Raw genomic sequence first — 144,179 nt, 5'->3', positions numbered from 1 at the left:
AGTTCTGAGCCCCCCTTGGGTTTGTTTAGCCAATAAGCAAACTTCCTGAAGTCCTGAAGTCATACATAGCACGGTGGACGGGGAAAGGCAGAGGCTCTGGGGTCACACCCTACCCCACACCTCACAGCAAGCCCCCACTCACTTCCAGCCTCTGCTGTCTTTTCTGGAGAGTGGGACACAGTCAGCCCCACCCTCGAGCTGGGGGCATCCCGTGTACATGACAACACCAGGCACTGAGTCATTTCAGGCCCCCTGGGGCCTCCGGCTGGAAGCCAGGCTGAGGGCGGGTGGGACCGGTGAGGGCCACAGGATCGCGGATGTGACACAGTAGCTGTCTAAAAGACCAGGCTGAGGGTGTGCGTTCTAATATCCAGAAACAGGTAGCTGCCACTACCAAATGCACGAGTTAAGGTCATGTTTGCTCTCTCTTGTCAATTATAATCATCCGTTTGAATAGAGGCCACCAGAGTTTTATTAGCGACATTATTGGCTGTCACAGAATGGCTCTACTCCGTTCCTAAAGTGCCCGTACAAAACTGCAATTTCCCCTCTGCTCCCGCACTCGCTCTCATGCTCAGCGTCTCCTAGGAGCTCCCCATAGCCTAAGGCCTGCCCCACTCCAGGCCTAAACTGGAAAATGAGGGCCTGCCCACCTTTCCCACCTGTGCTGTGTTCCCACGGTAATGAACCAGCAGTAATCCCGAGCACCCAAGCTGTCCCCACACCTCTGCACCTCTGTGCCATTCCTTCTGCTCTCCATCCCCTGTGCTTTGAGCCCTCGGCTCCCTTATCCACTTGTCCCTTAGAGCTGGATGGTGTCAGATGCTCACATAGTAGCCTTTGTCCAGCCCGCCCTGCCTTCTTCCTGTGGCTGCTCCACTTGGAGGAATCAGGGTTGGTCCAAGCCAGTCACGGCAACCACTTTTCCTGCAGCTGGCGACTGGCTGGGGAAGGGGCTCGGGACCCAGTTCTGGCCAATGAGGTATTAGAGGAAGTCTTTGGGGGCTTCTGTGAGAGATTCTCCTTCCTGAGAAGAGGTGGGCAGGGTTCAAGAAGGTGCCCCCTTGCTTCCGACTTGAGTGCTAACTGTGCAGATGTGGAGGCAGCCACACGGCAACCGTGAACCAGTGACACCAATATTCTGTTAACAGTAGAACGGAGAGGCAGGCGGCACCTGGGTCACTGATGACATTGTGAGCCACCAGACCACCTCTGGACCTCCCATCTCTCACATCGTCATTAAACATTCAATGTTAGATGCCTTCATAGTTTAAGCCACTCTTGGTAGGGTTTTCTGTCACTTCAGCCAAACACATCCAACTGATACAGCCTTCTAGTGTCGGTTAAAATTTCTCTGTTCTTAACTAGTTCCCCAGCAGACTTGGATCTCTGCCCCTGTCCCTGTACTCTACACCCATGAGCTACGGTGCTCTGTCTGTCTGGTTGGCCCATTCATGCTTGGTCTGTGAACACCTCTGGGACAAGCCTCTGCCTTTTCCTCTCTGGCCAACCTGAGCCTGCATGCAGTGGGCCTTCGGGTCACCCCAGGGACCTCACCACACCCTCTCCTCCCCCATCATGGCCAGAGCCTCCAGCCATCATGGAGCCTTCCAGTTCACTTTGGCCCAAGCACTGCTTCCGGACCCTGAGGGCTTCGACAGCCTCTTCAGTGTAAAGCGTGAGGTCTTTTCTAAATAGAGCTTTCCAGCTGTCAGCTCTTGCCTCGTGTGTCCCTTCAAGTGCTAAGCTGTTGATTTCTTGTCAGCTTGGCCTCTCCTGTGGCAGGCATGGGAGGCCACAGTGCACAGAAAGGAGTGCACGAATGAGACATGGAAAGTGCAGTGATGGATACATCCCATTCCAAACCGAGTGAGACTCTTGGCATGTTCTGGAAAAGACCTCGGGTGTGCAAGTCGGGCGTCAGGTTCCCCAAGGCTCCAAGGAAAGAGATGTCCCAGGCATGGTGGAGGGGTGAAGGCTCTTGGCCTCCCTTGTAGCAGCTCCCAATGCCGGCTGTGAATGAGGGACTGCCCTGTTGTCACATGAGCAGGACTCTGCCAAGGAAAGCAAGGGAAAGAGAGGGATTCTAGTCCTCGGGGAACTGGGAAGGTGTGTTAGTGCTGGGGAAAGAAGGTCCCTGCCTGCCTTCAGTGCACATTGCTTTTTTGAGTCTTGTAACAGGCACATGACGGTTACCAAGTCTCAGGCACCCACAGAATGCCAGGCGTGGGGCCGGGTGCCCTGACACACGGACAGGCCGTACCATGAGGCTTCTCAGGCTGCACACAGCAGAATCCGGGTGTGCAATCTGGGCTCCACACTTCCAAGCTATAGCTCTGTCACCTCCTTTCTCTGAGCCTCCGCCACGTCCTCTAAAATGGGGTCATCAGTTGCTACCTTAACAGGGTCGGTCCTATGTGGATTAATTTGGGTAATGTGACTGGCCCAGCCTATGTCAGGCTGCCAACAGTTACGGTTTGAATCCATTTGGATCTCCAGGTTAGACTGTGGAGTTTTGCACTGTTATCTCAAAGTCCCCCTTGAACCTAGCCTAAATCCATACTGTCACAATTCCAGGATACTCCATTTAGACAACTTCAAGGAGCAATTGGAGTTGTTGTTGTTGTTGTTGTTGTTTGATAGCCACTGAGTGACAGAAAAACCAAAGCGGCCTAAACAAGCAATCAAACAAGGCAGGAGAGAATGATTTATGTACCTAAGAAGGCTAAGGGCAGACAGTTCTAGGCAAGGCCATACCTGGGTGCTTGATGACATCAGTAGCAATCATCTTTCCCGACCTCTTGGCCTTGCTTACTTTCCTCTGTGCTGGTGTCATTCTCAGCTGGGCTTTTCTGTTAGGAAAGCAAGATGGCCCCCAACAGTCACCTTCAGCCTCCCAACAGAAAAAGAACCCCTCATTCCCTATGATTCCAGCCCTAAGGTCAGGACCCACTGGGACCTAACTGGCACATACCCAGTGCTGAGCCAATCACTGTGGCCAGGGAGGATGGCCAGATTGAGGTCCTGTGACCACCCTCCCTAAGGAAACTCCTGAGCTGTTCAACCTGTTTTCCTGTGTGGGAGTGAACCTGAGAGAACAGAGGTTAGTGTCCAGTTGCTGCCCTCCTCTGTGCTTAATGTCCTGGGTTGCACCTGCTCTTATCCTCTTCCCGCCACCCCACTGTCTTCATGGCAGCACTTCTTCCCTTCCCCCACTGCTTACTTCCGTGCCATTTCACCCATACCAAAAAGGAACACGACTTCCTGTTTGAATTCAGGATCCGGGGCCCACGCCCAGTTTCAAGATTTGTTTTTTTGCGTCCCGGTATAATCGTTTATTCAGTCAACCAGTGTCCACTGAGTACCTACTATGTGCCCCGGTGAGTTTTCAGGGTCTAATTATTCTGGGTTTCTGGGGGCAAATCCCAGGAGCCTTCCAAGGAAATGAGTTTTGTCTCAGCAAGCATCTAGAGGCTAGCTTCCAGTCCCTCGGTGCCACCCACTGTGTGGCCCTGAGGGAAGTCTTTCCCCTCTCTGGACATGTGCTTTCTTATCTGCAAAATGAAGCACTGGGAAAGTTGAAATCCTGGAGCCCTCTTAGCTCTGACATCCTGTGTGGCTGGGTCTTAGAACAAGCCCCTCCAGCTGAGTCAGCCTGTAAGCACCATGGACAGTGACCACAACACTCCCTCTGCTGCCACTGGGAGCATCGTGGTTGCTGTCCCCGTGGGTGCGCTGAACTGAGTCCAAAACCATACAGTTCTGTGTCTGAACCTTCCACTTCTTGGCTAATGAGAACACCCAGGGCAGAGGAGACCCCGCGGCTTTCTGTGCCTGTGTGGACCCCAAGGCTCTAAGTTCATGTAAGGTGGCCTAATGCTGCTGCTACAGAAATTCTCTTTTGAGGTGTTTGTGAATCCCAAGCCCTCCCACCACTGAAAGTCAAGTCTGGAACTCTGAAAAGGAAGCATAGGGATGGAGGCCACATGGAGGAGAGGAGAGGATTCTATAGAGGTTGCTATATGTCCATGGAGCCCATCCTTCCTCTGCCTCCCTGTCCCTCCCTTCTTCTTCTCTCACCCACTCCCCTTTCTCTGTTATAGCCGAAATTGGTCATAGCCCCGTCGAAGAAGAAAGATGCCTGATGTGTCACTAGGGAGGCGAGGGATCCTTTTGAGGCATGCCCAGTGGGAGGACTTTCTTTTTCTTCCGGTTGAGTCTAGTTTCTCTTCACTCTTTGAACACTTGGAGACATGAATTAATTCCCCTGGTCACTGTGTCACTCATTTGTCGGCTCACTCGGCTGCTCACCACATCCATGTCTTCCCATCTTTATTTAGCTCAGCCTTTTTTTTTCAAGCAAGAAGGGAGATTTCTTAGGAGAACATAGACAGCCCAAGGACAAGCAGAGAATAGAGTAGCTGGTCCTCCCCAAAGATGGGAGCCAGCAACTGTTTAAGACATGAGAAGCCAAGCCTGCTGTATCTTTTCGCCATTCTGGGGTCACACATTCACTCGCCTCTGCTCCGCTTTGTACATCACTAGACCCTTCCATCTTTTAAATCTCTTGGCTTCTCTCCATTTCCACTGCCATGACCCTAGTGTAAAGTACTTTTCTTTTTTTTTTTTTTTTGCCTGGGAAACTGAGGCAGCCTCCTGAATTTTCTCCCGAATCCCACCCTTGCCCATTTCCAATCTGTGTCTCTCACGACAGCCAGAGGGATTTTTAGAAATGAACAGTTTATTCAACAGATTTCACTGATCCTAGGAAAGACATCAAACTCATAAGCACGGTGTGGAACTGGATTACCACTCCCCCACATTCGGTGCCCTGTATCGAAGTGCCCTGCTCGGTTGGAGGATTATACAGCACGGCCCATGTTGTCCTCAGGCATGGCAGAGGGGCTGCTGAACAGTGAAAACAGATGTGAGCACACGCGTTAAGAACCAGTGAGTAATTTACCACTTTTCTTTTCCTTTTTCCACGACAATGGCAATATTCCAGATAGAGACAGACTGCTCTGTCAACCTGAGTGCAGAGGGGAGAGGAGACGAAGGAGAGCCACATGTGCATGTAGTCTGAGACATAAAGAAACTTTATTGTAGGCCACTGAGATTTAGAGAATTGTGTGTTATGCAGCGTAACCCATCCTAACCTAACCGATACACATAACCCATGAACTCTTGCCCATCGCCCCATTGCTTTGCTGAGGCACCACTGACCTTTCGGTCCTTACACAAGTTGCTCCCTCCCACCTTACAACATTTGTCTGTGACTCTCTCTCTCCTGGGAAAGTTCTTCACTCCCACTGTTGGGCAGTTGACAGTTACTCACCAGTGAGGTCTTGGCTTCACTGTGAAGTACTCAGGAAAGGATGGCCTGGTCTCTGTTCAGAATACCTAGAATTTACCTTCTTTGTCATTAGAGCTCTTTCACTACACTCTAAGTTGGAGGAAAACAGAGCCCAGGGATTTAGATCATGCTTCTTTGAGGCCCTGCTCCAGCCCCCACCAATGTGCCCGGGCCCATGCTGAGGGGCTGGAGGTAAGGGGGTACATCAGCCCTGCGCCCTGCTCCCACAACCTGCCCCGTGACGGGGGAGCTAGGTGTGCAAGCGGCAGCATTTGAACCCATTATGATCGTTCTAGCAGGAAATTAGTGTAAAGAGGCCAGCGAGGAGGCAAGGAAGAGGGGGAGTCAGAGATAGCTTTGAGGAGGCTTTGGAGGTGTCCAGGTGGGGGGAGCTTCCTGGGAGAGTGGGCGATGGGGGGATCTGATGCAGGGATTGTAGGGCAAGAAGTGGTGCCCAGAGTTTCCAGGACTTGAAAGAGGATGAACCCAGGAGAAGTTGGAACCAGAAGTAAATATCTGGCGTCTGTGTGTATTCCTGGGAACACAAGTGAGCGTTCCTGTTGGAGTGCCTTTGCAAGCTCATGGTGTTGGCTTCTTGGGGTCGAGAGATGGTGATAACGATGACAGTGGGTTCCAAGCCCTTTCACACAGTGGATATCAGTGGCAGGCTCTGATCCGAGGGTATGGTGGGCGTGTGTGGGCAGCTGTGTTCCCGGACACAGCAGCGGGAGAGACATCTTTGTCTCCACTCTGCTCATTGGACACGTCTGGATGCCTTAAATTCCTGACTTTGTCTTCTTCTAAGAAAACCCGCCACAGTTCTTTCTAGTGAATCAAGGCTTCCTGTGTACACAGCCCAGTAGTCATTTAAAACGTGTATCAGGTGAACAAAATGAAAGAGAGACGAATCGCCGAAGCATCACGTCCCTGGGTATGATGTCTCTCCGCGTGATCTTGTTATTAAAAGAATCCGCAGGGACCAGGATGAAACCAGATGCTCCATGATTAGGGGCTGTGGTCACTCACAGGCCCCTGCTCTGGGGATATGAGGTGTTTCCTGGGGTTTGAGGGCCCTGATGGGACATGACAGAAAAGCTTCTCAGCCTCCCAGAAGGTTGGAGGGTGGGCAGTGATGCTGGAAAAGTCACCCCCCTCTGTGGCCCTTGAGTTTCCGCTGTTGGAATAGGGAGGGAGGTACCATTCCCCGACTGCCAACCTCACTGGTTGTGCGGCTTAGGCAGTAGGTGGACAGTTCTCGGAGAAGCCCATTGATTCCAAGGAATTGTGGCTATTTGATGGTATTATTTTCATGCGGGTGTGAGGTAGACCCTGCTGGGCTCCCCATACTGGAGGGGACAGACACCCACAGAAACTGGACCAGACCCAGCACACAAGCCCTCCTCGGGAAAGCTGACCTCTGTGTGGTGGTTGTCTAGAGGAAGGGACGTCAGCGCTCACTGGGGGGCGGTGGGGGGTGGGAGGTAGATGGAATAGCACAACCAAGGAGAAGTCTTGTGAGCTGGGACCAGAAGCGGAGGAAGAGGAGACAGGCGGGGGCGGGGGGGGGGCAGGTAGGGAGGGGAGCAGAGGAGCAAAGGCCTGCAGGCCCAGGCAGGCCTAGGCGGTGGTGAAAGGAATGCCATCCTCCTGCCTCAGAGAGCTGGTTGAATCTGGCACAACGGGGCCACTTCCACGGCTCTCTGGGCTAGAGGGTGATGCTGAGCTCCTGCCTGGCCCTCCGCCCGTCTTGCCGTTTTCAGGTCCAGCAGAGCTCACCCGCAGAGCGTAGACATGAGGCTTCCCACCCGACGGATGGGATCACGGGCTGGTCAGATGATGGGGGGGGCAGGGGCCCCCTCGCGGCGGACCGGAGGCCACAGGCGTGGGCAGTGTAGACGCTGAGGCTGCACGCTGCCAGGGTCCGGCTAGAGTCAGTTCCAAAGCCAGTCGGCTCCTCCCTAGGGCCCCTGCCTCTCAGACTAGCTAGTGCCTGCTGGTGAGGCTTCAGAACCTTCCAGGCCACAGCTGGAGGGATCTGGATCTCTCCAGATCAGCACGTAGGTATCACTTAGTGTGCCCTCTCAGACTGGCATCCCTGGCAGCCTGCAGGGCCCAGCTGCGGAGCCCAACGCTGCGTGTCTGTGCTCCATGTGAAACAGTGCTGCAATCCATGAGTAGTGTCCGCAGCGGGTGAGGAAGGGGACGCCTGGGTTATGCACGCCAGCCATTTGCCACTCCTGGTACACCCCCTCATTTTGCATATGGAGAAACTGAGGCCCAGAGGGAAGAATGCCCTCGTCCAATTGCCTGTCCTTTCACTTCCCGCTCTGGCCTCTCGACGGAACTGTTGGTACCCCCCGTGACACCACGTGAAAACAGTCAACTATGTGTGTGACAAGGAAATCATACTGGATGTGTCTGGACCCACACCATGTTTCTCTTCTTGTTTTTCTCCTTTGCCTCTGTTCTAATATTTCGTGTGTTTCGTGCATTATGAAGGATGGTGGGACAATGAACATCCCTGGGCCCGCAGCTCAACTCCGGAACTAGAACATTCCCAGTCACTTCCATCTTCTCCTTGCCTGGAGGTCACCCCTCTCTGCAATTTGGTGTTTGTTTGTTTGCCATTCTCTTGCTCACAGGCCGACTGAATAAGCCTAAACATGAGATTGCTTCTTTGTTCTCAAGCTCTAAAAACTTGCTCTCTGTATGTAGATCTCTAAAATTTGCATTTTTGTACTCAACATTTCCCTCTCTCTGAGCTTGAGCTGTGCTGCTGTGTAGCTGGAGTTTGCTGTCACCAGTGTGGAAAGAAATTGTGTGACTGTGCTACAATTTCTTTTTGCATTGCTCTGTCAGTGAGTATCTGGGTCATTTCCTTTCTCCCCCTCCTCTTGCTAATAGTGCTGCGACGAACTCTTCTTGGGTGTGCCTTGTGTGACTCCTGGGAGTGGGTTTGCAGGGTTCTAAGGTATGGGACTGGTCAACCTAACAAGAAAAGGCCAAAGCGGTTTTCAGTGTGGCCAGACCAGGTTTCACACTCATCAACCGTGGGTGCCAGCTGATCTACATCCTCTCAGACCCTCGGTGCTGTCAGATGTCACATGTCTTCCTCACTTTGAGCCTGATGGATGTGAAATCTCTCACGGGGACCTTACCTTGCACTTCCCTGCATCCTCGTGACATCGGGCAGCTTTTCCCGTTTCATCTGTGCACTCCGTTTCCTCCTCTACGACATGCGTGCTGTGGTCTTTTTGCTCATTGCCTCTCTTCTTCCTGTGGATTTGTAGGACTTCTTTATGTATTCTGGATACTGATCCTTTGCTAGTTGTACATATGCCAGAGGCCTTCTGCTTTTAGTGATTTGTCTTTTCACCCGTCATTTGGTGAAAGGAAATTTACATTTTACTGCAGTCAAACCTATCGATTTTTTTTTTATGCTTACGGAGCTTTTAACACCTTGGTAAAGAAATTGTTCCCAACCCCAAGTTTGCAAAGATATTCCCCCAGAATATCCCCCTCTTCAACTTCTCTCTTTCAAATACAGATTTTTAATGTGTCTGGAATGGGTTCCGATGTCCCAGCACCGTTTACTAACTGGGCCGCCTTTCTCCAGTCACATGTCAAGAAGCCTTTTTAAAACTCCTAAGTATTGGGGCGCCTGGGTGGCGCAGTCGGTTGAGCGTCCGACTTCAGCCAGGTCACGATCTCGCGGTCCGTGGGTTCGAGCCCCGCGTCAGGCTCTGGGCTGATGGCTCGGAGCCTGGAGCCTGTTTCCGATTCTGTGTCTCCCTCTCTCTCTGCCCCTCCCCCGTTCATGCTCTGTCTCTCTCTGTCCCAAAAAATAAATAAACGTTGAAAAAAAAAAAAATTTTAAAAAACTCCTAAGTATTGAGCTCTTCAGATCTCTGATCATTTGTAGCACACCTGCAGTCATTCATGCCTGCTGTCCGCGTGTTCTCCCCTCTCTTTTTACCGTTGCGATCCCTGGTACGTGCAGGCGCCCCAGGAGGCCCTGTGTAGCCATGTATGGATTTTTTTTTCTATGTTTCTTTCTTTATCATTTTTTGAGAAGGAGAGAGAGAGAGAGTGGGGAAGGGGCAGAGACAGAGAAAATCCTAAGCAGGCTCCATGCTGTCGGTGCAGAGCCCGATGTGGGGCTGGGTCCCCTGACTGTGAGATCGTGACCTGGGCTGACAGCAAGAGTCAGACGCTTAACCGACGGAGTCACCCAGGCGCCCCATCCATGGATGTTTTTGTGAGGATGAGGAAACAGGAGCACAGAGGAGGGTTGAGTTTGTAATGGCCACACAACGACCGTGTTGGGTGACCCCAACGTGGAGTCTGTCTCCGATTCTCTGAAGGCGGGTTCTGTGTTCCTTCCTCTTGGTGTCTGGCTGTGCACAGTAGGGCTGGTGGGTTGGGACCCAGGACCCTGGGGCTGTCGGTGGAGGGATCGGACATGACAGCCTGCCCCTCCGTTTCCGTCCCATGGGCTCCCGTGAGCTGGTGTGAAAGCCATTTGGGCACATTGTTCCTGGGGGCCTGAAAACCTCCTGCCACCTCTGCTTCTCACCCCTGCCTCATCCCTCCTGCTGTCCTTTTGATGATGAAGCAGCTGAGGTTTAACTCCTGCCTCTCACTCCCAAACCGGCTCCTTGCCCGGTAAGGGGAGGGAGAGCCCTGGGAGCAGTACCCCAGCACCCTCAAACCTGGAACAGAGTCGAATCCTTGCCGGGAAGGCTCCACCCTTGCTCTGAGTGATGCAGAGTCATGGCCTCTGATGATGTGGATGACAACTCACTTCTGCAGCATTTGTGATGTGCCGGGGCCCGGTCTGAGCATTCCGTGGGGTCTTCGCCACGCTGTGAGGAGACACTGTTTTTACACTCATCTTATAGATGCGGAAGCTGAGGCTCAGAGCTGTTACGAGGCTTGCCTGGGGTCACTCAGCAGGTCAGTGATGGAGTGAGCTGCGATTTGATCCCAGGCGGTCTGGCTCCAGACTCCACGGTCTTTACCACGAGACTGCATGGTCCCTTCGGACCCCGACCAGGTCCTAGCTCTCCCTCCTGGTGACTGATCCAGGACCCGGGGATGGGTCTGCCATGGGGCCCCTCACGGAGTGCAGAAGAGCTTTGTCCCTGAACCCTGGATCCATGGTGGGTCTGGGCCTGCCCTGGGCCTCCTTGGCCCTGGAGGGTGCCCTCCCCGGCTTCTGAGGCTGAGCCAGGCCAGCCGGTGTTGCTCCTGTTTGCGGCCGGGGAGTCCCAGCTCCAGTTAGAGACTTCTCTCTTTTGTAGGCTCTAGAAACTCTGAGAAGGGCCCTAAATGCTGGGCCCTCGAGTAAGGGGTTTCCGAAGGCAGGAGCCCCAGGGACGCCTTGCTTTGCGAAGCCCCTTGTGTTCCAGGGAACTGCTCTCTGTGGCCACCTCAAGACGAGGTGTTTTTGACAAACATGTGTCACCTGCATGACACTTGTAAGCAGTTATGCCATGGCCATAAATCTGGGCTTGTGCTGCCGAGCGCGATACCGGCTCCTACATGTGGCTGAAGCACTGCCAACAGTGTCTCTGCTGGTTTGTCTGGCAGTGGGGGGTGCCAGGCTGCTTCAGGACACATCGGCTCCCAGTCAGTGGCTGTGTGCTATGAAGGTCCCAACGCCGACGTCTTTCTCAGCATCCCAGTCCCCCTTCCTAACCTTCCTGGCTCCCACTGGATGTCTCACAATGTGGACACTTCTGCACCCAGTCATGCTAATTGCTCTGAAAAGAAATAAAGCGGGAGGAGTGTGCAGGGAGTGACGCAGGCCATTTGTAAGAATGATCTGTGATCTCCGGTTTGTTTAACAAACCTACTGGGTCAGAGCCTGAAGCGAATGGTGGGGAGCCGTGTGGGTGTCCGGGAAGAGCGTGCTAGTCAGGAGAGCTGCACATGCAAAGGCCCGGAGGTCAGGTTGGGTCTTATGGGTTGGAGGCAGGTGTGTCTGGAGTGCAGTGAGAGGCACAAAGCTGGGAGCAGGGTGGGAGTAGGGAGCATCGTGTGGGATGGTGAGGCATTTGGGTTTCACCTGGAGTGTCATGGAAAGCGGCTGGAAGGCCCTGGGTAGGTCCAGGAAACCGCAGAGGAGGCCAGATGGCTCAGGCGCAGCCACTCCCGGGCCAACTATACCTTGGTCGTAACTGTGCTGACTGTAGATCCTAGCTGTGGAGCAGAACCCAGGTAACAGCAAACGTGAGGGCCAGGTGATGGTCCCGAGGCCAGCCAGTCCATCTGTCTGCAGCCAGGCCTCTGCCTATAAATCCTGCAGCCTGTGCATCCTGCCCAGAATGCTGGGATGCCGGGATGAGTTAGTTTCTGCTGCGGAATAACCACCCCGAAATGTAGCGGCTTGCACCAACTGTTGACTTAGCTGAGCAGCTAGCTGGTCGGGCAGGTCTTCTGGGCTCCCTCAAGCATGTGTGGTCAATGGCAGGGGTCGGCTCATTGCTGGCTGGCTGTTGGCCGGGGCGACTAGGGGCGGTGGTGAGTAGGCTACACGTGTCCCATTCTTCCAGGAGGCCGTCTGGGCTTCTGCACATGGTGGTGCCAGGGTCCCGAGAGGGTGGGCACGCAAGGCCACGAGGCTCTTTGAGGCCTACGCCTGAAATTGGCACGGCATCATTTCCACCACATTCTTTCGGCCAGAGCAAGTCACGGAGCCAGCGCAGATTCAAAGCGGGGGGATCTAGACCCCACCCCTGATGGGAAGAGCTGCCCCATCATAGTGCAAAGGGTACGGAGACAGGGGGGTGGAGGAACAGAGCTGTTTAGGGGTCAACCACAGTGTCCCGTGTTCTGGAGAGAGGAGCAAGGCAGGAGCCAGGGCCCCAGAACAGTCAGCCATGGCTGTGTCTCTGTCGCCCTGAAGAAACCAGACCCCCAACAGTCCAGGACTAGGCAGAGGAAGCTCGGACCATTTGTTCCCCTTTGTCACCAAATGCCACCTAGCCAGTAGCGATAGACTCAACAGTCCCTGTGGAGGTGTCTTTCTCTGGGATGCTTACACCCAAGGACTGCGGAGATCATATGGAACATCGCACACCTTTGGCACCACCTCTTCCAGGAAGCCCTCCAGGCTTCTTCTGGGCTCTCCCAGGCTCACCACCCTCCCCCCATCACAGAAGACAGTGTACTTGTGTCCCTCATTGGTGCATGTGTGTGTCAGCCTCCTGAGTCAGAAAGGCCAAGGCCTGAGGACGGGGCTGTGTGTCACTCACCCCGAATCCCTACTCCTAGCTGGGAGTGTGCACTGAGGATGAGGCTGGCAAGGTATGGGTATACTGGGGACCTGCATTCAGTGCTGACTCACAGTTGATGTCTGCAAGGGAAGGGGAGGGTCACTGTACCTGGTAGCAGGCCCCAGATGAGCTCGTCCTGGAGCCGGGACGGGGGGTGCTGGGAACGGATGCTGGATGCAGGCGGCAGCCAGAGCTCAGCGGAGCAAGGGCAGAGACCACAGTCCTCTTGCAGACAGAAATGGGTCTCAAGCTCTGGGCGCCAGCACCAAGGCAGGAAGGCAGCCCACAGGAGAGCATGCAGAGAAGCCACTCCGGGTGTTCAAGGCCAGCACTGGGCAGATGGAAAGGCAGGCAGGGCCTGCCAACCCCGAGGGAAAAAGAAGCATCAGCCACGTTTGGCTATAGTCAGCTTTCGTTTACTGGAGTTTCCCTTGCCTGAGATCCACTGTACCCAAAATCACTATTATTAGCATTAAAAAAGAGAAAGAAGCCAACTAGGATGTAGCAACCCCGAATGCACTGTGGTTTCGGTGCCATCACAGCGCAGGAGAAAAATGTTCATCACCTTCTCATGCATACCAGAGACAAGGGAGGGAAGAATGGCGGCGGGGGGGGGGGGTGCTGTCTTCACGAGGCCTTCAGGAGTGCCTCCCTGGGGCTCATAGTGAGTTAAGCCAGCCAGGCTTGCTAGTGTACCAGCTCGTCCTGCCCACCTGGCGTCAGCACCATTGCCCCGGGCTGGGCCGGGCAGTCTCCCTTGGGGAGAGAGCTTGAAGCTTTTGCAGTTTGTAGTGGTCTGTTGTATTTAGAAACCCGAGCATCCCAGAGTCATAAATTACCTTGAACTAGTTTGCTAACCCTTGTGACTCGGTACAGCGCCTTCTCAGAAGCGGCCAGTTATGTCACGGACTGAGTGAGGCGTGGCCCAGTCCCCGCAGTGAGGCAGTGTGTGCCAGGCCTGGCGTGGATGGTAGCCGCCCAGGACCACGGGGACGATGCAGGGAGGTGCCGCAGGTCTGTGCACGGCATTTCTGTGGAAATGCACTCCAGAAGGGAGAAGGGTCTGTGAGTCCTTGAAGTGGGATTCTCACTCCCGGCACGTGGTCGTGAGAGCTGTACCACATGGAAGAGGCAGAGTGCACCGTGTAGTTCAGCATCTCCTGTTACGTCCCTGCTAGAGGATCAGCTCCTGCTTGCACCTTCCCAGGGATGGGGGCTCATCACTGCCTGAGCCATTGCACACTGACAGGAAGTTAGCTTCCCGCAAATTCCAGCTCCATCATCTGGGTACATGTTCTGAATCCATGCTTGCAACAGCCTGGACAGAGTGGGAGGCCGTTGCAAGGCTGCTGGCCAGCTAGGACGGCTCTGCCAGCCTTTCCTCCATTGCCACAGCCCTCTGGTCACAACAGGTGCTAAAGGGCCCATCTGGTTAGACATTCCGAGTGTTACCCCTGCACTGCAAGTTCATTGGCCACGGCAATGTTGACATCAAGAGAAACACGTGTCATTTTCTCATCTCTAAAAAGAGCTCCAACCCCCTCCCCGTTTTTGTATTCAGAAAGCAGAGGGGTGACCCACACTTTCTGGGGTCATGGGGAGGAGATTCAGGTGTGAAGGGAGCATCTGCTTGTAATGTGGGATCCAGTTCCAGGATCCCCTGGCGTTCCTTGAAATTTGCTGGAGAAACACAGCCCATTTGATGTTCAAAACCAGGCTTCCAACAGAATGGGACAGCTGAAACACCCCAAAAATGGACAAACCGCATGAAACAGGTTTTGAAGGCCGCAGCCTTTCTGGCAGTCTGAGCCTCCCCGAGCAGCAGGGAACGGGTTTTGCCGGGAGACGCCCGTTTGCGATGGCACGCGCGCTACTTTTCCCCCGGGCGAGACAGGTGCAAACTCAGATGTATTCATTTTCTACAAACGAAACGGCTCGGTTTTGACCATGTTGCAGACCTAGGACTTGGCTCCCTTGTTCCCGGGGGGTGTGCGTCTGGTTTTCACTCCATTCCGAAGGAGCCTGTGGAGGCTCCCAACTTTGAACCTTCTAATGATAATGATTTACTGGTTTCAGGGGGTTCGGGGTGGGGGTGGCGGGGGGAGGTGGGACAAGAAGAGTGATGCAGAGTTTGGAGTCTGAAGGAATGATTAGCTGCGTGGAGGGCCCGGGGCCAGTGCTGATGCTGTAGTTAAGGCCCAAGGACTTTCCGCAGCACCAAAGCATCACCTTTTGCTTCTCATCAACCCCTTGAAACGAACTCAGTCATGTTCACTGATAGGAATCAGTACCACATAATGAGTGTCCGCCACGGGTCGGGGCCTCACCGCACCCGTACAACCAACCCCACCCGTTCAAGAGGGTTATGGTGCGCCCCAGTGTTTGAGCTCTGGGAGACTGGGGTAGAGAAACGCTGAACAGATTCCCTAGATAACACGGCTTTCAAATGCAGATCTGAGACTTCCCACCCAAAGCCTTTCCAGGTCCTGTCCTTGGTGCCTGTGGAAGGTACAGATTTCCAGGCCCTGTCCTTGACGTGTCTGACTCGGTAGGGTCGGGGGGCGGGGCCCGAGACTCTGAATTTTGCCCCCTTCCCGCGTGATTCCAGCAGGCAGCCTGGACACCCAGCCTCTGTCCAAGCCGGGCCAGCGTCCAGTATTCGGCTGTGCCCAGCTCACCAGTGTGAGCTCAGAAACACCGAACCAAGCAGTTCCCGTAGATCCCCCCACCCCCCACCCCCCACCCCTGGCACAAGAATCCTAAAAGCCTGACTGGCATTTTCCAAAGGTCCCAGCAAGCTTCTCGGGACCCTGAGCAGCCAGCCAGTGAAACCTGAGGACTGCTTGTTTGGGGAGTGTGGGGGCTGCTTCTGGAGAAGGTGGGCTTGGTTACAAGTGTTGTCTTAATTGGAACGAGGACGTGGAAGGGAAAGCAATGAGTCCAAATGAATCCGTTTTCTTGTGAACATCTCCCACCACCCCGTGCCAAGGCGAGGCAGCCTTTGTAATTAACTGACTGGGCCTTTTCTCCCCCCAAACCCAAAGTGGGAGCGTGCGATTTATTTTGTGTGCGAGGTGGTATGAAAATTGCCAAAGTTGGCAGATGAGGCTGGGATGTTGGTGGAGCTGGGTAAACAGGGCTGAGCTGTCTGTCACCTCCAGGTCGGAATGGGGAGCTGGCTCCAAAGCAGGGACAGGGGCTGGGGCCACGGAGGTGCTGTGCCGAGGGCTGAGCAGGTGGCCTTGGGAGGAGAGCAGAAACTTCTTAGCACTGTGGATGGGAGTAGAGGCACTACAGTCCTAAAATCAAACCCTTCTCCTCGTCCTACCCTGTGTCACCACGGACCAGACACTGAACTCTCCAAGCGTCAGAGTCCACGTGGGTTCAGCGGTCTTTCCTGAGTGCCTGCCGTATGTAGTGGACCCAAGTTCATCTGCCTGATGCGCATCAAGACCATCACTGAGACACGGAGTATAAAGCAAAGCAAGAGTTTATTCCAGAGGCAGGAGGGCGAGCCTCACATCCACCTCCCTAGAGGAGGAGAGTCAGGGGTACTTAGTGGCGAAGGAAAAAGGTCAGGGTACAAAGTTGCGGCTGCTAACCCTTTGGTTACCCTTTTCAGTCCCCAGGGTCTTTTGATCCGTCCTCATTCTTGTGGGTATTGGGACCACGGCCTGGCCGCGGCCGTTACTTCCTGCTGAGGTGGGGTGAAGACTGGGGTTAGACAAGTGGAAACTTTGGGGTGGAAAGGAATGTTCTGCGTTTCCGGGATTTTTGTACTTTGGTCGATAGTTCCTGTACCATGTTGTGTCTAGGGTTTTAGGGGTACTGGAGAACAACAGGCAGCATGTTGTCCTCATGGCTTCATTCCCTTGGACCGGTTCCCCCGCGTCGGAGGTTCAGGTCCGGCAGAGGCTCACTGGTCTGAGCCGGGTCCCTTTCGACCTCCTCCCTGCTGACAGGGTGTAGGGAACCTGTGGATTCTTGTCATTCAAGTGTGAATCCACAGCTCAATTCCCTGTAGTCTCGGGGCAGTGGGGGGTCAACGGCACCTCGCAGGGTCTGACGTGTCCAGTGAGGCTGGAGCTGGTCCTCTGGGCTCCCGCTCTTCAGGTCTTTAGTGACATCTTTAGTGACACCTTTGGATGTCACTAAGGGATTCCGGCAGCGTGAAGACACATCTGTGAGGTACATCAGCCTGCCGGAAGCAAACTCAGGCCCTGGATGTACCTGATAGTATCCAAATCGCTGGTGGCAGCCCCGCCAGCAACTCCTAGGTCACGAAAAGAACATAGAAAGTCTTCCATATAACATTCCACAGGGGCTTAAACCAAGCCCTCTTCTAGGGACCACTCTTTCCCAAAGCAGGGCAGATGGCACGGGTTGTTCCCAAGTGAAGTGGGTTTCTTGGCAGAGCTTTGCCAAAGTTCATTTTTTTCCCTTTTTCCACTCTCTCGGTGTCTCCAGGAAGCGTGTGATTTCCACTGAATGCCCAAGGCCTTGGACGCTGTGGTTGTCACTCCATTGTCACTCTGAATTATTAGCGGCAGTCCAAACCTAGAAATGATCTCGCTTAAAAGCATTTTGACCACTCCCGAGGCCTTCTCTGAACAGCAGGGAGGAACCGCAACCCCGTTGATAAAGGTGTCTGCAGATACAAGCAAACCCCGAGAATTTCCCATTGTTCTTTGCTTTCCGGGAAAGGCTGCGTGCCGGTCTTCCCCAGGTTTGGGGCGTCTCAGTTGTATACCCTTGAGAACTTGTGGGCACCCAGTCTTAGGATTGTTTTTAGCACAAGCGTTGCCTTTTGTAGCATTTCGCTGAAATCGGAGCCCGCAGTATACTTCTGGATCCGCTGGAGAGTGGCATCTTTCCCATAACGGGTGCTTCGAGGAATGTGGCTAATTATTTCTTTCATCAGATGCTCTAGGGTAAGGATTCATTCTATTTCCAGCCGGTGTCAATGCCAGCACGGTGTCCAAACCCCCACTCCTTACTTAACTCCTCTTTGGTCCTCCAAGGGACGTTGGGGTTGATACGTAGTGAAGTCTATCTTTGGCACGAAAGCTCTTCCAGAGGGTCTTGGAGTCTTTGACGGGCTGCCAGCATGGTTCCCTTGGGCAGTCGGTCCACTTTGTGGCTTCTTCCGCAGCGGACGATAGCTGATGGGTCACCACGGCACCCAGCTCTTCCTTGTCTTTGACCCGTGACACTGTCCCCATCCGTGAACACGTCCACGTCTGGATGCTCCGATGGCAGCTTGTCCAGTCGGGATGGCTGCGATCAGCTTGTTCAGCTATCCGTGTGTCTCTGGTGATCTTTCTGAGTGGCCCTTAGATCACCGGGCCACTTTTCTCTCACGTGTACCTCGGGTGGTCTGGCTTCGGTTTGCGGGGCTTCAGGGAAAAGCAGTTTTCGTTCTCAGTGCTTCCAGTCAACACAGTGGGAGAAAACTGGAAACCTTAGTTTGGAGAGTCAGGGTCAGATATTCAAGGAAACCAGAAGAATTCAGGACCCAGCCCAGGTGTATAGACAACCAACGAACCCTCCAAGACGGTTCATCGGAACTATGATCTTACATTTTCACAGGTGTGTTACTGGAACAATCTCTCTCTCTGAAACCACCCTCATCTCCACCAAAGATAGCCAGATTAGGACACATTTGTTTGTGAAATTGTCCAGTTGAAGCTGGGCCTGTTTACACAAGCGCCATCACAACGGTGGTTGGTCACATAGGTGTTTGGTTTTTTCAATCTGCTTCGCTGGAACTTTTCGTAAGGAATGTCAGATTGAACTTTTTTTTTTTAATTTTTTTTTTCAACGTTTATTTATTTTTGGGACAGAGAGAGACAGAGCATGAACGGGGGAAGGGCAGAGAGAGAGGGAGACTCAGAATCGGAAACAGGCTCCAGGCTCTGAGCCATCAGCCCAGAGCCCGACGCGGGGCTCGAACTCACAGACCGCGAGATCGTGACCTGGCTGAAGTCAGACGCTTAACCGACTGCGCCACCCAGGCGCCCCCAGATTGAACTTTTAACAGCCTTGTCAGGCTAAAGAAGCCAAGCCAAATACTGGCCATCAGCCTTTGCCTGCCATACCTCTAGGTGTGGGTGGCTCCCTCTCTTCTCGAGATCCCCCAAATACCCTGAGGTTCCTGCACCTGCCAGGAAGTGACAACCTTCCTTATTCACCTGGTAGGGCTGCTGGAAACTTTGTAAGCAAGGTACGAGGCAAGTTTTCCAAGGGGCTTCATTGGCTCGGCAGAGTCAACCTTAATTAGCTCCTTAAAGCTCTCTGATTGTAGCTGAGTCTAGGCATATCTCCCTCAACTATGACATTCCAGTCAAAGCCTTGGCAACATGACCAATGTTTCCAGTGGCGTCCTGTTGCAAGGAGAACGGACTCGTATCGAACTTCTGCAAATAAATACACTGCCGTGAAAATACGAGAATACTCCCTGAGAGTTTTGAATTCTGGTGGTACCACGTAGGGAGAAAGGGATAAATGTTTCCTATCTGTTTATGAAGAAATTATTTACCAAACGTCTACCAAATGTCATGGGCAGACTTAAATTTAGAAGAGCAAACATTAGAAGACCAGCAATGTTTACACAAGCGTCTGTTTGAAAGCAGTTTCCCCATTAGTTCTGGGAATTCTTACTAAGCTTAGCTTTATGATCCTGAAGGGATCAGAGAGCTGTACTTGTCAATGCAGTGCAGCTGGCAAGGAGATTCTGTGACACACGATACTTCAGTAGTTAGTATTACAAGCGATGACGCTATACCAGGACATATCAAAACCTTAGGAATCTTATAAAATCTCTAGGCCACTTAGAGCAATCACCCATACAACAAAGCCTAAGAAGGTTCCTCATCGCTTATTTGATGATGCCTCCCATGTCATTTGACACACCAGGGAATAAGCCTAATTCGTCAAAAAGACTTCCATTCACAAGCTGGGTTTTTGGAAGTTGGTGAAATACCAGAAGGTTTCAAAACACGTGCCTAAATAGGATTACAGATCATTACAAAACAAGATACTTATTTAGCCAGGATGGCAAGAAGAGATTCTCAAGGTAAATGCAGACAGCAAGGTAAATGGAGCTGTGAGCAAACCTTAGCTCTCTTAACACTGAGCAGATTCAACTTTCTTAAGTAAGCAAAGACCTAACAAAGACAAGACATAGAAACTTTGTTTTTCTAGGCAGATTAAAGATAAAGAAAAACCTCTGTTGATAATTTAGACCCATCATCTAAGAAGCCTCTGTCACATGAACAGCGAGAAAACCCAAATTCCAGTCTTATACCGCTGTACTTTGGATATTAAAACTCATTCGTTGCAACAAGATGAATTTTTAAAAAGATATGCAGTCCCTTCTTTCTTCCTCCGTGTCACCTCCCACGTTGATACATACTTATTTGGACAAGGACATCCAGGGCACTGCATGGGTCTGAGTTCTTCTGACGGGTGTTGGGATGAGCTGACCAGAATCTCCGGCAGGAACCCAGGTCTCCCAGCCATAGCAATGCTGCCTACAGCCTTCGACGCTCAGACATCATCAGGGATCGCCGTGACTGTAGGCAGTGGCCTTGCCAAGGGCATTGCCCGCTGCCCAGGTGGTCACATCCAAAGACGCTTACGAAGAGCCAGCCCCTTTCACCTAAGTTTGGATGCTTCCGAAGGGCAGTCCAACTTTCGGGACGGCTCAGAGAGTCGGCTAAGGCTTCCGTTGAAGTGTCACTGCTCAACTTCTGCCTGACATCGTTCTCTGCCTCCCCTTTCTCTTCCCCGGGGGTCGACCGCTGCCCTCATAAACTTGTTTCTTACATGCGAAACTCCAGAATCTCGGCCCCGACCATGCATAGCATTTCTTTCGAAAGATTCCCTTCTCGCAAACCTTCTGCAATTTTCCCTTTCGCATTCCTTCAGATTTTGTCCTACCTTTTTCCCTCTTTGTTTTTTTTTTTTTAATTTTGTTTGAGAGAGAGAGAGCACAAGTGGGGGAGGGGGGGAGAGAGAGACACAGAGAGACACACAGAGAGAATCTCAAGCAGGCTCCACTTGGAGCCTGACACGGGGCTCAATCCCACAACTCTGGGATTATGACTTGCGCAGAGGTCAGGAGTGGGATGCTCAACAGACTGAGCCACCCAGGTACCCCAAGTTTTCCCTCTTTGAATAACCAGTCTCACTTTCATTAAATACAGAATTTTTTCCCTTATTTTGTCAAGTAGCCTTAATTACATTTGTTAAAATTATTTACATCTGTCTGTCTGTCCTTCGCTTGCCCGTAAAGCTTCAGAAGCCATTGGACAGGGCTCTAACGTCTTTTTCTTTTCCATCACATTTTGTGACAGTCACAACGCCAACAGCTGGTTTGACTTACAGTAAACACAAGCAGAGTGAAACTATCATATTTGATGTTGGTAATTCTAAAGACTTATGTCCATTTTAACGAAACAAACAACGTTACATTAACTTTCGTACCAAATATTTTCCAAGATCACTTGAACTTGAAAGACACCTGGGGTTAGTTTCTATCTTTCTGAGTTTTAGAACGCCCAGTTCTTTTTTTCTTTTAATTTTTTAATGTTTATTTACTTTTGAGAGAGAGAGAGAGAGACAGACAGAGACAGAGCGTGAATGGGGGAGGATTAGAGAGAGAAGGAGACACAGAATCTCAAGCAGGCTCCAGGCTCTGAGCCCTCAGCACAGAGCCCTACGTGGGGCTCGAACCCACAGACCACAAGATCATGACCTGGGCTGAAGTCAGACGCTTAACCGACCGAGCCACCCAGGCGCCCCTAGAACACCCAGTTCTTACAAGCACTTGCCTTCAAACCAGCTAAGTAGAGCACTTTTACAAATTAATTTTCACAACCACCACCCGGAGGTAGAGAAACTGTCTCACATTTACAACATACATAGACACACGTACCATTCCACAAACAGGGTGCAAGCAAAACCTTAAAGGCCCAGTTTCCTAATATCTCCCTTTTACAAAACACAGCTAAGTGCGAGAGGGTCTTACCATTTATGGATCCCTTCATCGGTCGTCTTTCTCAGGAGTCTGATGAATATTGTGGTGGAGCAGAGTTGCCAAAAACAAACGATGGCCTCGTTTGGGAGACTGGATGTGCAGATAGATTGTCCTTTCCCAGTGTCCAACGAGGACATGGCTTGTTGTATTCAAAGATGCCCCAAGCAGTCAAAGCAGCTGACAGACCAACTGAAGCCCAGGTTACCTCCGTGAATTTTCCCCTCCCCACCCCACCCCTGCCCCGCTTCAGCTGTGTCCAGTCTGCGGTGTGGCCCATCCGTTGTGGACGGAGGCTCTCAGAAGAGGTCCATAGATGTTCAGCCTGATTCTGGAGACACTGCTGGTCCTCTCTTTCCACAGACAAGAGAAAGGTCTCTTTTGTCGCTGAGAAAATAACTCATCTGGCTGGATATTTTAGAAAACTCCTCTGGTGACTGTCTGGAAGGTGGCCCAGAGATATTTAGGGTGCATCAAAGCAATGGCGGCCTGATAGAATTAGGTAGGAAGTGCTCTTTCTCCTGAATTTTTTGGAAGAGTTTGAGAAGATTGGTGTCATTTCTTCCAATGTTTGGTAGAATTCACCAGTGAGGCTGTCAGATCCAGGGCTTTTTTTGGTCAAGTGGTCTTCGATTACAGCCTCAGTCTCCTCCCTAGTTATGTACGAATCTCTTCGGATTTTCTCTTTCTTTGTGATTTAGTCTTGGTAGGTTTTCTAGGTCTAGAAATTGGTCCATTGTATCTGGATTCTCCAATTAGCTGGAATACACTTGTTGATAGCACTCTAACCCTTTCTACGTCTGTAAGGAGTCAGTGGCAATGCAGTCATTGAGTCTTCTCTGCCTCCACCGGCAATCCGGCTAGCAGTTTGGTGTTTTCAAAGGACCAGCTCTTGGGTCCATTGATTTTCTCTTTCGTTTCTCTAGCCTCTGTTTCATTTATCTCCGCTCTAATCTTTATTATTTCCTTCCCTTTGCTACCTTTGGCTTTTTCTAGTTTCTTAAGTTGCACATCTATGGTGTTGATTTAAGATCTGTCTTGATGTTTACTGTGAGTGTTTGCAGCTATAAATTTCCCCCTCGCCACTGCTTTGTTGTTTTCCAGGAGTTTTGACGCGTCGTGTTTCATTTCCCTTCACCTCTACGTATTTTCGCATTCCACTGTGATTTCTTCTTCAACACATTGGTTCTTTGAGAGTGTGTTTTCAGTTTTCACAGCTTTTTAAATTTTCCACTCTTCCTTCTGTTACCCATTTCTGACTTCATCTTCTTGTGGTTGGAAAAGATACTTTGTATGATATCTATCTTGTAAAATCTACTGAGACTTCACTCGGGACCTAATGCAAAGACTGTCTCAGAGAAGGTCCCGCGTGCCGTTATTGTTGGGTGGGGTCCCGTGCCCGTCTGTTAGATCTGGCTGGGCTATGGTGTTCTTCAAATCCTCTGTGTCCTTACTTACCTTCTGTCTGGTTGTCCTGTCCATTATTGACAGGGGGATATGGAAGGCTCCAACGATTATTATAGAACTATTTTTCCCTTCAGTTCTGTCGATAATGGCCTCTCATTATGTGTGTAAATGTTTATCATTTTTTCTTCTTGCTGTACTGAACCTCTTAATTCATATAAAATGTCCTTCTTTGTCTCTTGTAACATTTTCTGATTTAACGTCTGTTTTGTCTGGTATTATTACAGTCACTCCACCCTCTCTTTTGGTTACTATTTGCATGGATTATCTTTTTCCTTCCTTTCATGTTCAACTTTTTTGTGTCTTTGGATCTGGGTCCCTTGTAGGTAACAGATAGTTGGATCCTATGTTTTTATCCATTTCACTAATCTGTTTAATCTGCTTACATTTAAAGTCATTACTGATAAGGAAGGAATTCCTTCTGTGGTTTGCTCTTTGTTTTCTATATGCCTTAATTGCTTTCTGTCTCAAATTTTCTGCATGACTATCTTCTTTTGCATTTAGTTGATTTTGTTTTGTAGTGAAACATTTTAATTCCCTTCTCATTTCCTTTTGTGTATGTTCTGTGGCGTGTGTGTGTGTGTGTGTGTGTGTGTGTGTGTGGTTGTGTGTGGTTACCATGGGATTGCTTTTAACATCCTAAAGTTACAACATTGTAGTGTCAATTTATACCAGCTTAACCTCAATAACACATGAAAACTCAGCTACTTTACAGCCCTGACCCCGCCTTCTGTCAGTTGTTAATGTCACAAAATTACATCTTTATGCATCTTGTGTCCAAAAGCATAGATGAATAATTAGGTTTTTAAATATATCAGTCTCTTAACATAGAGAACAAAAAGTAGAGCTACAGACCAAAGTCATAACAGTACTAGCGTTCATCATTGTCTGTCTGTTTACTTTTACCGGAGATTATCTCTTCAGAAGGCTTCGAGTTACTTGTTCAGTGCCCTTTCATTTCAACCTGAAGGACCCCCTTCACTGCAGGGCCGGTCTAGTCATCAGGGCAAGGCTTTCAGCTTTGGTTGATCTGGGAATGTCTTCATTTCTTCCTCATTTTTGAAGGACAGTTTTCCCAAATGTAGGATTCTTGCTTGACAGCTTTTTTCCTTCAATGCTTTAAACACATGAGCCCATGCCTTCTAGCCTCCAAGGATTCTGATGAGAAATCTCCTCACAACCTTATCAGTGAAAATATGATGAAAAGCAATCTTCCTCTGAGCTTTATAGATGTTAATAATGAGCCTTATCGTGTTTTACACAACACAACATTTCCTTATATGTTGTAGCACCATTTGTAGACCAGGAACTGGGTATTTTAAGTGTAGACATTACGAGGTCTATACAAGCCAAAATTACAGTTTTCTAAACTTGAAGTGAAAGGCCACTGAACCATCTTATAGATTTTGATTTCTAACAAAGTAAATATCAATCTTGAAAAGCCCACACAAACAAACAAAAAGCCCATCGGGGGTCTCTTTTTTTATTGAGTAAAGGGGTTTTGGGAATAAAAAGTGAGGAAACCACTGTGGTCTCAGACATCCCAGCCATGATTGCATAATTGGCCCATTTCTCGCTGTGCCCTCACAAAGCCGCATTGTGAAGTCATGGCAAGACCTGTCTATATAAGACCCTGGCTCGGCTGGGTGTTTGGTCTTACAGCCCAGGAAGCTTTGGTGACCTGTCGGCCTTTGACCCTAGCTAGTTTGATTTCGACTTCTCTCTTTTTCATTTTGTTTATTTATTTTTTTATTTTCATTTTTCTTTTTTCTCTACTCCTTTTCTCTCCCAATTTTTTTTGCCTTTTTCTGTTTTTACTTTTTTCTTTTTTTCTCCTTTTTTAGTTTTTCTTTTTCTCAATTTTTCTTCGTTTCCTCCCTTCATTTTCTTTGTGTGTGTGTGTGTGTGTGTGTGTGTGTGAGTGTGTGTGTGCGCGTGTGTGTGTTTTTCATTTGTTTTTTTTTTGTGTGTGTTAGCGTTTTAGTACAGTTAGTATAGTTCATATTGTTAGTATAGTTCATATTGTTAGTATAGTTCATAAGCATAGTATCGTTAGTATTGGCAAATTTTGTAGGTTGGTATTGTTGGTTAGCATAGTCTGTGTAATTAGCATTATTTAGCGTTAGTATAGTTAGTAGGTCACCATCCTTCAGGGGCGTAAGGCCATTACCGCTGGTGAGGGGGACATCTGTATTTACGAGCTCCCCGAGACCACCAGTGAGGGCAGCGTCCCCACGATGAAGCTGGCCCGGCACATCCTAACCGGGAAGCAGTCTGATGTGAAGTTCATCAGGAAAACCCAGGAGGACCCCGCTGGCCTCCAGGGACTTTGTCGTGAAGCCCAGAATATGAAGACCTCAAGTCACCCAAGTATTGTCAAGTCACTCGAGGTGATCAACACCAAGGAAACGTTAGTCCTCCTTTCAAAATATGTAAGCAGAGACAACCTGTGTGACGATTTTACGCACCGTGGCCAAGTGACGGAGGAGGTTCCAGACAAATTCTGCCAGCTGTTATCGGTTGTGGAGTACTGCCACCAACAAGGTATGATCGGCGAGTATCAGAAGCTGGAGACACTGCTTTTTGAGAAGAAGCTGAAGGTAAAACGCACGGGGGGTGGACTGAGCATCCAGTTTGCTGGCTACAAACTCCACACTTTCTGGGACAGCCCCTCTTATTCTGCCCCGCGACTCTTCCTGCAGCAAAGGGAGGACACCCCTTCCGCAAGCCCTTGGAACCTGGGGGTGGTTTGGTACTGCTTGGCCACCGGGTTTGAGCCGTTTGAGGGGGAAGTCTTCTGGGAAGCAGAACGAAATATCGAAAACAGGAAACACAGTGCTTTGATTTTCATGTCCCTGGAGAGTGAAAACATGTGGTACACGTTGACAACTATCCAGCCCACGATCAGGACACCAAACAGAGTCTGCTGCTGGGGCTCCATCGCAGCCTGTTCCAGCACAGGCCTGTCCTCAGAGCGGAGTAGTCTGACCTCCGAAGGGACTAGCATGGTGACCACGATTAGCGGGCCCAGATACAACTCACCAGCCACAAACTCCGACACCAGCAGTGAATACAGGCAGCCAGGGAGGATGTCCCTAGAGCCAAAAAATCGTGTTCTCAAACCTCTTGATAAATTCAAAAATTTATTCAAAAAGAACAATAAAATAGAACCCCAAAAAAATGCAAATAAATGAGAGCCATAAGAGAGCCACGTGTCCGTGCCTTTATTTTATTTTGTTTTTTAACTTTAAAGGGACTTAAATGTTTGTTTTGAAACAGAAGGGACAGTGCGAGTGGGGGAGGGACAGAGAGAGAATCCCAAGTCTACTCTGTGCTATCAGCTCGGAGCCCGACGCGGGGCTCCAGCTCACAAAACAGATGGTGACCTGAGCAAGACCAAGAGTGGGACGCTTGAGCCACTGAGGCCCACCCAGGAGCCCGGTCCCTGCTTTTTAAGTGCAGGGAACGATGCTGAGCTCCAGGAAGCCCGGGGACATGGCACAGGAGATTGGCCAGGGCGACGGGTGGGACCAGATCCAGAACAGCTTCACAGGCTGGAGGAGTGTCGGTGGGATAGTGACCTGCTGGATTTGGAGTTGTAGGAAGCACAAGGTGGAGGTGGTGAAGTTTTGGAGTGATGGGGGGTTTGTGGGTCTGGAGCCGATGGCCAAGGAAGAATTCGTGAAGAAGTCTTTGGTGCAAAAAGGTGATTTTATTAAAGCACGGGGACAGGTCCCATGGGCAGGGAGAGCTGCACTGGCGTCGTGACGGGTTGCTCATTATATACCCTCAGGTTGGGAGGGGGTTAGGGAGGAGCCAGAATTCCTTGGAGACTTACTCTAGGACTCAAGGTTCCAGGACCTTGAGGGGCTAGCTGTTGCCAGGAAAACGCCATTTCTTGCCGTTTAATGAAACCTCAGCCATGAGACCCTTTAGATGGATCTGGGCAGGCCATAAGCGTAGAGGATGATTGCCAGCATATATGTTGCGGGGGTTGAGATGAAGTAGATTTGTCATTATTTGTCATAATGGCGTGTGGGCAGCGGGGGGCCCCGGGGGTGGGTCACAATGGGGTATGGGCAGCGGGAGTCCGGGGGGTGGGTCACAATGGCGTGTGGGCAGCGGGAGCCCCGGGGTGGGTCACAATGGGGTATGGGCAGCGGGAGTCCGGGGGGTGGGTCACAATGGCGTGTGGGCAGCGGGAGCCCCGGGGTGGGTCACAATGGGGTATGGGCAGCGGGAGCCCGGGGGGGGGGTCACAATGGCGTGTGGGCAGTGGGAGCCCTGGGTCCCCTTCCAGGGACTGCCCACCTGGTGGGGAAGGAATGAGCTGGGTGGAAACACTCTGGACATCACCCTCTCTTTCCTGTGCACCCACTGGGGACCAGACCTCAGCCGGTGGATGTCCCAGCTCTCCCTACCCCACCCTCCCCCCTGCTGTCCCCCTCCTCCCTTCTGCCCTGGCTCCGGACTCACCTGCTCTCACTGGCCACAGGTGCAGGGTCCATCATGGCCCCCTTCCCTTCATGTCTCACTTTGGCCACCTCCAGAAGCTGACTTGGATGACCACACATAGCAGGCTCTTTTTGCCCAGATGTTGGGTCAACAGTAATCCACTTATCTCACTGGAAAGTCTTAAGACACCACATAAAACCAAATCATGGCTCTGTGCCCTCTGTATACATGACACAGAACCCCAATATAACAGACTGGTGAGCAAGGAGGTGGGGTGAGATCAGAGGGTCCCTAGTAATGGCCCCCGAGTTGTAACTACTGAGAGGCTTGTCACCTCTGGGTCCCCCAGGAGATTCACTCCTCTCTCCCCTTCATCCCCGACCAGAAACACTCCAGATTTGTGCCAGCAGACTGGTTGACTGTACTGTGTTTTAAAGGACAAGGAGTGCATAATTCACTCATTTATTCACTCAACAAACACGTTTACATGATGGTATATATGGTGGAGGTTCCATGGGGCACAGGACCCAGTTCCTGCCCTTCAGAGCTGAGGCCACCGGGAATAGGTAAGGGAGCATGGAGTGCAGTTCCAGAGTCAGGTTCAGATCGCAGCTCTACCGCTGACTCGCCGTGTGACCTTGGGGAAGTCACTTAACCTCTCAGGGCCTCAGTCTTCCCACCTATAAAATGCATACAGTAGTGATGCCCGCCTCGAGGACAGCTGTGAAATTGAAATAAGGTCATTTAGAGAAGCTCTGGGAACACTGCCCAGGGCAAAGTGCAGCAAGTATTTACTGCTCATTTAGCGGCCATTACTGAGCACCTACTATGTGCCAGGCACCAGGGATGCAGCAGTGATGGAGACACTGATGGGGTGCTAGGCCCCGGAGGGGTAGACAGGTGAGCAGTGCGGAATACCCAGGAGACCCCAGGTGTGGGAAAGCAGAGGCTCCTGGGGATCACACTCCCTCCACCTTTTCCTGCCCTGAACCTACAGCTGCTGGCCCCTCCTGCTCACCTGCCAGCCAGACCCCATTGTCCTGCGGCATCTGGGGAGCGCTTTGCCAGTTGCCTGCCTCAAAGGTGCACTTGTCCTAGCTCTTGCCAGCTGGGAGACCTCAGGACACTGCCTTGGCCTCTCATCACCTGCTTTCTTTCTGTGAGGGAAGACCCAGCCCCTTCCACGGGGGTTCAGCGAGGAGCAGGGGACAGAGTGGATGGCATCCAGCCAGCAGGGTCGGCTCCTGCGGTGACCGGGAAGCAGCTGGTCAGCTTTAAACACCCCTGCAGCTCCCCTGTGGCTCGCGGAGCCTCGTGGTCTGTGGTGTGCAGAGGCGGCCCAGGGTGGGTGATCTATCTGTGCCCCAGGTGTGGTGGAGGGGGGTTAATTAAAAAGGTGGCTGGGAGATGAATTTCTGGAAACACAAATTGGAAACCAGTGGAAGCTACTGATCTGCCTAATGGGAAGCCGATGGTTTCTGAGCGTGCAGACAGCTCCGGCACAGGCAGGTGGCAGGAATCGATGTGGCCCCTTCCCCGAGCTGATCGGCCCCAGGTGCACTGGGAACATGGGTCGGGGAAGGGCCGAGGAGGTGCCCACAGCCTCCCAGTGGGGCCCTGTGGTACTGATTCTGGCTCAGAGCTGGGGAGCCCGCTGCGTTTCTGCTTGGGGTCCTCATCAGAGGAGCTCCTATCCTGCCTCAGTTTCCTCATCTGGAAACTCCTGACCCCTGGTATTATTGTCAGGTTAAGTGGGTTGTGACAAATACCGTCCTCAGTGCTGGGTACATGGTAGTAAATACCCTGGCCCACGTCAGGTCCCTGGTCCAGCCCTCCTGGAGCTCACACTCTAGTGGGTGCGACACACAATGAGCAGATACAGTTTCAGGGAGAACTGCCTGTGCAGAAGCCTTGAGGGTTGAGGACCCGGTGGCCTGCAGTTGGCAACAGTAGCCTGTGATGTGAACAGACATCACCGTGGCAATCCACAAATACCCCCCAAATTTCAGATCCCCACACCCCCAGGGGACTGCGGCACCATTGCGGAGAACCAGTGATGTGGATCTGCTCGTTTCCTTTTCACAGAGTCCCTGCGGCATACACGTAATTTTATGCCCGTTACGCTGATAAAGTAAAGCTCAGAGACTTTGGCCAGGGCTGAAGGCCGCACAGCTAGGAAACCGAGCCCCCAGTGCAGGGCTTTGCCACAGCTCATGGAGCGGGCGTGGCCGTATTCCTTTGGTGTCCCCGCACTATCACAGCAGGGCTGGGCCCAGGGCCTGGCTCACCAGCCCCGGCCCATCTTGGGCTGCGCTGCTCTAGAATGTAGGCAGGTGACTGTTCACACTGCCCCTGGTGAGTGGATGCCATTGAGGCGTGGGCAGACTTTATCAAGCTCCGGCTGGTGCCTGGGCTCCTGTCTCACCGCACCCCCTCCTTCCCTCCCTAGACCAGAGTCATTTTGAAAGCACTTACTCGTGAAATGCTCTCTCAGGATTTGGGTGGGGAAGATGGCCAGTGTTAGTCTGCTTATTGATCGCTGGGCTTTATAAGGGTTTATCTCTGAAACAATAAAACTGAAAGATGGCCTCTAAGTTTATATCTCCAGCCTATATCTCCACCGCCTCCCCCCCAATTCCAGGCTTTTTAGCACCAGTGGCCCTTCAGGCATCACACTGCCCATCCACCCAAGGGCCTCCTGGGTCTCCGTTTCCTTTCTACTGTCTCAGCAGGGGGAGCTTTTATAAGCACAAACCACATCATGTTGCTGGTTTGGAACACCCGATGCTTTGCACTTTGCCCAAAATCTAGATTCCCCATCACACCTGCCCCGCCTCCCCCTCTACCTCCCCTGAAGGGGCACTCCCCTTCAGACACTCCGTTCCCCTTGCAGCTCTTCAAGTACACAGGGTGTTCTCTGGCCTCAGGGACTTTGCACTGGCCACTCCCTGTCTGAACCACTAGTATCCCAGGTCTTTGCATGACTGGTGCCTTGTCACTATCCAGGTCTCAGCTCACAGGTCACCTCCTTGGGAAACACTCCCGGACCATCCCCAGACACCTTCACGGCGCGTAGTGCCCTCTCCAAGTATTGAGTGTGCACCTGTGCACAAGCTTCCCGTCTATCCCTACCCCCATGGTAGCAGGAACTCTTTCCTACTTACCGCCCAATCCCCAGGGCCTAGGCCGGGGTTCGGTAAACATTTGTACAATTAATCAATGAACAGAGTGTGAGGCTTTGCAAAAATTCAGCCAGAGACACAACCTGACTTGGCCCGGAATTCTGGGCTTTGCTGGATTTACCCGCACTTGGTGGCATTGTGCTGGGTCTGCCCGCCACCCCCTCCACCCGTCCCAAACCACTGACCTGAGGATAGGGAACCCTCAGGGGCTGGTGTCCTCAGCTCCTGGCTCTGTCCCAGCTCGGAGGGCGGGCCTCAAGGGGATGTCCTGGAGGCCGGTCTGCACTGAAAGTCCAAGCCCTCTGTGTGTGTTGAGGGGAAATGCCTCACCCTGGGCTGCCAACCCCAGCAGAGGAAACCACCCCAACACCCAAGGGGTTAGGACTTGAGGATGAAGTTTCACCAGGCTGATGAGGAGAGAGGGAAGAGTGTCCTGGGCAGAGGGAACAGTGTGTGCAAAGGCCTAGATGTAGGAAGAGCCTGGTATAAAGACAGAAGAGGAAAGAGCCAGCCAAACCTCATCTTGGAAGGAGGACTATGGTCTTTATCTGTCTCATTTGATCTCCCCCACCACTCTATGCTAAGGAGGAGTCGGTGGAGCTTCACTCAAGATCATGGGGAAGTCTTCTCCCATGGCCCCTTGTACCAGCCTCCTCCCTGCCCTCCCTGTTCCTGCCCTTGCCACCCTGCTATCTGTTCTCAGCACAAAGCCAGAGGGGCCCTCCCAAAGCTCCCACCTTAGAGTAAAGGCCAAGGCCATCCAAAGCCTGCACCAGCCAGTCCTCTGACCACCCCTCCTCAACTGTCCCCATCACTCCCTCTGCACCAGCACAGCGGCCTCCTCGCTGATCCTGGAACACACCAGGCCCACTCCTACCTCACTCAGGGCCTTTGCACGTGCTGAGCCCTCTGCCCAGAACCACCTCCTTCATTGCTGGTTCTGCTTTTATAGGGAGACAAGGTGAATTGGGCACGAACAGGGAGCACTTTGAGGTTGAGGGGACTTTCCTGGTATCTAAAGCTGCCCCAAGGGAGACCTTTTGGGGAACACTGATGGCTATTTTCCTAAAACTTAGGGCCAAGAAGCCCTCCCAGAGCTGGAGCCCCAGGGTGATCTGGGAGAAGTCCCGTTTACCTTGGCCTGCTTCATTCCTGTAAATACTGACTTTGGCTTCCCAAAAGATCGAGCTCTGCCAGTGATGTGACTTAAGCGGGGCCTCTAAGGGCTACGGATGCCTGGGCCAGCACTCAGGCACAGAATGGCCACTACCCGTAAGCCCTACCTGGTGCCGCCTCCGCTCTTTCTGAACAGAGGACGGTAGTGACCTCCGTGACCACCCGAGGGACCTGAGCCTGAAAAGCGTTTGTCCCACTAGCTCTGAGAGGATGCAAGTCTTAGTGGTTTTAAAACGTCAGATTCTCATGAAATGCCATCCAGCACACCTGAAGCGGCATCCCCTCCCACCCCACCGAGTACTTGTCAGCACCCCCAGGCCGGAGTCTGACACGCCCACGTGCCCAACTCTGGCATCAACTTCCCCAGGTGGCAGACACAGGCAGCCTAGTCCAGCTGCACCCATTCCTGGACCTGAAACTCCACTCAGGTCTCTGCTCAAGTGTCCCCTCCTAACCCCCCTCCCCATCTTATCCCAGTTCCTTCTCCTTCAGGGCACTGTTGGCTACCTGACATGTGACATAGTCATTGTGCAACAGCTTCGTGGGTAGGTAATTTACATATGGAAAGCTCACCCGCTTAAAGCATGCAAGGCAACGGTTTTAGTATATTCAGAGTTGTGCAACCATCACCACTGTCTACTTTTGTGATGTTTGCATCACCCATAAACCTATACCCATTAATAGTCATTCCCCGTTATCACCCCCATCTTCCAAGCCCCTGGCAACCACTTACCCATTTCCTGTCTCTGTGGACTCGCCTGTCCTGAATATTCCTATAAACGGGACCATGCGCTCTGTGGTCTTTTGTGACCGACTTCGTTCTTGGAGCAAAGTGTTATTTCTAATCATCCATTTCCCCCTACCTCAGGGCCTTTGCACTGCTGCTCCCTTTGCCATGAATGTTCTTCCTCTGCGGCTCCTTCCTTCACTCCCCTCCTCAGCAAGGGCTTCCCCAACCCCTATTTAAATGGGTAATTCTCGCCCTCTTCCTGGCCCTTCCAACCTTACCAGCTTTGCTTTTCTTCAGAGATCTTAGCTTCCCCCCCTCCCCGACATTGCTGCACTTCCCTATGATTCTGTTATCAGCCTCCCCAAAAGTCAGGGACCTTGTCTCGCTCACTGCTCAGTGCCCCCGAAAATGGCTGCATGTAATAGCTGCTCTGTGTTGGTTGAATGAAGAAATTCCAGGGTCTTCTGGGATCCTTTTAACCTTATTCAGAGCCAGCCTAGGGTCTGGTGAGGCCATGAGCCACCTGGGGGCAGGCACGCATCAGGAGCGCTATCACCCTGGGATGCTCAGTTTCGGCCTCTAGATGCCGCCACAGTGCTCAGGGTTCCAGGGGCCGAGCTCAGCAAGGGCCTTGAGTGTCCGGGGCCTTCGGTGCCCACGAAGGGCAGCTGGGCATCTCCCACAGTGCCATGGAGCTGGCCATGAGGACAAGGTCTGCAAGCAGGGCTCAGGCCTCAGCCTTCCCCGGTGACAAATGGCTGATAATTAATGTTGGACCCGCACGTTATTAATCAATTTAAAGTCGAGTGCGCAGCCAGAAGCGATTCCGAGGAAAAAAATGTTCAGCCCCACATCCTCCTCATTCTTACTCATCAATCACCAATTTTGCAGGCAGCTTATTAAAATGTAGAGAAAAGCGTGGCTGGAGAAATAAAAAGCCCTTAAAGGCCCAGAGATGGTTTATCAGGGTTTTGCAGATGCGGAGGCAGAGGGTGGGGAGAGGGGTGTCAGGAATGGCAGAGCTGAGGGGCCAGGCCCCATTTCACAGAGGGAGGGGCTGAGGCCAGATCCTCAAAGGTGAAGGGCGATGGTGTGAAATCCAGAAGGGTTCATGCCAGCCCAGGAGCATGGCCAGAGGCTCGAGCCCCCAGGCCCAGGCCCAGGAGCGGTGGGGGGGGGGGGGGGGGGGGGAGGTGGCGGAGCTTGCATAACGTGCCAGCAGACAGAACGAAGATCCCATGTGGAGGACTTAGTGACCGGAGGACAGCGGATCTAGGTCCAAATGCAGGGCAGGGGAAGACCATTGCTTTGGAGTTAGGCAGATCTGGATTCAAATCCCAGCTCTTCTCCCGACCAGTGGTATTAGCGGGTAAGTCGCTTTCTGTCTTGGAGCCTCAACTTCCTCCTGAGCCAGGAGAAAACCAGACCACTCTCAAAGGTTTGCAAGCATGGAAGGAGGCCACGTATACCAAGGCCTGGGAGACTTTAGGCAGAGAATAGATGCTCAGTAAATGAGAACTATCTCTGAAGGCCCAGAACTGGTCACAGACCACAGCTGGTGTTTCTTCCGTGTCTCCGGAGGGCATGAGGATGTATTTTGAGTCTAGAGCCAAGCAGGTTTGCCCTCTGCTAGGACAGTCTTTCCAAGTACCAGAAGCCTGCTATGCTTTTGCTTGTCCTGTTTCTTTTCTGGGAGTGTGCTTTCTTGTCTCCTTCCCCTAGGGAACTCTTACGCATCCTTCAAAACCTAGCTCATACGGCACCTCCTCTGTGCTGCCTTCCCAGTACTGTCAGTTGCTTGACTTCTGGGTTCCAAACATACTGGATTCTTGCTAGATTGTGAATCCCTTGTGGGAAGGGCCTTGCTTTGTGCCGCCTCATAGGCGGTGACATAATACCTTTAACTGGATGAATAACTAAAGGGATGAGCAAATAAATGAATGGCCATTTACCCCTTCCCTGATGTCACTTAGAGGCCTGTCCCTCGCCATCCTTTGCCTCCATGACTGTGAACTTCTCAAGAGCCAGAGCCTGGTCTAGGGGTCTTGGCTTTGTCTGTCTCCCACTGGCCAGGTCCGTTCTTGATACATACTAGGTACTCAAAAGATGTCAGAATGACCGAGAGGGAAAAGAGGAGACGGGAAAGCTGAGCCCATGCTTAGTAAGCACCCACTAAGAGTCAAGGGTGGTGCTGAGCATTTTTACCTGTATGATCCTTTTTTTCGCGTCATACCAAGCTCATGGCGCAGATGTGGGTACTGGGGCAGAAGGACCCAGATATGTGCAGGAGCCAGAATTTAAACCACAGAGTCTGAATGGCCCTTGAGAGCTGTTGCCATTTCACGATGATGCCTTCCAAAGGCGTTCATGCATGCATGAGTGACTTAATGAGTACACAGATAAATGAATGAATTACAGAGTTCTCAGGAGAGCCTGCTGCCTCCTTCCTCTCTCACGCCAGTCCCTCTGCCTCCTGCCCAGGCCTTTCTCCGGTACAGCTGGGTCAGCGCTTTTATTTGGGGCTGTAGAATGAGACCTGGCCCGCCCCATGCCTTTGCAGGACTCCTACCTCCCTGCAGATTTTCCTGCGCGCCGCCCCCCTCCTACACCCTACCTTTCCTTGCTCTGCAGCTGCTGGCCCTTCCTGCTCCCCTGCCAATCAGACCCCCATTGTCCTGCCACATCTGGACTGCTCTGCAAATTGCCAGCCCCGAAAGGCTCACTCAGCATTCTCTGCAAGAAGACGTCCAGGCTTCATTCACAAACACGCGTTCCTAAAAGGCTGGTGATTGTGTCCTCAGCATCCCCATTGGGGCCTACCTGGAGCCTTGGAGTGGCAGAAAAAGCGCCAGATGGCTGGGGAGGGAGGGGTGACGGAGCAGGAAGGGAGCTTGGCCTCTGGGAAGTGCAGGGCACGCATTACAATATCCTTTGCTCCATCGGCGCCAAAGCCTGTGTTCCTGCCTCTCGAGAGGTAGTGTCTCCCTAATGGGGCTGCAGGCGGGAAGGCTGTTAACACCCCGAGGGCTGAACCTGCCCCGGGGTTCTGGTTCAAGAAGCCTGGGGTGGACATTTGATGCTTTGGTTAGGGGAACCATGAGGAGGCTTCAGGAAGGGCGAGACCCTGCCCAGCTGGGCTCGCCTCTGGGGAAGGCAGTGACCATCTGGACCGGGTCACACGCAGCCCAGGGGACCCCAGGGACAGGGATGGTGGCAGTCTCTGGCTCATTCGCCTGTGCAGTAAGCCTAGAGCAAGGTGAGGAAGAGGGAGGGTGCTCAGAGAGCAAGATCTGACTGGTGCCAACTCACCGATGACCATGGTCACTACCATGGTGAAACAGCAGCAGTGGCCCCTCTGAACCCCTACCGTGCGCCAAGTACAGAACACCTACCTCTCTTAGGGTCTGATTTGACATCAGTGAAGTCTTTGTTCGTGAACAATCTGAATGTGCCCCTCTGCTTTCCGGGGAGGTAAGGATTGAACTGAACTCCCACCCTCCCTGAGGGTCTCCCAGTAGAAGCCCAGAGAGGGCAGGCACTCTACCCCAGGTCACACAGCTTAGCAGGTGCAGGACTCACTGAGAGAAGGCCCTCGCGAACATGTGGTTGCTGGAATCAGTTGGCCTGGGTTTGGCTCCTGGGCCCCTCTGCTCAGCCGTGTGGCCAGAGACAGACCCCGAGCTTCACTGTCCTCAGTTTCTACTTCTGTACTATGGGCCTGAGGAGAAGAAAGAGGCTGCTGTGACCACTCACGCTCAACCCCCCATCAGTGGACGTGGCTGCTTCTCTGCCACCACCTCCTTATGGCAAACCTGAGAGACGAGGAGCCTGAGGGTCAGGGTGAGGCAGTCCCCAGGGTCACACAGTGCAGTCCCCTCCCTGAGACATCGCTCCTCCTCTGGAAGCTGCTTTTAGAGGCTCGTGGCCTCCTGGGAGACCGTGTGCGGGCTGTGCTCACCCTGAACCTGGTGTCAGAGCCGGGGTGAGATCTTCCTGAGCACAGGCAGGGCAGGGCCAGGCCTGTAAGCTCCTCACAGGGCTGTGGGAGGCAGGACTCAAAATGCCTTGGATTAAAATACATAAGAAAAACGGACAGTGGAAATTGATAAATGCGAAATTAGTGTCCTCAAGGTAGGATATGGCAGCTGACCAGGCACAGCCCGGCCCACCTCCCCGGGCTCTCAGAGCAGACTGCCGAGGGACACCTTGTGACTTAGGACCTGGGTGGGTCACTGAGAAGTGACAGTATCTGAGTGGGACCTTCAAGTCTGACCTAGTGCGTGGGTGAGGCCACTGAGGGGTGACTTTGGACCTGGGTGGGGCTAAAACAATCCCACGCACGGAGATGTTGCCAAAAGGATCCAATCTAGAAACAAGATGCTAGGGACTGGCGTGGGTGTGGAGGTGGCGAGTGGTCTCATGGGCAGGCCTGGGAGGGAGCCAGGTCTGTTGGGCCTCTCTGGACCTCCTTGAGTCCCAGAGGTTTGGGGTTTTGCCAGCAACTCTTTCCAGGACTGTGTGGCAGCCACATGCTGCCCTCTGCTGGGACATCGTAGTATTACACCCCATGACATCGGGCTTGGGGCAACACCAGGGCTTCCCTGAGAACTTCATGGGGACATCCCTGGGATCCAGAGTCCTCAGGGCTGGCAGAGGCTCCCAAGGCCTTCTTCTGCCCCTGACAGACCCTTGCTTTCTTAGTCACGGAGACGGGGAGCTCACTCCTTTTTGCAGTCAGCTTCAACCCTGCACAGCGCGGATCAGCTTGGCCCAGAAGGCGTTGCAGTTGGCTCCCTCCTGGTGTCATCTCTGCTCTCTGGGTTTCAGGACTGCCTGTAGAGCCTGGGGGTGCTGAGCTGCCCTCCACCAGGCTGCCCTGCTCCAGACCGGGCTGTCCGGTTCCTCCAGGCCCTGCCCACCCTAGCCCTACACAAGCTGCCTTATGCCTGCTCATCTTCCATGGGGGAGCTCCAGACCAAAGAGACCTGGCAGGAGCTCCGAACAGCTGAGCACCCCCCCCTCCCCTGGAGGGTAAGGCTTTCTCAGGAAAATCCCTGCAGATCTCTCAGACGTGCCTGTGTCTTTGTTTCTATGCCAGAGACGCTCAGTGTCCCTGGATCCAAAGGGAGGCTGACAATGGGCCAGGAGTTGAGGAATGGCTGGATATGGACAAAGGGGTGAGTGGCCGGCTCAGAGAGGCCAGCCAGGGTGAGGCCGCAGCACAGCCGGAGCTGGGACTTCTCTGGAGCATCATGGGCAGGTCCCACAGGGGGCTCTCAGGACCTTCCACGCCCAAGTTCCTGCTCCTGCAGGAGCCACAAAGGAGGGTATTCGCAGGGAGGCCAAGGAGAAAGGAGAGGGGAGGGGGAAGTTGGCAGGCTTGGTGGTGAAGGAAGAGGACCGATCACTTGAGTAAAAAGCCCAGCGACTTTATCCGTCATCATGTAAGCAGACTCGTTCATTTGCTTGTTCCTCAAATATTTTTTGAGTAAAGCACACCTTACCTTATTGCGCTTTGCAGATACTGCATTTTTTTTTTTTTTTTTTTTTTTTTTTTTACCCATCGAAGGTTCGTGGTGACCCTGCTTTAAGCAAGTCGGTCGGCGCCCTTTCTTCTGCAGCATTTGCTCGCTTCGCGTCCCTGTCACATCTTGGTAATTCTCGCAGTATTTCAAATTTTTTCGTTGTTAATCTATTTGTTCTGGTGATCCGTGATCAGAGATTGTTGAATGTTGCTGCTGTAACTGATTTGAGGTGCCGTGAACCGCGTCCATAAAAGATGGGGAATTTAATCGAAAGATGTGCCTGTTCTGACGGCTCCAGCGCCTAGCCCCTCCCCTTCCCCCCTTCCTCTCCTCGGGCCTCCCTGTTCCCCGAGACACAATAATATTGAAATCAGGCCAGGGAAGAGGCCTACAGTGGCCTCTACGCGTTCGAGTGAAATGAGGACTCCCACGTCTCTCACTTTACGTGAAGAGGTAGAAGGGATTCCGCTTAGTGAGGCAAGCGTGTCAAAAACTGAGAAAGGCCCCAAGCCAGGCCTTGTGCAACAAGTAGCCAAGGAACGTGGCTGTGATGCGAATGCGAAGGAAAAGTTCTGGAAGGAAATTCAAAGTGCTCCGCCAGTGAACACAAAAACGGTAAGAAAGTCACGCAGCCTGAACGCAGATATGGAGAAGGTTTTGGTGGTCTGGATAAGAGATCAAACCAGCCGCAACATTCTCTTAAGCCAAAGCCTAATCCAGAGCAAGGCCCTGACTCTCTTCAGTTCTGTGAAGGCTGAGAGAGGTGAGGAAGCCACAGAAGAAACGTCTGAAGCTAGCGGAGATTGGTTCATGAGGTTTAAGGAGAGAAGCTGTCTCCCCAACATACGAGGACAAGGTGAAGCAGCAAGTGCTGATGTAGAAGCTGCAGCGAGTTATCCAGAAGGTCGGGCTGAGATACGAACGAAGGTGGGTTCACTAACCAGATTTCCAGTGTAGGTGAAACAGCCTTCTGTTGGGAGAAGATGCCGTCTAGGATTTTCATAACGAGAGAAGAAAAGTCAATGCCTGGCTTCAAAGCTTCAAAGGACAGGCTGCCTCTCTTGTTAGGGGCTAATGCAGCTGGTGACTTTAAGTCGAAGCCAGTGCTCACTTACCATGCAGAAAATCCCGGGGCCCTTGACAATTACGCTTTATCTGCCCTGCCAATGCTCTCTACGTGCAACAACAAGGCCTGAATGACAGCACATCCGTGTACAACATGGATTGCTGAATATTTTAAGCCCACTGTTGAGACCTACTGCTCAGAAAAAAAAGATTACTTTCTAAATATTACTGTTCACTAATGATGTATCTGGTCACCCCAGAGCTATGAAGGAGATGTTCAAGATTCATGTTTTCATGTCTGCTAACACAACATCCATTCTGCAGCATGGGGATCAAGGAGTGATTTCAACTTTTAAGTCTTATTATTTAAGAAATACATTGTGTAGAGCTATAGTTGCCATAGATACTGATTCCTCTGATGGATCTGGGCAAATTCCATTGAAAACTTTCTGGAAAGGATTCACCATTCTAGATGCCATTAAGAGTATTCGTGATTCAGGGGAAGCGGTCAAAACATCAATATGAACAGAAATTTGGAAGAAGTTGAGTCCAACCCTCATGGAGGACTTTGAGGGGGTTCAAGGCTTCAGTGGAGGAAGTCACCACAGATGTGGTACAAACAGTAAGAGAACCAGAATTAGAAGTGGAGCCTGAAGATATGACTGAGTGACTGCAATCTCATGATCAAACTTTAACAGATGAGGAGTTGCTTCTTATAGATGACAAAGAAAGTGGTTGCTTGAAATGAATCTATTCCTAGTGGAGATGCTGTGACGACTGTTGAAATGACAACAAAGGATTCGGAATATGACAACGACTTAATTGATAAAGCAGCAGCAGGGTTTGAGAGTTTGGACTCCAATTTTGAAAGAAGTTCTGCTGTGGGTAAAACGCTATCAAACAGCATCACATGCTAGAGAGAAATGGTTCATGAAAGGAGAGTCAATCAACGCAGCAGACTCCATTGTTGTCTTATTTTAAGAATTTGCCACAGCCACCCAGCCCTGGGCAACCTGGCTACCCTGGTCAGACAGCAGCCATCCACACTGAGTCACGATTCTACACCAACAATAAGGTGATGACTCCCTGAAAGCTTAGGTGATGGTTAACACTTTTAGCAATAAAGTATTTTTTACATTAGGTATGTACATTGGTTTTTTTTCTTAATTTTTATTTATTTTAAGTAGGCTTCATGCCCAACACAGGGTTTTGAGCTCACGACCCTGAGATCAAGAGTTACATGCTCTACCAGCTGAGCCAGGCACCCCCCCATACATTGGTTTTTTTAGACATAATGCACATTTAATAGACTGAAGTGTAGTGTAAACATAACTTTTACATTTGTTGGGAAACAAAAAATTCATTTGACGGACTGGATTACGCTATTTGCTTTATTGTGGTGGTCTGAAACCAACCCTGCAATAGCTCCAAGGAACGCCTGTGTCTTGTCAGTTTTCAGCCAGGACAAACAGTAATATTTCTGGCAGCATTAAACAAATTCCTTCCTTGGATGTGAGAGGGGTCCCCAAGAGGGTGCAAAGGATATTACCTTCCCAAGATCCGCAGTCACTCCCAAAGGTAGCCAAAAGAAAGGACTGACAACCTGTATGCTCCAGGCAGGCAGAAAGCCAAGCCAAGTTCTTAGGACACAAAACTAGGCAAGAAAGAAGGCAAGAGCTATTTCTGGGAGTGAAAGGATGGAAAACCAACAGGTCTGGGTTTGCAAAGGAAGGGACAAGGCGAAATTTTATTTCCCGCCATGTAGGAGACGTGATCTCTTTGGATGGGGATCTAGAATTTATCTGCAAAGGACATTGATAGGAAAGCCTGATGCTGGCAGAGCCGGATTGTAGAGCTCAGCAAACCAAGCCCTATTCCCTGCCCAAGGTGCTTCTACTAACTTCATTTCCTGACTTTTAGCACTTAAATGAGTAACCTATATACCACGGGCCTGAAGATCAGGCCGGAAAGCTCTCTGTAAATCTTGTAGGGAAAAGGAAGTCAAAATACACAGACAGGGCTAGATTTTAAGAAGGAGAATTCGGGGCACCTGGGTGGCAGTCAGTTAAGTATCTGACTTTGGCTCAGGTCATGATCTTACAGTTTGGGGGTTCAAGACCCACACAAGGCTCTGTGCTGACAGCTCAGAGACTGGAACCTGCTTTGGGATTCTGTGTTTCCACCTCTCTGTGTTCATGCTCTCTCTCTCAAAAATAAATAAACATTTTTAAAAATGAGAGGAATTCACATTGGATTTAATTTTTAAGTCTAATTTGTGTTCCTTCATCTCGTTAAGGGAGTCCCTAAGGCTAGCCATTATAACTTGTTGTGTCCTCTTTTTAATTTGGTCTTTGTATGGGTACCAATAAGATACTTGTTTAGGATAACAGCTCTCTGAAACACTTTTTTTTCTTTTAAATATAGCCAGTTCAAAGGCTCCATCGACGAATAGCTCCAACCAATAAGTCTTTTTCTTTTTAATTTTTTTAATGTTTATTTATTTTTGAGAGACAGAGCGTGAGTGGGGGAGGGGCAGAGAGAGAGAGAGAGAGAGAGAGAGAGAGAGAAACAGAATCTGAAGCACTCTCCAGGCTCTGAGCTGTCAGCACAGAGCCTGACGCGGGGCTCAAACTCACGGACCGTGAGATCATGACCTGAGCAGACGCTTAACCGACTGAGCCACCCAAGTGCCCCCCAATAAGTCTTTTTATGACTTAACCATGAACTCAAGAGGTATTTCCAAAGGAGAGTATAAAAACTGCAGCCCTAACAAGGTCCAAAAATATTCACTCCGAAAGTTAGCCTGAAAATGATCCAGCCGCAGATGGGGGTACGCTCACAATTCTATCCGGCAAAACTAGTGACAACAGAGATTGAGAAAACAAAGGCTCCTTATGGACCAGGACCCCTTATGTCAAATTCCCCTGAAAACTGGCACAGTTGGACAAAGAGAATTCTGCTTACGAGATCCACAGGCTATGGCTAGCCACCAGATGCAAACCAGTACATGCATCCTCCAGAGTATTCTCGCTGTTGATAAAGCCAAGTTCTCAAGACATAGAACAGGAGAAAAGGGAAACCTCATCCAGTTTTTCTTATATGCACGTTAACAGCTTTAGCTAAGCCTTGGGTCTCTCAGAGCCAAATTAATATGTAAGACGGATGTGCCTCAGGGTTGGGGATTGTGTGGTGGTTTACAGTGTGCCTCATTACACAGAAATTTTCTTAAGGCTGGCAGGTGACCTACGGTCAGCCAAACCTGTTCTGTAACCAGTGTATCGTAACACATGAGTCTTTGAGTTACGTCATGATCATTCTAACAGCGTTTAAGTGCTAGACCCGTGCCCACCAGTTTTGTGGCTTTGGCTTCCAAGATGTCCCTTAGCAACAGTCTTTATCTCATGTGAACAATTACCCACAGCAACGTTTGTCTAAGCGAACACGGGTCTGTTGAGAGCCATGGGCTCACCATTCTGGGAGGCCAGGTCAGACAGCAGGCTTACAGGCCCACGCCTGCATTCTTCCCTGTGGCTTTCTTCCTCCCGACAAATGACACAACAGAGACAAAGGAAAACAGTGACCATCTCTGGGAGGAAAAGGATCAACAAAAAAATCAAGGGTATGCCTATCAAATCTTCACCGGAGTCCCTAAATCCAAGGACCTAGCTGCACACAGATTTTCTCCTGCTTATCTAAATTTAGAAAAGGAGAAAAGGGGGAAAGAAAAGAGTCACCACTGTCTCTTCCACGAGTCTCTGTAGGCAGAGATCTGGGAGACTGAAGTGGTAAGAATTCTTACTGCCTGCTAGTGCTTGTCAGAGGTCCCAGGCCCTCTATGTTGCAGCAGCCTCAAAGCAAGCAGTTTCCAGCCCGTGGTTCATCCTGCTGGGGAGGTGTTGACTGCTGGGGAGGAAAAATCTTTCTTGGTAAATTGATATAAGACAGATTAACAGGAGAAAAACAAATTTAAGAGTGCCTGAGTGGCTCAGTCACTTAAGTGTCGGACTTCGGCTCAGGTCATGATCTGCGTCAGGCTCTGTGCCGACAGCTCAGAGCCTGGAGCCTGCTTCCGATTCTGTGTGTGTGTCTCTCTCTGCCCCTGCCCCACTTGTGTGTGCGCACTCTCCCTCAAAAATAAAATAAACATTAAAAAAAAAAAAAAAAACAAATTTAATTGCATACATGTGGGGACCCCACAAAGACAATGAGATTCCAAAGATGAGTCAGTCAGTTGACGCTTATATGCCCTCCGAAGCTAGGGAATGGGATGGGGGCCTGGTGCTTCAAAGGGACAGAGGGTCGTTCACAGGACAACAGGAAGAGTGGATGTTTGGTAATTAGGTGTTTGCCCTGCTCTGCAGATAGATTTTTCAGATAAACAGCCACTTTTGGTAACAGCTCTCTTTCTGGGCCGGGACCCAATTCTAAATTCCTTTAGGTAGTTAAGGAAGAAGTAAAAAAAAAAAAGTTTTTCTTGAATCTGCTGGTCTTGATTGCCTTCAGCTCAAAATAATCCTTGTGCCAAAGTGACTGACATATTTTGGGGTCATGTATTTTGCTCCCTCTCATACGATTCCATTCGTATGAGGTTCCTGGAATAGTCAAATTCATAGAGTCAGAGTAGAATGGTAGTTACCAAGGGCTGGGGAGGGGAGAATGGGGAGTTATTTTTTAATGGCTACGGAGTTTTAATATGGAATGGTGAAAAAGCTCCGTGGATGGTGATAGTTGCCAAACAGTGTGAATGTACTTAATGCCACTGAATTAAACACTCAGAAAAGGTCAAGATGGCCAACTTCATGTGGCATGTACCCCACTATGATAAAAGTTTGAATTAAAAAATTTAAATCTACAGACTTGAATTACTATATGGTCATTGGAAAAAAACGGAAGACCTTTAAGAGGCCGTTAAGTAGAAGTAGTTGACTTTTGTTTCCTTTTTTTAAAGATTTTATTTTATTTTACTTTATTTTTTAAGTACACTCTATGCCCAAACTGGGGCTTGAACTCATGACCCCGAGATCAAGAGTGGCCTGCTCCCTGGACTCCGCCAGCCAGGCACCCCTAAAAATGGTTGAAGACAAGAAAAATCAAAGGTTGCCCAAGAAAGGAAATGTAACCATAGTATGCTGCTTGGTTGTGGAGGTAACAGTGCTTATTTATATAGTTTTAATCCTATGAGCAATATTGACTTTTCAACTTTAGTTTTTAATTTTTATTTAATGTGTCATTTATTTTTCAGAGAGAAAGAGAGCACGGGGGGGGGGGGGCGGTGCAGAGAGAGAAAGGGACAGAGGATCCGAAGCGAGCTCTGTGTGTTGACAGCAGAGAGCCTGATGTGGGGCTTGAACTCCAAACCTGTGAGATCATGGCTGGAGCCAAAGTCAGACGCTTAACTGACTGAGCCAGCCAGGCGCCCTTAAAAGTAGTTCAATAAGTTCAGTACAAGAAAAATCAAAGGCTGTCCAAGAAAGGAAATATAACCATAGTGTACTGCTTGGTGATGATGTTTATATAGTTCTAACCCTGTGAGCAATATTGACTTTTCAACTTTAAGAGTCAACCTATAGACGCAGCAAGGAAGAGAATTTTGGTTATGGAACGAAACATAAGCACTCTCTGGTTTGATAGTGTAAAATTAAAATCAGAGATCACAGGAGTAGGCAGGTGGGAGAAAGAGGCCCAGGGAAGGGTAGATTGCAGAATAGCCATATCTGACAGACTTGGAACTTAGATTCCAAGTCTACAGTTCATAGAACTAAACGATCTCACGGTTTGTGGGTTCGAGCTCTTCATCAGGCTCTGCGCTGGTAGTGCAGAACCTGCTTGGAATTCTCTCTCTCCCCACCCCTTCCCCACTTGCGCTCTCTCTCTCTCTCTCTGTCTCTCTCTTTCTCCCTCTAAACAAATACATACATACGTACATACATGCCCAAACCTGAGGCCTAGAAGATGTTAGGGCAATGGTTCTCAATCTAGGACATAAAACAGAAGTTGTTTGTATTGTAGCAAGAGCAGTGGGCTGCAGGGATGCCCAAAAAGACCTTCTCCTTCCCTACTGGTTGGCCCTGGTCTGTAGCATACGACAGCGTTGAAACCTCTAGCCCAAGAAGCACTCCGATGGTCAATGGATCCCTGGAAAGGCTGGTGTGGGTCTCACTCCCTCGTCCATATGCTGCCCTGAGTGAGTCCTGGGGCCACATGAGTCATTGGCTTTGGACAAGGAGCTCTCAGCCTGTGCTCAAGCAGCATCCCAACCCCTTATGCCATCTCCACTGCACTTTCTCTTTTATTTTCCTGGAATATAGACCGTAGCCCACAGACGAGGGCAAGGAGAAGGAACAGAGACCCAGACAGGCCCCTCCCTCCTCTCTGGTCTTGAGCCTTCCAGTCTGCACACTGGAGGGTGCAGCAGATCTCCTGGAGGGAGGGAGAGAGAGAGAGAGAGAGAGCACGCAAGTGGGGAAGGGGTGGAGAGAGAAAGAATTCCAAGCAGGCTCTGCACCACCAGCACAGTGCATTCTCTGCAACAGATCAGCCCCATCAGAGGGGAACTGGGAACTGATGGATGACCACAGCCACCAGGAGGAAGTGGCCTGGAAGAGTTTTCACTTCTCCAAAGTTATCCCTGCTGGTGGCTCTCACAGTCTGTATGTGACGAAGTGGGGGTGGGAGTGGGGTGGCCAGGAGCGAATCTCAACTTTGTCACTGACCACTGCCACCATGTCACCCTGACAGGTCATTTCTATTTTCTGACCCTCAGTGTCCATTCTCAAGTGGGGGGAAAAAATAAGCAACTGTTACAGTTGTCAGGAGGACTAACTACGATCCTGCAGTGGGTTTTCCAAATCCTAGGAATTGCTAGGCCACCTGCGTGGTTTGCCATGCTCTATTATTACTTACCTAATAATTCCCCCTACGTGGTTTGCCATTTAAACATATCCCGAAGAGGGGCACCTGGGCGGCTTAGTCAGTTAAGCATCTGACTTTTAATTTTGGCTCAGGTCATGATCTCATGGTTCGTGGGTTCGAGCCCCGTGTCGGACTCCAAGCTGCTTGGGATCCTATCTCTCCCTCTCTCTCTGCCCTTACTCCACTCATGTTCTCTCTCTCTCTCTCTCTCTCTCTCTCTCTCTCTCTCTCAAAATAAATAAATAAACTTTAAAAAATTAAAGTGTTCATGTGAGAATTTAAATAAAAACTTGAAACAAATAATAATAAAAAACAAAATGTTCATGTGTGTACCACATGAATGGTGGGGTGATAGATGCAGAGAGATCACTCCTTCCTGTTTGCTTATGCACCACCACCTGTCCCCACCCCTGCCTCCGCAGGCTCTGATTTAACATCCATGGCTTTGTTTGTACGGAAATGAAAGAGGCTCCAAATTTCTGTAATGGTAAGTATTTTAACACATTCAGTATGTCCTTGCAGAGACTCAAGTGGCCTGAGTCACGGCCAGGTCTCACCTGCCTTTGTTTACACAGCTAAGCAAGGTCAGGGCCAATTCCTTTTATCTCCTGCCATATAAAAAAGAAAAAGACTGAAGCAGGGTAGCAAAATTTCTGTACAGCATAAAGGTTTTAAGTTTAGACTAGAAGAGACACTCGCTGTATAAAAGAATTCATGATCTAGGATGTCCTGTGTGATTTTTACTCTATCTCGGGTGGTTTTTTTTAACAAGATAACATGTTCCAGGTTTAAAGGAGTTCTAACAGGATACAAAATGGTCATTACATAGAGATGTCCATCACCGCAAAACATTGGAAATAACCTAATCATAAATCGACATGGAAGGGATTAAAGAAACAATGATTCATTCATTCAAAGGAAAATTGCAGCCATTAAAATAATGACAATTATGTGTCAACATATAATGAGCTTTGAAGTTACGCTGAATCAAGAAAGATGATAAAATAGTCCTCAAATTGGGAATCTATGTTGAAAAAGCATGTACACAAAAAGAACAAAAAGCCATGAACACTTACAGTGTGGTAGGCCTTCTGCTGAGTCTTGAGGATACACAAACGAATGAAATGTGGTCCTAATACGGCTTTCTGCTATGTACCTGCACCCACTGATGTGCAGTTAAATATTTAGCAGCCAGCTACCGGTTGGGGGTAGAGAGAAACATTTTGTACTTTTGGCCAGTTTCTGTGATGTAAGCATTTCTGCCATGGCCCATTTCAAGCTACCAATGGGCTTTCATTGACCAGAGATTTGGGAAGAGAGGTATACAAGTGGGTCTTGCGAGTCAGTGCCCCCTGGCTCCAGCATATCCCTGGAGATTTCCACCATCTAATGTCTAACAGTTGGGAGGCGGTTCTTCAAGCAACAATAATTTATTCATAGAGTGGAATGCAATTCAGTCATGAGAACATCATACTTCAGAATAATTAGTCATTTGAAAAAGTTCAGAGTTCATTTTCAAGTTAAAAAAAAAAGGAGGTGTGAGTGAGATCAGTGAAAATGGCAATGTAAGGACTCAAAAAATTGTTTCCTCCCTAAAATCAACCAGAAAACGGAAAAAAATGATCAAAATCAACTTTTTGAGGCCTGTGGAAATTAGCCAAAGGCTTGAAACAACCTGAAGAACACTTAATCAAGAGTAAATATGAGTGTCAGTACAAACAGTGTTTTATGACATTTTCACTTGCCCTAGACCCATCCCTTGTTGTCCAGGTCCACAGTAACCTTCAAAAATAACAACCTGCAGGCCTGGTCTGGTGTGGCAGCTACCAGAGGAAGAAGAATGGAGCCAGAACTCTTTAAAGATGCATTCCTGAGGGGCGCCTGGGTGGCTCAGTCAGTTGAACGTCCAACTTTGGCTCAGGTCATGATCTCGCAGCTTGTTGAGTTCAAGCCCCACTTTGGGCTCTGTGCTGACAGCTCAGAGCCTGGAGCCTATTTTGGATTCTGTGTCTCCCTTTTTCTCTGCCTTTCTCCCATTCATTCTCAATCTCTCTCTCTCTCTCTCTCTCTCTCTCTCTCTTTCTCTCTCTCTCTTTCTCTTTCTCTCATCAATAAACATTTAAAAACATATTTTAATTGTTTAAAAGAAAATGTTCTGGAATAAGTGGTAGTGTTTCCACAACCTTGTGACTATGTCAGAAATCACTGAATTGTACACTCTAAAATTGGTGAAAGGTCAATTTTGTGGTATATGAATTATATCCCAAGTAAACAAAACACCAGTAGGTTACAGAATAATGTTTTGTATAAGCTTTTGTATAAGCAGTAAGTAGGCAGCCCCTTACATGGCCCCCAGGGATTCTCATCTGGCCTTTTGGTATAGGCCAGATTTAGTGACTGGCTCGTAACAACACAGCTGAAGTGGTGGAACGTTGCTTTGGATACTACTTTGTAAAAAGATTGTGCCTTCCATACTGGAGACTCTCCATCTCTCTGCTTCTCCCTTCTCTCCTCGTTCCGGAGAAGCCAGCTGCCATATCATGAGCAGCTCTATGGAGATCCCATGTGGTGAGGAACTAACGTCCGCACACAACAGGGCAGACCGAAGGCCTGCCAACAGCCAGCAAGTCAGCTTCAAAGTGGATCCTTCTAAGGGGCGCCTGGATGGCTCAGTCAGTTGAGCATCTGACTTCGGCTCAGGTCCTGATCTCTCAGTCCATGAGTTCGAGCCCTGTGTCGGGCTCTGTGCTGACAGCTCAGAGCCTGGAGCCTACTTCTGATTCTGTGTGTGTCTCTCTCTCTGCCCCTCCCCTGCTCGTGCTCTCTCTCTCTCTCTCTGTCAAAAGTAAAAATGAACATTAAAAGAAAATTAACAAAGTGGATCCTCCCAGCCCCAGTCGAGCCTTGAGATGAGGATAGTTTCAACCACCCCCTTGATTGCAGCCTTTTGAGAGAATCTGAGCCAGATGCACCCAACTAAGTTGCTTCTGAATTCTTGACCCGCAGAGACTGTGAGATAATAAAGTGTTGATTTTCAGCTGCTGAGTTTTGGGGTAGTTTTGATATTTTCTAAAGTTAACGAATACGGTACGTTATGTTGTTACGTCAAACATGCACAAAAAACCAGTAATGATGTATACCACGTATTATTTTGCTGGTTATCTCTAGGTAGTGTGATTGTTGATGCCCTATTTTCCTATTTACGGATTCCTGATCTTTCTAAACTGTTCAATAATGAATATATTGTTTACATAATGAGGGAGAATAGGAAACTGATAGCTACTTTTATTTTTTTTTATCATTTATTTATTTTTGAGAGAATAGGGGGAAAGGCAGAGAGAGGGAGACAGAATCCGAAGCAGACTCCGCACCGTCAGTCCAAAGCCCGATGCGGGGCTCAAACTCATGAACCGTGAGATCATGACCTGAGCCAAAGTCAGACACTTAACCGACTGAGCCACCCAGGAGCCCCAGTGACAGCTACTTTTAGTATGCTTAGGGACTATTTGGTAACATATAAAATGGATTTATACAATATTAGGTAAAATAAGCAATATAAAAATCGTATGTGTAATATATCACTATTATTACATAAAAATTCCTTCTGTATTTGGATAAGGCCTGGAAAGGAAAGCTCAAAACAGTTAATTCTGCTGGCTCAGTCAGGAGATCATGCAACTCTTGATCTCAGGAGTTGCAAGTTCCAGCCCCATGCTGGGGTTGGAGCTTACTAAAACAAACAAACAAACAAACAAACAAAAAACCACCACCAACAGTTAATTCTTCAGAATCTCTCTTTGAATTTCAAATTCATTGTTATCATGGTGTTTAATTATTGAGTTCCACTTGGCTAGAACGTTGAGAATGAAGAAAGATCACCTTGGCAGACCTTGGAGAAAGGCAGAGTGGAGGCTAGACCCTGGGAGGAGAGTGGAATGGTAGGTCTGTATGGGGTGTAGAGCTCAGAGGTTGGAGTAGAAAGAAGGATGAACCCAAGAGAGGATTAGGAGGCCATATGGGTAGACCCTGGTGCCTGGTTAATAAGGAGGCAGAGAGAGATGACCAGAATAACTATCCCACACTTGACATAGTCTCTAAAGACCCCCGAGAAGGGAAATTGATCTACTCTCTCACAGTGTCAATGTTACTAAGAGGTTATTTGAAAGCTGTACATAATTGTTTGTGTTCTATTCGCCTTGCTTTCCCCCAAGAATGGATTAGAGACCTGGCCCTTTCAGGGTGTTCACCAATGCACACAATGGGTAAACAGTGTGATAGTGGTCGTTAGTATTCAAATTCTCCTCCTTTCAGGAACTTAGTAAGATCTTGCTTCCCTGCCTAATTGAAGCTAGTTAGGGCATGACAGGCTTTGTCTCAGAAAACAGAAATGGAGGCAACAGGTTTCACATGTGAGTGGGGGCCAGGGCATAATTTCCATAGCCACACCCCCATGACACAGCACGTGCTGTGCCAGTAAGGGGAGGCCTGCTCCATCAGCCCAGGTTCCTAAATGAGGACAAGTTGGGACAAGACATACCATTAAAAAACACACAGAATCTACGGTGGTGGATACACAAATCTAGACAGGAGATCAAATTACATAGAATTTAGTACACACATACACAAAAATGAGTACAAGTAAAAGTGAGGAACGTTGAGTAAGATTGATGTCAGTAGGGGCGCCTGGGTGGCTCAGTCGGTTAAGCATCCGACCTCAGCTCAGGTCATCATCTCGTGGTTTGTGAGTTTGAGCCCCGTGTCAGGCTCTGTGCTGACGGCTCAGAGCCTGGAGCCCACTTTGGATTCTGTGTCTCCCTCTCTCTCTGCCCGTCCCCTGCTCATGCTCTGTGTCTCTCTGTCTCTCATAATAAGTGTTAAAAAAAAAAAAAGAAAGATTGATGTCAGTATCCTCACAGTGAGGCACTATATAACTCTGCAAAATGTCACCACTGAGGGAAACAGAAAAGTATACGAACCATCCCCGTATTATTTCTCACAACTGCGTGTGAATCTACAGTTGGCAACAGATGATAAAATTATTCTTTTTTCAGTATTTTCTGATCTTTCTGATTACCCAAAGTAGAAATTATAAATATGACAGCAATGTACCTTGTACCCTTCTCTGACACTTGCAAGTACCACTTTTGAACAAAGAAAGAGCGAGGTTCATTCTTAAAATCTCCGCCAGACAATATCTACCTATAGTTCAATAATGCTTAAGTATGCTTATTCTGGCAGTTATCTTTATATGTTAAGAGAGACTCATTATCCCCTTATAATGGTGATACAAAGTTTTCTTTAAAAAAATAAATTAAAAGACAATTTAAATCAACTCCCTTTCTGTCAAAAGCAGTATTGGGGTGCCTGCGTGGCTAAGTCAGTTAAGCATCCGACTCTTTTTTTTTTTAAGTTTATTTATTTTGAGAGAGACGGAGACAGAACAATATGGGGAGGGGCAGAGAGAGAGAGAGAGAGGGAGGGGGAGAATCCCAAGCAGGCTCCGTGCCGTCAGCACAGAGCCCCGGTTGGGGCTCCAGCTCATGAACCGCGAGATCATGACCTGAGCCGAGACCAAGAGTCGGACGCTTAACCGACTAAGCCACCCAGGTGCCCCTGACATGAAATGTTTTTTGAAGTGTAACATGTACAGAAGCAAATATTTGAGTCCTAACTTTGTAACTCGGCAAAATTCTCCTCAAATGGATCTACGAATGCCATGCAATTCCAGTCAACATTTATGGCAGAATTTTTTGTGTGGAAATTGACAAGTTGATTCTAAAATGTATATGGAGATCCAAGGGGCCAGCAAGAGCCAAGACAATTCAGAAGAGGAAGAACAAGGGTGGTGGACTTACGCTACCAGATACCAGATACTTACTCACGTAAGTATAATAATTAATACAATGTAGTATTGGCATGAAGATAGGCAAACAGCTCAGTGGAACGGGACAGAGTCTAGAAATAGACCCATAAATATGCAGTCATCTGATTTATGAGAAAGGTGATACTCCAGAGCAGTGGGGAGAAGATGGTCTTTTTAGGAGATGATACAGGGCCGTGGCTGCTTCTCTGGCTATGCTCACTGATCCTTGACCTCTTCCGTGGGGCCTGCATTTCTAACAGGGCATGTGTGAGTTATGCACAGAACCCTGTGGGGTCTTCCCATAGATCAAAATCATAATGAGGGAGATCTGACTCAGCTCTGCTGAGGATAAACCCCCAATCCGCTTAAGGATCTCCCCTTCCCTCACCAGCCCTTCTGGGTGAGAAGGCAAAACAGGGATGTGGTCTCCAGCCTCCACTTTGGGCCCAATGATCTTTACCTCCTGGTGTTCATTTCCTGCTGTAGTTTCCTCTTACACAGAATCAGAGCTGAACTGTATGGTGAGTCGAATTCTGTACAGGTGACAGTGTATGACTTCTGAGGCTTGGTAGTATCAGACATTACAGCTTCTATCTTGGTCCTTTGGGTTATTTTCTCAGGGGGAGTCAGCTTCCGTGTCATAAGGACAAACAGTCCCTTGGAGTGGCCCATATGGAAAGAAACCAATTTGTCAGCACCAGTTTGCCGGCCATGTGCGTGAGTCACCTTGGAAGTAGATTCTCCAGCCCCAGGTAAGTCCTTCAGATGATGGTAGCTTCTAGCTGAGGTCCCAGACATCATGGACTAGAGATAGGTCATGTGTACTGTGCTCCATCTGAACTCCTGGTCCACGGAAATCATGACATGATAAATGACTATTGGTTCATGGCTCTAAGTTTTAGGGTATTTTGTTTTGCAGCAATAGGTAGCTGATACAGTGGCTCAAGCCCGATGCCCTTCTGGCCCAAACCCTTGATGTTGGGAAACTCCTGCCCATTAGCCTCACCCCAGAGGGTTTGTTGGCAGCTCCCCTGCAGCCTCCTCTTGTCCTCATGTCCCTGCCCTTTCTCTGTCCAGGGAGGCAGAGGGCAGGATCAACACACCTGCTGCCTAAGTGGAGGTTCCACTGGGAAACCAGATGCACATCAATCTTGCTCATAGCCCCCCACCCCAGCTTTAAGAGTAAGTCTCATAGAATCCCCTCACCTTGGCAATGGTGGGGAAGGGAAAAAAAAAACCCAGGAGTCCCCAGTGGACCCTGAGCCTACATGGATTCCCTGTCTCACCTCTTCCCATACTTTTGCTCATGGAGGGGCGGGGGAGGAGGGTGACTGTGGTAGGGCCAGTCCTGCCACTTCTCTGTATACTCCCAGGGCAGTGCCTGTTCTTGCCCCGGTCTTAGTAGACATCCTTAATCATCCTTAAATGCGAGGTCCTCAACACTGTCCTCCACCTTGCATCTACTTCAATTGTCAATACCAGGAAAACAGGAAAAGGCCCCTGGCAACATCTAGGTCAAAGGTGTTCACATCCTATTATGACCTACTCTTTCTTCTTAGGTTTCCTTGCAGCTCTTGCTTTCTTTCCTCTAACGCTGTTTCCTAGGAACACTGAACCATCATCAATTTCTGGAATAAGTTATGACAGGGGGCGCCTGGGTGGCTCAGTCAGTTTAGCGTCTGAGTTCGGCTCAGGTCATGATCTCACGGCTCATGAGTTCGAGCCCTGCGTTGGGCTTTGTGCTGACACCTCGGAGCCCGGAACTTGCTTTGGATTCTGTGTCTCCCTCTCTCTCTGCCCCTCCCCTGCTCAACTCTGTCTCTCTCTCAAAAATAAACAAACATTTAAAAAGTTAAACAAAATAAGTTATGACATGCTCTCTCTTTTCTCCAAACCTTTGCACATAGTCATTCCTCTGTTGGCAGTAACCTCCTTCTTCCTTTGCCCAGAAGATTCTTTCTTACCCTTCATGAGTCACCTCATCACTACCTTCTCTGGGAAGCCCGCCCATGACTCCTCTGTCTCTCAGGCTACATCAGGTGCCTCTCTTGGGCCACCCTCACCCCTTTGTTTCCTGTATGTAGCATGTATCATGCTGTATATGTGTCAGAGGCAGAAAGCTGTCCACCAAAGTTTCTTCTCCCACTTCCATGGCAAACAGCTGTTGCCAGAAGGCAGCTGCCTAACCCTGTCCTTCATTTACCACCTCCTCTTGCAACTAGAGATGATATGGAGAAAATGATACCATGCAACAAGGCCATAGGATAAAGAACTACTGAGAAGTGCATTAGACAGGGTGATCCAGGGGGTCACCTATAGTGTCATTTGAGTTAAGACTCCAATGGTAGGAAGGATCCAGCTGTGTAAAGATCTTCAGAATGGAGGAGAGGGGAAATAGTTGAGACAGAGGACCTAAGAAGGCATGGTGGTAACAACTCTGATGTATTTGAGGACAGGAAGAAGACCAGTGTGGCAGGAGTGGACCGATCAAGGGAGAAAGGGAGACTAGCTGGGGGCAGGGTCCTTCGCCAACCCCACTTCCCCACTGTATTTTTCTCCATCACACATCGCCATCTAGTATGCTATGTATTTCACTTATTTATATGGTTTATTTTCTGTGTCTGCCTCGTGTAAGTTCCACGAGGGCAAGGGTTTTGTCTGATTTGTTCACTGCTCTCTCTCCAGGGCTTAGAATAATGCACACAGTAAGTGCTCAAACTAGGTTTGTTGCATGAATAAACTCATGAAAGATAGACAAAGGCCAAATGATGTAGGGCCTTGAAGACCATGGTATAGGGGCATCCCGGGCAAAGGGGACCAGAGGCACACACAGGGATGGGCGTGTGTTGCTAAAGGCAGGACAAAGCACCCATAGCATTGTCGGGATGATGGCTTCAGAGGCTAGAGGGGGGCTTCGATCCACACTCTAGAAAGAATGCCTGGGTGGCAGCAGGACTCCCTGGTCCGCGTGGTGCTTATTAATCTGAAGTGCAAAGTCTGAAACAAATACAGTGGTCCACCTTGGCAGTGGTCCCCAGGGCAGACATCACCCATATGAGAGAACACAGAAGGACCCCACGGCCACTGAATGGTTAGCAGCCCTTTCTCCTAGCCTCATTAACTCAGTGTGGCAGGGGCCAGCTCTGGGACTCAACCTCCTGTCTTCTGGGGTGACTGCAGTGACCTACTACTGGCTGTGGGGTTGCCACTTTGCCCTTCATAAGGTCTTTGGACCTTCTCATCCATCCTAGGCTATCAATGGGGTGGAAACTCCTATCCTCGTTCCACAGAACAGGAAACAGGCCGAGTTTTCATCAGGACTCTCGGATGTAAGTGACAGAAATCTAACTTGAACTGCCTTATGTGCAAGGCTTGGCTCCTAGCACATAGCACCTGAGACCAAGCCTGACATGCTGCTGCTTTATTGTTGAGTTCATTACCTGGGCAGCAAGAGTGAAAGAAAAAGCAAAGTGAGAAAAGGACAGGGGAGAAGGGAAAACAAACAGAAGGTAATGTGTTATCATACTGGTCACAGCCTCAGCAGGCACAGCTGGTTGCTGGGTCTCATACAGGCTGCCAGATCAATATAGCACTCAGTGCCTGGGTGGTGCAGTCGGTTAAGCGTCCGACTTCAGCCAGGTCACAATCTCGCGGTCCGTGAGTTCGAGCCCTGCGTCAGGCTCTGGGCTGATGGCGCGGAGCCTGGAGCCTGTTTCCGATTCTGTGTCTCCCTCTCTCTCTGCCCCTCCCCCCGTTCATGCTCTGTCTCTCTCTGTCCCAAAAATAAATAAACGTTGAAAAAAAAACTTTTAAAAAAAAAAAAATAATAAAAAAATAAAAAAAAATATAGGACGCCCAGGTAAATTTGAATTCCAGATGAATACGAATAATGTTTTAGGCCAAATTAAAAACAAATTTTTTTTAACATTTATTTATTTTTGAGAGACAGAGAGAGAGAGACAGAGCACGAGCTGGGGAGGGGCAGAGAGGAAGAGGGAGACCCAGAATCCGAAGCAGGCTCCAGACTCGGAGCTGTCAGCACAGAGCCCGACATGGGGCTTGAACCCATGAACCATGAGATCCTGACCTGAGCTGAACTTGGACGCTTAACCGACTGAACCACCCAGACGGCTCTAAGCCAAGTCTTTTTATTTGCTAATTCTGACAACTTTAGTCCCATGAGATATCTCTAGACAGGCATTTGGAACCATCCACTGGGGAAAGATAAAAGCAAGACTTTACCTCTCAGTCCCCAAATCCTGAGTCCCGTTGATCAGAGTTTATCCAGGGGGATGTTCACCCCCCTTCATTTCTGGGCTGTATTTCCTGCCTCTTTTGAGCAGTCCGTAGAAGAGTCACCAAAGCCTGTGTAAGTCCACTTGGGCGGGACTTGGGACCTGAAGCCGCTGTAGCTCCTGCTTGAGGCTGGCCCCTGGGAATGGCTGTGACTTTCCCTTAAACAAGTGGTGAAGGCTGGAGGGTGGAGTGGAGATGGGGTTGGGGAAATGGGGGAGGGAGGAGGCAGGTGGATTCAGGCATCACTGGATACAAGTGCCCAGATTTTAACCCTAAGACATGTCCCTCACCATCTCTTTGTTTTCCTCTGTTTTTATTTTTTACGTAAAACCCAGCGTGGGGCTTGAACACATGACCCTGAGATTGAGAGTTGCATGCTCTACCACCTGAGCCAGTCAGGCACCCCTGTTTTCTTCTGTTATTTAGTAAGTAAAGACTCCCAGGCGGTCTGCCCTCAAGGTGACAAGAAATCCTCCAGCAATTCTAGACATGTCTTACTCTTTATCCACAGGGAAAACGTCTTCTCTCTTCCAAAAATCTGCCTTCCTCCACCCCAAAAAAGAACTGGACTTGAGCGGTTTTTAAAAAAATTTTTTAACGTTCATTCTGTTTTGAGAGACAGAGAGAAAGCCGGGGAGGAGCAGAGAGACAGGGACACACAGAACCTGAAGCAGGTTCCAGGCTCTCAACACAGAACCCTACATGGGGCTTGAACTCACAAACTGTGAGATCATGACCTGAGCCGAAGTCAGCCACTTAACCAACTGCAACACTCAGGAACCCCTGGACTTGAGAGTTATTAGCCTTGATTTCCCTGGAGCTGGTCAAGTGCCCATTCCTAACAGGGTTACTGTGGGCAGAGGGCTAAAGTGCAGCCTTGTGAGCAGGAAAGCTCTGGAAAGCAGTCTGTGGCTAGTGTTATGGGAAGAGGAAGAAGACCTTGTGTAATGTGAGGTTGTCTTTTTGTAGGTACACCCCTGACCACATACACACACACAACACTGGGACCTCTTGGAGCACCGGGACCGTGGCTGGTACATCTCTCTGTTCCTAGGGTTGTCCTGCAAGCTGAGGACTGATTTGTTTTGGATGAACAAATGAATGGATCTTTGTTTCCTTCACTACATTTAGCAGAAAGATGCCTGAAGCCACCACCCCAGATTTATCTCACCCAGCAACTGATATATAACTTCATTCATTCTCCTACATGTGATAGAGTACTTGATAAGTCACTTTCACATCTGATTCCCACAATAACTCAGAGTTGGTGTTATCAATTCCATGTATTTTTTTAATGTTTATTTTATTTTTGAAAGAGAGAGAGAGAGAGAGAGAGAGAGAGAGAGAGAGAGATTGAGTGGAGGAGGGGCAGAGAGAGAGGGAGACACAGAATCTGAAGCAGGCTCCAGGCTCTGAGCTGTCAGCACAGAGCCCAACGTGGAGCTCAAACTCATGGACCGTGAGATCATGACCTGAGCCGAAGTTAGCACTTAGCCAACTGACCCACTCAGGCGCCCCACTACCATTTTTGAATGAGGAAATTGAGGCCCACATTGCTCAAGTGAGTTTCTCAAAGGCACAGGGGCTTAGACTGGGGAAGTACCAAAAAAGGGAAGATTAGAGCAGGCATGGAGGGACAGCCAGCAAGTGACTCCTGGGTTAGTAGGAACTGCCAAGGAAGCAAAACTTGAGCAAAACTTGGCTATGTTTCTTTTTTTTTAATTTGTTTCATTTCTATTTATTTTATATATAGAGAGAGAGCACGCAAGCTGAGGAAAGGGGCAGAGGGAGAGAGACAGAGCGAGAGCGAGAGCGAGAGCGAGAGCGAGAGCGAGAGAGAGAGAGAGAGAGAGAGGGAATCTCAAGCAGGCTCAGAGCAGAGCCCGTCATGGGGCTCAATCCCACAACCCTGGGATCATGACCTGAGCTGAAACTGAGAGTCAGATGCTCAACCGACTGAGCCACCCAAGTGCCCCTGAAACTTGCCATGTTTAAATAGCAAACTCCATGGGGTGCCTGGGTGGGTCAATCGGTTGAGCATCCGACTTCGGCTCAGGTCATGATCTCGCAATCTGTGAGTTCAAGCTCTGCATCGGGCTCTGTGCTGACAGCTGGGAGCCTGGAGCCTGCTTCTGATTCTGTGTCTCCCTCTCTCTTTGCCCCTCCCCTGCTCATGCTCTGTCTCTCTCTGTCTCAAAATAAATAAATGTAAAAAAAAAAAAAAAAAAGGAGTTGGATCCTTAACTGACTGAGACACCCAGGTGCCCCCGTCCCCACCCAAATTCAAAAGGAAGGGAAGTAGACTCCACATCTCGAAGTAGGAGCAAAGAATTTACTACTGCCTTTAATCTACAACAGACCACCTTCTAGACACAAATTATTTCTATTACTTCCATGTGCAAAAGATATTTACTTCCTCCCAAGGACCCTTGAAGTCTCATCCCAAAATATCATTGGCTCATAATGCATCTTATCATATAAATCAGGTCCAGGTACAGATCAGGTACAGATGATTCCTCAAGAACAGCTTCTTGAGTACTATTCCTCTTGATCTGAAGACGTGCAAGCTACAGACGGGTTTTCTGCTTTCCAGATACCCAGCAAGTAGAGTTGACCAGGCTTGAGCTCACCAGATCTCAAGCAGACACTTCTGTTCCAACAAAGGGGGAAAACGGGAGTGACGTGGCTACCCTGGGTCATAGCAATTCTGAAACCCAGTTAGGTATGCGCTGCCAGCTCTTAGATTCTGGTCCAATACTGCTTCCTGGGACCGATTCTCTGCAGCTCTTGACTCTACCCTCTGGTGAGTTTCTTCTGAGTCATCCCTTCTTTTCCACAAGAAATAGCCCGTGTTTACATCTGAATAGCCTCCTCAGTCAGCTTCTTAGAAGGCAGGGGCTCACAGGTTTCTCCTTTTGTGCTCTGTCTTTCCCTGTGTTCTGTAATTGCTTATCTTCAATCCTAGCATTTTGTAAGGCTGCAGGATGGGGCGCAGTTTCCATAATTCTTGGCCTTTGAGACTATTTCCAATTTCTATTCCTCTGCGAAAGGTACTCCTTGAGCACCGACTGTGCCCTAGCACTATTCTAGGGATCAGGGACATAGCTATGAATGAAATAGACAAAAATGCCTGCTCTTATGGAGATGCCATTCTAGTGGAGAGATGGGCAATAAGCAAGTAAGCAATATAAACAAACAAACAAAGCAAGCAGGGAAATAGCAAGTGGTATTTTGTGTCGGTAGGAAGGAGAACTTCCATTTTAAATAGGAAAGGCCATTCTCACTGAGGAGATGACATTGAAGTCAAGACCTGAGAAAAGTGAGAGTGGCTGTACAGGTATCTGAGGGAAGAGTCTTTCAGACAGAACGAAATACAACTGCAAAGACCTGAGTTAGATGTGTGCCTTCTCTTTTCTTAAACTAATATAGTTTGAGCAGACCTATCTGAGGTCAGAGAGGTATTTGGGGATCAGATGGGGTAGGACCTTTTGCTTGTAAAGCTTTTAGTTTTAGTCTGATTTATGGGAAGAGTTTGACCAGGAGAATGACATGGTTTGACATTTTTATAGAATTACTCTGGCTGCTGTGTTAAGAATTGACAAGGAGTGAGGTGGGAGCAGGAAAGCACGATTTTTTACTGCAATCCAGGGGAGAAGTGATGGAGGTTCAGAACAGGTGGTAATGGCAGAGATAGTAAGTGGTCATGCTCTGAATATCTTTTGAAGGCTGTGAATGAGAGGTACAAGAGAGAGGGGAGTTTAATTCATTTTCCAGGACTGCTGTAAACAAATCACCACCAGCTTGGTGGCTTAAAACAACAGAAATATATTCTCTCAAATACATCTCAAATAGAAAATTCAAAATCAAAGCCTCCACCCCCCACCCTACCCTTCCACCTTTTTTGTCTCTTTCAGCTTCTGGTGGCTGTCAGCATTCGTTGGCTTGTGGCTACTCACTCCAATCTCTGACCCCATCTTCATATGGACTTCTTTTCTCTGTGTGTTTGTACCCCGTGTGTATCTTCTAAGGACACTTGTCATTGGATGTAGGACCCACCTGGATAATCCAGGATGCTTTCATCTCAAGATCTTTAATTACATCTGCAAATACCCTTTTTCCAAATCAGGTCACATCCACAGGTTCCACAGTATAGGCTTACCTTTTGGCCGGTGACTATTCAGTCCACTACAGCAGACAAGAATGATTCCAACATTTTTTGGACCGAGCAACTGAAAGAATGAAGCTTTCATGAACCAAGACAGGAAAGGACTATGAGAAGAGCATGTTGTCGAAGATGTTGATCTGAGTTCTGAGTTGATCTTAATGTGCTCAGATGGGGCAGGTGCTTGGTAGGGTGTCCCACCCTCCTAAGCTCAGAGAGTCACCAGCTGGGCCCCAAAGCCTGACCTTTACTGCCTACCTGTTTATTGTACTCACTGACCTTTCTCTCACCTTTTTCCTTAAGCTCTTCTTTCCAGCTTATCTCTTAACTCAGGCGAAAGACCTGAGGGACATAACATCCCAGATGGAAACAGAAATACCTCTCAAGCAATAACAACTGCCTAGACCACCCAGACCAGTTTAAACTTAACCCCCCACTCATGCCTGTGCAGATGGACCATGGAGAGATCCGTGGAGTGACTGACAGTTACAATTACCTCATTATAATAGGAAAATCTCTGCCCAAGGAGGAGCATACGCCTCATATACATAACATACGATGTATGTATAGGCATGTTTCCTTAAGGTGCCTGCGCCTCCTTTTGCCCCCCTCTACATAGGATGACAAGGCTTCCATCTAAATATTCATCCTAACCCTATAAGTAAAAGGAACCTATTCACCCTCGCTCAGGAAGTCATGGCTTCGGAAGTTATTCCTCAGCAATCTCCTTATTTGCTGCAAATAAAGTTTACTTTGTGTGACAGCTCCACCTGGCATGTCTGTGACTCACTAAGAAGTGACCTCATGTTAGTTGGATTACACTGTTTTTTCCGTTTTCTTGGACCCTTTCTTCTGCCAGAAAAAAAAATGTTCTGGTAGTGTCTAATTTACCTCCATGTCTTTATCACTCTGTAACACAATTGGTGCAGTCATTTGCCGTCTACTCGATTATGCACATTGACATCAGACATCCCTTGATTCACATCCCACTCTACCAATTACTGCGTGGAGCGATGCCGAGTGACTTGTAGTGGGTCTCTGTTGCCTATTTGCAAAATGGTGAACATAATCTTTCCCTAAAGTGGTTAAAATGGAGATGATCCAAAGGTATATAGTACAGGGTCACGGGAGATACTCAATATATACGGGTGCCCTTCCTCAACCCATTGTGAGTTTGTCAAAAAACCACTCTCTTGTGTCTTAACACTCAGATTTCTCCCTAAGAAAGCCTGTTCCTACAGCATGCTTTGTGAATCCTGAAGAACTCAGGGCACACAGTAGGACTCTTTAGTTGTGATCAGGGCCTTCTGCAGAAGGACACTAATGGAAGAGCCAGTTTATTCACGTCCTCTCTTCCCTGGCATTCATTATTCCAGGGTAACAGGGAATGGCTGAGACATCCGTTTGCGGGTTCAACATGGCGCCGTCCTGCTCATTGTACGAGCCTCAAAGATGGCGACAACCACCAAGGGGCAGACATGTTTGTGCCACATGATCAAGGTTCAGCCCAGAGGCGGCCGGAACGTGACGGAAGATTGAGGCGGGGCTCCTCCCCCGCACTCTTGGCGTCGAGCGTCTCGTGACAGGTACTTCCGCTCGGGGCGGCGGCGGTGGCGGAAGTGGGAGCGGAGCCGGAGTCTTGGCCATAAAGCCTGAGGCGGCGGCAGCGGCGGCGTTGAAAGCTTGGGGAGTGCCGAGGAGGCCTCTGGAACCGGAACTTGGACTTCTCTGCCTCTGTCCTCCCTTGCATCTCCTCCTCGGTGGGAGCCCTAGCTACGCGCCCGGCCCGGAGCCCCCAGCGGAGCGGCCGCGGTAAGCATTGGGCCCAGCCCGGCCGGTGGCCTGGTCCCATCCCCCTCCTCAGCTCCTCGGTCGCCTGGGCCTCGCGTTGTCCGTGTCTTGGGCAGGCTCTGGACCCAGCGCAGGCCTCGCGGGGAAACTCCGCGTCGCCCAGGGCCCAAGCGCAGGCCCGGACCGCGCCCGGCCGGGGGGGAGGTCAGAGGTCGCGGGGTGTGACCTCTGGTCGGGTTGCGGACCCCGGGCCGGCTGTCCCGGACGCCTTGTTTATTGGTGGCGTCAAGACCCGAGACCCGGGAGGGTCTCCTGATTCGGGTGGCCTCTGGGCACTGGGGGCCCTGCGCCGCGGCGGGACGCGCTGTTGGGCTGGGGCTCTGGGAGTAGCTAGCCGGAGTGTGTCGGAGCCGACCCCGCCCGCTGACTTGTCCGGGGGACGCTGGCCCGGGACCCGCCGACCGCGCGGGCCTTGTTAACAGGCGCCCAAGGCTGAGCCACGTTCCTATCTGTCTGTTCAGTTGAACAGCCCGACCCTGCTAATGAGAGAGGTTCCCTGACAGCAACTGAGTCAAGGCAGTGAGTCAGATCACGTGCACTGGGCTCTCCCCAAGCACTTGTATACATGTGAGACGCCTCTGGCTCTGGGAGACAGGGAGCTTTTTGTCCTAAGTATGTTGTAAATCCTGAGAGAAGTTTTCAAACTTACTGGGGGGGGGGGGGGGAAGATGGTGTTTGGCTGTCGGGCTGTGTTGGGATTCCACCGCGTCGGGGGATCTTCTACCGCATTAAATTGAACCTTGGTGCCTAGTGGTTCTTAAAAGTGGAAAATCGAGAAGAATAATAGCAAGCATTTGAGCGTGTGTTGTATTTTGGGCAGATGGGCAAGAACTTTGCACAGATCATTATGTTTAATTCTCGGAACGGCCCTCTGAAGTAACCATTATTGTCAGAGAACGGAGAGGTTAACTTGTTTGTCCAAGGTCACCGTAAATAACTTCTGGAGGGAGATTCGACCCCGGGCGGTCAGACTCCGGAGTACTCTGATCAGCCCCTGGGTTGTACTGCTTTCCCATGCTGCTGAAGTTTGTGATCCATCTTTCGCTGTCTGGTGTATCTGCCTCTCTCTGCCTCCTTTGTTTTTAGTGATGCATTTGAAAGCCTGTTCTGGTAGCTGCCTTAGTGCTACCTAATAAACCGTAAGCTGTTCTCTGTGCGGTTGTGACTTTTAACACAGCTTGTTTGTAGTGTAGTGCTCGTAAAGTAGAAGCTCTACGGTTCCAGCAGAGTGCTCGATTGAGGTCTGAAGAATTTTGTTATTTAAATCTTTGGTCAAACAAGTTAAGTCTGGCAATCCTGCCGTGTGGACAGCCTTTCTTCAAACCTTAGTGTGTGGGTATCTAGCCAGTTGGTTCTTTCCTGTTGAAAATACTGTATCTTCTCTTTGGATTCCAAAAGAACAGGCTCTTGTCTCTTCCTTGTGACTTAAGCAGCTGATTAGCCGCATGACTTCTCATCCACGGATTAATAGAGTCTCCTATTAGTGTGTTTGTCTTCAGACTTGGGAGAGTTTGCTCAGATTTGAGTCTAAGAACTGGAAGGTGAGTTGTGAGTGCTTCTGAAGATACTGTCCAAGCTGAAGCTTAGTCCTCACGACCCTGTTGTATTCTAATTTCTTTTTTTTTTTTTAACTTTTATACCTGAACTGATATATTTAAGCGGGTGGTAAGTGCGTAGTACTTAAGTGGTAAGTCTTAACTAATGTCTGTGTTTAGAAGGGAGTAGTGATGAGCACTTTTTCATTCATTCGGATGTTTTGAGTATCTAGCATGTATTAGGCATTACTGGTTATTGACTCAGAGAGGTAGGTGTGGTTCCTGTCCTAAAGGAGTTTAAAAATGGTGTGTGATTGTGGCCAGGCGTTCTGTTGTGGAATGGCTTGGTGGTAGAACCTGAGGCTTTTGGAAAGAATGGTTTCTCACCTTTTCCCAAGTGAGTTCATAGTAGGCAGTCTGGTGTTCCAGCCAACTCGAAGGCTTTGTTAATTGCAGTGGCATTTGTATGGTTTGCTCTTAAAGTACAGAAGATAATATTACAGTTTCAAATTGATCATGCTTTTTGAAGAGTAACCTTCAACACTAAGCTTGTTTCTCCTTTTGCTCTAGTGGCATTTTGTTGTTGTTGTGCACTGGAGGGAGTTCATGTCACTGCCATTTGACACTGCAAACGTTAGCTGTTGCAGTGCTCTTTGAGCAAAGGCACATTTGGCATGCTGGATTTTTTTCTTTAGCTGATGAAGAAAGTTTGATATAGTGCTTACCAGTTACAGTGTCCGTATTATACTAAATAAAACCCTGTGCCGTCCCTTCTTTTGCAACTTTTCTGTCTTCCCTTTCAAAGGAGATGTGAGTTTTGCCTTTGTGGTAGAACTGCATGAGTAAACAAACAGAAGGGTGGAATGTAGAAGGCATTCTAAAAATAGTTTTGTTAGTATATCTCTCCAGGTGATTCTTAGCAATCACTTGGGGCATTTGCTTGTTTTGTTATGTTTTGGGGGAGCCAACCAGGCCTAAGCCCCCAACCCCATCATCAAAAAGCACTGCTTTATAGTACAGTATGGCTTTGCATCCGATTCCTGACCCCACCACTGAGTGAAGCAAAATGGTTTTGGTTATTTGATTAGCTTTTAATAAATCTCCAAAGAGAATTACACAAATAACATCTCTGCCCTTATATTTGGTATTAACCTTTCTGTGCAAAGGTGTAGCAAATTCAGACCACACACATGTGATAGTCTTATACACTGTTCCTTTCTGAGATTTGACATAAATAGTTCTCATTATGCCTGTGATAAAATGTCCTAATTCTGTATCTATATAATTCAACAAATATGGCTGAGGATTTGACAAGATATTGGACTAGGAGTTATAAGCAAGGTTTTCCAGGGAAGTAAGGAGGTGGAATCCTCTTGAGTAAGGCTAAACAGTGGTTCCCTTGGCACTGATGTCATCCTCTGAAGGAGACTGAAGCTCTAGAAATTAGCACTCCCCCCCCCCCCCCTTGCGGCTACTGGCTTTCTGCTGACTCTTATCTCCCATGTAAGGTTGCCATTGTATTCTCAGTCATCCATTCCTATGTGTTATCAAACATTTATCTGTTAATGCTATCTAATAGCTCCATAGGGTTGTACCTCTGCAGTTTGCTGCAGAAACATTTTCAATGTGTTGATCTCTTCAGTATTTGCTCTCACATCTTCCCTCTATTTTCTGACTTTTCATAAACACAGAAAAATAGTTTGTATTTATGTTTTAAAACTTTTTCATGGTAATTGTGGTCAGTGTGATTTGTGAATCAAAGGTAAAAGTGATGTGTCGTGGGTGAAATCAGAACAGGCCTTGTAGCAGTGCCTCTGACTAGTTTCAATTTTAGTACTCAGGCTGTGATTTCAAAAACAAATTTAAGAATAGCTACTTGCAGAATATCTCTGTGGGGGAGGAAGAAAGCTTGGGAGTTGGTTCCAGTGGTGACATACAGTGTTGGCCTCGTTCATTTGCCTGAAGATGCAGTACTTAATGCGGGGGACCTCTAGCCTCTCCTGGGCTGTCTGGTGATGTCATCGCTGCCATGGAGATCAGTCTGACTGATTTTGTTGTCCATTTCCTGGTTGCCTCCGACTGTTTGCTTTAGGGGCAGAGTAAATCTGAAGCATATTTAGGGAGGTCTGGGGACCTGGGCAGTTTAGGAATCCTGTAACCTCACTTGGCTCTCAAATGAGCTTGCTTGTGTGACTGCTGCCAGACCCAGTGAAGGAGCGTCTCTGTTCTCCCTGACTCTTCCAAGTAACGACAGCTTATGCTTGCTACTGGCTTTCCTGGAGTCACCCAGCCCAGTTCCGGAATCCTTTAAAAATTGCGTTGGGAGGTAAATAGTTAACATCGTTGGTTTCCAATGTTTGTATGCAATTTTAATTAAAAGTCTATTTCAGATGGATAAACTCTTAGTTCGAGTTAATTTGAGAATACATGACAGAGCCGAAAAAACCCAGTCGTAACAGCACAGACTTTATGAAAAGTAGTGCCTCTTACATATGGTAGTCAGTCTACCAACAGTGCTCTGTGCACTGTGCACTTAGAGATCTGGGGACCCCAGAGATAACTCTGGGTCATCTGGGCAGCCCACAGGGTAAGAGCCCCTCTGAAATCCTGTGACCTGTGCCAGCTGATGGTTGTTAGAGAGTACTAACGTTTTGTAGAAACGTTACTACGTGATACTTGTCTTTAAATAGATGCTCTTTAGTGTTTGTGTATTGCCTACCTTTTACATAAGGTTTCATTTTGTGCTTAGAACATCTCTGTATGCTGAGAGGATAGCCTTTTCTGTTTTTGTGTCTGAGAGAGCTACTGCTGGTGCTCAGGTGGCCCAGCTCCTAGACAATGCTAATCTAGGTCTGCTGAAACACATAGCTCAGTGCTCTTTCTGATACACCACCCTCCCTTTTTGATTATACATGATTGCCTTAAAGCCCTCGGCATTTGACTCCTTTTAAAAATGTATTTGTCTGGAGCTCTTGTGTGGGGCAGTCCAACTCTGGACTTCCTCTCAGGTCAAGATCAAGCCCTGCATCAGGTTTTGTGCTGATAGCGCAGAGCCTACTTGTGATTCTCTTTGTTTCTCTCTCTCTCTCTCTCTCTCTCTCTCTTTCTGCCCCTCCCTTGCCTGCTCCTGCATGTGCTCTGTCTCAAAATAAATAAATAATAATAAACATTAAAAAAAGGTTTTTCTTCCACTACTGTTTATTTTAACGTTTATTTTTTTAAGTAATCTCTACACCCAACATGGGGCTCAAACTCACAACTCCAATCTCAAGAGTTGTATGATCTTCCAACTGAGCCAGCCAGACACCCCCCCCAACAACCTTTTGTTTAAAATGACGTTACTCGGGACACCTGGGTGGCTCAGTCAGTTAAGTGACTTCGGCTCAGTCACTTGTGACATGATCTCACAGTTCCTGAGTTCGAGCCTTGCGTCAAGCTCTGTATTGATAGCTTGGAGCCTGGAGCCTGCTTTGGATTTTCTGCCTCTCTCTGTCCTTCTGCCTCTCTCCCTCATTTGCCACGCACTCTCTCTCAAGAACAAACAAATAAATAAAGCATTTAAAAAACTTCGGGGTGCCTGGGTGGCTCAGTCGGTTGGGCGGCCGACTTCGGCTCAGGTCATGATCTCGCAGTCTGTGAGTTCGAGCCCCGCGTCGGGCTCTGTGCTGACAGCTCAGAGCCTGGAGCCTGTTTCAGATTCTGTGTCTCCCTCTCGCTGACCCTCCCTTGTTCATGCTCTGTCTCTCTCTGTCTCAAAAATAATATAAATAAAACGTTAAAAAAATTAAAAAAAAATAAATAAAAAATAAATAAAAAACTTAATAAAACGATGTTTCTCTTTTGCTGGTTATTAAATGAATCCGTTCTTTTAAAGGAAACACACACACACACATACACACACTAGGGAAATACAGAAGTAAAAAGGAAAAAACCACCATTCACTATCCAGAGGAAGACCGCAGAGTTAACTGGTTGTTTTCTTCCTATGAATCCATCCTTTAATACCTTTCTTTTATGAAATAGACTAAAATGTGGTGTGAGAATTTAACTATGACTGGGACTGGACACTTGAATCCTTTGACCTATGGGACTTCTCCTAATAAACACTGTGATGGGAAGGTGGGGACCATGAGGCTAGCTGTGGTTTTCAGATGTTTAATGGCAACAGGTGAAGAACCTGATGGATTCAGTTCCAGAATAAAGTTATTTGGCATGGTGATGCTGGATAAGTAAAATGTTGCCCTGATTTTTAAGTAATTTGTCATTTTTATATGCTGCTAAACTTTGAAGTTGAAGCAGAACATACTTATAGAAAAGTACACAAGTGAACTTGGAGACATTTATATAAATACTTTTTGCGTTTTTTTTTTTAATGTTTATTTTTGAGAGAGAACACAAGTGGGGGAGGGACAGAGAGAGAGAGAGGGAGACACAGAATCTGAAGCAGGCTCCAGGCTCTGAGCGCTTAGCAAAGAGCCCGACGCGGGGATCAAACTCACGAGCCACAAAATCATGACTTTAGCTGAAGTTGGATGCTTAACCGACTGAGAGACTCAGGTGCCCCAACTTGGAGGATTTTTGTAAATTTAGAAGCCCCCTTGTGCCTCCTTCAAGTCATTATCATCCCCTCGTCCCTGGGTAATGAGTCTGCTGATTTTTAGCACTGTAGTGTGATTTTGCCCGAATTGGATTTTACATAAATGGAGTTATACGCTATGTACTCTTCTGTGTCTGGTTTCTCTGATCCATTATTGTTTGTGAGATTTTGTATTGAGTGCAGTTCTCAACTCCATTTTTATTGCTCAGAAGTGTTCCATTGTGTGGTATACCAGATGTATTTATTAATTTATTGACGTGCATTTGGGTAGCTTATAACTTTTGGCTGTTACAAATAATGTTGTATGAATGTTCTTGTGTGGTCAGAATGTTTTTCTGACTAATGTGTTCGTATTTCTATTAGGTTAATACCGAGGAGTGGAAAGGCTTAATTTTAGGCTTAAAATGTATATGTATTCTTTTGCTAAGGCTGCTGTAATAAATACCACAGACTGAGTGGCTTAACAAAAAGAAAAAAGTTTCACCATAATTCTCGAAGCTAGAAGCTCAAGATGCTGTGTTGTGTTGGCGGGGTTGATTTGTTTGTTTGGAGACTTCTCTTAGCTTGTAGATGGCTGTCCTGTGTCCTCACGTGCCTGTGTCCTAGTCTCTTCTCATAAGGACATCAGTCATATTGATTAGAGCTCACTCTCATGACCTCATTTAATCTTAATCACATCTTTAAAGTTCCTGTCTCTGAAGATAGTCATATTTTGAGGTATTGGGGGTTAGGACTTCCACATATGAATTTGGGGCGGATACAGTTCAGCCCATAACAGTATCTGTTACACTTTGGTATAGATACTGTCAATTATCCAATTGTTGTACCAGCTTACACTCCCACCAGCAGTGTTTTGCATTTATGATCTGGATCCATTCCTGCTGGTGGAATGGGCCCCAAAGGATCATCTGTGCTTTCATTCAAATTCTTCTTTGCTTTGACACTTGAGTCCTTAAAATACTGGATTCCATCATACACATGCTAGAAATAGGTCTGTTTACATGTTCTGACTGACCATTTACATATTGGTGTTTGACCAACAGCTTTCTGGCTAAGTGATCTTGAGCTTTGTACATCCACTGTAGACCTTAGTTTGGTTGGAATGATATTACATGACTTTGCTTCCCCCCACTCCCACTCTAAACTCCTTGAGGGCAGAGATAAATTATTCTAGGATGGATCTTGAAATATTCAGTAAACTTAAACAAATTTTTCCAGTTCTAACTTTGCACAGTAAATTACTATTTGTAGCATGTAAGTTATGCTTCTGGGCCAGTGATTAATATGTAGAGCTTTCCTGAATGCTGAACTGTGTTTTGTGTTCATTTGACAGATTTTTATTGTCTGCTGTAAGAAAACACTGCTGACAGCTGTGGGGAGTATAAAATGAAGATCACTGGAGGTTTAGGAATAATTGTAAAACAAGGCAAATGAGAGTCATAAAAATAGCTTAAAGAAAATGCTAGAGGTGTTCAAATGGCTGGGTTAGGTGGGTGCTGGGTAGAGTTGTGGTATGGAAGGGAGACTTGGGAAACCCATTGTAATTGGAGAGACTGGCATAAGCAAATGAATGGAGGTAAGGAAATGCTAAGGCAGATGGAATGACTGCATTATCTCCAATTTGGGAATGAGTAGATGTACGGGGGCCAGATGGAGTGGGAGAGGGGAGGCACTCTAGTGCCTTCTTGAAGGGTTTATGTTTAACGAAGTGATACTTCAATAGATAATGCTAGGATAGGGCATAATCCTCTCACTTGAACGTCACAACCCTATTGAGTAAGGCAGGTGGTACCCCTGGTATGGGTAAGGAATGACTTTGATGTTATAATTTACCTAAAGAAACACACATTGAGAGATTAGTGGGGCTAGGAGTCAAATACAAATGTGTTTAAACCTTCAAAGAGGTGCTTCCTTAGAAGTGCATTTAACACAGATTAAAAGGAGTTGGTTTGGAGGGATGGAATGGAGAAGGAGCAGTTAGTTTGGTTTTCCTCTTTAGCCAGCCAGCCCACTATGGGCTCCTTTTAGCAATTTATGAGCAATCTATTTTACTGGTAAATGCCTGAGATAAGCAAGGGTTGCTATAAAAGCTTTGAGTTATTGAAATGGTTCTGTGTAACTGTCTATTTTACTAGCTAGCTGCTTTCCAGTCTGTTTTACCAAAAAAGAAAAAAAAAAAAAAAAGGCACTACCATCCGGGTCTCTGACTAAAGCCTCTGCTCTTGGTTTGGTACCTGCCTTTAGAAAGCTCGAGAGCAGTGAGCACAACATAGCGGAGAATCTATTGGGTTGGGTTGCCAAGTCCTCTTAACAAGAATTGCTTTTCAAGAAACTTGCTTTTTTAATTTTAATTTTATTTATTAAAAAAATTTTTAATGTTTATTCATTTTTGAGAGAAAGGGAGACACAGAATCTGAAGCAGGCTCCAGACTCTGAGCTGTCAGCACAGAGCCTGACGTGAGCCATGAGATCATGACCTGAGCTGAAGTCAGACGCTCAACCTACTGAGCCACCCAGGCACCCCAATTTATTTTTTTAATTTACATCCAAGTTAGTTAGCATATAGTGCCACAATGATTTCGGGAGTAGATTCCTTAATGGCCCTTACCCGTATAGCCCATCCCCCTTCCCACAACCCCTCCAGTAACCCTCTGTTCGTTCTCCATATTTAAGAGTCTCTTGTGTTTTGTCCCCCTCCCTTTTTTATATTATTTTTTCTTCCTTTCCCTTATGTTCATCTGTTTTGTCTCTTAAAGTCCTCATATGAGTGAAGTCATATATTTGTCTTTCTCTAATTTTGCTTAGCATAATATTCTCTAGTTCCATCCATGTAGTTGCAAATGGTAAGATTTCATTCTTTTTGATTGCCAAGTAATACTCATTTTCTTTATCCATTCATCCATGGATGGACATTTGGGCTCTTTCCATACTTTGGCTATTGTTGATAGTGCTGCTATAAACATTGGGGTGCATGTGCCCCTTTGGAAGAGCACACCTGTATCCCTTAGATAAATACCTAATAGTGCAATTGCTGGGTTGTAGGGTAGTTCTATTTTTAATTTTTTGAGGAACCTCCATACTGTTTTCTGGAATGGCTGCACCAGTTTGCATTCCCACCAGCAGTGCAAAAGGGATCCTCTTTCTCCGCATCCTTGCCAACATTGTTGTTGCCTGAGTTGTTAATGTTAGCCATTCTGACAGGGGTGAGGTGGGCTCTCATTGTGGTTTTGATTTGTATTCCCCTGATGATGAGTGATGTTGAGCATTTTTTCATGTGTCGGTTGGCCATCTGGATGTCTTCTTTGGAGAAGTGTCTATTCCTGTCTTTTACCCATTTCTTCACTGGATTATTTGTTTTTGGAGTGTTGAGTTGGATAAGTTCTTTTAGATTTTGGATACTGACCCTTTTTCTGATATGTCGTTTGCAAATATCTTCCCCCATTCTGTAGGTTGCCTTTTAGTTTTGCTGATTGTTTCCTTCGCTGTGCAGAAGCTTTTTATTTTGATGAGGTCCCAGTAGTTCATGTTTGCTTTTGTTTCCCTTGCCTCTGAGGACCAGTTGAGTAAGAAGTTGCTGAGGCCAAGATCAAAGAGGTTTTTGCCTGCTTTCTCCTTGAGGATTTTGATGGCTTCCTGTCTTATATTGAAGTCTTTCATCCATTTTGAGTTTATTTTTGTGTATTGTGTAAGAAAGTGGTCCAAATTCATTTTTCCGCATGTTGCTGTCCAGTTTTCCCAGCACCACTCGCTGAAGAGACTGTCTTGCTTCCAGTGGATAGTCTTTCCTGCTTTGTCAAAGATTAGTTGGCCATACATTTGTGGGTCCATTTCTGGGTTCTCTATTCTGTTCCATTGATCTGAGTGTTCTTGTGCCAGTACCATACTGTTCAAGAAACTTGCTTCTTTGTAAAACTTGCCTTAGTTTTTCCCCCTCTTCATGAGTGATACATGGAATAAAGTGTGTATATATAATTATTCTTTTACAGAACTCAACTGTTACCTTGTTTAAGCTTCACTTCAAAGTTCAATCTAAGCAGCATGTGAGTTATTACCATCTCTTCACAGACACGGAAATGGCCTGAAAGGATGCGCTCAGTACCATGGAGTCCCCAGGTAGTGGGATTAGAACTGGCACTTCATATTCCAAGTAGCCAAATGTTTCTTTAACCCTAATAGTTGTGAGAAAAATAACATATAGAAGAAGAGCTTATGTAAATTTTATTTGGTTTTGTTTAAGGGTTTGTAAAAAGAAGGATGCTTTGTTCTCTTTTGATATGTAAATTTCCAGGTAGTGAATTTTCCAGCAGAATGAGACTGAATAGGCTAGGTTATTCTGCAGCAATAAATAACCTCAAAATGGTTGAAAGCAACTCAGGTTTATTTTCTGCTTGTGCAGCATGTGCATCATGAGTTTTCCAGGGGCTCTGCCTCATTCCTACTCCACCTGAAGGAGCAGTGACAATATGGAATATTGCTGGGCATCTTGGCAAAGTGAAAAAGGACTATTGGAAGGTCTTGCTCCTGAAGTTAAATGTTCCAGCCCAGAGGGACACGTCACTTCTGCTTACAACTCACTGGCCAGAATGAGTCACACCACACCAGAGACCAAGAAGTGGGATTCTGCCGTGGGCTTGGAAAGCACAGAGTTGGAAATATTTAGGAAATAGTACTAGTTGTATCGTGGCTTGCTGTAATAGGTAATAGGTGTTGGGGGAAAGACTGCCTCATAGATTCTTGCCCCAGTCAACTGGTAATTTAAATGCCAAAAGGATAACAAATTGCCTCACTCACAAATCACCTTTCTATCCTAAGGAATCTACTTCTTTTAAATGGTGTATAATAGGGGTGCCTGGGTGGCTCAGTCAGTTAAGCATCTGACTTCTGCTCAGGTCACAGCGGGGAGCCTGCTTGGGATTCTCTCTGCCCCTCCCCTGCGCACGTGTTCTCTCTTTCTTTCTAAAAAAATGATTTTTTAAAAAATTTATTAAAAAAATAAACAATGTGATCACCTCAACTCAAGTGTCTTGAAATGCCCTTTGCATGAAGTAGGTGTGAAAGAAACAGCCAAGTGTGAGCATTCCCTTGCCTGCCATATTTTCAGTGTTGGAATCCTATAGATACCCTAAATGTCTTTTTACTGATTTCTCACTCCCCTTCTCCCCCAGTCCTTCTCCTAAAGTGCTACCAGATAGTCATAGTCTTAAAAGTACTCCTAAGTCCTATTCTTTCCCTGCCCGCAGAACCCTTTGTTTTTTCAGTGCCCTTGGTTATTTCCCTCCACAAACTGCCTGCAGCTGGTCTTCCTGGTTTTGTGCTTTCTCTGATACAGACCTTTTATTGAGAGTTGTTTTACTTACCTTTTCCTTAGGACACTTTGTTCCCTGCTGCTTTCAGCTTGGTTCCTGCCAGGTCCCTTCATTTCTGTTACATCTGTTGGGATCCTGCCTGGCTCAGGTACCACCAGCTTCATTTTTAGCCTGTACTATTCTTAGCTTTCCTTGAATCCCTGTGACTTGTATTTCATGTGTGTGTCTGACACACACATATATGCATCTTACCTACTCTAGGAGAGGGGCTTCAGGGTAGATCCTAGACTAATTTATGTCCCCCCCCCAAAGCTAATCATTTGAAAGAAAGAACTAAAAATATATTCTCCAAGTGGTTTTTTATACACACATACACACACACACACACACTCTCTCTCTCTCTCTCTCTCTCTCTCTCTCTCTCTCTCTCTCGTGTTCTCTGGCTGGAAAAAAAAAAAAAAGAAATTCATGTTTGAAATCAGTGGGCCAGAGGCTGTAGGGTACAGAGACTTCCTTAAGCAGGGCCACAGGATGACTCTGACTCTCAAGTGAGTTCCTAAGCTTCTGTTTCCATTTTTGAAAAATGAGAGTAGCGGATTGGCTGTCCTCAAGATCCTTTCATATTTTGGCTTTCTTTGGCTCTTGGTCATACTGCAGTGGCTTTTGCAATATCCCAACTGGCAAGATGACTTTGAGTACCCTTTCAGCAATTTCAAAGCTGTCACCTACATGGAGCCCTGCTCATTCACTTCTTTATGAGGAGCGAGAATAACCTCACTGTATAGAGGTGGTTAGATTTTTCCTGAAGTGAACTTGTTTCTAAATTACAGAAGCAAGTGAATAGGTTTCTGTCACCCTCCTGGATAATTTGGTGACTATATTTGTCTTTGTCCACTTATTTGATCATTTCCTTATAATTGTTATTCATACTTAAAATTTGGTATATATTACCATACAGCCTCCAAGAAGTTTGCGTACTTAACATTTGTAGCTTGAGAATTCTATTTATATAGTTGCCTATGTCAGCCATCAGTTTTCTTAATGGTTGCCAGTTCAGTGGGAAAAATTTAAATGATACCTCATTTCCATTTCATTGATGATAGATTAAACTTTTAAAAAATAGTAGCCATTTATTTTTCTTCTGTGATTTGACTGTTTTGTCTAAAGCCCAAGTGAGACAGGTTTTTGTTTTAACCTAAACTTTTTATCTATAGCAAGAATATTGACACTTTTTCATGTTGCAGACGTTCCAGCCTTGTTTCTCACGGCTTGGTTTGGTTGATGGTGTGTTTTTGTAGTAAAGAAACTTTCCTGTAGTCAACTGTTGACTTGTGTGTGGGGGGTGGGGGGGTTTACATTATTATATGTGGGCCCAACCTATCCTGAGGGCAGTAAAACAATGTTTCCCCCTAGTATTTAGCACATTGGAATTCATTTTTTTTTTTTAAGGTTTTATTTATTTCTGAGACAGAGAGAGAGGGAGACACAGAACCCGAGCAGGCTTCAGGCTCTGAGCTGTCAGCACAGAGCCCAACGGTGGGCTCGAACTCACAAACCGCGAGATCATGACCTGAGCCAAAGTCGGACGCTTAACCGACTGAGCCACCCAGGCGCCCCCGGAATTCTTATATATGATGCAATATGATGTCAGAATCTTTCCAAATGTATCGTTGTCTCAGTATTTCATTATATTGTCATCCTTTTCTCACTGACTAGAAATCTTTTTATCACATACTAATTACCCACCTACATGTGTCTTTTTTTAACTTTTCCATTCTTTGTCTCTGGGACAGTACTGCTGTCTTATTTGCTTCTGCTTCATAATACATTTTGATAAGTTTGCAGTTTTCCATCTTGCATAGAACTCTGTTGAAGTTAGGCTCAAAACACGTTTGCTTCTGATTAAATTGGTACTCTTTCTACCCTTGGTCCCTTAATCAATTTGTAGGACAGTTTCATCCATCAAGTTTAGAAGAAGCTTTTACTAAGGTGCCCTCTGACAGAGGGAAGCAGTGAAATTCTCTCCCCTATGTATCTGGGACAAATACTGTATAATGGCTCGTGTAGCCAGTAGGTTTCATTGAGCAGCCACCACGTCCAAACCCTTGTGCAAGGCAATAGCTGTACGAATAGTAGAAAACCTGCTGGTTTCTGACCCCCAGTGAGCCTTGGATTTGGTGGGGCAGTGGTACACATCTTTTAGTCTTTTTTTTTTTTTTAATTTTTTTTTAGCGTGTTTATTTTTGACAGAGAGAGAGAGAGAGAGACAAAGCATGAACGAGGGAGGGTCAGAGAGAGAGGGAGACACAGAATCTGAAGCAGGCTCCAGGCTCTGAGCTGTCAGCACAGAGCCCGACGCAGGGCTCAAACTCACGGACTGTGAGATCATGACCTGAGCCAAAGTCGGTCGCTCAACCAACTGAGCCACCCAGGTGCCCCACATCTTTTAATCTTAGTATCCAGATGCCGTATGTAAAGGATTGAAAAAGGACACTGGAAAGCAAGTATTAGGTTTTAAGTTATGTTCATGAAGCTTTTATGTATTTCATTTTTTTTTTTTAAGGTTTATTTATTTTTGAGAGACTGAGACAGAGTGCTAGTAGGGGGAGGTGGGGGAGAGAGAGGGAGACAGAATTCGAAGCAGACACCAGGCTCTTGAGCCGTCAGCGCAGGGCTGGGCTCGAACTCAAAAACTGAGATCATGACCTGAGCCCAAGTCAGAAGCTTAACTGACCAAGCCCCCTCATGTTTTGTCTTCTGTGGTCATTTCTTGCAGTATTCGAACATACACAGTTACTTATAATCTGTATTCTAGATGGATTTTTTACTAACTTTTCTTGTCTAACTTGGACAAAATAGATTTGTTTGTCACTCCTGGTAGAGGGTTGTAATAGCAGATTCCATAGGAATGTCCCAAACTTGGCAAGAGTTAAAAATGTTTTTTTCCTTTTATTAATTAATTCTAATATATAAGGAGGGAGTTAATTAATTTTCACAGATGAAGATCACACCATTGGGCCAGTCTTTATTTTCAGGGTTGTTAAAGGAATGTTAGTCTGAATTGGTAAAAAATGATTGCCTTTCTACAGGAAAAAAGTACACTGGGTCTGCCAGTTCTTCCTTTTTTCCCTTTGCTTATTATCTTCTAAAGTTATAGCTAATCATTTTGCATGACGTCAACATGAAATTCTGTGTACATATGACTGGCCACCACTCTGGCAAATGGCAGCCTTCTATGGCTTGCGGTTCTCTGAGCCCATAAAGTCGTCTGGAGTTATAGAGCACCCACGATCTACTTGGGGGAGAGAAAGGAGTGCTGTCTCTGTGAAGGTTGGAACCTTGTGGCCAGATTTCTGTTAGCCCACTGGAGCCATGAGGCAGTAGCAAGATTCCACTTGTGAGTTTGGGAAGGGGGTGGGAGGTTAGAGGGGAGTGAGGAGGAAGGAGTTCATGTTGGCCAGCCTTGGAATGTACCCCCTCCCTAGACACATGGTGTACACACACATTTAACGAATAACTTCACCTGTGGTTGTTCACAGGCCAAAATCAAACAGTGCATGTCAGAATCTGAGAAGGGAGTTGGTTTTTCTCCTTCTTACTGCTTTGGTAGGGAACAAGTTCTACCCCTGGTGATACAGGGGAAGTGGACGTGTAGTTATTCAGGCATGCAAGTATCCAAATGGTGCTTCGTGCCGAGGGCTACGCTAGGGAAATGCCAAAGGAGTAAGATAGTTCCTGTCCTGGAGGAATGTTTCTTTTTGACTGCATGACACATGAGGAGCCACCCACAAAAGGGGGTGATGTAGTATAAAAAAGATTTGATAGGAGGCTTTTGGACAGGTGTTGAGTTTTTGGATGTGAGGAGGAGGTAATGACACACTTCATAAATCTAATTGTACAGAAGGAAACCTTGAAAACAAATATTTTCATACCTCCGTCCCTCCTACCTTAGAGACAATAGTGAACCCTATAAAGTTGATTGGTTTTGACCAAACATGACACTTTCATAGGATTCAGCCTAATAAACACAAATGGAAACATTATCTTGTTCTGTACCATACTTAAAGAAAACCTGGGGCACCTGGGTGGCTCAGTTGGTTAAGTGTCCAACTCTCGATTTAGGCCGGGGTCGTGATCTCATGGTTGTGGGATTGAGCCCCATGTCAGGCTCCACACTCAGCATGGAGCCTGCTTAAGATTCTCTCCCTCTGCTGCTCCCCTGCTTGGGCACATATGCTTGCTTGTGCTCTCTCTCACAGAAAAAATCTAACTACATTTTAGAATGTTCACTCATAATACATGTAAGTCTGTCCCTGTGTATTTATGTGTTTTGAATATGCATTTTGAAGCAGGGGCAGATTTCTTTTCCCCACTTGTATTTTCTTGGCTGAGAGAGCTGCATCAAGGAAAGGGGAGAAGTGGACTTATGACCTTCCAAATGTGTTAATGTGGCCAAACCTGGAAGTAGGTGTCTAGATTTTGGGCAGTGATTGATTTGAGGTGATAGATTTGAGAGGATGGTACGCCTTAAAAATGAGGAAAGACTGGGGCAATACAGTAAGAAATCCAGGTGGTATGCACCGCTGCTCAGGTAGTTCCAGGTGCGGCAGGCTTTGTGTTTTTCAGGTATGTTACCGTTCAAGGGCGTAGGCAGGAAGCACTATGATGTTCTGTAAAGGCAACAGATTTTTGGTACCTCTCTTTTTCACATTAACCACATCTCGTCATGATAATCTATCCATATTTACGTATTTGAAAGGAAAAGACAAGAAAATATGAGGGACATTACTCTGGTTGAAAGGATTTACAAGTTGTATAGAATGGGTATGATGTGTATAAGCCTGGTCTAAGATGGTGACTGTGGCTCTAAAAGCAAGAATGCCTATTTGACAGGCTTTATGCAGATAGGGGTCGGCTTGGGCAAGCATAGCTGAGTTGGTGAAAGAGGAAGCAGAGCTAACTGCTCCTGAAAAGACAGGATTAACCAAAGATGCCTAGGCAGTGCTGGCATGGTGTGGTGCCCTGACTTGTATCCATTTCTGGTGATACTGAAAGGAAGTTCTCAACTTCCCCTGTTGCTCCTAACCAGTGATTATGTCCTATTCATGGTGAACTCATTTATAGTTACAGCCTCTAACTGGTTAACTGTTGATGTAGTTTGGCTGTTTTTGGAGGAAGAATTTGTTTGATGGGAATCGCTGACTGTTAGGACATTAATTTTCCAACCATTGTAACTCTCAGCTTATCCTACTGATAGAAATTTCTTACTTCAAAAAAGGCATGTTTTAAAGAGAGAAGGTTTTTGGAGTGAGAGCTAAGTACTTTACCTGTATGGAGCATTCTTTGTATCCTTTCTTATGTATGCATCCAGAAAGATGCTTCTATTAAGGCAAAGGAATATTCAAGTTCCTAATGTGTGCTGAGCACAGAGAAGTGTTAACTCTTCTTCAGAGCCCTGGACGGTTGAATAATGACTCTTTTTTTGTTGTTGTTAATTTTTTTACGGTTTTATTTTTAAGTATCTCTACACCCAGTGTGGGGCTTGCACTCACAACCCTGAAATCAAGAGCTCGATGCTCTCCCAACTGTGGCAGCCAGGTGCCCCCACACTCAACAGTTTGTTTTTTATTTTTTAAAATTTACATCCAAATTAGTTAGCATATAGTGCAACAATGATTTCAGGAGTAGATTCCTTAGTGCCCCTTACCCATTTAGCCCCTCTACCCTCCCATAACCTCCCCCCCCCCAGTAACCCTCTGTTTGTTCTCCATATTTAAGAGTCTCTTCTGTTTTTTTCCCCCTCCCTGTTTTTATATTATTTTTGTTTCCCTTCCCTTATGTTCATCTGTTTTACCTGTTAAAGTCCTCATATGAGTGAAGTCGTATGTTTTTTGTCTTTCTCTGACTAATTTCACTTAGCATAATACCCTTCAGTTCCATCCACGTAGTTGCAAATGGCAAGATTTCATTCTTTTTGATTGCTGAGTGATACTCCATAATTATATATATATATATATATGATGTGGTGTATATATATATATACACACACACCACATCTTCTTTATCCATTCATCTGTTGATGGACATTTGGGCTCTTTCCATACTTTGGCTATTGTCGATAGTGCTGCTATAAACATGGGGGTGCATGTGTCCCTTCGAACAGCACACCTGTATCCCGTGGATAAATGCCTAGTTGTGCAATTGCTGGGTCGTAGGGTAGTTCTATTTTTAGTTTTTTGAGGAACCTCCATACTGTTTTCCAGAGTGGCTGCACCAGCTTGCATTCCCAAATAATGACTCCTGAAGTGAATTCTGTGCCATGTTCCCAGTCAACTAACTACCTCTTAATACGACATTTCACTTCTAATATTTTGAACAGTACTTAAACCCAGGAGCCACTAGTTTGATATTTTGAGTCTGTGCTATTAGATTATGTTCGTCTTCTGCCGCATGTCAAATCTGTTCCTGTGATGGTCTTCTGTGGTCACAAAAGATTTAAGGAAGAACTTACATTTAGGGAAGGAATGACTCATTCTGATCCCTTACCAAAACTAGAAAACAAATCATACTTCTGTTCAAAAAATAGGCATGTACCTGGCATTTTCTGCTGAGAGAATTAGCAGTGATTCAAGGACTTGATTGAGTTTGGTCAAGGACTAAAAATTGGACTCGTTCACTGATATTTAAATTAAGACTATAGGAACACCTGGGTGGCTCAGTCAGTTAAGCATCTGGCTCTTGGTTTTGGCTCAGGTCATGATCTCACAGGTCGTGAGTTTGAGCCCCGCATTGGGCTCTGTGCTGACAGTACAGACAGAGCCTGCTTGAGATCCTCTCTCTCCTCCCTACCCTGCCCCTCCCCTGCTTGCTCACTCTCTCTCAAAATAAACTTAAAAAAAATTAAGGCTATAGACCACAGTGATATCACACAAAATGACAGAGTGGGAAAGTCCCTCTACCAGTCAAAGCCATTGACCTAGAGAGAGTGGTTAGAATCAACTGTTTTGAAACTCTGGAACCTGATTGGATGGAGATGTGCTTCACGCAGGGATAGGCTACTGATCTTTCATAAGTTAGTGGTGTGCTTACAAATGGACGGTTCCAGCTTTCAGCAAGCAACAATGAGCAATCCCTGATGAACAAGAGAGTGAGATTTCCAGGATACCACATTATAGTACTCAGAATGTTCATTTCTCAACAACAACAAAAATCTGAAACATAAAGAAACAGAAAAGTGCGTCCCATTCACAGGAAACAAAGGAATTGGACAGAAACTATCTTGGAGGAAGCTCAGACATTGGAATTGTAAGTCAAAGACGTTAAATTAACTGTGTTAAATATACTCAAAGAGGTAACGGAAACCATGGACAAAGAACTAAAGGAAATGGAGAATACAATGTCTGAACAAAATGAGAACATCAAGAAAAAATATATAAAAAGAAAAAAAATCTGGAGCAGAAAGGTACAGTAACTGAAATGAAATTTATTAGAAGGGTTTAGGAGCAGATTTGAGCAGACAGAAGAAAAGATCATCAAGCCAAAGATAAAACCATCAAAATTATTCAGTCTGAGGAACAGGAAAAAGAATTACAAAAAGTAACACAGCCTGAGTGACCTGTGGGACACCATCAAGCATGCCAAATATACTTCCTAGGAGCCCCAGAGGGGGAATATATACGAGGGGTAAAACATTTTTGAAAATATAATGGTCCAAACCTTCCAAAATCTAATGAATCTATGCATCTAAGAAGCTTAATGAACTCCAAGTAGGGTAAACTCAAAGGAGATTTACAGCAAGGCACATTTATAGTAGAGTAGTAACTTGAACTTTCAAAGCAACAAGGACTTGAAAGCAAGAGAATCAACTTGTCATATATAAGAGATTCTAAATAAGATTTTAGCACCTGATTTTTTTTTTATTTCAAGATTTTTTTTTAATGTTCCCTATTTATTTTGAGAGAGGCAGGGGAGGGGCAGAGAGAGAGGGAGGGAAAGAATCCCAAGCAGGCTCTGTGCTGTCAATGTTGAGCCCAACAAAGAGTTGCATCTCATGAAGTGTGAGATCGTGACTGGAGCTGAGATCAAGAGTTGGATGTCTAAGCCACTGAGCCACCCAGGAGCTCCCAACAGCTGATTTTTTATGAAAAATCATGGATGCCAGAAGACGGTAAAAATGGCATATTTTGAAGTCCTGAAAGAAAAAAAATAATCTTATCAACTAAGAATTCTGTGTCTGGCAGAGCTATCCTTTAAGAATGAAGGAGAAATTAAGATATTTCCAAATGATGAACAAAAGTTGAGGGTATTCCTTACTGGTATGCCTGCCCCACAGGAGATGCTAGAGGGAGTTCTTCAGGATGAAGTGAAAAGACACTGGATGCTAACTCAAAGCCATAAGGAGAAATAACACTGGTAAGGATAACTATGCAGGCAAATTTAAAAGCCACTATTCTTGTTCTTTTTGTTCTCTTTTTTTCTTACATTTATAACATGAAAGTTATAAATTTGTCATAACAGCCACACAGTGTATATAGATGTAATCTTTGATAATATAAAGGACAGAGATTAGAACAGCGTGTATACTATTGAAACGAATCGATATTGTTTAAACTAGGTTATTATAAGTTTAAGATGTTAATTGTAATCCCTGACGTAACTACTAAGAAAATAATAAATATACACAAGAGGAAAGAAGAGGAAATTGAAATGGTATGTAAAAATTACATTAAAAATTCAACTAAATACAAGAATATCAGTAAAGGAAGAAATGAACAACAACCAGAAATAGACATTTAGAAAACAAATAGTATATGACAGAGGTAAAGACTTCCTTATCATTACTTACCAACTCCTCTTGCCCGAGCGTCTTGCACGCACAGCATGTACTTCTTACATTGCTCCTGCCCACAGCTCTTTGTGTCCGGTCTCTGGTTGATCTGTACTGTGTTGCCAGGCTCCCTGGAGCTCAGCATCTTCTTTCTCTACATTTAAAATGCAGGGAGCACAGCTCAACCTCCTCACGGTCTTTGATTTGATTTCTGCCTTGGCCATCCACCATGAGAAATTCAATTGGCTTCATTCTGTTTTGTTTGCTGTTCTGATTCTTGCTGGGCAGCCTAAACAGAAGTGTCTTAGAATAAACTTGAAGGACCTGCCCCCCTCCCCCTCCCCCCGCCCCCGCCCCCCTTCCCCAGAGGCAGAGGCTTGGGTCATACTATCAGGCTGTCTGGTTTGGAGCAGATTTTCTTTCAATGACACACCTTGAGGACAGTTGGTTCCCTCTGGCGCCATGCTACTGGTGGTGGAGGAGGAGGCCCACCAATGCCAGGGGGCTGAGCTGGGGATGGTGGTCCTCAACTCCAGCCTGGGTAGGGGATGAGAAGGCCCTGTGGCCTTTTATCCTGACTCCTGGTCCTCCTCGGACCACTGATTCTCTGCCTTGGAGAACCAGGTGGGGATAGCAGGCTTGCTGTAGGTATTCTTCACTTCATCGTTAGACACCTGCTGAACCTTCTGGGTTGGGGAAAGAATGCAGCTGTTGGAGTCAGCAGAAGGGGAGGGCCTTACTGTGATGGGGTGGCCCTCCACCTTGGATTTCTTGAGCTTGGGATCACTTTGGTGGCCATCACAGTGTCATACATCCAGCCTGTTGATGGGTCCTGGATCTGGTTCCACCCATAGCTCATGTTCATCATCACCTTGGTCACACCGGCGGTTCTTGTTGTGATGAGGCAGCTCTGTGTAAGATCTGAGTTTCTCCTCCTGGCCCGTATTTATCCATGGGTCCCTCATAATATCTTTTTTTTTCTTTTTAAGTTTATTTATTTTTGAGAGGGAGAGGTAGAGAGAGAGAGAAAGAGAGAGGGTGGGCAGGGGCAGGGGAGAGGAGGGACAGAGAGAGCTAGAGAGAAAGTCCTAAGCAGGCCCCATGCTGTCAGCGAGGAGTCTTGCTCAATCCCATGAACCATGAGATCATGACCTGAGTTAAAATCAAGAGTCAGACGCCACCTAGGCTCCCCCCCTCATAATATCTTCTAACGTTTTACTGTCACTGGGGTTGAGGGCCATCAGTTTTCTCAAGAGGTTTTCACATTAAACAGATAAGAATATTGGAATGTGGTATTGCCCCCTCAGGATCTGCTTCCATAGCTGCCAGAAGTCCTCTCCCACAAAAGGCTGGGACACTGGTGACCATGGAGCCAGAATGACTCCTATGCTCCACACATCCACCATGGTGGATCGTTGTACTTTTTGGCACAGGAAGAGTTCTGGGGTAGCATAAGGGGGGCTGTTAGAGTAGGTATTCCACTTATGGCCAATGGTGAACTGATTGCTAAAGCCAAAGTCTGAAATTTTTATATTTAGCTGCATGCCACAAAGCAGGTTCTCTGGCTTCAGGTCCTTATGGATTGTACCATTCTGATGGCGGTACTGCACAGTGGATGCTAGCTGCTGGAATTTGCCTCTGGCCTCTTTCTGTCATGTGGCCATGGTCCAATAAATAACCGAACATGTCTCCTCCACTAATGTATTCTAAAACAAGGAATAGTGCTTCCTCAGTGTCACTCAACTCAAATAACTTTACAGTATTGGTATGATTCAAGGCCTCCATGCTGCGTGCTTCACAGCAAAGTCCCTGCAGGCTGGAGGAGCTCTGCTCACTCTTCTTAATGACCTTCACCGCCTCTGTCCCGGTCAAGATGTGCTGGGCCAACCTCACTTTGGCAAAGTTACCCTGGCCAATGGTCTTGAGGAGCTCATAATTGTCGATATGGGTAGTATGTTAGCAGAGATGGCCGTGAGTCCCTGCTGCATGATGATTTCCTAACCCAGTTGTACTAACAACACGAATGATACAAAACAGTAGTTATGCTTACTGACTATGCTAATAAAAGAAAAAAGAGAAAAATGAGAAAAGACGAAAAGAATGAAAAAAAAATTTAAGAAAATAGAACAAAGAAAAATAAGAAAAAGGAAAATAGAAAAAAATGGGAAAAACAAAAGAATGGAGACAATAAATAAATAAGATGGAAAATTTTTAAAAAGGAGAAGACAGGCTGTCAGGTCACCAGAAATCAGCTTTCTGGGCTATAAGGACCAAAAACCTAGGTGCAGCCAGGGGCTGATTGGGGTGTTTGTGATTCCATCACCAATGGTGCAGAGCGAGACATGGACTGATAGTGGCTAGAGATAATCTACAGTGGTTTTCTCACTTTTTTGTCTCAAGACTTTTCGTTTTTTTTAAAAGGGACTTCAAAGAACTTTTTGTTTTAGGTGGGTTATTAGAGACTAATATTTATTTTATTGAAAATTAAAATCTGGGGTGCTTCAGTGGGCTTTTCCTTTCTAGTTTGGAAATCTGTAATAATTTTTGGCTTTGAAGACCTCACTGTTTATACCTAAAATCTTTGTTTCCTTTTGCTTAAGCTCTGATTGGTGTTAAAATGAGGCTACAACTATGTTTGCATCACAATACTATAGGAAAGGGTTTTGTGGCATAAGACGGCAATGAGGTACGTTATTAACATCTGTAGCGTTGAGAGGAAGATAGCTTTCTTTCATCTTACTTTCACCAATGTGATTATGAGTAGATTTCTAATGAGAAACCTTGGAGGCCAGAAGGCATGGGTTGATGTGTTCAAAGTGTTGAAGAGAAGAAGCTGTCAACCAAGCATCCTGTATCTGGTAAAACTGTCCTTCAAAAATGAGGAAGAGATTAAGAGATTCCCAGATAAAGCAAAGTAGACAGACCATTACCCCTATACCTGGCCTACATGAAGGGAGTCCTTCACCTTTGAAAAGAAAGGACACTAGACAGTAACTCAAAACCTTATAAATGAATAAGGATTTTTGGTAAAAGTAAATACCTGGAAAATTATAAAAGCTAGCACTATTGTAGCTTGGGTTTATAGCTCCGCCTTTTGTTTTCTTTGTAATTTAAGAGACTATATATGTATATGTTTAAAAAAAATTTTAGTGTTTATTTTTGAGAGGGGCAGAGAGAGAGGGAGACACAGAATCTGACAGGCTGTGTCTGAGCTGTCAACACAGAGCTGACATGGGGCTTGAACTCAAGAGCCGTGAGATCATGCTCCGAGCCAAAGTTTGATGCTCAACTGACCGAGTTACCCAGGTGCCCCTGTGTGTGTGTGTGTGTGTGTGTGTGTGTGTATGTATATATATATTTTAATATTTATTTATTTTGAGAGAGAGTGAGTGTGCGGGCAGGGGGAGGGGCAGAGAGATGCGGGGGTGGGGGTGGGGAGAGAAGACCAAGCAGGCTCTGCACTGTCACCGTAGAGCCCAATGTGGAACTTGATCTCATGAACCATTAGATTATGACCTGATCTGAAATCAAGAATTGGACACTTAGCCAACTAAACTGCACAGGCACTCCAAGAGACTAATATAGTTTTTAAAATTAATATGTTTTTGGATGCATAGTACATAAAGATGTGACATCTGTAACTGAAAGGGGGTTGGGTCAGAGCTGTAAAGGAGCTGAGGTTTTGTGTTACTGAAGCTGGTATAAGTGCACATAAAAGTGTTATAACTTTAGGATGTTAAATGTAATCTAGGGGTAATGACAAAGAAAATAGCTATAGAATACACACAAAAGGAAATGAAAAGGTAATTAAATATTTCACTACGAAAAATCAACCAAACATAGAAGACAGTCATGCAGAATGACAAAAAAGCTCTAAGATGCATAGAACACAAACACCAAAGTCACAGAAATAAATCCTTCCTTGTCAGTAATTTATTTTTTTAAATATTTTTTAAAATATTTATTTTTGAGAGGGAGAGACACAGAGTGTGAGCAGGGCAGGGGCAGAGAGAGAGGGAGACACAGAATCTGAAGCAGGTTCCAGGCTCTGAGCTGTCAGCACAGAGTCCAAAGCAGGGCTCAAACTCACCATGAGATCATGACCTGAGCTGAAGTCAGTCGCTCAACTGACTGAGCCACCCAGCCGCCCCAGTAATTACTTTAAATGAAAATGCATTAAACTCTCCGTGTAAAGCAGATGGGCAGATTGAATAGAAAAAAACGTGATCCAACTATTTGCTGTGTACAAGAGACTCAATTTAGATCCAAAGACACAAAAAATTTGAATGTGGAAGAATGGAAAAAGATAATCCATGCAAATCTATGTAACTGAAAGAGAGCTGAAATGACTGTACTGGTATGAATCAAGATAGATTTTATTTTATTTTATTTTATTTTATTTTATTTTATTTTATTTTATTTTATTTTATTTTATTTTATTTTAATTTTTTTAACGTTTATTTATTTTTGAGACAGAGACAGAGCATGAGTGGGGGAGGGTCAGAGAGAGGGAGACACAGAAGTGGAAACAGGCTCCAGGCTCTGAGCTGTCAGCACAGAGCCTGACGCGGGGCTCAAACTCACGGACCGTGAGATCATGACCTGAGCCGAAGTCGGCCGCTTAACCGACTGAGCCACCCAGGCGCCCCAAGATAGATTTTAAATGAAAAAAGTTATAAGAGACAAAGAAGGACATATGTTAATAAAATGTTCAGTACAGGAAGAAGATAAAATAATGATAAACATTTACATGCCTGATGACAGGCCATCAAATTATATGAATCCAAAACTGACAGGACTGAAGGGAGAAATAGACAATTTTACAATGATATTGGAGAGTGGGTAGAACCGGAGAGAAAGTAAGTGAGGAAATAGAGAACTTGAATAACAATAACCCAACCAGATCTAAGAGACGGGACCCCACCCAACAACAGCACAAGTTCTTCTCAAGTGCCTATGGGACCTTCTCCAAGACACACCTGCTGTTAGACCACAGTTTAAGTCTCAGTAGATTTTGCAAGGTAGATATCATATAAAATGTCTTTTCTGACCACAATATTGAGATAAAGTTAGAAATCAGTCACGGGATATGGCACCTGGGTAGTTCAGTCAGTTAAGCATCTGACTTTTGATCTCAATTCGGGTCTTGATCTCAGAGTTGTGAGTTCATGCCCCACATTGGGTTCCATGCTGGGTGCAAAGCCTACTTTAAAAAAAAAAAAAAAGGAAATCAGTCACAGGAGGAAAACTGGAAAATTCACAGATTTATGGATATTAAACAACACACTCTTAACTAATGGGCCAAAGATGAAATCACAAGGGAAATTTTTAAATACTCAGGTTAATTAAATGAAAAGTCAGTACACCAGAACTTTGGGACACAGCAAAGCAGAGCTAAGGGGGAAATTTATGGCTGTGAAAAAGAAGAAACCTCTCCAATCAACAGCCTAACTTTATTTCCTAAGGAACTGGAAAAAAAAGAACCAACCAAAGCCAAAGCCAGTAGAAGGAAAGGAAATTGTAAAGATTAGAGCAGACAAACTTTTAGCTAGATTGACTAAGGGGGAAAAAAGTTCATGTTACTTAAAGTCAGAAATGAACTTTGTGGGGATGTTACTACCAATTCTACAGAAAAAAATGGATTATAAGAGAGTTGTATGAACACCTATACACCAACAGATTCAATATCTGGATGAAATTAATAATTTCTAGGAATGTAAACTACCAAAACTGACTCCATAAAAAATTACACTTGTTGTCAAGTAAGGAAATGAAATCAGTTGTCCAGAACCTCCCAACAAAGAGAAGCCCTGGACCTGATGTCTTCTCTGGTGAATGCATTTAAAGAACTAATACTGATCCTCAGATTCTTCCCAGAAATCAGAGGGGGAACACTTACTAACTCCTTCAGTGAGGGCAGCATTGCTCTGATACCGAAGCCAGGCAAACACTACAGAAAAAGGAAAACTACAGTGATTGAAAAACTCCTGAACGGATACCAGCAAATAAAATTTCCCAGCATATTAAAAGGATTATTTGCCATGAACAAGTGGGATTTGTTCCTGGGATGCTAGGATGATTTCACATTGAAAAAGTGATCAGTGTATACCATATACGGTACTTATACACCACATTAACGGAGTAAAAGGAACAGCAGCAACAAAAACAAAACATCATCTCATTTGATGTAAAAAAAAAAAAAAAAAAAAGCTTTGACAAAATTCAACTTTTCATGACTCAGAACACTAGGAATAAAAGGCAATTACTTCCAACATAATAAAAGCCATATATGAAAAGCACTCAGTGACCATGATAATGGTGAAAGGCTGATAGCATTTCCTCTTAGATCAGGAGCAAGGCAAGGATGCCCACTGCTGCCACTTCTATTCATAATAGTCCTGGAAGTTCTAGCCTGACCAAACTGGCAAGAAGAAGGAAAAAAAGGCATAGGAATGGGAAAGGAAAGAGTAAAATTATCTCTGTTGTAGATGATAGGCTCTTATACATGTAGAATATCTGAAGATTTCATACTAAAAATAAATAAAAACCCATTAGAGCTAATAAACTAATCTAGCAAAGTTACAGGATAGCAAATGCACACACAAAAAAACCAGCTGCATTTCTATATACTAACAACAAACTGTCCAAAAAGGAAACCAAGAAAATAGTTCCACGTAAAATAGCATCAAAAAGAATAAAATCAGCTTGTTAGGAAAGACAAGTACCATATGATTTCACTCACATGTGGCATCTAAGAAATAATTGAGCAAAGGAGAGACAAACTAAGAAGCGGACTCTTAACTATAGAGAAGAAACTGATGGCTACCAGAGGGGAGGAGAGCGGGGGGATGGATGAAATGGGTGATGGGGATTAAGGAATGCACTTGTAGTGATGAACATTGGGTGATGTGTGGAAGTGTTGAATCACTATATTGTACACCTGAAACTAGTATAAAACTGTATGTTTACTGGAATTTAAAATAAAAAATTTTTAAAAATTAACTTGGTATGTGAAAGGCCTGAAAACTATAAAACTGCTGAAAAAATTGAAAGAAGATATAAATAGAAAGATAGCTCATGTTTTTGGATTAGAAAAGTCAATTTATTAGGATGACAGTATTACTCAAAACCATCTACAGATTCAGTGCAGTCTTTATTAAAATCTCAGTGACTTTTTGCAGAAATAGAAAAATGCATTCTAAAATTTATATAGAGAATCATGGGACCCTGAATAGTCAAAACAATCTTGAAAGCTCAAAACGAAGTAGGAGGTGTCCCACTTTGTGAGTTCAAAACTTACTACAAAGTCACAGTAATCAAAACATTGTGATATTGGCATCTGGATACATGTGTAGAATATAGAGCCCAGAAACTGACCTTCACATACATGGTCAGTTGAACTTCCACAAGAGTGCTAAATCCACCTAGTGGTAAAAGGACAGTGTCTTCACCAAACGGTAATGGTACTGGAAAACACATACCTGCCAAAGTGACCCTTAGCTATGACTATGAACAAAAATTAAAACTAATCAAAGACTGGGGTGCCTGGGTGGTTCAGTCAGTTAGGTGTCCGACTTCAGCTCAGGGCATGATCTCATGGTTTGTGAGTTCGAGCCCCGTGTTGGGTTCTGTGCTGACAGCTCAGAGCCTGGAGCCTGCTTCGGATTCTGTGTCTCCCCCTCTCTCTGCCCCTCTCCTACTCATGTACGTGCGCTGTGCTCTCTCAAAAAATGAATAAACATTAAAAAATGTTTTAAGCTAATCAAAGACTTAAATCTAAAGATTAAAACTATAAAATTCTTAGAAGAAAACATAAGGGAAAGTTTTGTGCATGGATTTGATAGTGATTTTGTAAATGTGACACCAAAAGCACAGGCAACAACAGGAAAAACAAGTAAATTGGACTTGATCAAAAAATCTTCTGTGCTTCAAAGGACACTATCAAGAGAGTAAAAAGACAACCCTCAGAATGAGAGAAAATACCTGTAAATCATACATCTGATGAGACATTAATATTCAGAATATTTGAAGAACTCCTACATCTTGCTGGCTCAGTCTGTAAGAGCTGCGACTTTTGATCTCACAGTCATGAATTCAGGCCCCGTGTTGGGCATGGAGCTTACACACACACACACACACACACACACACACACACAACTCCCTACAACTCAGCAACAAACAACACAATTCAAAAGGGGCACAGGACCTGCATAAACATTTCTTCAAAGATACGCAAAATGCACATCACCAGTCACTAGGGAAATATAAATTAAGCCAACAGTGAGATACCACTTCACAGTGACTGTGATGGCTATTCATTTTTTTTTTAATTTTTTTTTAATGTTTATTTATTTTTGAGACAGAGACAGAGCGTGAACGGGGGAGGGTCAGAGAGAGAGGGAGACAGAATCTGAAGCAGGCTCCAGGCTCTGAGCTGTCAGCACAGAGCCTGATGTGGGGCTCGAACCCACGAACCGTGAGATCATGACCTGAGCTGAAGTCAGACGCCCAACCAACTGAGCCACCTAGGCGCCCCTATTCATTATTTTTTTTACGTTAATTTATTTTGAGAGAGAGTGTGAGTTGGGGAGGGGCAGAGAGAGATGGGGGGAGAGAGAATCCGAGGCAGGCTCCGTGCTGTCGGCACAGAGCCTGATGCGGGGCTCAATCCCACACACTGTGAGATCATGATCTGAGCCAAAACCAGCCGAGCCACCCAGGCACCTCAGTGATGGCTATTATTTAAAACACAACGCAACATGAAGAATACATGAGGTGAGGATGTGGAGAAATTGGACATCTTGCTGTTGCTGCTGAGAAGGTGAAATAGTGCTGGCCCTGTGGAAAGCTAGAGTCAGAACCCAGACTCACTGTATGTCCTGGCAAAGCCACTCTCAGGTGGATGTGAAAACAGGATCTCAGACAGATATTCACACAGTCGTTCGCTGGAGAATTGCTCACAACAGTCCAAAAGTAGGAATAACCCACATCATCAGCAGATATTTTATCTGGATATAAACTAAATTTGGTATTTACACGCAGTGGTGTGTTATTCACCGCCTGAAGGAATGAAGCGTTCACGCTGCAGCGTGGATGAACCTTGAAAACGTGCCAAGTGAGGTCAACCAAACACAAAAGGATGAATATCGTATGATCCCACTCACGTGAGCTCTTTAGAAAAGGAAGATTCATGGACAGAAAGTGGACATTGCTAAGGGCTAGGGGAGCGGCACCTGGGGAGTTCTTGCTTAATCTGTATGGAGTTTCTGTTTGCTGTGATGAAAAGTTCTGGAAATAGACGGTGGTGATGTTGCACCACAGTGCGATGTTCTTACAAATGAGGAAATTAAGATCAGTAGCTTCTCTTCATACACACTCTTCCTCTCAAATAAAGCCAAACTGCATCTTAACGGACAGATCTCTGCCCTTGAAATATGATTTCATAGTTACATTGAGGCTAGTAAGCAGCAATGGGGAAACGGAGAAGCTCTGTTCTAAAGCAACTATCCCAACCAAGGAAGAATAAAGTTACATAAACTGATTTACCACCTCGTGGTGTGCTCACCCATGCAGTGTGGTGTGGTAGAAAAGCACATAATTATGGAATGTGAAATGTTCATCCCTTTTCCTTTTTTATCAGGGTAGCTGTGTCCTTCACCTTGAGTTAGTATTCAGCAGTGACCCCTCTAAATGTTGTCCAAAGCAAGCTGTCTGTTGGCGATCCTGTTTGGCGGGTGGATCTTCATTTTGCCAAAATTGTGTGAGTCCGGTGTTAGTCCTGTTAAACCTACTCTTCGGTAATGTAACCCTTGAAATAGAAGCAGTGTTGTGAAACTTGTGACATTGCTGTTCGTTAGCATTTCCTTCTCAGCCCAAAGAGCTGGGCCTGTGCTTGAGCATCACGGTTCCTCATTTCACCTGACTCTGTTAGCTTTCTGTGCCTACCCCTTGGCCTGGTGGCTTATTTTGTGTCAGTCTGACTGGGGCCCGGATGCCCGCTTATTTGGGTAAAGCGTTACTCTGGCTCTATCTGTGAGGATCTTTCTGGATGAGATGAACATTTGAATCTATAGACTGAGCAAAGCACCTTGCCCTCATCCAATCGGTACAGTCTTGCCTAGAACAAAAGGCTGAGCAAGAGAGAATTCACTCTCTCTGAAGGTTTTCTCCTGCCTTCAGACCCTGCCTGGATCTTAACTGTTGGCTCTCCTGGTTGTCAAACCCTCACACTGCAGATCTTGGGACTCCTTGGCCTCCTTAATCATGTGAGCTACTTCCTTGTAATAAATGGCATATGTAGAAATTTTATGTATGTGTTTATATACTCACGTATATATTTATATGATCGTATACATTGTTGTATATATAAATCTCATATGTATATGAAGTGTATTATATTTGAAGTTTATTTTTAACAACATATATATATATTTTAAGTTTATTTTGAGAGAGAGCAAGCAGGGGAGAGGAAGAGAGAGAGGGAGACAGAATCCCAAACGCCATCAGTGCAGAACCTGATGCAGGGCTTGAACTCACGAACTGTGACACCATGACCTGAGCCCAAATCAAGAGTCAGATGCTTAACTGACTGAGCTACCCAGGTGCCCCTTAACATTATATTTGAAATCTCACTTGAAGGTAATTGGCAAAATTTGGACTTTTTATGGTGCCAGCAGAGCCAGTAAGTTCTTTTTCTCCATCTGGTGGTTCTGGTGGTTCTGGTGGTTCTGTGTTTCTGGAGAACCCTGACTAATGAACCTGGCATTAATAGAGTCACTCTTTCCTAGAGATAGGTCCCAGAGTATCCTTATATGATCCTTTACATACTTCTGTTTCTCAGATAGTTCTTAGAATTCAGGGAACTAGTGTCTGGTTTTTGAACAGCCAGCCCTATTCTGGCAGAAAGTTTAGTCACTTAACCAACAGGCTTTTTTGATAGTTAAGCCTTTGGGTAAAAGTGAAGAAGTTCATCCAGCAACCATAACAGAAGTGAGATGTAGAAATGAAAGGATGGGTAGCTTTGGGGTGAGTGAGAGCTATAGGAAAACACTCAGTCTCTAGGTTAATGGATTCAAAAACATATGGGAATAGTGTTAACTGAAATCTTTTAAAATCTCATCCTGTTTGTAGGAGAGACAAGGCAAGAATCATATTCTCTACTGTCAGTCCCATATTGACTTCAGAGAAGTTGTATGCATGTAAAGTGTTTTATTGTTTACAAGGCTGCTTTACCTATTCACACGTGGAATCCTCCCTACAACCCTACAACCAGTTAGAGGTGGGCAGGAAGTCTCTCTCTTACATGTGAGGAAGGAAATTGAATTGTAGATGCGAAAATTTGTTTATAAAGCTAGTAAGGTTAAAATGGTAAATTTTATGTTCTGCACATTTTGCCACAGTAAATCATAATAAAATAAAGTAAGAATGCTTTCTATAACTTTATGCTAGTAAATTTGAAGACCTGTTGGGGTGAGGATAGTCTTGGCAATATTGAACTAAAAATGATGGGTCAGTTTGTTCTAGGCCGCAGGTAGCTTTTGTTGTGTGGAGGTTAAAGATGAAAAAGGCTAAGGGAATAAGGGAAGGGAAAACAATGGAAACTTTAAGGATTTCTGCCCACCGTCCCTCAGGAATCAGAAGGAATGTTTACCGGGGTACCTAGGTAGCTCAGTTGGTTAAGCACCTCACTCTTGATTTTGGCCCAGGTCATGATGTGAGATCGAGCATCTCACCACTTGGTCAGGCTCTGTGCTGGGCATGGAGCCTGCTTGAGCTTCTTTCTCCCTCTCTCTCTGCCCCTCGTCTGCTTTTGCTTGTACTCTCATTCCCTATAGGGGGGAAAAAAAAGAAGAATGTTTACTAGAATTTGTGCCCTTTCAAGCTCTTCTGTCTCAACACAGTAAACTAAGCAGACCATGTTATTTATTATTCTTTATTACACACCCCTCCCACACTTACTAACTTTCTGAAGTCTTATCACAGACACAACCCTCTAAAACAAACAAACAAAAAAAATGGGAGGGAATTGTATGACTAGATGCAAAGGATTACTTAAATCTGAACTAAGTGCTCAACTGTCTAAGCACACCTGCAGTACTTTGGAAGGTTTTATTTGAGGCACTTCTGCATGTTGAAGTTCCTTGGCAGGTCTAACAGCCCACGATGAAGTTGGGGAATCCTGGGGGTTAAGTATCAGAATGTGATCTGGTCAGAGGTCATGCTCTAACAGTACTGCTTCAGGAAGCCACTCTTCCTCTAATGTGGAGTAGCCATCTCTTTTTCACATGTTCTATTCTGGGGGCACCTGGGTGGCTCAGTCACTTAAGCGTCGGACTCTTGGTTTCAGCTCAGGTCGTGATCTCACGGTTTGTGGGTTCGAGCCCTGCATTGGCCTCTGCTCTGACAGTGAGAAGCCTGCTTGGGATTCTCTCTTTCCCTCTCTCTCTGCCCCTCCCCTGCTCGCTCACATGCTCTCTAAATAAATAAATAAACATCTAATAAGTGTTCTGTTATGAAAAAATTCAAGTAAATAGAATCATAAAATATACGAACACACACACTCCTACCTAAATTCAGCAGTTGATCCTTGAGCAGTGCAGGGGTTAAGGGTACCACGTCCCCATGTAGTCAAATTCAAGTATAACTTCTGACTCCCCAGAAACTTAACTATTAATAGACTACTGTTGACCAGAAGCCACACCCATAAACACTTGTATGTTACATGTATTATATACAGTATTCTTACAATAAAGTAAGCTAGAGAAAAAATGTTAAGAAAATAGTAAGAGAAAATATAGTTACAGTACTGTCCTGTAAAAAGTACACATATAAGTGGACCCACACAGTTGAGACCTGTGTTATTGCAGGGTCAAGTCTGTTTGCTCTATCTGTTCTTTTGGTTGACCTACTACAAAATAAAGTAGATATTATCATGACATTTCACCCCTAAATGCTCAAGTCTTTTCATCTAGACTGTGATCCCTTCCCTTCCCTGCTTTTGTGTCATTAACTTTGAAAAGATCAAGCCAATTGTCTTAACAGAATGTTCCACATTCTGGGTTTGGCAGGTTGCATCCTTTGATAGTCAATGTGTCCTCTAGCCCTGGTATTTCTTGTGTCCTGGAAATTACAACTAAAAGCTTGGGTAAATTTAGGTTATGTGTTTTTGACAAGAACATTTCATAATGTCTGATTATCCCACTGTTGGTGGGAATAAGTTTAATCGCTGTATTAGGGTAGTCACAGTTCTGTACTGCTCTTCCTTCCCAGCCTCTGTGATTAGGAAGTGATCTGTGAAATGCTGTTTCAGTGCCTTGTGGATCTTTAATTCCCCACCCACCTTTCATCTATGGTATTAGCATCATCGATGATCTTGACCTGAATCTTTCCTTTTCATTCAGGGTTGCAGAATTTTTTTTTTTTTCTATTTCAATCATTCCTTCTGGCATTCATCTGTTCAAAATTTTTTCCTACTTGTCAGCTGGTACAATTCCTATTAAAAAGGCAGGGTACATTGCTTTCCTCTAATTACATATCTTCAGAATGAGGAATTATATGAAATAATCGTTTCTTGAAATAATTTTGTTCATCAGAATTTACACTTTATGATGCTCTTGGTAGCTGATTATAAAATCACGAAGCCAGAAAGGAATCACATGGTTCATTTAGTCCAGTCTTGCTGCCGTGATGAATGACCTACCTCCTGTTGCCCGTGACAGTGTTTACCAGTGTTTAACGGTGGTTACCAGTGTTTTTTGGTGTAGCCTGCTTTTTATTGAGCAACTGGTAGTTACTGTTCGTCATTTCGAAACTTAATTGTTTTCTTTACTTAAAAAAGATTTTTTGGGGACGCCTGGGTGGCTCAGTTGATTAAGCGTCCAACTTCAGCTCAGGTCATGATCTCACGGTTTGTGGGTTCGAGACCCGCATGGAGCTCTGTGCTGACAGCTCAGAGCCTGGAGCCTGCTTCAGATTCTGTCTCCTTCTCCCTCTCTGCCCCTCCCCCACTTGTGCTCTGTCTCTCAAAAAAATAAATAAAGATTAAAAAAAATTTAAAAAGAAGGATTTTTTTAATGTTTATTTTTGAGAGAGAGAGAGAGAGAGAGAGAGAGAGACACGGAGCACGAGCAGGGGAGGGGCAGAGAGAGCCAGAGACACAGAATCTGAAGCAGGATCCAGGCTCCAAGCGTGTCTATCAGTAGAGCACATCAATGTTAGTGATAATTTTCTGCATGTGTGAGTAGAGAGGCCAACTGAAGACAGAAATTTGTTCAGTTTTGGAGGCGTTATTTGTGTTACCCAAGGATGGTGAGAAGGAGCAAGAAGGCCTTTCCAGTTAAGAGCAGTGTCAACTGGCAGAGTCAGAAGTAGAAACATCTCGGGCACTGGAAAGGGATTGAATTTGGCAAAATGAGAAAGTTGTGGCTAAGAGCTGTTTCTTTCAAGGCATGGGAATAGCGTATGCAGTCAAGGCTGTCTCTGTCCTGCTCATCACTCACGTGGACTGGCTGGGAGGAATTACCACAAGGATACTGGGGAGAATCTCAGGGAAGTCTTTTTCAGCCCAGCTTAGCATGAGTGGGAAGGTTGTCATCTCTGTGGAACATCTTGAGGTTGCTCATCTCTCCTCCCTTGTTGACTTTTTTAGTTTTTCTAAGGGCCCAAATTATTTTTCTTACTGGGAGTTTGTGCTCTTTACATCAGTTGGTACCATTTGGGTGGTTTCCTCTTTTTTGGCTATCGTGAATAACGATGCTATGAATATTTGTGTGCAAGTTTTTGTGTGGACATGTTTCATTTCATTTCTCTTAGGTTCATATCTAGGACTGGAATTGCTGGGTCATAAGGTGACTCTGTTTAACTTTCTTTTTTTTAAGTTTCTTTTTTTATTTTTGAGAGAGAGCATGCACAGAGGGGCCGTGAGAGAGGGGTACAGAGGATCTGAAGTGGGCTCTGTGCCAACAGAGAGCCCGATGAGGGGCTCGAACCCTCACACCATGAGATCGTGACCTGAGCCAAAGTCAGATGCTTAACCGACTGAGGCCCCCCGCCGGCGCCCCTATGTTTAACTTTCTGGGGGACTGCCAGCCTTTTGCAGAGCAGCTGCACAGTTTTACCTTCCCACCAGCCCGGACTGTGTGGGACTTCCGGTTTCTCCACATGCTCATCAGCACTTGTTACTGTCTGTCCTTTTGATTATAGTCATCCTAGTGGATATGAACTGTGTTCTTCTGTTCTCTCTACTGACACCTGGGTCTGACTTGCGTGTTCTGCATCCTTTGTGCCTAGTATGTGGCACTGCTTAACCAAGCTGCATGCTGGCATTGAGATTCCATTGAGAATGTGAGTGGTTCAGCACCTACCATGTGGATCGACAGCTTCCATCAGTTGTTTACCTCTAGGCTAATCAGGAGTTGATGGGTTTGGCTCATAGTACAAGAGGGATACTCCTTGTAGGATCCGGGGCTGGGAGAGTGTGGAGAGGCAGGTTACAGTGGAAGGGGAATTTGGATGTGGTAAGCAAATAGACCAAAAGGGAGCGGGGGCCTATCCTGGGAAGGCTGTAAGAGTTAGTCCAAGGAGCTCTGCCTTTGGTAGCTAACATTGTGTATGTACATTATGTATAACATTATGTAGCAAAGCAGACTAAATAGAGCAGGGGGACTCTGGGGCTAAGGAAATAAAGTGCAGGAAGTAGCAAGGATTCAAAGTGAGGTTGTTCCAATGGAAAGGAGAGGTTTGGGGAGGATTAGTTATGGGTGGGACTAGATCAGATGTAATGCTTAAAGGAACATAGGAAATAGTGTTGAGTCTGAGCACAGGAGAGAATGTTCCTCTTGAGAAGGACAGATTTGGGTGGGTGGATTTCTGTATGTAATGTGACTTTAGATGCTGACAGAACACATGACAAGTGTGTGTGCAGCAGATAACCTACACTGGAATCTGGATTTGATGTCCTCAATGAGGTGGGAACTGAAGCATCGCAAGGTCACCACTTCTTCCATGTCATCCCCTCAAATATCTGCAGACAGCCTCTGATTACTTTCTCTCTCTTTTCTTAAGTTTATGAACGAGGGAGAGTGAGAGAGAGAATCCCAAGCAGGCTCCACCCTGTCAATGCACAGACTTATGAACCTTGAGATCATGACCAGAATCAAAGTCAAGAGTCGGATGCTTAACCAACAGATGCCCCTGTTACCGTCTCTTCTTTTAGAACACCTTAATTGAGGTATAATTGCCGTATAGAAAATGCCATACCTGTTTACGCTATACACGTTGAGTTTGACACAACACAGTTTGACATCTGTGAAACTATCGCCACAATCAAGACAATGAATGAATGTATTACCCCGAAAAGTCTCCTAAGGCTCCTTTGTAAATCCTCCCTCCTGCCTACTTCCCCTTCCTTTACCCATCCCCAGACAACCACTGGCTTGCTTTCTAGTTTGCATTTTCTGGTATTTCATTTCAATGGAATTGTGTGTGTGCTTTACGTAGATGTGCATTCTGTGGAGGTACTTTTGGGAGAGAGGTGTCTGCCTTTTCACTCAACGTCATTATTCTGAGATTCATGAATCCATGTTGCATGTATCAGATGTGATGCGGCATTATCCTGCTGTAGTAATCTTATGAAAAATTCAGACAGAAAGTTTGCTATTGAAGAACCAGTATTTTTATTGTGTTGTCAAGAATGAAAGGTGGAAGGTTATCGATAATGAAACAAGGAATGGCCATAAATTGAGATTTGAGATGTTTGAGGACTTGTATTAATCCTGGTGAAATGCTCCAGAATTGTTTAGACCAGCACTGTACTATAAAACTTCCTGTGATAATGGAAATGCTCTATATCTGCACTGTCCAGTATGGTAGGTGCTAGCCACAGCTGGCTATTAAGCACTTAGAGTGTGGCTAGTGTGGCTGAGGAACTTATTTGACTTCACTTAATTTCATTTAAGTAGTCACCTGTGGTTAGTAACTACTGTGTGGGGCATGTAGTAACTACTGCATAGGACATGTGCACTGTCCAAGCAGTCATTGTTTGCCAAGCCCTCGTGGGCCATGCACACTGTTGGAGTTGGGGATCCAGGGATGGAGGAGAGACTGCCTTCAAGGAGAGCTTTCCTCTTCCTCCGCCCCCAGTTAGGTGACAGACAGACACTCAGGTAAGTCACGATTCCATATGATAAAAAGGGACATGGGACCCAGATGCCCTGGGGCTTGCAGAGTGGTGTCCCGGAAGACAGGCTGTCAAGACCGCCTCGACATTGCCCCTTCTCAGATGAGCAGGCTCCTGGGTACATGATGGGGGTGGGACCCTGGGGAAGGAGCGCCAAGTGCACTTGAGACACGAGGCCTGTTGGGATGGAAATGATGCCTGTTCTAGAGAAATAGTGTAAGGTTTGGTCGTCTAGAGTGCCCATGGCGAGAGAGGCTTTAGCTTTTGTGTGCCAGCTCCAGCCATGGTGGATTCGTCCCCTTGGGCCCTGTGCGCATCCCAGCTGTCTTGGCCCCAGACAGTTCTTTTTGATCCCTCTGATGTCTAGCTGCTCCTCAGACCTGACCCCTCACAGTCTTGATCTTCTCATTTCAGCCTTTTAACATCTCCCACTGAGCTTCCTGGGAACTTCTCTGAGGCTAGTAAGGAATGGAAAACAAGTAAAACATCCTGACCAATTAGTTTTGACACGTTGAACACTCCTTAGGCATTGTGGGTACAGCTGTTCAGTCTTGCTTTTGAAATGTTCCAGTATTCCTGCTGAAAACAGTTCTCTCCCTTGCCATACAGCACTCTTAAAGTACTGTGTGTATATGCCCCGTGTAATGATGATGTCTTCTTGCCTACCAGACAGCAAACCTCTAGAAGGCAAGGCCAGCCATCTATTATTCTTTGTACTGCCCTTGTGTGCCCAGTGAATGCTGACATTCCCATTTTAGCACAGGCATCTAGACTGAAGTCCTAAAATCCTAACACAAACAAGTATTCCCTCAGCAGTGAAATTTGAGATACAACTGAATACAGCGTATCTTAAAAAAAAAAAAAATATATATATATATACACATACACACACACATATATATAAATATATAAATATATAAATATATATATATATATATATATTTTTTTATATATATATATATACACACACACAGGAGCACCTGTCTGGCTCAGTTGGGAGAGCAGTCTTGGGGTGGTGAACGCGAGCCCCACGTTGGGGGTAGAGTTTACTTAAAAAAAAAAAAAAAAAAAAAGATTTGACTGCAGGGTTACTCCAGGCCCTCTCATAGGAGGAAAGGGGAATATGATAAAACTCAACTGAGCTCATATTTTTCCTAGACTTGGAAATCCCTGTAAGCTGTAACATGAAAGTAGTTGATATATGAATTTCAAAATACACGTTTCTCATCAGATCCTTGACTCTGTTAAAGCAGTGGCTCTTGAACTTTCCAGGATACAAACTACTTCAGCAGGGCAAGAAATTCCACAGCCTCTGCCCACTGCCCAGACATTTATGTCCCAGGCGTAGGCTCCCTCTTGGGGCAGATTCCACTCTAGGTTGGTCATAGCTTAGTCCTACCCATAATATCTCTTCATTTATTGGGTGGGTATAATGGAAACTGGCAGAAGGAAGACTTGAGTCTGTCTTGGGCCTTGGGAAGGCTAAAGGAGGCTTCTTGCTGAAGGCAGCATTTGACCCAAAAGGGAAAAACTACCTACAAACTCTGGTGCCCTGGGCACAGAGAACCTAGATTTAAGGTTTTACAGTTATTGTGAAATACAGTTGTGTTGAAAGAAGGGCATTAAGAGATTGGCCAGTTGAATGGCAGGGAAGGTGCTCTAGGCCAGGCAAGTGACTTTATTCAATAAAAACAAGACAAAGGTTAGTTAAACCTAAGAGTGGCTTGCTTGCCTAAATGCCTGTTGTGCATCCAGAGATAGTGATTCTTCTGACCTGGTTGCTAAATTCTGCTTTCCAGCCTTATCCTGTTGTCTCAGTTTCTGGAACACCAGCACTATCCTCAGCTCCCCCAAAGTGACTTCATGATTCCACAGAAAGGGCTTTTATCAAAGCCCTCCACTCATCCCCTTCCCTCCTCCTTGCCAGACTGGCACCCTGCCAGTCCTGCCCCTTGCCCAGAATGGGCCTTTTCCTCTCTCATGCCTTACATCCCCTCCTGGAAGTGTATGACTGTGACCTACTTTTTTCTCTCCTTCGCTTTCCTGTACCTGCACCCGGTTCTTGTACCATCTGATTGTGGGGTTTCCAAACAACTCCAGTTTCCATCTTTCTTGTTTGCTTATTGGAGGGACATTTTTGCTACTGTTTGAAATTGTGGCTTCAATTTTAATTCAGTAGGTCTCACAACCTCATTTGGTGATGTTATTTCTCTTGCCTTTCCTCTGGGCCTAGAATTTTGAAACCATTTTTATGTTTAACTCAGGCAATCTGTTATGTCCCTCTCCTTTTTCCTCTTTCTTTTAGTAGAGGATTTCTCTGATTTGCTAATCCTTGGATTGTTAGAGTAGCCACACTTCAACTCTCCTCCCCAAAGGACACTGAACACCCTTAAACTGTCCTGTAAGGAACACTCAGTTATCTTACTCTTCATGTTTACCCAGATAAGATGCTTAGTCTAGAGACAAGCACACAATGAGTTTTCAGGAGAAGCACTTGGTAATGTTTGATCTTAGGCCTCTGTGTAGCTAGTCTTCCTTCACTTCCTTCACTGTATTTCCTATGCCCATCTAACAAACCTACCTTCTGCAAACCAGCATAACTTCTTTCTTCCACCTTCTGGCTTGGAGTGCTGGTGAGAATTGTTTTTATTTACCTTTATGACATTGCATGGCTGTCTCGCTACTGTAGAACCCTTATGCAGTGTCTTTCAGCAATTGGAATTGGCTAGGTGATATTATCTGTTGAAAATTCTATTCTTTGGGGGCCTGGCTGCCTCAGTCGGTAGAGCTTGCAGCTCTTGATCTCGGGATCATAGTTTGAACCCCATGTTGGGGATAGAGATTATTTTTTAAAAATCTGCTCTTTTTCTAACTTTTCACTTTTTTTTTTTTAAAGCTTATTTATGTATTTTTGAGAGAGAGCACACAAGAGGGGTAGGGGCAGAGAGAGAGAATCCCAGACAGGCTCTGCACAGTTAGGGCAGAGCCCAATGAGGAGCTCAAACCCACAAACTGTGAGATTATGACCTGCACTGGAGTCAAACTCTTAACTGACTGAGCCACCCAGGCACCCGTTCACTTTCGCTCTTAAGCTGCTCTGTTGTAGGAATCCAGACTCCTATTATCCTTCTCCCTTTCTTTCTCAAACTGATCTTAAAACAAGTTACTTTGGGGGCACCTGGCTGGCTTGGTTGGTAGAACATGTGACTCTTGATCTCAGGGTCATGTTGGGTGTGGAGCCTACTCAAAATAAAAAGCTACTGGGTGCCTGGGTGGCTCAGTCATTTGAGCTTCTGACTTCAGCTCAGGTCATGATCTCGTGCTTGGTGGGTTCCGGCCCCGCATCTGGCTCTGTGCTGACAGCTCAGAGCCCAGAGCCTGCTTTGGATACTGTGTCTTCCTCAGGGGCGCTTGGGTGGCGCAGTCGGTTAAGCGTCCGACTTCAGCCAGGTCACGATCTCGCGGTCCGTGAGTTCGAGCCCCGCGTCAGGCTCTGGGCCGATGGCTCAGAGCCTGGAGCCTGTTTCCGATTCTGTGTCTCCCTCTCTCTCTGCCCCTCCCCCGTTCATGCTCTGTCTCTCTCTGTCCCAAAAATAAATAAACGTTGAAAAAAAAAAAGAATGGATACTGTGTCTTCCTCTCTCTGCCCCTCCCCCACTCATGCTCTCTCAAAAATAAACATTAAAACAAATTTTTTTAAGTTACTTCTTATCAAAGTCATAACATAATTTTTTATATAGTCTTCCTTTTTTTGAGAGAGAGAGAGAGAGAGAGCGTGCACGCGCGTGCGGGGGAGGGGCAGAGAGAGAGGGAGACACAGAATCCCAAGCAGGCTCCAGGCTCTGAACGATATAGGCTTCCTTTTTAGAAGGTATGTGCCGTGTTTCCAACCTAAGATTTCTATGGTGACAAAACTAACAGTCGGCTTGCCCTCAGACCAAAAGCTGATCATCACAGATGATGATTTATCAAGCCTGAATCTGGGACACATTTGCCATAAAAACTTGCCACAGTATTTTTATTAATGAAAATAAATTTACACATTCTTGATTTTTTCCTCCAGATATTCCTAATTTGTTAAAAGTATGAATTGTATTTACAATTTTTTATGGAAAATCTCAAATATGTACAAAAATAGCATGAGCAGTACCATGCGCCCAATTTCTCAACATGTTACTGGCTCGTGCTGGTCTTGTTTTGGCTATACACTCCATCTCACCCTCTGAGTTATTTGGAAGCATGAAATGCCTTTTTGATCTTGGTGGGCAACCCAGTGTAGTGGCTGAGATGAACACTCATCCACTAATTGGTCGTGGGCTCCAGTCTCACATCTGAATATTTTTACAAATCCAGTGACCACCTACGAGCTTCTGTTTCCTCATGTGTTAAATGAGAATAAGACCTTATAGGCTTGCTGTATTAACTGCATGACCTTAGTGAAGTCTATAATGTAGTGCCTGGTTACAGAGTGCATTCAGGAAGGGGTCTTTTATTCTGTGCTCTTCAACTGTTTAGGCCCTAATCTGATTCTTGACTTTGGAAAGTTAAAAAGAGCCTACCTACAGTAGACATTACTGTTCAGGTTGATAACCAGCACAATAATAGTATATGACTGCAAATGCCTTCCTGGTGTCTCCCCTGTGACCTTCTCCAAAATTTTACCAGCACATGTTGCTTGCTTATTTCATTCTGACCCTTCTATTTGTTGGTTTTGAGGACAGGGTATGCTGCTGGGTCTTTAATGGTCAGGTACAGAGCACGGAGTCTTGGAAGAAAATGGGATGGAGCTGTTCCATGCTGGTTAAAGTTTAGAATGGTACTTTTGAATCCACTCAGAAGCCTACAACTTCTGGAATCTGCGTCCCCATGATGCTTCCCTTTCAGTACTATATTTAAACCATGTATGCAATAAATCACATTATGGTAGGTAAAACAGGCAGAGACCATCAAAAACAGCTGAGAGATACCTGGTTGAAATGTTTGACCTCTGCTAATCTAAAGAAATGCAGGTGGAACCAGTTGACCCTCTTTTCTAGCTATATGACTAACAATGATTTGTGCTAATGATAGCTGGGGTATGGTGAAATGGAAATACTAGTTCACTGCTGGTGTGGGTGTTAATAAAGCTGTTCTGGAAAATAATTCGTCAGTATGTTTCAAGGGCCTTTAAATTTTTCATACTATTTTGTTTAGTGATAACACATTTGTGTGTCTGCTCAGGTTATGCTGACAGATCATACACATAGGTTCATCTCATAATTAAAAGTAACTGCATGCTTAATAACAAGGGAATGAGCGGGACTATCCGTATGCTGAAATAAATCATGCAACCTTAATGTTAATAACATGGGAGGATATTTAATATACAAAAAAACCAGGATGAAAAGTTACATACAGCATAATCTCAACCACCTGAAGGAACGCTAGAAAGACCTATACTCTGATGCTAATAGTGATCGTTTCTAGATGAAATTGTGGATGCCTTTTTGTCTTTGCTTCATTCTTTTGTGTACCTTTCTGAATTTTCTGCAATTCAGTACTTTATTTGGGGGACAGGGAGAGACAGGGTAGCAGAAAAGTCAACTGTATGATTAGGACCTACGTGTTACAGGTAGGCAACTTGGTAGCACCAAGCAAATAAAACTATCAGCTGATTTCTCTGTCCCATCCTTGTTGCACCTTTAGCATTTGTTCACATATTTAGTGCTGTCATTGCATCAGACACACATGCAAATCACAACGGCAGTTATGACCTCAAGTCAGTGGTTTCCAAACCCTGTGTGTGTGCCTCAGTTGCCAGAGGGAACTTTTCACAATGCCTAACTGAGGACTGATTCCCCACCCTGGTGAAACAGATCCTCTTTGCTGTGAGAGCTGGTATCACAGAGTGACATGATGGTTGATTGTTGGGGCCTGCACTGACATGCCTGATAATTCTAGCTCTGTCACTCAATTGCTGTGTGTCCTTGGACATGATACAATACCTCGTCCACTTCCATTCCCTGCATTTTACACTGTTGTCTTAATGGCTTTGCAGATGCTTTGCTTTCAACTATTTTTTTTTAAATCTTTCGATATTTTTGAGAGAGAGAGAGAGAGAGAGAGAGAGAGCATGAGGAGGGGAGGGGCAGAGAGAGAGGGAGAAGAGAATCCGAAGCAGGCTCCAGGCTCTGAGCTGACAGCACAGAACCCAACGTGGGGCTCAAACTCACGGACAGGACAGTGAGATCATGACCTGACCCGAAGTTGGAGGCTTAATCGACTGAGCCACCCAAGTGCCCTGCTTTCAACTTCTTAATACTGTACTTCCTTAGAGCCTCACCTCCACTTGACTGCAGTCATTGTGAGTTTGTGATCACCACGCAAAATTGCACTGGCCAGACTTTGCAGTGGCCTGCTGACCCCCAACTTTTGCCCCTTTCCTTTTGGTCCAGTTTTTTTCATATCAGTTCTTTGTTTTCACTGCCCTCCACCTGACCATTTTCTGACTGACCCTGACAGGCCCTCGCTGACCCTGCCCAGCCCAGACACCCCCACCCCCCTATCGGCTTTTTTTTTTTTTTTTTTTTTTTTTTTTTTGAGAAAGCGAAAGGGAGCAAGTGAGCAAGGGGCAGAGAGAGAGAGAATCCCAGGAGGGGCTCAGAGAGAGAAGTGGGGCCCACCTGAAGTGGGGCTTGAGCTCACCCAAAGCAGGGCACAAGGTCACTCTGTATGGGACTTGAACCCACGAACTGTGAGATCGTAGCCTGAGCCGAAGTCAGATGCTTAATGCCAGAGCCACCCAGGCGCCCAGTCCAGCCCCTTGAACAGTATTTTCCTGACCTTTTCTACTTGGGCTTTCTTTGTTGTTGGGCAGTTGGCTTCTCTGCTTCAGAGATGAAGAAAGTGATAACTTCAGGCTAATAGAGGAAAATTCTAGCTATTGATTTATTATACAAGAAAAATTATCCTTGAGGGAAAGAATTGATTCAGCATATGGAATACTGTTAGTGTTTGCTCAGAAAAAAAAGTGCCTATTGGGGTGCCTGGGTGGCTCAGTCAGTTGAGCATCGACTCTTGATCCTGGCTCAGGTTATGATCTCACAGTCTGTGAGTTTGAGCCCCACGTCAACACAGAGCTGCTTGGAATTCTGTCTCCTTCTCTCTCTCCCCCTCTCCCTCTCTCCCTCTTCCTCCCTCCCTCCCTCTCTCCCTCACTCCCTCTCTCCCTCTCTTTCTGCCCCCTCCTCCACTTGCATGTGTGCATTCTCTAAATAAATACATAAACAAACAAACAAACAAATAAATAAATAAATAAAATGTTTAGGGGTGCCTGGGTGGCTCAGCCAGTTAAGAGTCCGACTTTGGCTCACATCATGATCTCACAGCTCATGGGTTCAAGCCCTGCGTGGGGCTCTGTGCTGACAGCTCAGAGCCTGGAGCCTGCTTCAGTTTCTACGTCTCCTTCTCTTTCTCTGAACCTCCCCCACTTGCACTCTGTCTCTTTCCCTCTCAAAAATAATAAACATTAAAATAAATTTAAAATCTTTTTTAAAAATTTTCCCCCCTCCACAGGTCACAATAATATAGAATAAAGAAAACAAAGCTATTTGTAATTCTGTCACCCAGGAAAAACCTGCTAATATTGTGTGTATTCCTTTCAACTTCATTTTTACATTTAAATTTTTACTCCTTTGGGAATCTGTTTTGGAACATGAAGTATAGGGATCTTAATTCTCATCAGAATTTTTCTGGCTGCCTTCACTTAGTGAATTTTTTTCATCCTTTTGCTACTGAATTTTATAATGCTATATTTGTCTGAGTTGTTCATTTCTGGGCTCTTTTTCTGTTTAGTCCTATTCCAGACCCATACTTTTAATACTGTATAACATACTTTCCAAGACTGTTAAGGCAAGTCCTCTATCAATATTCTTTTGGGGAAAGGAATGGGAGGGACTCCTGTGCACTTATTTTTATGAATAAAGTTAGATTATCAAGTTCCAAAACAACCCTTAGTATTGTTTCAGCAGGGGAGAATTTTTGTCTCTGTATTAAGGATTTCTGTTGGGAATATCTCTTCATTTATTCAGATTCCCTTTGTTTCAATAAGATTGTCATTTTAAGTTTTGTTTTTTTTTAATTTTGAGAGAGCAAGAGAGAGAGAATCCCAAGCAAGCTCTGTACTGTCAGTGCAGAGCTGGATGCAGGGCTTGAACCCTCAAACCCTGAGATCCTGACCTGAGCCAAAACTGAGAGTCAGACACTTAACTGACTGAGCCACCCAGGTGCCCCGAGATTGTCATTTTCTTATTTAAGTCCTGTGCTGCTGTTGGGGCACCTCGGTGGCTCAGTCAGTTAAGTGTCCAGCTTTTTATTTCAGTTCAGGTCATGATCTCACAGTTCACGAGTTTGAGCCCTGCATTGGGCTCTGTGCTGACAGTGCAGAGCCTGCTTGGGATTCTCTCTCTCCTCCCTCTCTCTCTGACCCTACCCCATTTGCTTTCTCTCTCAAAGTAACTAAACTTTAAAAATTTAATTAAAAAATAATAAAAAAAATTAAGTCCTACTGCTGTTAACCATTGCAACAGTTGCAGTGTATAAATGTGGAAAATCCTTCAGGAAAGTGAGTTAGTGAAAGTCATGAAGATGTTTATACTTTTGACTCAGTAACCCCATTCCTAAACATTATCTATAAATTAAATTTAAGAAAACCTTTTTTCCTGTGTGAGAATTTGACCTTTGGTTAATTTTGTTTCCTGGGAACCTGATAAAGGCAGATTGTTGCTTCTGTTGCTGGGCACTGTGGCTTATGGTTAAATGTCTCCTGGTTGGTAATTGCATCCGGACAGGGAGAGGCTGTGCGTCATACTGATGGGCCCCCATGCTTGGGCTTCACAGAGCACAGTGGCTCTTGTGCTGGATGTGTCCCTCACATGGAGCCAAAGAACCTATTCAAAGAGATGATTGGCTCCCCTCAGCAGTGAAGGTTTTAAGTCAGGTTGAACCCACACTCTCTCCCTGTACCTGAGAGCTGCTATGTGGATTGTTGCACGAACAGCTAGCAAGCTGTGTTCCTGTCCCAGTCCTCAGTAGACAAGTGCCAAGTATGGCCTGTGATAGTCTTGTGAGTCTAAGAAGATTGCTGTGTCCCAAAGAAATGATCCCACAAACTGAAGTTCAAAGATGTTCTTTATAGCATTACTTTCCCCAGATTTTTGGTATAATATGTAAAAGGCAGGAATGGCTATTTAAACACTTAATTCACTCAAAGGAATATTAGACGTGAAGACTATAACAGAAGCAAGTACTAGCAACAAGGATAAAGAATAATATAGGAGGAACAAAATACAGATTGTGTGCTGGGGATGTGCACCTGCTCTAGTGGGCACTTAGGAGACTTTAGTACTGTGTGTTCAGGTGTTTTCTGGGATCACCGTGACTGAAGAAAACCCTCAGGGCTCTGCTGCTCAAGAGAGTCAGCCTAACAAGGTAGCTACACAGGTGGGCTTGCCTGCAGCCTGTGTGAGCAGAAACACAAAGGAAACAAACATGAAATCTGTCATGTGGGAACAGCAAGGTGAAGCGCATTTCTTGGTGTTTTTTTAAATAAATTTAAAATCATCATTTGTTAAATTAGTATTTATAATATTTACTTTTAAGCCCTCTTTATTATTTTTTTAATGTTTATTCATTTTGGAGAGAGTGCAAGAGTGCCAGAGAGCTTGAGCCGGGGTGGGGAGGTAGGCAGATAGAGAAGGGTACTGAGGATCCGACGCAGGGCTCGAACTCACGAACCGTGAGACCATGACCCAAGCCTAAAGTCGGACATTTAACCGACTAAGCCACCCAGTTGCCCTTTGTTTATAATATTTAAAAGCCATTAAGTAATTCTTGGTACATCAGTGAAATTCCCTAAACCAAGTTATGGAAATCCCTTTTCACATTCTCATAATCCTTCCTAAATATTCTTCAAGGCTTTCTTTGTAAAGTTTCTCCTCTTTTTTCATCCCTTTCCTTAATTTGCCCTTCAAATTTGAAACTTGTCCAACTGTCATAATCTGATCTCTACCCCAAAATGTAGACCAGACCTGGGTTGATTTTTTTTTTTTTATAACTTGTTTTATTTTTTATGGTTTTAAATTTACATCGAAATTAGTTAGCATGTAGTGCAACAATGATTTCAGGAGTAGATTCCTTAGTGCCCCTTACCCATTTAGCCCATCCCCCCCCCCATAACCCCTCCCATAGCCCTCAGTTTGTTCTCCATATTTATGAGTCTCTTCTGCTTTGTCCCCCGGGTTGATACTCTTAAACCTTGGTCAAGGCAGTCTCTGGGGAGGAAGGGAGGGGGTGATGGGGCTCCACAGGTAACAGGTGATTTGGGGTATACCTCTCACTGCGGGGGCGGGAGGCACGGGGAACTAGGTACGATGGAAGACTAAAGGAAACAGGTTTTGCACAAACTCAGCTCGTCTTGTACTGCCCCCTAATTGGCACTAATGGGAGTTTTATAGACAGATACTGGTGGGCAGAGATGGTGTCTTCAGTAGACCTGCCAGGGGAGTGAGGCTTTGGGCGGTGAGAGACAGCATGACCCTTGGGTGTGTCATGGGGCCTGGTTTACATGGGGCCTGGTTTACAGTTTACAAAACTGTCTTCTGGTCTCGCTCCCACTGCTGCACTCTTTGAGAAGCCATGGAAAACGCCACCCTCAGGGGCATAGGATTCATTATCTAACCCTGCCCTATGGGGCATTAGTCAGTTGTAAAATTTCCTTTCAGTTTGTGGTCTTTGTTGCAGTGCCACCTGTTGAAAGAGCAGTTGACAGCCAAGCACCTGGAAATGGGGGAGCGTGGCTTCATTACCTTGTCTAGGCTCTGTGATTTCCTGGTTCTCTCCGTGCCTTCTGGAGTCTGTTCTGTTACACATCTCTGTATTTGACACTCATTAAAACGGTAGCAGCCAACATTTGTTAACTACTTACTATATTCTAGTGACCGTCCGGAGCATTTTAGTCACTCAGGCCTCATAGTATCCTTAGGACATGATGGCTATGATCCCTGTATCCCCATTCCAACAGAATGGTTCGATAATTTGCCTGAGGTCACACAGCTAATAAGTAGCAAAGCCAGAGTAAAAATCTAAGTAGTCTGGGAACACTTTTTGCATGCTTAAGTCACACTGTAGCCAGTACTATCGGCTTCAGCCTTCTAGAAGCTCATTGGTTAAAAATGAAACTAAAAAGTAGCTTTTCTAGGACCCAGTCCTGACTGCCTGTTCTCCCAAACTGTAGAAGAATGACAGGCTTTATTGAACACACTTATTTACTTTTTTATATGTAAACACTTATTTCCCCCAGTTCCACTGGAGGCAGGAGGTAGAGTTGACCCTGGCCTTGTTACTTGTAGTCTGCTGCCCTAGCTGTTTCACTGTCTGGTGAGGATAATGGGCCAGAGCTTGGTAGTGGTTCTCAGAAGATGTAGATGTCAATCTTGAGGCACTCACATTCAGTCTTGAATTCCTGATTCTGGAGGAGAACATGGGCCTCCTGCTGGGGATTCCAGCCGTGCCTGAGGAGTGTTCCTCCAGCAGTCTTAGATAAGTCGCTGCCATTGGGGTCCAGAATTTAGGACTCCTACTCTCCTGGAAGTCACTGAGTCAGGTTTGGGACACCGAGGGATAATTAAGACAGGAACCCTGTCTTGATAAGTAAACAGGGGCAAGTTCTGGAATAGAGATGAACACAGATTAGGCATCTGACATATTATATGGTCAGTGGTAGGGAAGGCTGCCTAAAAGATGTTCTAGAAAACAGTGATCCCAGGAGCTACAAGGTCAGGTATTATTCTCACGCTAACCCAATATTTGATAATAATTCTCTACGTGGCACTGGAGATGCAGCAGGGAATACATCTGTCTTTGCAGAGATTATTGGAAAAGGGAGAAGACAGATGTAATAGATGCAAATGTGAAGTAATGGTAGGTTCTCTGAAGAAAACTAAGGCCACGTAAAGGGATAGAGAGCAGATAGGGAGAGGGGGTGCTACTTTAGATAAAGTGATCACCTCTCTGATGAGGTGCTGTTTGAACAGAGACTTGAATGAAACAGGACCGAGCTGTTGAGTAAGTTGGGAGCATTGATCCAGACTGATCCAGGAGGGAGAATCCATTCTTTTAGGCCATTTCGAGGGGCAGGATGGCCAACAGGGAGGCTCAGGACACAGTTCTCCTGCGGCTCTTGAGAGGTTTGTGCCAGGGGAGGTGGTTTGCCTTGGTAATTCTGTCACACTCACAGTGTGTTTTCCTTTCTCCTTTTAGTTTGAAGGATGACCTCTAGGAAGAAAGTGTTGCTGAAGGTTATCATCCTGGGAGATTCTGGGTAAGTGGCTCTCACCATTTGAACTGACACATTGGTTTGGATGAAGCCTCCTTTGAAGCCCGTGCCCTCCACGCTGACACCTGCCACTTCCTTCTCTAGTAGTGGTGGCATGAGGGCCCTAGGTCTCCAGCTGTTTTGGGCACAGCAGAAATGTGAACGATCTCTTGTTATATAACCCTTCGTTCCATGATCTTAGGCATGATTTGGGGGGAGGGGGGGCTATTTAAACTCAAGAGCAGTTTCATGGAGTCCCTTTTTTCCAAGCTGGTTAGACTAAGGAGTGCTGTTTAAGTAGATTTGTTGCCACTGACGCCATGCCTAGCAGCTGTGGGGCCTAGCAGTAGCTCAGAAAAGGAGACTTTTCTGAGGTGACCTGTGAAACCTTAGACCAACTGAAAGCTGGGCCTTTTTAAAAATAATAATAATAAACACGGGTGTGCCTCCGTATCCCAAAGTCCCCTGCCCTTTAAAAAGGCAGTGATTTTTCTACTCTGGCTGGCTTTTTCAATTGCCTGAGGAGCCTTTTAAAAGTTGGTGTTTTTCCAGACCAGTGGGTAGGGCCGAGTTGGCAGTACCTTAAATACACACATCTGTCTGTCTGTCTGTCTGTCTCCCTCCCGTACTCTTAGTGACTCTAGTGTGCTGTCAGGATTGAGAGATACGGTGTTAGGCCCAAACTTGCCCAGAAAGAATCACCAGGCCTTTACTTGATTCCAGATCTCCTGGCCTCTCCCCTGAAAATTCAGATGCAGGTGGCCTGGATTGGAGAACACTCACTTCCTTAAGCCGTAACTGTACTTCCAGGTGCTCTGCATATACAGATAAGAATGTTCCTTAGTGAGAAAGGAAGGTGAGCCAGTTGGCTTTGAAGAAGGCTTTTGCATCATCTTCAGCCTGCCCTAACTAATCTCATCACCAAGAAATCCATTGTCTCTTTGCTGAGTTCTCATACTGGGGCAGGGGGAACATCTCTGGAAGAGCTTACTTTGAGGTAGATTCTGATTTGGTGGAATACTGGTGCTTTCTCGTTCAGATTTTAGACTTTGAAGCAGCAGGTGGCTGACTGGTGTATATGTCTGCTCTCAGCCAATGGCTTCCTCCTGCCATTACTTTCTTGGACTGAATAGCAGCCTCTAAATGGAGAGACACCGAAGACATAAGGGATATTTTTGGAATATTGGAACGATCTTATTACTGTAGCTTCTTTTACAAGGAGAGTATTTGCTGACATCTTTCTGGAAGGAAAAAATAATATTAGGCTCTACCATCTGAGGTGCTTGTACCAAAACTTACAAGCAGCTTTTCAACATCTGGACTACATTTGTACCCTCTATTTTTATCCCAGGAGAAAATACAACCTCAAATGAATAATGCTGGGCAGTTTGCTGGCACTGCCCTCTGTTGTGATTACAGTTCTTTGTTTTCTTTCAAGATAGGCAAGTCTCTTCAGAGCTGCAAATACCGGAATCAGTTTTCAGTCCCTTCCTAGTTGACCTATACTTGTGGTTTTTCTCCAATTTCAGAGTTGGTAAGACATCACTCATGAACCAGTATGTGAACAAGAAATTCAGTAATCAGTACAAAGCTACAATAGGAGCAGACTTTCTGACAAAGGAGGTGATGGTGGATGACAGACTAGTTACAATGCAGGTAAGCACATGTCACAACTTTGCCAATCAAATCTTGTTAGTTCATTCATTCTGAACCCTTTTTTTCATGCCTAGGCATTTCCCCTCCCTGTTCTTCAGTTCCCACTACTATATTCATGGATAATTTTCCACAGGTGGTATTGCCGAGAAAATACAGGACATCAAGTATGACCGTATATTGCATGAGACATACTAGAAATTTTTCATTGTCGTTCCAAAAAAGTTCAAATTTCATTGGACTTCTGTTTTGGGGTTTTGTTTTTGTTTTTGTTTTTGCTGAATTTGAAAACACAGTCCTCTGTCTTATTGTGTCTCCAAAATGTCTAACTCATGCCTTTTTTAATATCCTTGCATAGTTTTTTAGGCCAGAACATCTTTGGGTCTCTCCTAGGTTCTTACAGTAGCTATTAATGTAGTTCCCTGTTTTTCTGGCTTCTTTTCATCTGTCCTGCCTGTAGCCACCAAAGTTGAGTTTCTTTTAAGCCAGCCTGGCTTTTGCATGTATCACCTTAATCTTTCAAGGGCTTCTCTTGCAACAGTTAGGATAAAATACGGGTTCTTTCACATGGCCTTTGGAAAGCCTTTGCGTTCTGGCTTTTTTGTCTTTTGCCAGCTCTTCCAAACCATGTGCTGCTCTTACAACCCTGTCCTTGCACATGTCTGCTTCCAGCCCAGCCCCTTTGTCCCATCTCAGCCCATCCCCAGGTCTCCAACCTTTAGCCCAGGTGTTGTATTTTCAAATTCCTACCTCCACAGCAGTTATTTCTTCTTATATTAAATGATGCCCTTGGCAGACTCAGGCCTCTTGAGACAAATATAGTTCTTATCCCACTGTAGTCCTAGCAAATGCCAAGTTTGCTGAAATGTTTGAATGATCCAGGCGTTACAGATGGTTTTTATGCACATTGACCTCAAGCTGTGACGTGCTTCCAGAGAATAAAGACTCTTGACACTTCCTTGACTCACACCTCCAGGATGCAGTTAATATGGATTTCCCCTCCCCACCTTCCTCACACATACACATAGAGATGTTTAAAATACAACTAAAGTTTTTTTTAAGTTCTAAGTTTTATTTGACAGAGTGCACACGCTCACATATGTATGTGAGCCGGGGAGGGGCAGAGAGGGTGAGGGAGAGAATCCCAAGCAGATTGCCAAGCTGACAGCCCGAAGCCTAGTGTGGGGCTCAAACTCAAGAACCATGAGATCATGGTCTGAGCTAAAATCAAAAGTTGGATATTTAACCAACTGAGCCACCCAGGCTCAGACTAAAGTTTTAAAGGCCAAGCTTGAGAGAAAAGGTAATTTCCAGATTACAGGAAAGAAGATGGAACTGAGAACTAGTGATAAGCCCAGGGGCTTCTGTCATGATGCTTTAAAAGCAACTTTATAACCAGGACTAGAGTTTTATCACTCACCATGGGCAAGAGAAGTGACTACAAAAGGTGGGAAAGCTGGAACTAGGAATCCCCTTGGAGAGAAAGAGAGAGGGAGGGAGAGAGACTCCCACTCACATAGGACCTTGGAAAGATGTGGAAACAGGAACAAATGCCTTAATCCAGTGAAGTGGCAGAGCTCATGCATGAAGTAAAAGCTTGGGGCTTTTGCCTCTTTGCCTTCTTGTTGGAGACGCTCAGTCCCACTATGCTCATGTGTGGGTTCTGAGCTTATACTCTACATGGTACAGAAATGTTAAAGAATTTGACATAAACCTATAAACCCCTGCCACTCCTGACACAAGCAGAGTCGAGACCATTTTATAGGAAGACTTGCAACCTCAGAACAGAAGGTGAGCTCATAGCCACATGAGGAAATAACGTACCACAAAAGATGTTCACAATGACTAGAGATTTTTAGAAAGGGAATAGAAACCATAGAGAAAAAGGACACTATAAAAAATGAGGATATGGAAAACATAGAACTTCAAGAAGTGAAAAGATGGTCATTGAAATAAGCCAAACGAACAGTTAAACTGCAGGTTAAAGACACCTGAAGAAAACAGTAAGCTGTAAGAACTGAGCAAATTACCTGGGAAACTCAAAACTGCAGAACACCAACAAGCAAAGTCTGTCTCTGAAGAGAAGAGACTGATTACTTAACAACAGTTAGAGGAGTTCTCAGAGACCATAGAAGGCAGAAGGGAACAGAATAGCTTCAGGGTACTAGAGTAAAGTAGCACCCGAGGATTCCACATGTGTACCAGCCAGACTAAAAGCTGCATCCCGTACCTAGGAGAAACAGAGCTATAGGACCAAGCTGTGGTTTTGACGGCGATGTGGGCTGATTCAGAAGTCAGACCCCAGGTCCTCCTGGGTTTGAGGCCATTATAATAGAGCCCACATACCATACTAAGCTTGCACCCTATACTGCTGCACTACTGGAGTGAACACCATCTGAAGAACCACTGGTCACTGGAGTCTGGAAACAGTGGGAAAGAGAACGTGTTCCTTTTTTTTTTTAATATTTATTTTTGAGAGAGTGCGAGCAGGGGTGGGGGGGGAGGGTGGGCAGAGAGAGGGAGACACAGAATCCGAAGCAGGTTCCAGGCTCTGAGCTGTCAGCACAGAGCCCAGTGCGGGGCTCAAACTCATGAACGATGAGATATGACTTCAGCTGAAGTCAGACACTTAATCGACTGAGCCACCGAGGTGCCCCAGAGAACGTGTTCCTGAAAGGTTGAAAGGAAAAGCTGGCCCTCATGCTGTTGCAGGCAGCTTGAAAGACTAGAAGTAAATGAGAGACATCATCTCTGGACAAAGGCATCATCAAGGTAGATCTTGAAGAATCCTCACATATTTTTCACGGGCTTTTAGCAACATGCAATAAGATGATCCGAATAAGAAAACAAGACAAGAACCAATGGAAAGTTCCCTGATCTTTCAGAGTGGTTTTTATATTTCAGAGAAATAAGACAATCTTAGATATCTGGAGAGAAGAAACTAAATAAGTGTGTAAGTTAATAGAATTTATAAAAAGAAAATACAATAACCAAAAGGTGGAAATCTGAGAATGTTTTTAGCAACAGATCAGTATGCTAGAAGAGAGCTGAAATGAAGAATGGTAGGAAAGAGAGGTACAAACAGGATTCAATAGATAGGTCAGACTTCCTTTTAATCAATCTCAAAACAAAGATCAAAGATAATATTTGCTGAGAATTTGCTAGAACTGATGTGGCACCAATCCACAGATTGAGGAAGCCCGAACTCCAAGATGGATAAATAAAAAAGAAATCTCGATGAATCATAATGAAATTACAAAAAAAAAAAAAAAAAAAGGGGCGCCTGGGTGGCTCTAGATTTTGGCTCAGGTCATGATCTCACCGTTGTGAGATCGAGCCCCACATTGGGCTTCATGCTGAGCATGGAGCCTGCTAGGATTCTCTCCCTCCCTCTCCTGCCCCCCTCCCCTGCGTGCACTTGGTCGTTCTCTCTCTCCAAAAAAAAAAAAAAAAAAAAAAAGACAAACTTGAAAGCATCCAGAGAAAAAAGATGATCTTGAAAAGGAGCAAAAATGAGGCTGTTGACTCCAAACAGTAACCGTGGAGATCACCAGGCAGTGGAATATATTCTGAAAGAAACCTTGACCATAGTATTCTGTCTCTACTAAAAATACTAAGAATGAAAGCATATATCCTTAAGTTCCACGGTGAAAATTCTAAAAGATGTACTTCAGACAGAAGGAAAGTGATTTCATTTGGAAAGGTTAGGAAGATAAATTGAGGTCAACTTTAATTGTATACATGTATTTATTGTTAGAATTATGACCGTAATAGTAAGAGTATGTAACTTCTAAACTATCATAGAAAACCAGGATTGGACCTCTGTAATTTAATGTGTGGAGGAAGATTAGTGACTGCTGTGGGTTTTTTAAATTCCTTATATGGTTCAGGAAGAAGCTAGAAATCAGTCAGTAGTAAACATTAGATGGAATCAAGTATGCATGAAAAATTTAAAGGTAACTTACTCTGAATCCATAGCAATTTAAACTGTGATATTGTCAGAGACAGATCAAGGGAACAGAGAGCACACAAACAAGCCACCCCCAGCTGGACACTGAGTAGAGAGGTGGCTTCTAGAAGACTAGCAAAGTGGAGTTACACAGTAAATGGGACGGGCCAGTGGTTTTCCCTTTATTTATTTTTTAATTTTTTTTTTCAACGTTTATTTATTTTTGGGACAGAGAGAGACAGAGCATGAATGGGGGAGGGGCAGAGAGAGAGAGGGAGACACAGAATCGGAAACAGGCTCCAGGCTCTGAGCCATCAGCCCAGAGCCCGACACGGGGCTCGAACTCACGGACCGCGAGATCGTGACCTGGCTGAAGTCGGATGCTTAACCGACTGCGCCACCCAGGCGCCCCAGTGGTTTTCCCTTTAAATGAGGAGGAGTAACCAAGAGGGAGGGTTCAAGACCTGAATGAAAAAAATACAAAATGAAAACTTTAAAAGTAAAAAAAAAATTTTTTTAACCTTTGGTGTTTAAAATAGAGAAAGCGAAAATCCTAAAGGATTGACAGTAAAACTACATTAAAGTAAACATTTGAGTGCTCGCTTCGGCAGCACATATACTGAAATTGGAACGATACAGAGAAGATTAGCATGGCCCCTGCGCAAGGATGACACACAAATTCGTGAAGCGTTCCATATTTTTAAAAAGAAAGAAAGGAAAAAAAAAAAGTAAACATTTGAATAATAAGACTCCCTAATGACAAAAACAAACCACAGACCAGAAGAAAATGTTAATAATGCATCATAGTATCCAGTCAACAGACAACCCACTGGATAACTGGACAAAAGACATCAGCAGGCAATTATGAGAAGAAGCCTTTAATTCCAATGGCTTAACTGCAGGGAATTGCAAATTTAAAAAGGCGACAGGGCAGGCTGGACCACTGTAGGTGCAGGGAACACCTCCTCTTCCTTACACCCTCCGCTTCTCCGATGCTATCAAATGATGCCTTTGGGAAAAACTTGCCAGCAGTTGTGTGGCTTAAAGAAACTCCCGTGGTCCTGTGACTCCAGATACTTCTGGGCCTGGTTGAATAAAGTGGATGTCAACCCTGAAGGGACAGCATCCATGTGGCTACTGTGCGGTGGGGCCATTCTGCACTGCCGTGGCCAGGAGAGTTGGCAGAAGGACTATAACGACCTCTCAGCAGGCTCCCTAGACAGACAGGATTCAGGCAGTTGATGCACCGGCTCTTAAATCCTGAGCATCGGGTTTGGTCCCATGGAGCACTAACAGCATGCTAGAAACATAAGGTCATGCACGTGTCATTATATTGAGGATCATTGTTGAGACTTTGTAAACTTAAAAATTTACGACAAAGTGTGTTGGAAATGGAAACAATTCTGTGTGGGGCTATCACAGACAAAGGCATCATTTCTCTCCATCACTTAAGTAAAACCCTCAAGTGTTTGCTGTTAAGTGATCTTCCTGGAGTAAGAGAAAAAGAAAACCTTGTCCAAGCCTTTAAGATAGTACTGCCTTCTCTGGAACTAAAATTAGATTTGAAGTAAAATTATAATATTCAGTGAGTGTTTTATTTCATATGGAAGCAGCCCAAGTGTCCATCCACAGATGAATGAATAGACAAGACGCGTATACATACAATGGAATGTTACTCGCAATAAAAAAGGAATGAGATCTTGCCATTTGCAACACCATGGATGGGCCTATGCTAAGTGAAATAAATCAAAGACAAATACCATATTTCACTTGTCTGTGGAATCTGAAAAAAACAAATGAATAAACAAAAACAGACTCATAAATACACAGAACAAACCGGTGGCCACCAGAGGGGAGGGAGGGTGGGAAGTGGGAGAAACAGGTCAAGGTGAAGGAACAAACTTCTGGTTAAAAAATAAGTAAATCATGGGGATGGGAAGAAAAGTGTCTTATTTCAATATAAAGTATTATCTGAAATTGTTAATGGTATAAATTAAAACATTAAAAAAATAACTTAAAAAAAATGGGGCACCTGGGTGGCTCAGTCGGTTAAGCGTCTGACTTCAGCTCAGGTCATGATCTCACAGTCTGTGGGTTCAAGCCCCGCGTCAGGCTCTGTGCTGACAGCTCAGGGCCTGGAGCCTGCTTTGGATTCTGTGTCTCCCTCTCTCTCTTCCCCTCCCCTGTTCATGCTTGGTCTCTCTTTGTCTCAAAAATAAATAAAAACATTAAAAAATAATAATTGAAATTGTTAATGGTAAACAGTAACATATTCTATTTACCGTCCATAGGACTAAAAGAATGTCATACTGTAACTTTTTTTTTTAACTTATTCATTTTTGAGTGAGAGAGAACACGAGAGGGGGACAGGGAGAGAGAATCCTCAGCAGGCTCCATGCTGTCAGCTCAGAGTCCTACACAGTGCTTTGGGACTTGCTCGCAAACTGTGAGATCATGACCTGGGCTGAAACCAAGAGTTGGATGCTTAACCGACAGAGCCACCCAGGAGCCCCTTTACCATAACATTTTAAACAAGGAGTCCATCATGTAGAAAATAAATATTCAGACATATTATTAAAGTCACTGAGTTGCAAGTGAGAGTTTATATACATTTTAAGAAAAATACAAACTAGATAGCCTTTTAATTCTAATATATTCCTCATTTTATATAGATCTCTCTTGATGTAGATAGAGTTCTTTAAAGTGATTCAGATGTACTACCCAGATATTCTTTATTGTATTTTAACAGTAATTTGTTACATTGTAATTTAAAGTTAAAGCATGGGGCGACCCAGACTCGAGTCAGTTGAGTGTCTGACTTCAGCTCAGGTCATGATCTCACAGTTGGTGAGTTTGAGCCCTGCATCAGGCTCGCTGGTGTCAGTATAGAGCCTACTTCAGATCCTCTGTTTTCCTCTGTCCCTTGCCCACATTGTGTGTCTGTCTCTCAAAAATAAACATTTTTAAAAATTTTAAGTTAATAAAGTGTGTTACTATAAATATGTACACATGAAGGGACACCTGGGTGGCTCATTCAGTTAAGCATCCGACCCTTGGTTTCAGCTCAGGTCATGATCTCGCGGTTTGTGGGTTTGCAGAGCCTGCTTGAGATTCTGTCACTCTCCCTCTCTGTTCTTCCCTGCTTGCATGCATGTACATGTGGCTTTCTCTCCAAATAAATTTTTTTTTTTAATGTGCAGACATGGAAAAAAAGGCTGACAAAATCAAGTTTGGGCAGGAATATAGGGAAGCAGAATATTCTCAAGCTGTTGGTGGGATATTAGCTCTTTTTAATAGAGACTACCATTTTGCTTTCCATTGTTGAACACGCGCAATTCTCTGTCTAGGCAGGTAGCCTAGAGAAATTTACCTCTTGGCACAAGAAGAGAAGCCTAGGAAAAATGCTCATTGCAGCTTTTTTGAAAAACTGCAAACAGTTCAGATGACCAGGGAATAAAGGATGTATATTAAGAAAGTGGAATGCTATATAACCATTAACTTTTGGAAAAGGGAAAAAAAAGCAAATTGCAAAAAAAGATGTATAGGATAATACCATTTGTCTAAAAAGTTCTTCAGGAACCATTTACTTCTGGGGAGGGAGGAAAGGGAATGCTGTGAGGAAGGGTTAACTCTGTTTCCTTTTAAAAGGGGGGATGGGGTAGGGGGCTGGGTGGCTCAGTTTAAACATCTGACTCTTGATTTCAGCTCAGGTCATGATTTCGAGGTTCATGAGTTTGAGCCCCCTGTTGGGCTCTGCACTGATGGTGGTGCAAAGCCTGCTTTGGATTCTCTCTCTCTCTCTCTCTCTCTCTCCCTCTCCCTCTCCCTCTCCCTCCCTCCCTCCCTCCCTCTCTCCCCCTCTCTCTGCCCCTCCCCTGCTCGCTCTCTCTCTCAAAATAAATAAACTTAGAAAAAATAAATAATTTTTTAAATGACTAAAATTTAAATAAAACTAGACAATAAAAAAATAGTAAATAACTGACATGAAGGTGTCAGTGTTAATATTTGTCACATTCAAGTAGCAGGTAGTTATATGGGTGTGTTTTGAATGTAGAAAACAAAATATTTCAGTTAAAATACTAAAAAGTTTTAAAGACCACAGTTATAGGACTATACTTTTCTAGGTTTGAAGATAAATTTTTGAAAGTTGCTAAGAATAACTCCCCAGCTTTTCAGCTTTTCTTTTTAACAACCCCTTCCTTTGCCTTCTCTGTGTATTTGAGTTCCAAATACCCATTTGGTTCCACCCAAAAGTGGTAGAGTTCTTATGTAATTCTCCTGTTGGGATTCTGTCCTAAACAAGCACCTGAAATACAGAAGAGGCTCTGTATGTTAGCATTCATTACTGAGTTACAAGTACAGAAAATTGGCAGCCGGGGTGTTTTTTTTTGTTTTGCTTTTTTTAACAAGAATGAAGTTGTTCGCTGAGTTTGTTGGGCATCCATAAAGGTGTGAGTCGCTGTCAGAGAAAGTGCTGCAGTGTTTCACAGGGCAGAGAGGAGTGACGTGTGGGGGAGGATTTCAGCTACATAAAACCCCACAGCACGGACACCTAGAGTAATGGTCTCGTGGGGCAGTGTGTGCCAAGTGTTTGGAGGGCTCTTTTGGCTTTACTTACCCAGATGTTTACATAAGAACAATGTTACTTACTTCTCTAATGGAATTTTTTTTTTTTTTTTTTTTTTTTTGGTACAAGCCTAGATTAAAATTCTGGTTTTAAATCTTGTTTTCTTATTTTCTCTTTATAGGAATAGTTGTCTGTTTCTACTTTCCTTATTGTGTGACCAAGCTCTTGAGTCCCCCTTCGTCCCAGTCTCTCTCTTACGAGAAAGGGTTCATTTTTTCACTCAGAGACGCACATTCAGTGTAGGTGTTGGGAAACCCGAAAAGCACAAAATCAGACCTCACCAACAGCCCCTCTGCTGGGGATCCAGTGACACTAGAGATCATGTCGTGTCTACATGTGTGTACTTAGCTTGTTGTCTTGGGGGTGGGGCAGCATTTAGTCCTCCAACTCTGATGAGAGGCAGTTAGACTAATAGGCTTTGGGTTTGTTTCTACTGCCCTTCAGCCTCGCACCTAAGTCATCCTAACCAGGCATCCTACCCTCGTCTTGTATGGTGCTCTTCTTCCCTGAACTGGGAGCTCAATCTTTGTCTGGCCTAGGGACACTTGACATGTTGCCCAGGTGTTCCAGATCACCTGGAGTGAGGCAGGACTGGCTGCCTGAGAAGGGCTTCACAGAGGAGCTCAACCATCTTTCTGCAGAATCTGGTTCTGGAGATAAAACCATAGTGGTCCAATCCACACCCCATTTGGGTTCAAACCCTGGGCCTTTGGGGTGGTTGGCCGGTGATGTGGACGTAAAGCTGGTATGTATCTGGGTTGTAAGGATGGTCCAAGTTCTTGTGTTCTGAAGCTGAGCGGGTTCCCTGCCGACAGTGAATCCAGTAGTGGGGGGGAGACCCGTGTCAGCTGGAAGTAATAGTATGCTGCTTCTGACCCAGCCACTTTCTTAAACCTGGTGACTGGCTGGGGGGTGTGGGACCATTTCTCATAACACCTGTCATCTCTCCAGGCTGATCAGGGTGGCCTTGTTAGGAATCTAGGGCAGCGAGGGAATCCATCTTCGCTCTCAAACCTAGCAAGGCAATGAACGGCGTGAAGTTCTTTGAGCTGGTCAGTAGTACATGGTGTTCAGATTGAAAGCCGGCTTTCACCTATATTCTAGAGTATGTTCTTGTTGTCTGTCTTTCCCTTCATCTCTCTCTGTCAGGGGTTTTTGTTTGCTTTTTTTGTTTTTAAGTGAGTTATAGTATAAATTAAACATGCTCATTTTTTTAAGGTAAGCTTGATAGACAGTAAAATGTGTAAATTTAAATATACAATTCAGTGAGTAATCACCTCCCTGTAATTCTGTCACCCCCAAAAAGTCCCCAGAGTACATAAACCTTAAGTTTACATCATGAATTTCACATAAATATCTGTTCGTGTGACTACCACCTGGATCAAGGTAAAGACATTTTCTAACAGAGTTCGGACTCAGTGTCACCCCTCACAGACACGTGCACTCACGCATGCTGTCTGTCAGGGCTCTTCTGGATACTCTGGTTCTGAAGTCACTTGTCTCTGAGTGTCTCCGTGATCCAGCTCGTTTTCCTCTGGTGTCCCCCACTCCTACAGCCGTGTTCCCCAAGGAATAATGTTTTGTCTCTCGCAGATCTGGGACACAGCAGGACAGGAACGGTTCCAGTCCCTTGGTGTGGCCTTCTACAGAGGCGCAGACTGCTGCGTTCTGGTATTTGACGTCACTGCCCCCAACACATTCAAAACCCTTGATAGCTGGAGAGATGAGTTTCTCATCCAGGCCAGTCCCCGGGATCCTGAAAACTTCCCCTTCGTGGTGTTGGGAAACAAGATTGACCTCGAAAACAGACAAGTAAGTGCCAAAGGTAGTGACAGTCGAAAATGTGGAGGCTTACGAATCTACCCTCATTTAGGTCGTGGCTGCTGGGCCTTCTTTTAAAAGTAGCAGCTAAGTTTCAGATGGCTACTGTTTTTAGTTTTGATTAGTAAAAAGCCACGTGCCTTAAGGACCAATACCCAGTATAACTGTGTGTGTGTGTGTGTGTGTGTGTGTGTGTGTGTGTGTGTGTGTGTGCGTGCCCCATACTGGGGGAGAGGGGAGAGATAACTAATTACCCATCCAGCCCTTGGAATAAAGCCTTGCTTCCTAACCGAGTAATGGCATACCAGTTTTGCTTTCTCTGTGGCAACACAGGGACAGTGAAAGTCTGCAGTGGTTTTCCCTTTGAGATTATGCCAGCAAAGTAGCAAGTCCATCACTTTTGGTCCCCATGAAATAATTGGACTTGAGGCTGGGTTGCAGTCTGCATTTTGGTCTTTGGGATTTAAAAGCAGACTTGCATTTAAAGCCTGGCTCATGCACTTTTAATTTGGGAATACTTCTTGGAGTCTGAACGTTGACTCCTGTAACAAGAATACTCTGGGATCAGGTGACGCTGCACCTGAAAGCCTGGCACCCAGGAAGAGCTTGGAAAATGGTGGCTTTCTATGGGCCCGTTGTTATTTTCCCCTCCTGTGAGAGGCACTGGCTTCCACGGTGCCTTGTGGTTTGGAGGGTTCTTTGCTACACTCAGAATGGCTCTAGAAAGGTGTATGTGGGAATGTGAACTACCTTTTGGCCAGCTGCCTTTGAGGACCAGGGCTCAGGAGACCTGGTTTAAATCCCCACGCTGCCCCTGACCGGCTGTGACTTTAGACCATTGCCTTTGCCTTCTGAGCCTCAGTTCTTCTTCTGCACTTGAAAGGAAGGGATTAGATTTTGTAATTCTGCTCTCCTGCACCTCGGGGGCCTGCCTGGATCTCCATGTGTGCAAAAGATTGCGCTTTGGGCTTTGAGTAAAATTGCTCTGGTTCACTTTCAAATAGCATTTCTCTTGGGAACATAGACTCTTAATTATAACTAGGTTTATTTCTGGCCATTGATCTCATTTTCTCCCTTTTCTAAGTGACAGTCCCCTCATGCCTGAAAATAGGCTAAGGCTCGGGGAAGGAATTGGGGTAGGAGAGGGTAGGGGTGCTGGTGAGAGCAGCAGGATTCTGTGACACAAGATTATGACACAGGTGGTTTAATATGAGCAGTAATGGGTAAGGGACAGTGAACCTTAGAGACCAAGCTGCCAGGCATTTCCTGGGCTGGGACCTCTGAGGTCCTAGGAGAAATGATTCAATACTTCTTGGGCTGGCTGCTTACTCCTTTTAAGTGTAGCTAAGGGTCAGAAACTATGGATTATAGAATGGGCTTTGGGTTTGAGGTCTAGCTGTGTTATGCAGAGCCAGCAGGGTGACCTTGGACAGGTCTGCAGCTGTGTCCCTGCACACCCTCACCCCCTAGGTCTGCTCCCTCACCTATGCTACCTATAGACTAGGGACCATGATCCTTCTAGAGAAGGTTGAGGCCGTGCTAGATTAGGAGCACACATACACCCTGCTTCCTCTTCCAGGTGGCCACAAAGCGGGCACAGGCCTGGTGCTACAGCAAAAACAACATTCCCTACTTCGAGACCAGTGCCAAGGAGGCCATCAACGTGGAGCAGGCGTTCCAGACGATTGCACGGAATGCACTTAAACAGGTGGGTCTCCAGCAGCTATCTGGCTCCCTCTGCTGACTGACCATCAACCCAGCCCCTGCCTGGCTTCCTTGTCCGTAATCTTCTTTCCTAGCTCTTTTGTCCGTGTAGCCAGAAAACCCCATGTGTTTATCTGGGAAGGTAATGAGGCATTTTGCTAAAGCTCCCAGAAATTCCACCTCTGTAGGACACGGGCAGTGAAGACAGGCTGAGGGCCACCCTTACGGGTATGTGCTTATTCTCCCTCATGCTGTTAGGAGATCAGACCGCTAGGAGGCCCCTGGCCACATTGCTCCTTCCATTGGAGGAGAGCATCAATTGGAATTCAAATCCCAGGTTTGCTACGCATCATTAAATTTAGTGGTGGTGTGTGTGTGTGTGTGTGTGTGTGTGTGTGTGTGTGTGTTTCATCTCTGAACTTCCATCCCCTCATAAAAAGAGAATACTTGCTTTGCAGGATGGTTAAGATTGAATGAGATGGGGTCACTCCTGTCATCCTCATAAATGGTTATATTTGATCACCAGAAGGAAAGCTTACCCAGAAACTCGAGGAAATGTATTCCTTGAATGAGAATTTCTTTCTTAATGTTGTTTACTCAGCTGTTTCCAGAAAACAAACAGTTACTTCTTGTTGGCATGTGGGAGTTGAAGGCTCTTTTGATTGAGTGGCTCCGTTAGGGCCAGTGAGTTAAGGGACATCATGAGGCATCGTCCGTCATCTGTGATAGTCAGACTTAGGGGGGGAGTGAGTGTCAGAGGTGAGGCGCCTGCCAGAGGGCTCAGAGAACATTTGAGGAAGCACATGGTGGCTGTGAGGGGCAAGGCAGGTTCTGCCAGCTCCAGGAAACCAGGTTTCTAGAATGCAGCAGTTCTCAGCAGGATGGGGCATCTGGACCTGTGGGCAGGGAGGTAACTGGAATGGGTTGTTCCCATTCTGGAACAACTGGAGGCTGCACTGAGGGTTCCGTGATGAAAGGGGACGGTCTTGCCTGACGAAGAATTGATCGACCCAGAAGGCCAGGATAGCCCCTGTTGAGAAACGTGGATAACAGGGTGCAGGCCTGAGGCCTAGGCCTCCCTCTCTTCCGCTTCCTCTAACCCACCTTCGCACCTAGGTCAATAATAGCCTGCTATGTTTTCCCTAATGTTCCTGATACTTGCATGCGAATCTAAACAGGTATGGGGAGTTGCCTTCAACCAGTTCCCTGTTGACTGGCATCACTGTCAGTTTTTCTCTCTGAATATTGCTGTCTCTGTAGCCTTATTATAATGCTTTTTTGTTCCTACATGCTAGCCTCTCAGGAGTAAGATTGTTAGATTGAAAGGTATGTGTGCTTTTAAAAGATGGTGCCAGGGACACCTGGGTGGCTCAGTCGGTTAAGCGTCCTGATTCCTGGTTTCGGGTCAGGTCATGATCTCACGGTTTGTGAGTTCGAGCCCCGCATCGGGCTCTAAGCTGATAGCAGGAGGCCTGCTTGGGATTCTCTCTGCCCCTTCCCTGCTTGCACGTGCGTGCTCGCTCTCTCTCTCAAAATAAACTCTAAAAAATAATTAATAGTAAAAGATGCTGCCAGAACGTTTTCCTCGAAGGCAGCAGTGCTTCAGCCCTTTCTCTTACCTGCTGACCAGCGAGCAGTCGGCACCATCTGTAGGTCTGCTGCTGTGCCGCCAGTCTGGGGGTTCCCTGTCCTGTAGGCCACCGCTGTGCGGCACTGGGGCCTGGGCACCTGTCGCTGATCATGAGCACTCTGTGAACAGGAATTAACTTCACCTGCATCGCATGTGACTTTTCCACTTATGCTTTATCCCTGGGCCATAGGAAAAGAGTAATTTTTTAAGACAGGTATGTCATTTTAAATTTCTAGGTTTTCGGGGCGCCTGGGTGGCGCAGTCGGTTAAGCGTCCGACTTCAGTCAGGTCACGATCTCGCGGTCCGTGAGTTCGAGCCCCGCGTCGGGCTCTGGGCTGATGGCTCAGAGCCTGGAGCCTGTTTCCGGTTCTGTGTCTCCCTCTCTCTCTGCCCCTCCCCCATTCGTGCTCTGTCTCTCTCTGTCCCAAAAATAAATAAACGTTGAAAAAAAAAAAAATTAAATTTCTAGGTTTTCTTTTTTTTTTTTTCAACGTTTTATTTTATTTTTGGGACAGAGAGAGACAGAGCACGAACGGGGGAGGGGCAGAGAGAGAGGGAGACACAGAATCGGAAACAGGCTCCAGGCTCTGAGCCATCAGCCCAGAGCCCGACGCAGGGCTCGAACTCACGGACCGCGAGATCGTGACCTGGCTGAAGTCGGACGCTTAACCGACTGCGCCACCCAGGCGCCCCCAAATTTCTAAGTTTTCTATATCTAGCTTATTCAACTGGAATTCATCTAGGCTTATAGGCGGAAATAGAGTCTCACCTTTCTCTTTAAGAGGGATAGCCAATTATTTCCAACATTAGTTGCAAATTGTTAAAAAACCACTTTCCCCAGTGGATTGAAGCATTACCTTTATGTGGGTGAATGTTCATGTATACTGGGATCTATTTCGGGTCTCTCCAGTCCATTTGGCAATTGTGCATTGGACCGTCTTGATTTGACTGCCTTTATAGTGTATGTGACCTCTGATAAGGCAAGTCTCCCCCCACTCCCCCACCCCTCCAGTCTTGTTTGTATTTTTTCCTTGGCCATGTTGGTGCATTTTCCATTTAGGCTGAGAATTTTATTATAGTTCCACCTTTTTTCTCCCCCCCGCACCCAAGTAGAAAACTTTATTGAGATTCTGACTGGGATTGCGCATTACAGCTATCTTATTAGTATGCTCTGGATGCTGTAACAAAATACTATAGACTAGGTGGCAAAACAGCAGGCTTTTATCTTCTCTTGGTTCTGGAAGCCAGAGGTTTGTAATCATAGTGCCAGCAAATTCACTTTCTGCTAAGGACTGTCTCCCCCACTTGCTGACTGCTGTGTTCTCGGGTGCATGGCTTTTCCTACGTGATCACAGACAGCAAGACCTAGAGCAAGCAAGAGCCCCCTCTCTCTGGTGTCCCTTCCTTCAAGGACACACTAATCCTGTCCGATCAGGGCCCCAGCCTTATGGCCTCATTTAACCTTCATTTCTTATTCCTAATACTAGCACACTGGGGATTAGGATTTCAATGTAGGAATTTGGGGGAGACACAAAGATGCAGTCCATAACAGCTATTATTTTAGGTCTTGTGTGATATCCTTCAATAAAACCGTATCATTTTTCAGATCCTTTGCCTTTCATATTAAATACACTCCTGGTGGGAATGTAAAATAGTGCAGCCAGTATGGAAAACAGTCTGGCAGTTCTTCAAAAAAGTTACACATAAAGAGTTATCTTTTTTTTTTTTAAGTCTATTTATTTTTAAGAGAGAGCGTGGGCAAGCAGGGGAGGGGCAAAGAAAGAATCCCAGGTAGGCTCTGCACTGTCAGCATGGAGCCCAGTACGGGGCTCAAACTCAACGAACCATGAGATCATGACCTGAGCCGAAATCAAGAGTCAGACACTTAACCGACTGAGCCACCCAGGCACCCCAAGAGTTACCATTTGACTCCACTCCTACGTATATACTCAGGAAGAGTGAAAACATGTACATCCAAAATAGCCATAGTAGCCAAAAAGCAGAAACAAACAAACGTCCATCAAGTGAAGTGTCCAAAATAGGCGGATCTATTAAGACAAAGTAGATGGGGGCACATGGGTGGCTTAGTCAGTTTAGCATCCGACTTCAGCTCAGGTCATGATCTCACGGTTTGTGGGTTTGAGCCCCACATCGGGGTCACTGCTGTCAGCGCAGCCTGCTTCAGATCCTCTATCCCCGCATCTCTGCCCCTCTCCCGCTCATGCTTTCTCTCAAAAATAAATATATTTAAAAAAAAAAAATGTAGGGGCACCTTGGTGGCTCAGTCGGTTGGGCATCCGACTTCGGCTCAGGTCATGATCTCGTGGTTCACGGGTTCGAGCCCCGCATCGGATTCTGTGCTGACAGCTCAGAGCCTAGAGTCTGCTTTGTGGATTCTGTCTCCCTCTCTCTCTGCCCCTGCCCAGCTCATACTCTGTCTGTCTGTCTCTCTCTCAAAAATAAATAAAACATTAAAAAAAGAAAATTAAAAAAATGTAGATGAGTGGTTGCCAAGGCTTAGGGGTGTCTGATGGGGATGGGGGATGACTGCTAATGAGTGCAGGGTTTCCTTATGGGGTGAAGAAAATGTTGTGGAATTAGTGGTGATGGTTGCCCAACTTTGTGAATACACTAAAAAACCACTGAATTGTACACTCTGTATACCTCGGTAGACCTTTTACTTTTTTTAATGTGAATTCTTGGGGGTTTTTACTTTTATAGCTATTGTGAATAGTATAATTTTCCCTAGAAAACTTTGTTTTTAATTTTTTTCCGTGTTGATTTTTGAGAGAGAGTGTGAGTGGGGGAGGGACAGAGAGAGAGGAAGACAGAATCCAAAGCCAGCACCACACTATCAGCTCAGAGCCCGACAGGGGGCTCAAAACCACGAACTGTGAGATCATGACCTGAGCAGAAGTCAGACGCTCGACTGACTGAGCCACCCAGGCCCTCATTCCCTAGACAACTTTTAGTGACTAGAAACATTGCTTGCTTCATCTCCATATCCTAGAACAGTTGCTGGCACATAGGTGCTCAGTGTTTAAGTGACAGATTGTTTTCCTACACCAGGAAGTAGAAAACTGCCCCTCACTGGATACTCGTTAATTCAGCAGAAAGTCACACTAAACTGATCACAGTCCATCTGCTGTGACCTCACAACCACAGTTGGTGATAAAATTCATCCATAGCTGGTTTCTGAGCACGCAGCACTTAGAGACAAAAACCCTCTTAACTTTTGAAAGAAAAAGAAAATAGACCGTAAGTCCAGAAAAATGAATGTCAGATAGGGGCCTAGGGGAATGTTTTGGGACTGAGAGGGCAGCCAGCACTCCAGCCCCAGCCCCTTCCTGCCTTGTGGAAGGGCTAAGAGCTGCCAGGATCCAGCCCATGCTGAAGTCTGACTTCTGAAGTGTTGGCAATGATACGATACGGACCACTCAAAGCATCTGTGAGCTGGCTGTGGTCCCCAAGCCACCAGATTTCGATTATGATGGAGAGCATGAGTCAGCTCTGTCCTGAATGCTCAGTGTCGATTGCTGCCCTTCCTGCTGAATTTCTCTCTTCACCTTGTCCCAGAGTTATTGCAAAACCTGTCTTCCCCCAGTTTGGGCCTAGAGGGTTGAATGCCTTCCACCAGAGCCCTCCGTTCACTGCCAGGTCTGCCCACTGTGCCCAGTGGAAGAGGGCCAGAGCTGAGCTCAGAAACTCCCCATACCCTGAGTAACAGGCCTTTCTCTCTCTCCCTGCCCAGGAAACAGAGGTGGAGCTGTACAACGAATTCCCCGAACCCATCAAACTGGACAAGAACGACCGGGCCAAGGCCTCGGCGGAAAGCTGCAGTTGCTGAAGGGGCAGTGAGAGCAGAGCACAGAGTCCTTCACAAACAAAGAACACACTTAGGCCTTCCAACACAAGCCCCTTCTCCTCTTCCAAACAAAACATAAAGTCATCTCTCAAATCCAGCTGCCAAAAGAAACCCCAACAAACATACTCACCCTTACACACACACACACACACACACACACACACACACTCACACACACACCCCTATACCTACACCTGACACAAGCAGACAGACTCCAGCCCAGGCCTGTGATGACTCCATCGGGGTCTGCCCACCCACCACATCAGCCCTCGTATGGCAGCCAGGACAGGCAAGCTGTAGAAATCGTTCTGGTGTGGAGTCGGCATCGGAAGCTTATTCTTTTTGTCCACTGGGGAGAGAGAACTGTTTACAGTTAATCTGTGTCTAATTAGTTATCTGATTTTTTTAACGGTCTTGTGGTCTTTTTACCCCCACCCCCACCCCTCCCTCCTGTGAAGGCTACCACTTGGGAAGGCTGGTGCCCCATGCTTCATTACAGGCTCACACCCAGTCTGATAAGGCTGAGTTTTGTATGTATCTGTTAATGCTTGTTACTTTTAACTAATCAGATCTTTTTACAGTATCCATTTATTATGTAATGCTTCTTAGAAAAGAATCTTATAGTACATGTTAATATATGCAACCAATTAAAAATGTATAAATTAGTGTAAGAAATTCTTGGATTATGTGTTTAAGTCCTGTAATGCAGGCGTGTAAGATGGAGGGTTGAACCCTGTCTGGATTGCAGAGTGTTAGCAACTCAGAATTCAGAAATCCAGCTAGAGGCAGTATTCTGTACAGTAGACACAAGAATTATGTACGCCTTTTATCAAAGACTTAAGAGCCAAAAAGCTTTTCATCTCTCCAGGGGGAAAACTGTCTAGTTCCCTTCTGTGTCTAAATTTTCCAAAAGGTTGATTTGCATAATACAGTGGTGCGTGCAATGGATAAATGGTTGTTTCAGAAATTAAAATTCTCATTTTTCCTCCCCTCCCCACTTCCACACTTCGATCCCCTATAGATCAGCATCCTACTGATAAGAGGGAAAGGAAAATCCTAACAGATCTGTCCTAGTGATTTTACCTTTGTTCTAGAAGGCGCTCCTTTCAGGGTTGTGGTATCCTTAGGTTAGCAAACCTTTTTCTCCTTTTCCCCACCGACTCCCAGTCTTGCCCATTATTAATTAACCTGTTTCTTTGGTATGGAACCCTGGCAGTTCTGCCCCCTCCCTAGGATCTGCCCCTGCATTGTAGCTTGCTTAACGGAGCACTTCCCCCTTTTCCAAAGGTCTACATTCTAGGGTGTGGGCCAAGTTCTTCTGTAAAGAGATGAACGTGATGCCAATAAAATGTAACAAGAACAAAGATCATCTGCCTTTGCCCTGTCTTTTTTCCTTCTTCTAGACCCTTGGCTCGGTAGAGACCATGTTAGCTAATCATAGCCAGTGCTTTATCAAGCTAAAGAGCCCTCCATAACTGGGCTCATGTGGTGCTCTGAGGCAGAAAGGCCTTGTCACATCCAGCTGTGCAGTACCTATCCCTAGTTTTGGGTTGTTTTTTTTTTTTTAAATCACAGTGATGGGGCCTGGGGACTCTGAATGGAGAAGACGTTGTCCCTTTAGAGGAGCAGCTACCGAGTGTTGGTTGCCTGTGGACCATGCACAGCCTGTGGGTATGACTGTAACTTAGCCTTTGTGTTCTTTTTGTTCTGTGTTGTGGTTGGCATAGTTGCTGATACTTAGATACCACATAGTTCTGGATTTCTGATTTTTCGCAGGAGAGGAAGATGTGGCAGCAGGGGCCCCGTGTTCAACATTCTAGGTCACCAGCTGGAACTGAATAGATGCCACGTCAGAGGGTTGGCGTAGGTTTTGCTTCTAGAAGTGCCCCCGTTGACTAAGCTCTAGGATTCTCCTTTGCTACACGTTTCTACATTCCCACGTCTCAGGCTCCTCATTTGGTTCCTTCCCTCGCGCCTGCTGTTGGCTCCATTTGTGTGTTACAGATAGCATTCTCAGAAGCGCACAGTTACAACTCCACCTTGGCTGGTGCCGCATGGCCTAGATCTTCTCTGGTTATGGACCCTGGGTGATGCACTCCTCTACAGACCAGGCTCCTGTTCAGCGATCTTGTTCTCTGGTCCTAACCTTAAATGTGACGTGGAGATTCACCTTGACCTCTCATCGCAACCATTATTCTAAGATGGATAATCATCCTGGCCGTTTACAGAAAGAAGGAATGGCTGACACTGAACTCTGCACTAGTACAGTATCTTTTTTCGTATTCCCACTTAGATTCCCCATAAGCATGTGCTTTTGAGCCAAACAAGTCGATTTGCTTCAACGAGCGGTAAGGATTTATTTTTGAGGAGGATGTGCGGGATGGAGTTTGTTTTCATTGATACTTAGGATTCTCTTCAGTAACACTCCTCGGGTTCATTTGAATGTGCTCTGCCTCCCGGTAAGAACGTGAATGGAGACGGATGCTGTTGCTGTGCTCACGCTCATCTCCGTTTGCTCTGACAGGGAGATGTTACTTTTGAGAAGAATGGGAATGCGTTTGTTGCACTAACACAGATTTGTTTAAGTAGTATGCCTTAGTTGGACCCAAAGTCACTGTGTGTCACAGTGTGAGTGTGGATTGCTGGGTTTACTGGTGGTTTGCTCGAACAACCTAGAAGGAGTCCCAGGCCGATTTTGTTGCATTGACAGGAATTCTTATCCCAACTCCTCTTCAGGTTGAACCTAATTCCTCCCACTTCTCATTAAAAATATGCCTTTGAGATGAATGTGTGTTGCATTGCTTATGTTCGTGTTAGTTGATACTAACTAGGTAATGAGGTTTTGCCTTTAGGAAGAATGCCTGAGACCGAGCTCATTTGAACTAATAATGATGCTTCTCAATAGCACTAATTAGATTCGTGCTAATTCACTCTACCTCCCAGTAAGAATGTGCCAAAGAGATGAATGCATGGAGCGCACTTCTTGTGTCCATCTTGGTTTAGACTAACTTGCAGTTAGGAGTTACATAAATCAAATGAATCAGACTGAGTGTGCTTACACTAATTAGACTCCTCTTAATTGGCTCAGACTCTCAGACCTGGCTCTTGACGTGAATTTATGTTGCTGAGTTTTCCTTCATTTGTTTCACTAATCCTGACCCAGACCCTGATGCTCAGCCAGACATACTCTAAAGACCCATGATTTGGGGGCGCCTGGGTGGCTCAGTTGGTTAAGTGTCCGACTTCAGCTCAGGTCATGATCTCAAGATTCATGGGTTTGAGCCCCACGTCAGGCTCTGTGCTGACAGCTCAGAGACTCGAGCCTGCTTCGGATTCTGTGTCTCTCCTCTCCCTGCCCCCCTCCCCCCCCCCACCGCCTCTCCCTTGCTTGTACACACGCACTCTCTCTCTCTCTCTCTCTCTCAAAAATAAACTCAAAAAACATAAATAAACAGGGGCGCCTGGGTGGCTCAGCCAGTTTAGCATCCAACTTTGGCTCAGGTCATGATCTCGTGGTTTGTGAGTTCGAGCTTCATGTCGGGCTCTGTGCTGACAGCTCAGAGCTTGGAGCCTGCTTTGGATTCTGTGTCTCTGTCTCTCTCTGCCCCTCCCCCACTGTGTTCAGTCTCAATCAAAAATAAATAAAATGTAAAAAAATAAAAAATAAAGACCCATGATTTTGCCCCCAGTCTGATCTTGAACATGAACTTGATGCTGAACCTCTTAACCTTCACTATGACCTTGATGATCTTCCTGGCTTTGAAATGACCTTGAAACTCATTCTGACCATGTTTCACCCTTTGAACCTGACCTGATACTGCCCTGATTCTGACCATGTCTCATCCTGATTATAAGTTGACTCTGTTCTTTACCTCAAACTGGACCTTTTCTGTGAACCCAACCTTGACCCGCCCTGGCTATAAAGTGATCTTGGACTTGGTTTTATGCTAGAACCTTCCCTCGATCCTAACCCTGATCCAGTCTCTCACCCTTTGGATATCATGTTTCTCTTGAATTACCTTCATTTTGAGCTTGACCCTAAACATCACATTTAATATTCATTACAACTTTGGAATGAACTTGAACTTCAAAATTGACCTTCAGCCTGATGCTAGCATGCTAATTAATTAACCAAGATCAATGCTGAACTTACCCTTGAATTTAATCATGAAATGACCATGAAGTTAACCCTTGTCCCAGCCCTGATCATCCTCCATCTCACAGAGTCCCTGGTTTTAACCAAGAACCACTTGATCCGGACCTTGTCCTTCTTACACTAATGATCCTGACTATGATCCCCTTGACATGACCTTGGGTTAACTTTAAAATTAACCTGGAATCTCACCCTGATCCACTAATGTTCTGACTATAGCTCACCCTTTGAACTTGACGTTGATCTTCAACCTGTACACTGATAATCATCCTGACTTTAACTCTCCCTGAAATTGGAATTACTACGAATTTGACCCTGAATTTGAAAGTGGTCCTGAACCAGGCCCTAATTCTAACCCTTGTTTTCATCCTAACCATCATCCTTACCATATTTTGCTCTCAGTTTTAACTTGTTCTTGAAACTGACCTAACTTAGGACACAGAACCAAATGCTGACACTGATGCCTTCAACCTAAATCTGAAACATCCTGATTATTGTCCTGGCCATCTCATGTCCTAAGTTTATATTTGACCTTGATTCTGTCACTGATGATATCCCTGATTTTGAGCTGCCATGAACTTAAAATGTCTTTGACCCTGGCCCTTATCCTTCACTTTATTCAGACCTTTCAGCAGATTCTTAACTCTGATGCAAACCACCACCCTGACCATATCTTACCCCAAATTTGTACTTGATCTTGAAATGACCCTAATTCTTAGTATTCTTTTTTTTTTTTAAGTTTGTTTGTTTGTTTGTTTTTGGTAATCTCTACACCCATCATGGGGTTCAAGCTCATTAGTCCAAGATCAAGAGTCTGGACACTTTTCTGACTGAGCAAGTCAGGTGCCCATTTGAGACTCTTGTCCTGACACCAAAACGTTCTGTATTGTGAGACACCCTGGCCTTGAGGTGAACGTGAGTTTGAATTTTTCCTTGAATCTGACTCTGGTTCTGACCCTGATCATCATGACTATATCTTGCTTTCATTTTGAACCTGACCTTGACCCTACTCTAGATTCTCACTTTGATATTGACAGTCATTCTAACCTTTCTCAACTTGACCTTGAAATAACATTACCTGCCACTGTATTAACTCACCCATGTAACCTTGAACCTTACATCGTAACCATCCTTTAGACACAGGCCATGATCCATACCCTGTCTTGAAATAATTGATAATTCTCCTTAACACTGACCCTGATCTTTGTCCTCTTACCTTCATCATGACAAATCATGATCTGACCTACCACACCATGAACTTTATCCTGAAGCCAACTCTGAACCTGACTATGATGTGCCCTCCTAGAGTCCTTTTCCCATTTCCCAAACTATTTTCACCTCCCAGATCCCATTGTGTTCTTTGGCTCTTCTCTTGGATATGTCCTGTATTAGTTTGCTAGGACTACTGTTACAAATATGCAGAGTCTGGGTGACTTAAACAAAAGAATTTTATTTTCTTGCAAGTTTGGAGGATAGAAGTTTGAGATTGAAGTGTCAGCAGAATTGGTTCTTTCTGGGGGCCCTCTCCTTGGCCTGGCCTATAGGTGGGTGTCTTCTCCCTGTTTCTTCACATCGTCTTCCCTCTGTGTGTGTCTGTGTCCTAATGTCTCTCTACGAGGACACCAGTCATACTGATACTGGGTTAGGGCCCATGCATACGACCTCATTTCAACTTAATTACCTCTTGAGGTACTGGGGGTTAGGATTGCAACATGTGAATTTGGGAGGGGACACAATTCAGCCCTTAACATATGCTATCTACATGTGTTAGCTCTCTCGTCTCTCGTTACCTTTTAACATTTAACTTTCATTTTTTTAAGCTTATTTTGAGAGAGAGAGAGAGAGAGAGAGAGAGAGAGAATCCCAAGCAGGCTCTGTGCTGTCAGCACCAGCCTGACGTGGGTCTCAATCCCACAAACAATGAGATCATGATCTGAGCTGAAATTAAGAGACAGATGCTTAACTGATTGAGTCACCAGGTGCCCCAACTTTTCTTTTATTTTTTTTTATGTTTATTTTTGAGGGCAAGAATGAGAGTGCGGGAGCTGGAGACGGGGAGGTGGTGGGGAGGACAGAGGATCCAATTCGGGGCTCAAGCTCAAACCATGAGATCATGACCTGAGCTGAAGTCACCTTTCATTGCTTAAGACTGGCTTCATGCCAGGTTTCCTCTTTCCTGACTTAAAATTTTTCCCTTTCTTTAAAACCTTGAAAAGTGAGGGGCTCCTGGGTGGCACAGTCGGTTGAATGTCCAACTTTGGTTCAGGGCATGAGCTTGCTGTTTGTGAGTTCAAGCCCCGTGTTGGGCTGTCACCACAGAGCCCACTTCATATCCTTGGTCTCCTCTCTGTCTGCCCCTCCTTTGTTTGTGCTCTCCCTCTCAAAAATAAACAAACGTTAAAAAAAAAAAAAAGAAAAGAAACCTTGTAAGGTACAAACTACCCTATGTAAAGAGGAAAAAAAACAAGTTGAAGAGAAAACAGCTTGCGTAAAGTTGGCTGGCAGAAGGTTCCTTTCTCTCAAGCTTAGCTGTGTATTAGAATCAGCTGGAGGCCTGGGCCCCATCCGATTCACTGAACTTGACAGTGCTGGGGTATCCCAAGTAGCTTTTTTAAGATTTTATTTTTAAGCTCTACACCCATCATGGGGCCTGAACCAAAACCCCAGTATCAAGAGTTGTGTGCTCTACTAACTGAGCCAGCCAGGTGTCCCTTTTAAAACTTTTCCAGGAGGGGAAACCAGTCTGGTTCCATTAGTTGAACTTCTGACTCATGGCTCAGGTCATGATCCCAGGGTTGTGGGATCAAGCCATTTGTTGGGCTCCTCGATGAACGTGGAGCCTGCATAAGATTCCCTCTCCCTCTCCCTCTCCCTCTCCCTCTCCCTCTCTCCCTCTCCCTCTCCCTCTCCCTCTCCCTCTCCCTCTCCCTCTCCCTCTCCCTCTCCCTCTCCCTCCCCCTCCCCCCTCCCCCTCCCCCTCCCCCTCCCCCTCCCTCTCCCCCTCCCTCTCCCCCTCCCCCTCCGGGTGTGTGTGTGTGTGTGTGTGTGTGTGTATATATATATATATATATATATATATATACCCCTCTGCTCCTCTCCCCCACTTGTGCCTGCTCGCTCACTTGCTGCTTACTCTCTCTCCAGTAAATTAAAAAAAAAAAAAAAAAAAGACAATGGAAAACAAAATACCTCCTCAGGTGATTCTAACGTGCAGCCAGAGTTGAAGTGGTATAAAAATAATACCCTAAAGTATTTTGACCTACAACTAATGTGTAAGGCCCAAAGAGAGAAGAGGATTTAGCCTTAAAAAAAAAAATTTAAAGACATCAAATGCGTGCTCTAGCCAGCCCCTCTCTCCACCACTAAGCTTGCAGTCCTGCCCATTGATTGCCTCCCACAGGAAGGTCAGTCTCACAAGCCATGAGATCACGACCTGAGCCAAGATTAAAAGTTGGACACTTTAACCAACTGAGCCACTCAGGCGCCCCCTGCCTGTTAACTTTTGATTCCACTTTCCCTACATGCATCCAACCAATATATATATTTTTTTAACATTTATTTATTTTTGACAGAGAGAGAGAGAGAGAGAGACGGAGCATGAGCAGGGGAGGGGCAGAGAAGGAGACACAGAATCCAAGGCAGGCTCCAGGCTCTGAGCTGTCAGCACAGAGGCCGATGTGGGGCTTGAACCCATGAACTGTGAGATCATGACCTGAGCTGAAGTTGGACGCTTAACTGACTGAGCCACCCGGGTTCCCCATCCAACCAATATTTTTAAACTGGAAGACAGCACACAATATCCAGTTTTCTAGCTGCTCTTGAAGTAGAGGAAAGGGGTGCCTGCCTGGCTCAGTTGATAGAGCATCCAACCTTGATTTTGGGGGTGTGAGTTAAAGCCCCATGTTGAGTTGTAGAAATTACTTTAAAAGAATTTGGGGCAGGGGCGCCTGGGTGGCTCAGTCAGTTAAGCGTCTGACTTCGGCTCAGGTCATGATCTCACAGTCCGTGAGTTCAAGCCCCGCATCGGGCTCTGTGCTGACAACTCAGAGCCTGGAGCCTGCTTCAGATTCTGTGTCTCCCTCTCTCTCTGACCCTCCTCCGTTCATGCTCTGTCTCTCTCTGTCTCGAAAATAAATAAACATTAAAATTTTTTTTTAAATAAAATAAAAATAAAAGAATTTGGGGCAGGGGTGGGGGAGAGGGGAAAGTGGGATGAGCACTGGGTGTTGTATGTAAGCCAATTTGACAATTATATTTTAAAAAGAAGAATTTGGGGCACCTGGGTGGCTCAGTCAGTTAAGCATCCAACTTCGGCTCAGGTCATGATCTCACAATTCTCGAGTTTCAGCCCTGCATCGGGCTCTCTGCTATCAGCATGGAGCCCACTTTAGATCCTCTTGTCCCTGTCTCTCTGTGCTCCTCACCCGATTACACACTCTCCAAAATAAACTTTTTTTTAAGTTTAAAAAAAATAAAAATTTAAAAATTTGTGAGGAGGGTACCTATAAAGCCTACACACTAAATATATATATACATATATATACACATATATATATATATATTTTTTTTTTTTTTTTTTTTTTTTTTTTTTTTTAATTGGAAGAGGGGCACCTGGCTGGTGCAGTTGGTTAAGCGCCTGACTCCTCATTTCGGCTCAGGTCTTGATTCATGAGATCAAGCCTCAATTCTTGAGATCAGGCGTCGAGTTGGGCTCTGCACTGACAGTGCGAGGCCTGCTTGAGATTCATTCTGTCTCTTTCTCACCCTCCCTCCTTCTCCTGCTTGCATTCTCTCTCAAAATGTATAAACATTTTTTTTAATGGGCAGAAAATGCACTACTGTGATCTCATTCCTGAATACCTCAGAATGATCATTAATTGAGGACCCACCTCAGTTAAAACTTGCATGCACTGCTCAGATGTTGTAAAAAAATGCCTTTTGCAAGTGCTGACTGAGAAGTCTGGAATACACGTGCTTCAGGAGACCTGGTTATGGGTGTGAGGCGCTGGCGGGACTTCTTTGCCAAGTGGGCTTAGCCCGTCCCGCTCTACTGGCTTTCCATGGCCTTCGTTTCCTGAACCAGCCAGAAAATCCTGGCCGTCTGGAAGATAACCTGAGCACCAGCATGGTGCACCCTGTTCCTCTCTCCTTCCAGGAGAGGAGCACTGTGCCCTCACAGTACCTTTCCTGGCCCCCCTTCCTCTGGCAGAAATCCCACCTCCGCACTGCAAGGCTGAAGATGCCCCCTTCTGCTGGGGCGCATGTAATTTTCCTGGAATTACACGAAGGGAGCCAGTGCTGGAACTTTGTCAGCCACTTAGGCCTTAGTCTGGTTCATGGGTGGATTATTACTGCCTAGTCCAGACCAGGGAGGAGAAAGGGTAAAGGCCGTGATAAATTTCTAGCCTGAGGGGAGGAAAAAGCCACCTTGGAGGGCCTACTGAACTAAAGTGGTGGATTCAGTAGTTGGGTTTGCATCTGTGTATGTTGCTTCTGCTTTGAGAAACTTGCATGGCTTTCAGTTCAGAAAAATACTGTCTCTGGCTCTAGTCATTTTTCCACCCCTAGCAAGCACTGTTTGGGGGTTGTTTAGGAGTTGTGGAAGGACAGGGAAACGTCTTGCTGTCTTTTCATTCCTTGCCATGGGATCAGATCCTCCAACTCTGACATCACTTCAGGTTATCCTGAAGAGCACCAAATTAAAAGGATTATACACCAGGGCCAAGTGATATTTATTCTTAGAATGCAAGGGTGATTCAGCATGAAGATCTATCAATATAATCCACATTTATAGAAGGAAGGAAAAAATCCAACATGATCCTCAATTGATGCAGAAGAAACACTGAAAAGTATTCAACAAGAATTGAATATGGGGAAAATAGTTACACATCATATTCTGATAAGGGGTATTAACCCCCTTGGATATATATCCAAGATACAGAAAGGGTTATAACTCAATAGCAAAAAAAAAAAAAAAAAAAAATCCAATTAAAAAATGGGCAGAGGAGCTGAATAGACATTTTCCCAAAGATAGATAGTTAACAGGTATATGAAAGGGCGCTCGACATCACTTATCATCAGGGAAATGTAAGTCAAAACCACAATGAGATCCCACCTGTGACAATGGCTAAAATGAAAAAGAAGTGTGGCGAGGATGTGGAGGCAAAGGAACCCTCATGCGCTGCTGGTGGGAATGCAAACTGGTGCAGCCGCTCTGGAAAACAGTATGGGAGTTCCTCAAAAAACTAAATCCAAAGGAAATGAAAATACTAGCTCGAAAGATACCTGCACCCAATGCTCACTGCAGCATTATTTATAGTAGCCAAGACATGGAAGCCACAGAAGCGTCCATCAATCAGTGAATGGATAAGGATGTGTGTGGGGGTGTGTATACGTGTGTGTGTGTGTGTGTGTGTGTGTATATATATATATATATATATTCAGAGCCACAAAAAGGGAAATTTTGCCATTTGTAACAACATGGATAGACCTTGAAGGTATGCTGAGTGAAGTAAGTCTGAGAAAGACGAAATACCCTATGATCTCACATGTGGAATCTAAAAAAGCAAAAAAACAAACTCATACAGAAAGCAGATTGGTGGTTGCCAGAGACAGGGAGTGGGAGGTGGGTGAAATCAGTGAAAATGGTCAGAAGTACATACCTCTGTTACAAAGTACGGAGTACTTTGTACGGAGTACAAATCCCATCATGTAGTTAATGTACAGTATGGTGACTAGAATTAATACTGTGTTACATGTCTGAAAGTTGCTAAGAGAGTAACTCTTAAAAGTTTTCATCAGAAGAAAAAAAAATTGTAATTGTGTTGATGGATGTTAACTACATTTGCTGTGATCATTTTACCATATACACAAATAACCAAATCATTATGTTGTACGCCTAAAATTGATACCATGTTGTATCTCGAAAAAATTCAACATCTTTTCATTATTAAAACACTGAAAACAATAGAAGGAAGTTTTTTGACATAACAAAGGCCATACTATGGCAAAAGCCATTTACCTAAAATCAGGAACCAGACAAAGATGCCCACTTTCTATTCAACATAGTGCTGGAAATTCTATGCAGAACAATTAGGCAAGAAAAAGAAAAGCCTTCCTAATTGGAAAGGAAGAAATAAAATAGCCCTGGTCACAGGTGACACAGTCATGTACATAGAAAACCCTTGGGGCGCCTGGGTGGTGCAGTCGGTTAAGCGTCCGACTTCAGCTCAGGTCACGATCTCGCGGTCCGTGAGTTCGAGCCCCACGTCAGGCTCTGGGCTAATGGCTCAGAGCCTGGAGCCTGTTTCCGATTCTGTGTCTCCCTCTCTCTCTGCCCCTCCCCCGTTCATGCTCTGTCTCTCTCTGTCTCAAAAATAAATGAACGTTAAAAAAAAAAAAAAGAAAAGAAAACTCTAAAGGATACACACACACACATATACACAACATTAGAGGTAATTAAGTAACATTGCAAAATGCAAAATCAATACACAAAAATCAGTTGCATTTGTATACACTGAAAACAATTCAAAGTAAATTAAGAAAAAATCATGGGGCCCCTGGGTGGCTCCGTCAGTTGAGCATCTGACTTCGGTTCAGGTCATGATCTCTGTCCACGAGTTCAAGCCCCGCTTCAGGCTCTGTGCTGACAGCTCAGAGCCTGGAGCCTGCCTTGGATTCTGTGTCTCCTCTCTCTGCCCCTCCCCCACTCATGCTCTGTCTCGCTCTCTGTCAAAAATAAACATTAAGAAAAATAAAATAATTTCATTTACAACAGTACCAGAAAGAATATTTTTAAGTTATAAAATACCACTTTTTAAAATTTTTATTTTTTTATTTTTTAATTTACATCCAAGTTAGCATATAGAGCAATAATGGTTTGGGGAGTAGATTCCAGTGATTCATCCCCTATGTATAACACCCAGTGCTCATCCCAACAAGTGTCCTCCTTAATGCCCCTTACCCATTTAAGCCCATCCCCCCACCCATAACCCCTCCAGTAACCCTCAGTTTGTTCTCTGTATTTGAGTCATGTTTTGTCCCCCTCTTTGTATTTATATTACTTTTGCTTCCTTTCCCTTATGTTCAAATGTTTTGTATGTTATATTCCACATATGAGTGAAATCATAGGATATTTGTCTTTCTCTGACTAATTTCATTTAGCATAATATCCTCCAGTTCCATCCACATAGTTGCAAATGGCAAGATTTCATTCTTTTGATTGCCGAGTAATACTCCATTGTATATATATACCACATCTTCTTTATCCATTCATCCATCGATGGACATTTTTTTTTTTAATTTTTTTTCAACGGTTTTTATTTATTTTTGGGACAGAGAGAGACAGAGCATGAACGGGGGAGGGGCAGAGAGAGAGGGAGACACAGAATCGGAAACAGGCTCCAGGCTCCGAGCCATCAGCCCAGAGCCCGACGCGGGGCTCGAACTCACGGACCGCGAGATCGTGACCTGGCTGATGTCGGACGCTTAACCGACTGCGCCACCCAGGCGCCCCTCGATGGACATTTGGGCTCTTTCCATACTTTGGCTATTGTCGATAGAGCTGCTGTTAACATTGGGGTGCACGTGCCCCTTCGAAACAGCACACCTCTATCCCTTGGATAAATACCTA

General features: G+C 45.9%; 1 protein-coding gene, 1 non-coding gene and 1 pseudogene across 2 annotated transcripts; all 3 read left to right on the top strand.

Annotated features, from left to right (window-relative positions):
- The first annotated feature begins 62,107 nt into the window (after nt 1–62,107).
- Nucleotides 62,108–132,758, top strand: RAB7A (RAB7A, member RAS oncogene family). Its single transcript, XM_047097105.1, has 6 exons — nt 62,108–62,312; nt 112,090–112,150; nt 113,674–113,800; nt 123,967–124,185; nt 125,774–125,902; nt 131,281–132,758. Exons 2-6 carry the CDS (start codon nt 112,098–112,100, stop codon nt 131,374–131,376), a joined length of 624 nt encoding a protein of 207 aa, XP_046953061.1. The 5' UTR covers nt 62,108–62,312; nt 112,090–112,097; the 3' UTR covers nt 131,377–132,758.
- Nucleotides 118,090–119,389, top strand: LOC124524717 (ATP synthase subunit s, mitochondrial-like; annotated as a pseudogene).
- On the top strand, nt 118,342–118,448 carry LOC124525296 (U6 spliceosomal RNA). The gene has a single exon (XR_006965481.1). It is a non-coding gene; the product is annotated as a U6 spliceosomal RNA (small nuclear RNA).
- Nucleotides 132,759–144,179: the final 11,421 nt, after the last annotated feature.

This window comes from Lynx rufus, unplaced genomic scaffold, assembly GCF_022079265.1.
Source record: "Lynx rufus isolate CCGP_SWC_20201006 ecotype Redwood Valley unplaced genomic scaffold, mLynRuf1.p SCAF_4, whole genome shotgun sequence".
Lineage (NCBI taxonomy): Eukaryota > Metazoa > Chordata > Mammalia > Carnivora > Felidae > Lynx > Lynx rufus.
This window is presented reverse-complemented; position numbering and strand designations above follow the sequence as displayed.

Excerpts from the sequence above, each read along its gene's own strand:
- RAB7A (XM_047097105.1), top strand. The coding sequence starts at position 112,098 with ATGACCTCTAGGAAGAAAGTGTTGCTGAAGGTTATCATCCTGGGAGAT. Across the intron at positions 113,801-123,966 it reads ACAGACTAGTTACAATGCAG|ATCTGGGACACAGCAGGACA; the intron begins GTAAGCACATGT and ends TGTCTCTCGCAG. Across the intron at positions 125,903-131,280 it reads CACGGAATGCACTTAAACAG|GAAACAGAGGTGGAGCTGTA; the intron begins GTGGGTCTCCAG and ends CTCCCTGCCCAG.